Below are 107,173 nucleotides of genomic sequence, written 5' to 3'. Positions count from 1 at the left end.
CCAGTGAATTGCAGTCTCTGTCAGTGTGACCCAGGGCAGCTGTGGCTACTATCCAGTAGCTTGTCACCATCAGTGTGTGGATGGGTAAATGTATTGTGAAGTGCTTTGGGATCCTCTGGACCTGTTAAAAGTTTTGCAGAGGCCACATATACTTAAATTTTTGTCAGAAAATTAATTGATCATTCCTAGCAAAGCTAAATTAGAAACCAAGGTAGCTTCTGATAAACCCCACACCATAATCCCACCTCCACCAAACTCTGGTCCCCCTTTTGAATAGGGGCACCACCACCCCAATCTGCCAATCCAGGGGAACTGCCCCCGATTTCCATGCAATATTGAAGAGTCGCGTCAGCCAACACAACCCTACAACATCCAGAGCCTTAAGGAACTCCGGGTGAATCTCATCCACCCCCGGGGTCCTGCCACCAAGGATCTTTTTGACCACCTCAGTGACCTCGACCCCAGAGATTGGAGAGCCCAACCTGGAGTCCCCAGGCTCAGCTTCCTGAATGGAAGGCATGTTGGTGGGATTGAGGAGGTCTTCAGTATTCTGCCCACCGGGCAGTCCCGAGTTCAGGTCTGCAGCACACCATCCTCACTATAAACAGTGTTGGTGCTGTACTGCTTCCCCTTCATGAGACAACGGATGGTGGACCAGAATCGCCTCAAAGCCGTGCAGAAGTCTTTCACCTTGACCTCTTCAAACTCATCCCACGCCTTAGTTTTTGCCTCAGTAACCACTTTAGCCACATGCCGCTTCGTCCATCAGTACCCATCAGCTGCTTCCAGAGTCTCACAGACCAAAAAGGACTGACAGGACTTCTTCTTCAGCCTGACAGCATCCCCCCACCAACGGGTTCGAGGGTTGCCACCATGACAGGCACCAACAACCTTGCGGCCACAGTTCAGATAAGACGCCTCGACAATAAAGCTCTATTCACACTGTTTTTGAGCTAATCTGAAGCCCACATGAAGCTTGGAGGTCTATAGTGATTGACTGCAGAAAGTTGCCTACCTCTTCGCCCTTTACACTTATATATGTATATATATATATATATATATATATATATATATATATATATATCATTTTTTATTATTACCGTTGGTTAAAAAATTGTTTTGTCTTTTTGTTCAAGACTGAATCATTTAGGGGTGACAAAACAAGTAAAAACAGAACTAAAGAGTGCAAAGACTATTTAAAGACTCCTTTACCTTTACATATAAGATTAAAAGCTGAAATAAAACACACTTAAACTCATTTTGCTTGAAGAAAATAATCTAACAATTGTGTTTATTTGTTTTCAATGGATGAATGATTGTTTGCTATTTTCAGTGACATTTACATCACAGCTTCGTACTACATGACGAAGGTAACAGTAATGAGACACAAGGGGTGTGTCTGCACTGATCAGATAAATAGTGTAGGATGGAAGATTCAACTATCACATCTGGCACTATGTGCATGTAAAGGAGGCATATTGACGGAAAGAAATCTAGGACATCTTTGTAGCCATCTTTGTTCTAACATGAAGTGTATTCATGAGTATCTCACTGTGTTATTTGTGTGTTGGACAGTCCCATATTTTTAGTGTTTGCTTGCCATGTTTTTTACTAATCAAACTCAGTTAAACACCACTGTAAGTCTGCAGCGTGAGGGGCTTGTGGGGATACTGACAACTTCCATCATGACAACACTGCAGTGCGCCGTGTTTCTCTTCATCAACATGACCATGTTGTACACTTTGAGAAGCAAACAGGTGTTTCGGGAGACGTCTCGATTTATTCTGCTGTTTAACCTTCTCTTTGCAGACACTGTCCAGCTGGCACAAAGTCAGTCCATGTTTCTGCTGTCTTCTTTTAGATTGACGCTGTTGTATCCTGTCTGTGCTGCTCTAACAGCTTTCAGCAGTTTAACGCTCTCTGCCTCTATTGTTACACTGGTGATTATGTGTTTAGAAAGGTACGTCGCTGTATGCTATCCTTTGAGACACGGTGCCATCATCACTATCAGAAACACAGGAGTGGTTATCTGTGTTATTTGGTGTGTCAGCTCATTACACGTCATTGCACAATTAAGTTTAATGTTAAAGTTTTCTTTCCAAGACCTGCAGCACGAAGAGATGATGGATTTTTGTGGGAAAGAGAGTGTGTTTCTCGATCCGGTGTCTGCCCTTTATGACAGAGCTTTCACTTATTTTCTGTTTGTGCTCGGAGGTGTAACTGTCACTTTCTCCTACACTGGGATCATTGTAGCAGCTCACTCTGCCTCCACTGACAAAGCATCAGCCAGCAAGGCTCGACGGACCCTGCTGCTGCATCTGCTGCAAATGGGCCTGACAATGTCCTCAACAATATACAACTCGTTGATTATAGCCATCTCAAAGAATCTGGGGAGAGTTGAAGCTGTGCGTGTCCAGGTCTTTCTTTATATTTGTATAATTGTTCTTCCCAAATGTCTGAGTTCCCTCATCTACGGCCTCAGAGACCAGACTATCAGACCCGTCCTCATGTTGAATCTTAGCTGTCAGTGGAGAGGCTCAGGTTTAAAACCTGCTGTGCAAACCGAGAGAAAAATCAAAGTTCTGGTTAATTAATGTCTGTGAATGTTGTTTAATCAATCAATCAAATTTTATTTGTAGTGCACATTTCAGCAGCAAGACACTTCGAAGTGCTTTACATCGTATCAGACACAGAAACACAAAGCAACATTTAGTGTGTTCAGCATCAATTTTCAAAGAAAAAATTGAAAAAATTGATTCAAATATTACACAAACATGTTTTTGTAATATTTGAATTATATTCTAATAGTTAAATGTATTATTCACTGCTTTACATGTTTCTCTGTAATTTTGTACTGTAGTTATACCACATGTAACACTGGAAGGAGTGAAATTTTGCTGTCATTAATATGTGCATTTTTAGCATTGTCAGACTGTTTAAGGCTTAAAAAAACTAATTTATAAAGTAATTTTATTCTATACATTACGGTGTGACATCTGTTATAAATCTATAGTTCAATTAACTCATCACTGCATTGAAAGCTTACATACAGTCTTAAAAATGTTTTTGATTTAATTTAGAAAACACTTTCTTAAACAAAACATTTTTTGACATTAGGTGTGTCGTATGATTGTGAAAGGAAGTGAGATTTCAGTTCAGTTCAATAACACTTCAGGTCCAATGTTGGGAATGTTGTTAAATGTTGTAACTCGTATCATCCAAGTTTCATGGAGTTGTACAGGAACACATGAACGTCCGTATTAAAGCACTTATGAAGAAGCTCTGACTGAAGATACTGTTTTATAACCGTCTCCTGAGGAGAATACTCAGGATGGTCCATGTTCTTCATTTATACGTGACACAGGATCCAGGCAACATGTTCTAGTATATTATCAGTGAGAGAACCAATTCAGAGTGAAAATGAAACCATCCCCTGAGGAGCTCATATGCTGCTGACCACCTGCTTAGACAGGTGAATATTGTGAGCAGCTCATACATAAGAGTGATTGACACTGGTGAAACATACATCCTGGCTGTGATTGGTTGTTTCTTACTGGGAGTGGTGCATTTCTGCAGTTGGACCACCAGGAGGAGCCAGAGGAGTTCAGGGTAGAAAATGAGAGATTATCTCTCATTTTCTACTGTCAAGCCAAAATTAACAGTTTTAAAAACTATATACAAAATATTTTCATAAAGGTTACCTACAGTAACTTCACGTTTTCAGACGATGCCGTTATTCAGAGTCTCTTAACAGAGAATCCCGACAGTCATAAAGCTGCTGTAGATAAGTTTGTTCTATGGTGTGCAGATAAACACCTCCAAAACTGTTGAATTATTTCTGGATCCTAAATCAATAAGTGACCAGAGTCCCACAGCGATACATGTTGCATCTTTTAAATATTTCGGTTTGTACGTAGACGGCGATCTGAGCTGGCAGACACATGTGACAAATATATGTGCAAAGGTTCACCAGCGTCTCTATTTTCTTAGTCGACTTCGATTCTGTGGCGTTTCTAAAACGATGATGTTGATCTTTTATAGGGCAACCGTCGAGTCCATCCTTAGATATGGTGTTACTGGGTGGTTTGGAAATCTTACTGTTGAATTAAAAACTCAAATTCAAAGTCTGGTGAAGATGGCCAGTAAGATTATCAACACTCTGGATCTGTCTTCCCCACAGCACCTGTTTGAGCAGGCCGCCATCAGGCCGCCGTCAGGCCGCCATCAGGCCGCCGTCAGGCCGCCATCAGGCCGCCGTCAGGCCGCCATCAGGCCGCCGTCAGGCCGCCATCAGGCCGCCATCAGGCCGCCATCAGGCCGCCATCAGGCCGCCATCAAGCCGCCATCAGGCCGCCATCAGGCCGCCATCAAGCCGCCGACAGGCCGCCATCAGGCCGCCATCAAGCCGCCATCAAGCCGCCATCAGGCCGCCGTCAGGCCGCCATCAGGCCGCCATCAAGCCGCCATCAGGCCGCCATCAAGCCGCCATCAGGCCGCCATCAAGCCGCCATCAGGCCGCCATCAAGCCGCCATCAAGCCGCCATCAAGCCGCCATCAAGCCGCCATCAAGCCGCCATCAGGCCGCCATCAGGCCGCCATCAAGCCGCCATCAGGCCGCCATCAGGCCGCCATCAAGCCGCCATCAGGCCGCCATCAGGCCGCCATCAGACAAGCTCAGAGCATTTTGTCTGATGGGTCACATGTGTTTGCATCAGTATATGTTCTTATGAACTCTGGAAGAAGGTTCTGGGTTCCCCTGTGCAAATATAACCGTCTGAAACATTCATTCGAACTGCTCTCCATTAACCTGATAAATGGCTGATTAGTGGGGCCTGGACAGAGTAACAGGAGGTCCAGACGATGACCACCAGTAGCATGTAGAGGATGTATTGTATGTGAGTGGAAATGGTGCTGCCGATCTGATATTTGTGCTCTTATGTAATTCTTGTTTTAATGTTTTTATTTATTTTGTTGTTTTGTTGCAGTTTTGCCCCTGCTTCCAAGATAATTGTGTCCTATGGGAGACTAATAAAATTACCTTATCTTATCTAAGTACTAACCATATAAAGTAAAACAATGGTTTGCGCAACACAGAAGGTCAGAGTAATCAACAGTATCAAAAGCTGAGGTCCAACAACACCAAGACTACAGGGCCCGACCCATCAGCTGTCAGAAATGTCACCGAGTATTTTTAGTAAGGCATACACAGTGCTACGTTGTTGTCACTGGCATTTATCAAAAATAGAGTTATTTTCTACATGTGGTTGTTGCTGGGCAAAATTAAGTTTCTGTAGAACTTTGGATATGAAAGTATAAAACCAAGACTAGGACCAATCATATTAAAAAGTTTTTCCAATAACTTACTGAGAAGTGTCAAAGTTATTTTATTTAACTACAACAGGCATAGCCCTTTACAAAACCCTACAGTTTACAAATATTTATGCTGGACATGGAGACATAAGGGGCAGACGTTCTAACATCATTAGTCAATTACGTTTCACGCAGCAGTCTCAGGTGTTTCACATCTAATCAGATAAATACAGAGTGAAGAACAGGGACGTCATGCAGACCATCTCCACGTAAACGAGGGTGAACAGCAGGTATATCAGATGGCTTAACTATGTGAACTCTGCAACAATATGGATTATAACCATTATATATGTATTTTGGTACAATAATTAATTTCTCAAAGTTTTTATTCTGTTTAAGATCTATGTGGGTTTAATCTGCTTGAAATGTCCTCCACTAATCAAACTCAGTTGAACACAACTTTTAATCTGCAGCGTCAGGGAATCCTAGGAGTGGCGTTTTTTTCCACGGTGACAACGCTGCCATGCTGTGTGTTTCTTTTCATCAATGTGACAATGTTGTACACCTTGAGGAGTAAAGAGGCGTTTCGAGAGACGTCTCGTTTTATTCTACTGTTTAACCTTCTGTTTTCAGACACCGTCCAGCTGGCACACAGTCAGTCCATGTTTTTATTGTCTACCTTTAGAGTAACCCTGCTGTATTCTGTATGTGTGGTTTTACTTTCATTCAACAGCCTCACACTCAGCGTTTCTGTCATCACACTGGTGGTTATGTGTCTAGAGAGATACGTAGCTGTGTGCTTTCCATTCAGACACAGTGTGTTGATCACTACAAAAAACACAGGAGTGGTTATTTTGTTCATTTGGTGTTTTAGTTCACTTAGGGTCATTGTTGCACTGAGCCTAATTTTTAAATTTTCTTTTTACAATGTAAAGGAAATGCAAATGGTAGACTTCTGTGGTAAAGACAGTGTGTTTTCTGATCCAGCTTCTGACATTTTTAACAGAGCTGTCACCTATTTTCTGTGTGTACTAGGTGGTATAACCGTTATTTTCTCCTATACTGGGATCATTGTAGCAGCTCGCTCGGCCTCCACAGACAAAGCTTCAGCCAACAAGGCGCGAAGGACTCTGCTGCTGCATCTGCTGCAGCTGGGCCTCACACTGTCCTCAACAATACACAACTCATTGCTCATAGTTATCTCGAGTAATCTAGACAGGATTCAAGCTGTGAACATGCAGATTGTCCTTTATGTTTGTGTTATTTTCCTGCCTAAATGCCTGAGCTCCCTTATCTACGGCCTCAGAGACCAAACAATTAGACCTGTTCTTATGTTGAACCTCACCTGTCAGTGGAGAGGCTCAGCTTTCATTTCCAACGTCCAAGCTAAAAATAAAATCAGAGTACATGTAAACTGATGGATGTGATTTCATTATAAAGGTTTATTTTTTTACTTGTACATTTTAATCACCACAATTATAAAGAGAAACCCTTGGTTAAATTATTTATTTTATGACTGCTACTGCAATGTAATTGCTACAAAATAAATACAATTTGTTATGTCCAGACAGGAATTTGAATGGTGGTGTTTTGTACAGAGCTAAAACTGGCATAAGAATCATTTTCTATCAGGTTGATTCATCTCAATCTGAGAGTAGAATAAATTCATACAATAACCAAGTCAAAATGCTAAAAAGAATGTCAGGGAAAACTGCAATGTGGTCGTGGAACACTGGACCAGCTCTACACCCTCAGCAGGTCCTGGAGGGTTCTGGGAGTTCGCCCAACCAGTCTACGTGTGTTTTGTGGACTTGGAGATGGCGTTCGACCGTGTCCCTCGGGGAGCCCTGTGGGGGTTCTCCGGGAGTATGGGGTACCGGGCTCTTTGATACGGGCTGTCAGGTCCCTGTACGACCGGTGTCAGAGTCAGGTCCACATTGCCGGCAGTAAGTCGGGCTCGTTTCCGGTGAGAGTTGGACTCCGCCAGGGCTGCGCTTTGTCACCGATTCTGTTCATTAATTTTATGGACAGAATTTCTAGGCGCAGCCAGGGTGTTGAGGGGATCAGTTTTGGTGGCCTTAGGATTGCATCTCTGCTTTTTGCGGATGATGTGGTCCTTTTGGCTTCATCGGGACGTGATCTGCAGCTCTCGCTGGAGCGGTTCGAGGCCGAGTGTGAAGCGGCTGGGATGGCGATCAGTGCCTCCAAATCCGAGGCCATGGTCTTGAGCCGGAAAAGGGTAGAGTGCCTTCTCCGGGTCGGGGGGGTGTCCTGCCCCAAGTGGAGGAGTTCAAGTATCTCGGGATCTTGTTCACGAATGGGGGAAGAAGGGAGCGGGAGATCGACAGGCGGATTGGTGCAGCGTCTGCCGTCAAGCGGGCGCTGTACCGGTCCGTCGTGGTGAAGAGAGAGCTGAGCCAAAAAGCGAAGCTCTCGATTTACCGGTCGATCTACGTTCCCACCCTCATCTATGGTCATGAGCTTTGGGTCATGACCAAAAGAACGAGATCGCGGATACAAGCAGCTGAAATGGGTTTTCTCCGTAGGGTGGCTGGGCTCTCCCTTAGAGATAGGGTGAGAAGCTCAGTCATCCGGGAGGGACTCAGAGTAGAGCCGCTGTTCCTTCAAGTCGAGAGGGGCCAGTTGAGGTGGCTCGGGCATCTGGTCAGGATGCCTCCTGGACGCCTCCCTGGTGAGGTGTTCTGGGCACGTCCCACCGGGAGGAGGAAGACCCAGGACACGCCGGAGGGACTATGTCTCTCGGCTGGCCTGGGAACAACTTGGGATTCCTCCAGAGGAGCTGGTGGAAGTGGCTGGGGAGAGGGAAGTCTGGGCCTCCCTTCTGAAGCTGCTACCCACATGACCCGACCCCGGATAAGCGGAAGAAGATGGATGGAAAACTGTAATGTATTAAAAACATTAATATGAGGTGAAAGCCTGTTTGAGGAGAAAACAATGAAATAAAGAAAAACACTATAAAAAATTGTATAAGTGAGTCTATTGATTTGATTTACCTTTCATAAATGGCATACTCATTGTACCAAACTATAACTCTTTAAATGTATAAATAAAACCTCCTTTTAATTGTTTTAGTTATTTTTATATTTACCAGGATTCTAGTGGAAGTCAGAACTTGACTAAACTAAGGGACACTAGTGAAGACATTTATAATCAAGTAAACGGTTTGATTTCGTCAGTTATCACAGTATTAGTCTCCCGTACCAACGCAGAATATTGTACCTGAAATACACTAAAGCCCCTTTTTAACTGGAAAGTCGCACACTAATCAGTTGATGTGCGGTCCAGTTTTACCTTAGCTAGTGAGCTTTGTCATTATTTGCTCTGTTCCTTTTTATTGTGGGCAATATGTGATGCAGCAACACTCAGCAATGAAGAACTTTGAGGTTCTGGTTCCTATGGACTCAAATAAACACTGATACTTAATTTTGTCTTTTAAATTCATTGTTGACCCAAAGATAATAAGGACTCAGATCAGCTGATTATTTTGTTTTACATAAAAACTTTACATTCTGGCATTTTATTATTTTAAATATTCAACCCTTTGTACACAGAAACCTAAACCCTTACAGTTCATTGTCTTAGAATATCCGACAGAAACTCTTCTAAGGATGTCACTAGAGGTAGTGAAGGACTAACAGAGTTTAGTTGTATATATTCCAATCAATCTCTTCAATAAGTCTGGCCTGTTGAAGGTTAGCCTTGAATATATGTTCCTCTAAAACCACATAGGACAAAGCGTACTAATCCAACAGTAGTATGTTTTACAGTATTTATATCAACTTGATCAATTTTTAAATCATTTAATCTAACAACAGGCCAAGCATGGGCGTATGGGTATGGACGGTCGTCACAACTAATATTCAAGGGATATAAAATAGTCCCGACCAACTTTTGCCATATTAATTAAAAAAAAATTATATATATATATATATATATATATATACACAAACATATATATATATATATATATATATATATATATATATATATATATATATATATATACATATATATATGTATATATATATATGTATATATATGTATATGTATATATATGTATATATATATATATATATATATATATATATATATATATGTATATATATGTATATGTATATATATATATATATATGTATATATATGTATATGTATATATATATATATATATATGTATATATATGTATATGTATATATATATATGTATTTTTTTAACAAAACAAAATAAATAAACGAAAATCTACATTGATTAGTTTAATATTTCAATATACTACGCAGTGGTAGCATTCATTTTAAAATTCGCTGTTATGAACTATGACGACCCATGCCGCTATTGGCTCAAGGAACGTGGATCTTTGATTGGCTGCAACAGGCGGCGGCCAGCTGGACACACGAAGCTTGGTCCATGGTGCTGAAAGTGAACGCGTCTCCTTCTGAGTTTGACATTTATTATGAGTCTCCGAGACCATGTCGCCACCAAAAGAGAAAAGGACGACAGACATTAGAAGTTATTTCGCTACCTCGGCTGTAAGTACAGTGAGTGGAGCCATAAGTTAGATATCTATCACGCAACGCATTTGTTGTAAAGTCCGGTGTTTAGTAAGGTCAGCACGGAATGTGAGGTAGAATAGGTCTGTTAATTAGTGATGGGCAAATGAAGCCTCATGAAACAATGAAGCTTCCGGCCCATTGCTTTGCCCAAAAGTTAATTACTCGATGCTTCATTCATTTCTCACTAGTGACATCTGCTGGTGAAGCTGTGACAGCCTTGGTACTCAGACAGACATATTTAAAAACAATTAGTAAGTGCGATATTGTCCCAAAGTTTTTGTCAAACTCACGTTTAGTAACAGGAGAGTCAATTAAATCCTATTTAACTAATCTGTTTTAGTTATTAAAATTATTTGTTGCCAATCCTAATGGCTGTTTTCTTCTGTCATTGACTGATTTAACAGTAGACATTTGTTTTGGTGTACTCGGAGTGCAGTGCTTGTTGGGGCAGACAGTTTTCTTTGAGTTTTGATTTGCCTCCTGAAAAACTTTCTATTGGCTTTCTGATCTGATCCCTTATATTTTTACTCATAAGCCAGAATTTTACTCGTCCAACAGCTTTCAGTCTGTTTCTGCTGTGCAAGACTGATATATTTTTGCAGAACAAAGAAATAGTGGAAATTTCAAGAAGGTGAGAATTTTGGATGTGAAGGGTTTAATTATTGTTATTTAAGAATCTTGTGAGTGAATCATCTCAAAGTTGTCACTGATGTCAGATTTTTTCTTCTTGCTGGCTCCATTTAAATCAAGTTTATTTGTGTAGCACATTTCAGCAACAGTGCACTGTCAAAATGTTTTACTTAATAAAAACATAAATATAAAGTCATAAAATATGCCACAATCAACCATTGAGAAAACTGGTAACAAACATTACACTTTGATGAGTGTCATCATCAAAATCATTAATACACATGAACTATAAAAGGTTTCTTTTATTTCGGCCACTTATGAAGACAAATACTCCACTCATGCGATCAAACAGTGGCTCATCACGCTTTTATTTTGAAAACCGACACGCAAAATGAAGCAGTCACGTGACCCATGCAATGCGAGGCCTCGTTTGTTGCCAGTTACGTGGTTTTCAGCAAGACGACACAAGTCTCGAAGCGGGGCTTCATTGACACGCCCCCTTATTACTCGGTACAAGCCTCGAAGCCTGGCTTCAGATAGACCATCACTACTGTTAATTATGTAATATTTTTCACATAGTATGCTCAGACAGCTTATTAAGCCAATGTGGTGCCCCCCTCTCCCCCCACTGGTCAAAAATGGCGGCGGCGGCGGCAGCACCAAACCTACGCCCTTGGGCCAAGACCATTACAAAACTCTATAGTTTACAAATTGGTATGCAGGACAGAAAGATAAAAGGGGCAGGTGTTCCAACACCATCAGCCAATTAGACATCACACCGGTCTAAGATAATTTGTCTCTGATTAGATAAATATAAGCTACAGAAAGACAAATTAGGCAAACTCTCCCAGGTAAGAGTTTGCAAAGGAGGGCTGCTGTTTGTTTTAAAGACATGAACTTCATTACAATCTAGACTATTACTATGAAATACTTTTTTGTGTACAGCACATGTTTTCATTTATGTTTTTGTTCTGATTGAAATTAATGTGTTTGATTTGGTAAACATGTCCTCCTCTAATCAAACTCAGTTGAACACAACTTTTAATCTGCAGCGTCAGGGACTCCTAGGAGTGGTGTTTTTTTCCACGGTGACAACGCTGCCATGCTGTGTGTTTCTTTTCATCAATGTGACAATGTTGTACACCTTGAGGAGTAAAGAGGCGTTTCGAGAGACGTCTCGTTTTATTCTACTGTTTAACCTTCTGTTTTCAGACACCGTCCAGCTGGCACACAGTCAGTCCATGTTTTTACTGTCTACCTTTAGAGTAACCCTGCTGTATTCTGTATGTGTGGTTTTAGTTTCATTCAACAGCCTCACACTCAGCGTTTCTGTCATCACACTGGTGGTTATGTGTCTAGAGAGATACGTAGCTGTGTGCTTTCCATTCAGACACAGTGTGTTGATCACCACCAAAAACACAGGAGTGGTTATTTGTGTCATCTGGTGTTTCAGTTCACTAAAAGACTTTATGCAGTTGAGTCTAGCTTTAAAAATGTTTTTACACGATGTGAGCCCAGTCCAGATGCAAGACTTCTGTGGTAAAGAGAATGTGTTTGTTGATCCAGCTTCTATTATTTTTAACAGAGCTGTCACCTATTTTCTGTGTGTACTAGGTGGTATAACCGTTATTTTCTCCTATACTGGGATCATTGTAGCAGCTCGCTCGGCCTCCACAGACAAAGCTTCAGCCAACAAGGCGCGAAGAACTCTGCTGCTGCATCTGCTGCAGCTGGGCCTCACACTGTCCTCAACAATGCACAACTCATTGCTCATAGTTATCTCAAATAATCTAGACAGGGTTCAAGCTGTGAACATGCAGATTGTCCTTTATGTTTGTGGCATTGTCCTGCCTAAATGCCTGAGCTCCCTTATCTACGGCCTCAGAGACCAAACAATTAGACCTGTTCTTATGTTGAACCTCACCTGTCAGTGGAGAGGCTCAGCTTTCATTTCCAACGTCCAAGCTAAAAATAAAGTCAGAGGACCTGTAAAGCAACGGATTTAATTTTATTTGAACAACAAAAAAAGTAAAAATAATAATCAGAATTGATGTATTTAACTTTCACAGACGAATGAGTGAAACTTTTAATGGGAATCTCTGAGTATTCTGTCATTGATTTCGACTGAGATAATTAGGAAGGTAAAATAAATCTGTTGTGCACAGTGCTGCTGTTGGTTTCTCCATAATGTTTCACAATGCAAGTCAATATAAAGTTACTGTGACATATTAGATTTGTATTTTTTCTTTGTGTGTGGTTTTGGGAACTGACGGTCTGATGGGAAACCTCCCCACTTCCTCGCTGTCCAACTGTGACATCTGCTGCGCTCCTCTTGAGTCGCTCTAAGACCACAGGAGAATTAAAGGGGAGTTTATTTTATTAATTAGTTTTGTTTATTTTAAAATGTAATTATCTTTATGTATTTTTTATTGTTTGTTTAATAATTGTGTTTCATCTTATAACATTTTTATTTCGGGCTCTATTTTCTATTGCTGTATTAAATGAGTGGGTGGCTCTTCTCTGTGGTCAGAGTCTGGTCAGTGCAGCAAGCTGAGAGACGCCGAACTTCAGCGCATCTTACAATCGTAGCTTAACAACTTAACTGACAAACCACAACAAAAAAGAATAAAAAATATCTTTACATTTACAGTACATTTCATCTCTGTTTCACCAAACGCTACTCACAAGCGATTCAAATCAACACAACAGTTAATTAATGATATGGAATCAATGACCGGCCATTAAGGCTGGAGGACTGATTTGAGCGAAACAGACCTGCTTCAAAGAAAACTCTGCACCTTATTTGAATATAAAAACATGAAATACAAAAGAGCCTGAAATAAAAATGTAGCAAAGGACAGAGTTAAAATATAAGGCTTTGAAAAACGTAAAGTAGCTTTACAAAATATCAAAAATTAATTAAGGATATTAATTCATTAAAAAATAATGACTGGGAAAATACGCTCTCTATATTTACTTTGCTTATTTATCATGAGGAGTTGTTTGTAATCAATAACAGTATTTATGTAGATTTGAATGAACCAGTTCTCTAGTGTTGTCTGGACAAGCAGCACAAAATAAAGCCTACACTGGATAAACTGGATATTTTACACCTGCTAACAACTGACTACATTGTTCTAGCCTGCAGTAAAGTCTATCAAAGAGCGGAGCAGCTTTAAAAAACCTGTGCTTTAATATGTGGACATCAGGACAACCTATATGGAGTCCTATAGTGGGCCGATATGAGATGATTTTATTTTAAATTATTCTCCTGGATGGACCTCAGTTTAATAAGTTTTCCTTTCACTTCTGCATATTTAATTAATTAGTATTAGTTTGTAAAAGAAATTATGTTTTTCCTTTGAGAATCTGACGTAGAGTAGTTCTTTGTCACCATATTTAAAAGATGGTTTTGAATTCCTAAAAGCTACAAGAAGAAGGCAAACTTTACTCCTTCAGCTTGGTTTCTGAAAATATTTTTTGTCGCATCCAAAGCGGCCAATCAAAGGTTCTGCCTTTCGCGTCCACGTTTTCGTCGCAACCACTTCCCAACAAATCTCTGGAAGGCAGGTCTCTGCAGATGGCATAAATAGTGCAGCTCTGGAGTTGATGGGTTGCAAAGACGGCATGATGGTGGATTTTTGAATCACAATCCAAAACCTATGAGTTGAAGTGGTTGTTAGAGCAATAGTTTTATTTTTGTAGTGTTTGGGGAATTTGACTTTATGTGTTTTTAAATACTGATGAAGATGCTCACCAATCAAACTGAGAGGAACAACACTGCTGAGCTGCAGCGTGAGGGTCTCCTATTGGTGGTGTTGTCTTCTGTTGTGACAACTCTGCCCTGCTCTGTGTTTCTCTTCATTAATCTAACCGCTTTATACACCCTGAGAAGTAAAGAGGTGTTTCGAGAGACAGCTCGCTACATTCTTCTGTTTAACCTGCTGCTTGCAGACACACTGCAGATGGTAACGAGTCAGTGGCTGTTTCTCCTGTCTCTCGGTAGAGTAACTCTGTTGTATCCCATCTGTGCCTCTGCGTTAGCATTTTATTCTCTTCTTCATAGAATTTCTTCAATAATTCTGGTGATTATGTGTTTAGAGAGATACATAGCAGTTTGCTATCCTCTCAGACACAATGCCATCGTCACCACCAGAAACACCACCATGGTCATTTGGGTCGTTTGGACTTTCATTTTGCTAAATGTTGCAATTCAAATAATTCTAATGTTCGTGTTTTTATCAGAAGAACAGCAAGTAATGCAGATGGCAGACTATTGTGGAAAAGGGGATACGTTTACTGCTCCAGCATCTGACATTTACGACAAAGTCTCGACCTACTCCCTGTTTGTGCTCGGAGGTGTAACGGTCATTTTCTGCTACACTGGTATCATTGTAGCAGCTCGTTCTGCTGCCACAGATAAAGAATTAGCCAGCAAAGCCCAGAGGACTCTGCTGCTGCACCTGCTGCAAATGGGCCTCACGGTGTTGTCAACAGTACACAATGCATTGATAACACCCATCTCCAAAAATCTAGACAGAGTTATTACTATGCGCCTTCAGATTTTTCTTTATGTTTCTGTGTCTATTCTTCCTAAATGTCTAAACTCCCTCATTTATGGTCTGAGAGACCAAACAATCAGGCCGGTCCTCATACTCAATCTCAGCTGTCAGTGGAGAGGCTCAGTTTCAATCCCTGTGGTTAGGAATAAGAAAAACCCCAGAGTGCATGTCACTTGACGGCTATTATTTCTAGTTTTATTCTGAAATTCATCTAACTTGGGTAAAACAAGTTTTGTAAATGTGGCACAGAATTGTTTTCCACCTGTGATGTGTTTGTGCCTTACTGTATATTGAACATAATAATGACTGACAGCTGATGGACTAAAAGGTTTTATTTCTATAGCAAGATCCTGCTATAGAAATAAAACTAATTTATTAAACGTATGTTTAATGATTAAACATATCCTGAATTAAAGGATACGTTGCTGATTATGTGCTGCTGGGTAACACAGTCGGCCTACAGATGTGGATGTGAGATATCCATTAAATATTATGTAATTGGACTCCATGTTATGGCTGATCATCTAAATCAGTGGAGCCAAACTCATTTTCGTTTTGGACCACATCAAGATCAGGAATGTCTTTAAAGGTCGGGTTGTGGCAGAATATAGTCGTACAACTACTTATTAACACACTGATAAACTACAGCTTTCTCTACATTCATCAGGTACTTCTAAAGTTAAATATAACTGAACATCTTTCCACATCGATGTAATTTGGCACTACAAAAAACAATGGATTTGATTTGATGCAACTCTTATGTTCAAGTTTGATTGGCTGGATTTCGCCCACATGATATCTGTCTGCTGATGTTTATTTTTAGTTACTTAGAAAACTATTTTCAAACCCAGTCATTTTTGTTGTTGTTGTTGTTTTACAAACAGCTTTCAATAATTACAACATTAAAGTAAATAAATTCAAATAAAGTAAAACATGATATTTTAACGTCTTTTCATCAAGATTCGTGTTTTGTATTTGCCTTCATCTAAAGATCTGAGTGGGGAGTGGTTGCTCATTCCCAACAGCAGGTGAATCTGGACACTAGATCTACGGCCTTTACTTTTTTGTTATTAACATTTGTTTCACCAGGAAAATCCCATTAATATTAATAATTTCATTTAGAAGACAATTCAGGACTCACAGAAGCACAGAATTTGCATAACATCCACAACAATAACCTGAAAAAAGTTTTTTCTTATATGAAATGTTGAAATTTGTGGAAAATAATTTTAAAAAAACAGCAACACGGATTCCAACCTAATAATAAGAAAAATATATCTAAACTAGTATTTCTGGTATCTTGGCTTCATTCTGTTGTGAAAATCCAATTCACACAAAAACAATTTTTATGTTATACTTTACATTTTGTTAAAATTTTGTTATGCTTGTTATATCCAGAGCTAGAAATCAGAAAACGTAAAAATTTATAATGGAGTAAAAACTTTTTCTCCTCTAATAGAGTCCATTACTTTTAGCAGTGAAAACAGACAGGCAGTTGTAATTCGTTGAAATCGCCACTGTGGGGTGCAGTTGAGTTTTCCATCCGCTTACTGAGCTCTTGTTTTGAAAGAACCAGGAAGTCGTCGTGTTTGATTGTTCTGGTCGGGGTCCGTTGACTCCTGGTCCTGGTCCTGGTCCGCTCAGCCTCCTCCGGTCGTCGCCATGGTGCAGATGATGGAGTCGCAGTGCGAGTACTTCATGTATTTCCCGGCGGTGCCCATCACGGACCTGTCGGACCCGGCCCGGTACCGCAGTCTGCCCCGCCGGAGCCACCTCTACCTGGGCGAGACGGTCCGCTTCCTGCTGGTGCTACGCTGCCGGGACGCCGCGGCGACACCGAGCGAGGCCCCCGGTAAGGCGGGCGGCAGGGGGGAATTGGCGGGGGGCGGAGAGCCGCAGGACCCGGTCCGGATCTGACCCGGTTCTCCTGGTTTCACCGGGCCCCTGCGTCGTTCGGACGCCTCGGTGTTCCTGGTTTTGGGGTTAATATTCAGCGCTGGACCTGTTCTGTCCCCGGACCGAACCTCCCTGGGGCTGTTGCTGCAGAACCAGGCAGAACAACATGGAGGAAGCATCATTTCCGTGTTCGTCTGGTCATTGAAACACAAACACACCGCCGTCATCAGAGCGCAGTCATTCATCAGAACCGGAACCGAACTGGGTCTGAGCTGAGCGGAGCCTGCAGCAGAAACCACAGTCTCACTAAAAATAACCAATTAATTTCAGAAACTCAGAATCAGAAAGTGAAACTAATTCATTTCAGCGGTCTGAAATGAATTAGTTCTGGTGATTCTGACCCAGAATCCAGTGTCGGGAAACAAAAGTATGACATCAGAGCCATAAACATTAGTTTTTAATTCAGTAAAGCTCATTTCTCTCCGGGTTCTGGTTCTGGACTTCCTGAGACATTGCTGGACGTCTCAGCGCTGGACAGACGTGGACTGTTTGTACTGAACGCTTTCCTAACTCTACTGCTGACCAAGCTCTGCCACGGTGGTACCACAGCTGCTGGACCGTTTTGGACCTGCTCGGCTGCAGCTGAAGCTCTCAGCCGAAGGTTCTGGGTGCTCCAGCTGCAGTTTGCGACGATCTTTCAGGATCTGCTCCTGTTTTGGTGCATTGAGGGCCACCATTATAGAGCTCACCTGTCTGCTGGTTTTCTTTCATTATTATTTTAAAGGAGCAGTGTCATGTTTTCCAGCCACATAGGGTCCGGGTCCCATTTTCTCACAGCGGTCCAAACGGCTCAGTAAAATCCGATCTGTGGAACTAAGCCGATAAATGAATTAACCAGTAAATTAATTTATAAATTAAAACAAATTCAATCATTTCTATTCGTATGATCTGTTGTATTCCTCTTCCTACCAAAAACTAAACTCTTCAGTCTGACGCTTTGGTCTCAACTATATCCTTTTTTTAAATTTTGTTTCTTCATAGTTAATATTTTGTTGTTTCTTGTGTTTTTATTTATTTTGAATATTTAAAATGTCTTCCAGTTCCAGTGTTAAATGTTCCTTAGAAATGAAACTTTATTGATATTTGAGAATGAGTTCTTATTGTCCTTACTTGAAAATTGTCTCAAAACAACCATATTATCATATGGCAATAACTTCTGGGACAATTTATAGACCAGTAAAATGTGTCACTGTGACACCCTCTCAAAGATCAATAGTTTCGTGTCTAATAACACTTAAAATAGATGTAATTAATTAATGTAACGTGTTAAAATCCTGGTTCTAGCTTAAACTCTCCGAGCCAATTAAAAGTCTGGACGGTCTGATGAAGCTCATGGCGTTCCTCTCCCTGCAGGGGGCGCTGACGTCACAGCGGCCGGCTTCGGCACAGAGTCTCCCAGCAGCCAAGCGTGGCGGGAGCTGGCCGGCTCTCTGTGCGCCGTGGCCAGCGTGAGTCCGGGTGAGAACAGCCGTCACCGTGGCAACCACCACCAGGACTACCAGAGCAGCGGCGACGAGGACGGCGAGGACGACTACATGGCGGCGGCGGAGGCGGCCATCGCAGCGCTGGGCAGCAGGGTGGACTCCCGCTGCCGGAGCTTCAGGGACTGCAAGCCGCTCCTCATCCACAACTCCTCCGGGACGGCTGCCAGGGAGTTCCGCAGGGCTCCGGTTCAGGTAGAGGAACGTTCACAACACATGTGGAAAAGTCCTGAACCATCATGCGCTTCTCTATTGTTTCCTTTCACACAGAGAAACCCAGTGCAGGGCATTCTGGGTAAATAAAACCAAAGCAAATTCTTTAGCCTAGCGCAGGCAGGAGAAATGTCTTGTGGTTTTTAGCCAAAGGCTAAAGAGAAATCCTCCAATCGCTAAAATGTGACGCCTCCGTTTTAGTTTAAATTTGGGGAAGAAGGAAGTTGCGCTCAGTGTCTTCAGAGGGTTTTGTGATGTTTCCTTCAGTGGTTCTTGGTGCAGCGCCCCCACAGGCAAGGAGGGGGACAGGTTGCTCAAGGGTTCAGGTTTTAATGCACCGTCTTCATCGGCTCTGAACTTCTTCTCTTCAGTCTCCTCTGGATGAGCCGGTTGTTTTGACGGACGAAGTCATCTTCCCTCTCACCGTCTCTCTGGACAAACTCCCAGTCAGCGCCCTGAAGGTCAAGGTGAGCAGGTGGAGCTTTCTGTTCCAGCCTTTGTCTGGTTTGTTCTGTGTCTGGTGAGAAGCAGCTTTGACTCAGCAGCTGCTGGGCCTCAGTTTGTTGAACTGACGTAGACGTTCTGGGAGCTTCACGCTGCCTTCTGCTGCAGGTCATGGTGACGGTGTGGAAGAAGGAAGCAGAGAAGGTTGAGGTGCAGGAGCTGGGATACCTGAGCGTCCTGCAGCAGCGAGAACCCACACACACCTTCAGACACGACCTGAACACCTTCAAGGCTCAGGGTACGACACACACCTGTGCTCTGCTGCACCTGTCTGGACTTGTAAACCCCCTCAGCTCCACCCGCCGTGATAAAAACCCGTCTGTCCTGCCTGGTGAGGAGTTCTGGGATAAAGTCTGGATCCGCTCCAGTTTCGGTTCTGATGAAAGTGTCAGCAGTTTGAAGGTTTCATGTGAACCACCGAGAACTAGAGCCAAAAAGGATCACTTCTCCTGTTCTGGTTCAGACTCTCTAATCGGTCCAAACAGTCTGAAGGTTCCAGCTTCACTTTAAAGTTTCATCAGAACCGTTCCGATGACCCAGAACCACCTGCAGCCATGTAGAGACAGGAAGCTGGCTGAGCTAACCCTAAAGGACCAATCATAAACATTAGTTGAGGTAATAATATAGGCTGTAGTAGAGGCTAACGTTGAAGCGCTATACCAACATGGTCTTTAGTGGAAGCTAATGCTAAAGCTGCATGATGTCGGGCTTAATGCTCAACATTTAGTCCATGAGGTATTTCCTGTCTTTGTGTTGCGTAAAAATTTTCTACTGTCCTTTTTGCGTACGATAATATTTCTTGGTGCAGTACCAGCTTCAGACACAAGTGGCAGTGTTTCTAATCCAGATGAGGTGAAAGAGCCTGCAGAATAATGATGTGATGATGGTTCTGTTTGGTTCTGTCCACAGTGAGCACCACGCTGACCGTCCTGCCGCCGCCCACCGTCCGCTGCAAGCAGATGACCGTTTCTGGGAAACATCTCGCCGTCCTGAAAGGTTCGACTGAATCCAGAGTATTCACACCCTCAGCTGTTTCCTGTTCCGTAAGGCTCCATGCCAAACATCAGGCGCTTCATTGTGACACTCGAAACTGAATTGCCAAGTCCAAACCTGAATGCATCTCAAAATCTGTTTTCCATCCATCCTGACTGGTTTCTAACTGGTTTCCAACTGGTTTCCTCTCAGTCCTGAATGAATCTTCCCAGGAGGAGCTGAGCATCCGGGACGTCCGGATTCTGCCCAACCTGAACGCCTCGTACCTTCCCATGATGCCGGACGGCTCCGTACTGCTGGTGGACAACGTCTGGTACGTAATGGGGTCAAGGGTCAGCAGCAGGGTCAAGGGTCAGCAGCAGCTCTGACTCCTGTCCCCTCCTGCAGCCATCAGTCCGGTGAGGTCGGCATGGCGTCTTTCTGCCGCGTGGACAGCAGGGCCTGCCGCCTTCCCAGCATGCTCGGCGCCCTGGAGGAGCACGACTTCCTGTTCCAGCTGCACCTGAACGACGTCCCGCAGGACGACTCCAACGAGGTCGGTCAATCAGCCGCGACGTTACTGACGATCAGCGTCTGAGAAACGTTGAGATGTTTCCTCTCATCCTGACGAAGAGTCGCACCAGAGCAAACTCAGCTGCTGATGCGGAGGCCCGTCTCCATGGCGACAGATTCTGGCCCTCCATCTTCAGGATGAGCCATTCAGTCCGGGTTCCTCTGTGTTTTCAGGGTTTCGAGGTTCCTTTGGTGGCGGTCCTGCAGTGGTCCACTCCCAAGATGCCGTTCACCAACTGCATCTACACCCACTACAGGTAAACCCGGAGAGGCTGTAATAATTCAGTTCATACGGTTAATGGGAACGATAGGCCTGATGAGGGATGTTTGATGTTATGACGATCTCTGGATCTCTGCTGATGAAAACGCATCATTATATTAGAGTTGGTCTGGGCTCCTCTGGCATCAATCACCGCATCAACGCGGCGCAGCATGGAGACCAGTCAGAGGTTCTGCCGAGGTTCTGGTCCGGGTTGCTGTGATTTCTGTCATCATCTCCCTCCTGAACTGAGTCACACAGTTCCAAATCAGATCATTTGTAACCTGACAGCAGGACTCGGTCCAGATCGTTTTCTCCCTGGTCCAAACCCAATTCTGTCGACTAAATCAGATATTTAAAATCCTTTTCACTGATCTGATCTAATATTTGATTTTTTTTTCCTTCCTCTCAGCCAGAATTATGTTTTTTATCTTTTTTATTCCGATTTACTGAGGCCACCTGTAGTTCTGCAAGTGGCCACCAGGTGACGCTCTGACCCAATCCGCTGTTCAAACAGCAGAACTGAAACCTCCGAAACTCAGAAAACGATTTAATTTTCTTGTTTACACTTTTTACCTCTTCCTACATTCTCCTTCCTGTTTTTGTCTTTCTGAGTGTTTCTGGTTCTGCCGGGTTGGGTTTTGGGTCAGAACTAGGCCTGGTACCGGACCTGTAACCACCTTTTCCCCGCCTCTCCTTCAGGCTGCCCAGCATCCGTCTGGACCGGCCGCAGTTCGTCATGACCGCCAGCTGCCCCAGCTCTGTCAAGGTCAAAGAGCACTTCAAGGTCAAATACGTTCTGATCAACAACCTGCAGGACTTCCTGGCCGTCCGGCTCGTCTGGACCCCTGAAGGTCGGTTGGGATCGACACCGGTCCTCTAACTTCCTGTAGACGTCGCTCTCTTCTTCTTCTGTGACAGAGGAACATTTTCCTTCCTGATCCAAACAGGAAGCTGTTTCTGCTGCTCATCAGATCAGAAACAACAAAAGTCATAAAATATTTTTATCCAGAGAAAACATCTGGAAAACCCAGAGACGATTAATCAGGTTAATTGATTATTGAAATAATCAGCTAATTCAGTAATCGATTAATCGTTAACTGGAGTTTAAAGACTCTAAAAAGCCGTTAGCTGAAAGAACACGGACAGAGAAATTGATCCCAAACTGAACAGAGATTTAAATATTAAGATGAAAAATCTCCTGTATCTTTAAATCTGCTGGAGGTGGTTCTGTTCTGACCCGGTTCTGGATATGTCCAGGTCGCGGTCGGGGCGAGGACACGGCGCTGGCCGCCGTGGTGTGTCACACGCCGCTCAGCAACCTGGGCCACTGCCGCAGAGGAAGCACTCTGTCCTTCAGCGTGTCCTTCCAGATCCTGAAACCAGGACTCTACGAGGTGGGTGGACCAACGCCGCCGCCGCTGGTGCTACCACCGCTAGTGCTGCCGCCGCTAGTGCTACCACCGCTAGTGCTACCACCGCAGATGCAATCAGTTCAATAATATCACCACTGATGTCATCCAGAGGCGCTTTGCAAAACAAAAACTCTCTTCAATTCAGTCAGACATTCACTCCAGTTGATCCTCGTTATCATTCAGTTCTTTAAACTTTATTATTCAGATGGGTTTAAAAAACGTTTCCATCTAAGGCAGGGATCTCAAACTCCAGTCCTCGAGGGCCGCAGTCCTGCAGTTTTTAGATGTGCCACAGGTACAAAACACTGGGATGAAATGGCTTAATTACCTCCACCTTGTGTAGATCAGTTCTCCAGAGCCTTAATGACCTAATTATTCTATTCAGGTGTGGAGCAGCAGAGGCTCATCTAAAAGTTGCAGGACTGCGGCCCTCGAGGCCTGGAGTTTGAGACTCCTGATCTAAGGAAACCCAACAGAGAATCCAGTAGTTGACCTGCAGCGTCACTCCTCCTGACCAGCAGAGGGCGACAGTGGAATCAGCCAAGCTGAAGGCCTGACCAGATGTATCTTCTATAGAGAAAAATAACTGAACATAAAGCAGAAATAACAGCCAAATAATCCAAACTGGAGAGTAGTAGGAGAAGAAAGTGAGACATTATGTCCAAAACATGTGAAATTTTATCTTTGTAGTTTATAAAATCTATATTTCTTGACCCAGAATGTCGGCACGTTGTTTTATTTTAGCTCTTCAATAAAATGAAACGTTCTCTATGCATTAATTTGACTTGTGTTCAGGTTTTCTGTCATTAAACCAAATCAACTTTTTGTCTGTTAATTAAATGTTTTGAGCTCTTCTTCTATCAGCTTTGTGTCGTCTGAGTTCTCTGACGTTTCCTTCTCTTCCAGCTGAGTCAGCACATGAAGCTCAAGCTTCAGTTCACTGCTTCTGTCTCCAACCCGCCGCCCGACGCCCGGCCGCTCTCACGTAAGAGCCACTTCCTCCGTCCAGCTATAGGTTCTGGTTCTGGTTCTGACATAGCAGCAGGCAAATGTGACCCAAATCCGATCTGTTCCGCTTCCATATGCGGAAGTTGGTTAAACAACAACCAGGAAAAACAGAGAAACCCAAAAGTTAACACTTGAAATAACAGCAAATTGGAGAGCAGTAGGAGAAAGAAGGGAGAAACGGTCAGTTTGTAGCAGCAGCTACGATAACGCAGAAAGAAATCGGATTTATGCAAAACGATCAGAACTGAGAATGAAAACCTGGTGTGGGATCGAAACGTTGGATCCCATCAGCTGCGTTTCTGTTGACCATAAAGTTGTGCTATTTGACTTTTTCAAAATGGCGCCACCCACAAAGAAGAAGACAGGAAGTATTTGGAGGATCATAAGGCAGCATGTTTTTAAATCACGTAGCACATGAACAAACTAACATGTGATTTTAATTTAATTTCTCATTAAATGGAAACACCACCATTATGAAGTTGTGTTTTCTCAACGTTAGCAGAATATCAGCAAAGCTTTGCCTACACTGTAATGGAAACGCGGCTACAGTTAGCGCCCTGGTTCCAGGCTGCGGCTCTGAATCCACAAATTAACCAGCAACAACAGGAACGCAGCCGAAGCCCAAAAACACTTTCAAAGATTAAAGACAGAGGAAGTTCTGCTGATCCCACAGAAGGAACTTAAATGTTTCTATAAATGGTGACGCATCCAGAGAAGCTCTGAAACTGTCTCCTTCGTCTCCATGGCAGCCGACAGTCATTAGGGGCAGCTGTGGCTCAGTGGGTAGAGTACTCATCCTGTAATTGGAAGTTTACAAGATGAAGAGTCGTCATATGTTGATGTGCCTCTGGGCAAGGCACTCGACCCAGGTTGATCTGTGAAGGTGGATCTAGTGTCAAATGCTTTGAGTGTATTATTGTTTACTAAAACCGTTTACCATTCTCTGGTCCACCAGGTAAAAACAGCCCGTCCAGCCCCGCTGTGCGGGACCTTCTGGACCGGCACCAGGCCAGTCTGGGCCGATCGCAGTCCTTCTCCCACCAGCAGCCGTCCCGATCGCACATCATGAGGTAAAACATGTCCAGGTGGATGGCCTGTCTCCATGGTAATTCCTCTAACCCTGTGTGTGTGTGTGTGTATGGGTGTGTGTGCAGGACGGGCAGCGCCATGGAGCGGCGGGCCATCACGCCGCCGGTCGGCTCCCCAGTCGGCCGGCCGCTCTACCTGCCGCCGCAGGACAAGACGCTGCTGTCTGTGGATAAGATCGCCAAGCGGGAGTGCAAGGTTCTGGTGGTAGACCCGGTCAGCTAGGCCGCTCAGCTGGACCAGAACCACCAGATGTGAAGCTACTGAGGAGTGGAAACGTTCACCTCCACTCAGAGACTGATGGATATTTATTGTTTTAAAGTGTTTGCAGCATTACAGGTCCAGAACATTTCCTGAACGTTACAGAGTATTATGGAGGTTCTGCTCAGTTTGCTGCTGATTTGGAGGGAAACCAGACAGGCAGGTGGGTTCTGGAAACCGGAACCGGGCCCGTTTCCCTCGGATCAGCACCAAGCTGCAGACGTCTTCCTGCTGTTTTGTTTTATTTCCCGCTCTGAACCGGAGTCGCTTCTTAAAGTGTTACCTCATTGTTTCTGGAGTATTTAACGGTTCGGGCGGCTTCATCTGTTTACAATCAACACCGTCGTCCTTCCTCTCCAGGTTACTGAATGTAAAGACCCGGTCCGGGTTGGGCCGGTCCGGGTCGGTCCAGTCCAGACACTGATGAGTTCCTGCTGTGATTCCACAATACAGGCTGATGTTTAAAACTCTGCAGATTCTGTCTCATCTTTACCTGATGACCACCACCCGACCAATCAGAGCATCAGCTCAGGCAGCTGCTCTTACGCCACCTGGTGGTCGGTGCAGGTACTGCAGCTTGACTCAACGGGTTGGTGCAACTGAAACAAACATGGTGGCTTCATCCTGATATGATGCTAAACGGAGAAAAGTGCGTAACCAGAGACAGCTAGCATGCTAACTGTTAGCACGACGAGGCAATAACATTGGAAATACTGGTCAGACACATTGGCCACACAACGGAGCATTAAAGAGAGCCATGTTGTTTTTTGAATTACGAGAATTAAGACAAAATATGAGAATAAAGTTGCAAAGATAATAGAACAAAAATCAAAGTATAACAATTTTTTCTCCTAATTTTACGACTTTTTCTGGTAATATTCTGTCTTTATTCTTATAGGAACAAGTTTTGTGATAAGAAAAGAGTTCATGTGTTGGTATAATAAACAAACGATCATCACAGTCTAACTGCAGAGACGCAATTGTTCTGCCCCCTACCGTTTAACATAAGAACTGCAACACTACGGCTGAGCCTGAAGGGATGAAGGTGATTGTATAACCAGCTTTTCTCTCGCTGCTCGTCCGGTAGCAACAGCCGCCATGTTGGATTCTGAGGAACCATTGATGACTAAAAGTCCCAGATGTTTGCCACACGTTTACGTCAAAAACCAATAAGATCAAGTCAAGGAGAAACTTTCCTGGTTCAGAGAAGAAGATAACAGAGGCTGATTCTGATTGGTTGAACACCCGACGACATCTGCAGGCTGGACAGGTGAGTAACTGCAGAGAGCAGTTACTCACCTGTGTGATTCTCTGGTAAGTTGTCTTACTGCAGACAGCAGCTGCAAATATTCTGGTTCCGGTTTGTATCAGCAGAACCAGATTAGATCTTCGCTGATTCCTGTTGCTGAAGGACGGAAATGTGTCAACGCGCAACAGGAAGTCCCCCTCTGGACTGCGGGAGTTTCCACACATTTGCATATTTGTCTTCAATTTTAGCACCGCGTGTTTTTATCGTTTCTGTTTATTCATCTATAAATCTGGCGGCGCTGACCGACCAGCAGAAAAAAATAACAATAGAAACTGTTAGAGTCCAAAGAGCTGAGAGAAAGTTTTCAACAATTGATTAGTTGATTTTTCTTCTTTTTAGTCATATTTAAATGTTTAATCAGAAAACTTGAAAAATTATTATTGACAATTGAAATACACTAATTAAAGGGCAGAATCACCATTTTTTTTATCACTATTTTAAATGAAATCAGTCTACATTTCTCTTTTTTTTCCTCAGGTCAGAATCACCAAAATCATTTCCATTTGCTAAAAGACATAGCAAGAATATATTTTTTTAGAGATTTTATTGTAAATTTGTTGTAATTTCCCCTGGATGCGGATTAAAGTTCTTTGACTTGATAAAGTTGGAGACAATTATCTAAAGCCAAAGACAAAAAGTACAAAGAGGGTTTTTACTATTTAAACATTTTATTCAGATTGACGTCAGAAATTAAATCTCATTTAATTTCTGAAGTCGGGGAAAGTCGGCGTTTGGACTTTACACTAAATATATTTACAGTTTTTCTGGACTAACTTTGAATCTGCAGCGTCTGTTCAGGCAGCAGAGCGCCATCTTGTGGGAACGACCGTCCTCCATGGAGATAATTTATTATTCACTGTAAAAACATTGGTTGAGAGCAAGCAGCTCGTGAAAACCGAACCTGGTTAGCATGAAAATGATAGTAGTGAGCTTATAGCACAGAACCAAACGAGATTAGCAGTAAAACCTTTCTCAGTCCATCGTTTTGTTAAAGTCCTGAGTCCTCCATAGTTTGCTAGCATGGCACAGTTTTCCTGTAACAGCAATTTGCTTCTCCTCCATCAGCACAGTTAGCAGTGCTTACATGCAAATGATTGACAGCACTAAGCTCCGCCCTTTAGCTCTAATTGGTTGTTTTTTAGTGAATTTCTTCAAACGGCAGTAGCATCTCAGAGAGAAAGTGAAAAAGCTCGATCAGAGTTAATAAAAATGAAACAACATATTCTCTATAAAAGTTACTTACTGGCGGTTTAAAGGACAGTGAGTTATAGAAATGTGAAACTGCAGTAAAGACGGTTAATATCTGAAGACCAAGAGACGGTTGTGGAGTTTAAATGGCGACGCTGTTCTCGATGCCGGACGGACACAGGTACGCATACGGCAGCTCCAGGTGCCTGTTGCGCTCTGTGATGTCATCAGTAATGACCTGGAGCTCCGCCTGCACTTCCTCCAGCAGCCTGCGGTGGGCGTCGACTCTGAAGACGGCCTCCCTGTAGTGACACAGAGGAACCTGTAGAGGGAGACACAGAAGCTTTACAGGAAGAAGGAGAAACGACGCAGACGTCTTGATGGTTGTTTTCTGTTATTAACATAGAAACTGGTCGGAAAATGATCCGATGTTCTGATGTAAAAAATAAAAAATGTTTGAGGTGCGTTTGATTCGTTTGTTCCAACAGAACGAGCCGGGTGGAGCCTTACAAAGTCAACGCCAGGCTGCGACAGCATGGCCAGCGTCATCAGGACGCGGTTGGCGGAGTTGATGTCCGGCAGGAAGGACAGGATGTCCTGCTCTGTGACGGCGCCTTTAGCCTGCGGAGGAGGACGCATCATAGCAGCCGGGCAGTTAGGCAACCAGAGAGCAAAGTCCAGCTGCAGAGAGACAAACCGCAGGACGCTCTGTTCACAGAGAAATACTGGAAAACTAAGTTTTCACTTTGTTTTAGCACGGTGGAGCAGCTGGTAGCAAAACGTTTCTGGGTTCAGATCTGTTGTAGTACTGACACATGGCAGGATCAACATGGTTGGATTTAGCACATTAGCTTCATTGGATGCTGTGTTGGGATAGCTGGTTAGCATTAGCATTACCGTGCTCCACAACAGGAACTGCTTTGGAAGCTACAGAACAAGAGCTTGACTTGCCTTTTTTATATCGCTACAAATCCCAACTTTTAACAGAAATGAGTTTGTATTTTTCATATTTTATTTGCTGCTTTGTGTTTGTGTTAAAACCCGTCCTGAAAGTTTCTGTCTCGTGTCCACTGACCTGGGAGAAGTTGACGGCAGCGTGCAGAGCGGAGCAGGAGAAGATGACCATGGTCACAAACTTGGAAACTTCTGCTTCGGTTTGGAAACACGGAGGAAACCCTGGAGGTGACAGGAAGTAGAATCAGAAAGGAGTTCATGGTGGAGGAACTGCAGCCAGGCGTGGGAAAATGGTTCTGCTTCTCCATGAGACCCAACCATTGCTGCACCTTCTGGGAAACATTAAGCTTTAGATTCAGCATGGTCGCTCTGCTCTGTCTAGATGTTCTCCAACCATAACCGGAGCTCTACAGTGAGAGGATGCTGGGAACCAACCTGCGTTCTGTGAGAATCCGTGTGTGTTGATGTCGGCGATCCAGTTCTGGAGCTCGGAGTCGTTCTGGACGTCTTTGTCTCCTCCGTAGTACAGCTGGACCCAGCCGAGGACAAACCTGCAGGACACACAGACCTGAGCCGTCTTGCAGGCGCTCACCGCCGTAGCACCGGGCCGGGGTGCGCTCGTTTACCTGTACAGCACGTCCCAGATCCTCTGGGCGTCCTGAGCGTAGAAGCTGTGAGGCAGTTTGTCCACGCCGCGGTCCAGCAGGTCGTCGGGAACACATAAGGACCGATAGTGGATGGTGGCCGACGCTCTGCGGAGGATGTCTGGGATGGTCTTCAAACCAGATCCCACTGCCTGCAGAACCAGAACCAGGCCATTACAGTCCTGAAGGAACAGATCATTCTGCCCCAATTCCTACGCTTTGTCTCAAATCAAGGAGGTTCTAATTAAAAAAGGAACATTTTCATTAAATGTTCATTTCATTAAGGAACATTTTTATTAAGAATTAGAATATGAAAAATATTGTAAATCTTACATTTAAGACAGCGTGGATTTCAGTAAAGCTTCAGAGTCAAAAATTAACAGCAATAATTTGGGTTGTTTATTCATAAGAGAACAAAAGATTTTCAGTCAGCATGTTATCCATTTATAAATGCCAGTTTCAAAGTAAATATTTAATTAAAAAGATAAATGCCTAGACCAACTAAATATTTAGATCCACTTTAAACAATTGGCTCCAATTTAAATCTTTAGCTCATTCTCTAACTAAATGTTTAGTTTTAAATTGGGACATTTGTGAATGAATAACATGGTGAAAATATGACCCCGCATTTTCTCAAATTATTGACTGTCTAACTTTACAAACGACATCCCATAATAACAGTTATTCAGGACATTTAACCATATGGTGCTGTGGCTGCCCTCAGACAGAGTAGCGCCCTGGGCAGTGAGCCGTGCAGGTGAGATTTTACCTGATCAAAGGGGCCGTTGGCGGCCAGCAGCGACGCTCGCGCCTGCATATTGATCTGCAGAGACGTCCTGATGTGAGGCATCAGCAGCTGGAGAAACAATCAGAATAAACACAAGAAGATGAGATTAAAAAACTAAATAATTTGATTTTATTGTTTCCACAGTTTGGCTAATCTGGATATGAACCCTGAAGGAGAACATGAAGATGGAGCCTCTGAAGTTCAGACAGGATTAATTAGTTCAGCTCTTCTGGGGCCACATGATGCTGCACCATGTTCTGAAAACGTTTACATGAAACCGACAAATCAGGTCTTCCATCCATTTAACACAGAGTAAATGTTTCATCAGGTTGGATTTTTATCATGGATTCATTCACAGATTATTGACCAAATTTCACCGATTTGACTGTCATATTTCATAAACTGACCCTTTTCTGGTTTTCACTAACCATCAAGAAATGAACGTAGTTCTCGTGTGATGTCGCACTTACTGGGATTTTGTAGCTGACCGCCATCTTGGTGGGTAACTGTCATAACAGTTGCTATGGAGTTGCTATGACAACAATAAAAAAGACACATTCTTTGTCTCATACTGGTCGGTCCTGACAGCAGCATTTTATTGATACGATTCTCTTGCACATTGATCAGTAGAGTCAATATTATTTCTCTTTGTTGGTCTGGAAACCATAATTCATCTATGCTTTGTGCCAAGTTTGCCTACCAAGATGGCGGTCCAGTGGCACGGATCACCTCAGGTTCAGACTTGTGGGAACTTTGTACAGTTAAACGTTGCTCTGAACTGGTAGAGCTGCTCCTCAAGTCACTGATCATCTGTGACTAGATCATAAACACTTTGGACACTTCTGATAATTAGCACAGCTAATTTTTGGTTTTAACGCTTTATTGGTTTTGCTAATTTTGAAAACATTTAGCGCATTTTGTTTCCATAAATGTTAAAGGGCTAATTTACTTGGCTGTTTTGTAAACTTTAAGGTGGATAAAGTTCTGTTGGGACATTTTGGTTAACTGCTAAGACGTTTATGTTCATGCTCTTATTTTGAAGTCTGTTTATACACAGTAGGTATCAACATAGTTGAAATTAGCGCTCTACCCTTAGCTTCTGCTAAACACCATGTTGGTATCGCGCTTTAGTGTTAGCACAGCTAATGTTTATGATTAGTGCATTAGCATTAGCGCTACTAGCTTTTCAGTTAGCGGTGCCCACTACGGCTGGTCTTCACCTGGTGCAGGGGGTGGTGCTCCGGAAGCTGCCGCAGCGTGGCAATGCAGCACAGCTCCGCCATCATATGGGTCCGCATGTAATGGGAGACCAGCTGGTGACCCTGGAAGTCGGCGCTGTGGACCCAGATCTTAGCCAGCAGCCAGTCACAGCTGGGGTCAGAGGGCAGAAAGACCGGGTTCTGCGGACCGGGCGTCTGCTGGAGCTGAAGGGTTACAGGCAGGGTCAGTCTGGGTCAGCAGCAGCGTTTTCCACCTGGGTGTGAGCTCACCTGGATGGCGATGGGGACCACCTGTCCCAGCTCGTTCAGGTGCAGGAGGCACAGCGGGGCGGACAGGTACGTCTGCTTTCCATTGATCCGGTTGCCTTCAAGCCCGTCCAGGAGCTTGTAGTCCAGCAGGTAAATGTTTCCTCTCTAAACAGGAAGCATCAGGTTTCTGACATAGAATCCAACAGGAGCCACAAATCACAGAACCACAAAGGTACCTGGAGCTCTTCTTCAAGGGAGGAGTCTGCAGGTAGGAAGGGGCGGAGCATGTCAGAGGTGACGGCCAGATTCGGAGGGATGAGGTGTGTCTGACGCAGGAGCAGGGGGTTGCAGCCATTCAGGGACTGATAGCCAAAATACCACTCCTCCATCCAGTGAGCCTTCACAAACTCTGGACAGACAAAAGACAGCTGGACAGCTGAGTTGGAGGACACAACAAATGGAGCAGATAAACACCAAGCACCTCAAATGGAGCAGATAAACACCAAGCACCTCAAATGGAGCAGATAAACACCAAGCACCTCGATTAGCTGTACAGCTAACAAGTTCACCATCTACACTGACTCACATGAACCTGATGAACATCCTGATCTTAACCCACAGTTTGCTATAATGTCGGTCCACTGTTAGCGGCTAAAGCTTCAGTTTGTCTAGAACGGGTCTTCCACAAGGAGTCTGTTTCATTCTTCAGGATCGTCAGGGAGGACAATTAATCCTGGCTCACAGTCATAAGTTTGAGGTCAGGCCAGTCAAGTTCTTCTACTCCAAACATCCATGTCTTTATCAACCATGCTTTGTTGACTGGAGTTCAGCCATGATGGAACAGAAAGCATCCGTCCCGGAACCATGACAGCATAAGATTCTCCCAGATATCTTTGTCCTTTCTTTGGATCCTTCAGGGCAGAGCATCTGATGCTTTGAACATCAGGTCAGGTTTGGATCCAGATGTTTGGTCACGGACTCTATCCATAAAGTTTTCTACACAGTGTGGTAGAGCGAACCAGAAGGTTACCTGGCATTTGGAGGTCTGTGTGTGAGTTTTAACCAATCCGGTCACTGACCTGCGTAAATCTTTAGTATTGCTCCACACCGGACTGTCAATTGAACTTTTAAGTTCAATTGACAGTCCGGTGTGGAGCAAGCTGAGGTGGTACCAAGCTGGTACCAAGCTGAGGTTCATTGACCTGAGAGTGACTCATTCCTTCAGATATTTGTAGCAGCAATCTGGAGCACAAGCTGCTGGGTTTTATACACCTGTGTGTGACTGGAATACCTGAATTAGATGATTATGATGCAAAACATTTCAGAGATTAGAATTTCACCTTCAGAGAGAAACCAAGAAGAACTACAAGAACCCAAACAATTAATCAGACTTACAAAACAAATACAAACATATTAGTTTCATCAGCATTGTGTGACAGGTTGGAGACTAAGAGAGCCAGGCGGTTCTGGTTCTTACTGGCGATGTTGTTCTGATGTCCACTGAGGGCAAAGGCGGTCTCCAGCTCAGAGAAGCTGGTCCAGGGTTCGGCCCGGCCAGCGAAGCCTTTCAAGTAGTGTAAGTCGATGGACGGACTGCAGAGCAGGAACAGGAAGCAGATCAGAGACGGCCATTGCTGACTCAGTCAGACCATTTCTGGGTCTTACCTGATGTGTGTGTAGCTCAGGTTCGGCCCGAGATCGGACAGACTCTTGAGATCGAGGCACTGAGGAGTGCCTTCGATGAACACACCCCACCTGTTAACAGGGGAGAGTTCAGGTCAGATACGGCTCAGATCAGACCCAGTTCTAGAGCAGACCCTGGTCTAAGGATGGAGGTCATCATCAGAGTTTGATGCCTTCAGGTCTTCTCAGGAACATTAATTCACGTCTTCTTTTTCCATGTTCAGTTACATTTACTTTGGTTTCTTGTACTTTAAGGTACATGTTCTGATCCAGTTACCTGATTTTTGTTCTGTTCTCTGAAGTCAGTTGTTTTTTACACAAATTTTCCTGTCGCCTGTTAAAAACCAGACCCTTGTTTTATGTGTTGCTTCATGAAAGAGTCAGGAGAAATGAGGTGAAATGATGTTTGAAACTATTGACTCTGGTCTCAACCCATCGCTAAAGTTTGGCTATGCCATATGTAATGAACCATCTTGATTGATGAAGGCTACTAGAGATTTCCTGCACTGTAAACAATTATTCTCAACTGCAAAAAGCCGAGCCAAACCACATCTTTTCCAACAATTACATTTCTTAAATATTCTTCCTGTTCTAATTTCGGAAGCGTGAGCAACACAGACTGAACTGATTTGTTCACTTCCATTGGCATTGGCAGACTACAATTTGGTCAGATACAACGTCGTCATTCACGTATCTGAATGTTCACCGATTGGCCTGGTTGAAATTCATCTTTAAAGAAATCAAAGTGAATGGGACAAATCCCAGGCGGCACACTGAAGGTAGATGAGAATCAAGCTGCATAGAAAGGCAACGGCCAGGACAGTTTTCCAGGAGCCTGATGTGTTGCACCTGATGAGCTGCCGCTGCCGCTGCAGCTGGCTGAGTCGGTGTTGCTTCACTCGCTCTTCAGTTTCCTCCGCCAGCAAACACACTGGAGCAACATGACAGGAAACACAGGGACAGAGTCAGATGGATCTGAAGTGATTGGAAGAAGCTGAAGCTTCTCAGAGACCAAAAATAATCTCACGCTTCCCGCTGCGCAGCTCCACGTCACCATCTGCTGTCCGCAGCCACTTGTCGCACAAGAACACCTGCGTTTCTGAACCGTCGGGCCTTGGTTCCTGACCTTTAGCCCGTTGGCGGAGCTCTACTCTGTTACAGTGCCAGTCCAAATTTGGGAATCCAGTCTGCACCTCCAGCTGGAGCCGGACCAGAACCACCCGACCCAGTGGGCCACTGGGCCGGACCAGGACCAGGCACGTCTAGGAAGATGGACACCATTTGGAGAGACCTTACCAGCTTTGCAAAAACTCAGCAGCAAAGAGGAGAGACGTTAGCGGAGCGTCATTTCACCCCATCAGAACGATTACTGATGAAACTCACAGATCCAGGCAGCAGGTGATGGTCGTCGTTCACTGTGATGGGCGGAGTCTCGCCTTGTGATCCAATCAGGCTGAGACGCAGACGGTTGTAGGTCCCGCAGGTGGGACCAGGTGAGGTGTGAACCGTCACTTCAAACTCCTGACAGAAACCCATCCTGCAGGACAAAGTGGTGGCAGATTTACTAACGTTTAAAAAACCTCCGGAAGGTTTGCTGGCGGTTTAAGGATCAGCGGCAGTAAATCTCAGCTGACTGTCAGAAACTGAAAGACTTCAATGAGATAAACGTGAATGTCATCGGCATAGAAACTGATGTGCCAAAACTACAGTACAGACCAAAAGTTTGGACACGCCTTCTAACTGAATTCAATTAGAAGGTGTGTCCAAACTTTTGGTCTGTACTGTATTTTAAAAAGTCAACGCTGAGAAGGATCTTTATTTAAGTAGACAGGACAGAAGGTAGAAACATTGACACATTTTCTCTATTTTAACCATATTTTCTATTAAATATTAACCACTAATATTTACTGGCTGCTGTCAATGGAAACAGTTATGAGTTTCACAACTGAGGCGGTTCATCAGCCTTGTGTTTAAGTTCTGACATAATATCAAAAACTTTATTAAGGGAATGTGCATACCGGTACGTTTTTTTTTGTTTTTTTTACTTTGAAACTGGCAAATACTTCACAATATTAAGTTTTTGTTAACAATTCATTTATAAATTAGATTTAGTCAAAGGTTTTATATCTTGTGTAATATTCAGAGGGAACTGTTTTACATTTTAGATATCATTTTTGATACATTTTTAATTCATGAAATGTATTTTTTATGTATTTTTAACTTTTTATCTTTTGAAGGTACAAACTGTTCTGCCTCCTGTTCCGTCCCATTTGAACCAGGACGTTTCGTACCGTTGCTTTCAGGACAGATTGAATCCTGCTGGTTGGGAGCTGGAGGTGAAACCTTGGCATCTTTTAAAGATCATCTCTGGCACTTAATTTCTCTGCTTAGTGACTGAAGATTAAAATGTTCATAATGTAAAGCACTGTTTGAAGTTGGTGGTGGAAAACGAAAATTGTTTAAAGACCTATTTTATGCTTCCTTTCACACAAGTTATGATACATTATTTGTGCAAAATCACTCTCAGATAATGAGATTTTACTTTCTCAGCTCCTTTCAGGTTGAGCTGTTTTAAGATGCTGTTACTTTTATGCAAATAAGCTGCTGCTGCTGGCCACGCCCCCAACTCAACATTTACACTTTATGCAGGTGAAAATGGCTGCAAACAGATGTTCAATGGTACAACGGTTCATATTTGATCCTGAATCAGAAGAATTGGAGAATCTTGAACAACCATGTGAAAAGCAGCGAGTGGTTTCTGAAGACTAACTCAACAACTAAACCAACCAACTAAACTTGGTAACAGCGCAAAGCCCGCCAATAGTGACGTCATAATCAGGAGGTTTTTGAAACGTCTTGTTTTCCAGACACCAAAAAACACCAACTCATTGCCAGAAAACAATAATAAGTACATCCCAAAGTTGTTTTATTCGGTCGAGTTCTTCACTCAACCAAGTCATCAGGGGCCTTATTTTGTGTATCGGTGCAGTTGTGTTGAAACAGGAAGTGGCCCTTCATCCACAAAGTGTTCCACAAAGTTGGGCAATGAAATTGTCCAAATATCTTGGTCTGCTGCAACAGTAGGAGCTTCTTTCACTGGAACCACTCTTCCAAATCCTGAGTAACAGCACAATAATAAAGTATTTCTATCCATCCATTTGTCCATCTATCTATCCATCTATGGGATCTGATCCCTATCTCCAGCATTCAATGGTTGAGAGACGAGGGGACACCCTGGACAGGCTGCCAGTCCATCACAGAACATTCCTTCTGACCCACATGTTTGGATTTGTGATGCTTACCTTCTGATTTTAATTGATGGCAGATTAAAAAGCCTTATCTGAACTGCAGTCACATGAATCAAGTTTGATTAAAGCAGAGAAACATCTGACCCATGCAGGGTTTCCAGTCCCTAAGGCACAGGTTTCCCATCCCTGTGCCTTAGGGACCAGGGTTGGAAACACTACTGCATCTGCTGCTTTGCATCACTCTTGAAGACTGAGCTCCCCCCAACTCCAGTCCTCCAGAGCTAACGTCCTGCAGCCTCTAGAAGCATTCCTGCTCCAAAAACACACCAGAGTTCCCTTATCAGCATCATCCAGCTCTCCAGAGGCCAGGGGTTGCATCCTGTCGTGACACCATGGAGGAGTTCTCAGACCTTCTGAGAGGATCCATTCCTCTAGACCAGAGGTCATTCCTTCTCCAACCCACCTGGACCAAATGAATGGTTCATTAGCAGGCCTCTACCGAATGGAGTTCCTGTCAGCCTTTTGACTCAGGCGTGTTGGAGCAGGTTGCATGTTAAAGTTGCAGGGTGGTAGCTCTCCTGCCTGAGACGATTCCGTCTGCAGGTTTGGACTTTAGTCCCTCCAACATCTTACTTCCTGTCCTTTGATGCCCTGAAACAGACCCTTGTTATTTTTCTGCCTCTAGATCTCACAGAGCTTTTGCTGCCTCTCATAAGCCTTCTTTTGTTTACTTTGCTGATATTTGAATTGGAAATGAGGAGCAGTTAATGCAGGTGTTCAACAGATGCTTTCTGAGAACACTGAAGTCTTTGATGCTTAAGGTCACTTCCTTCTTTACCTCTTACCTGGGATAGCTTTTGTACTCCTTATGTACCTGTGGACTCACACACCTTGTTAACCTGAATTGTAACATCTTCTTTTCAATCAGTTCCAGCCTACAGTTGTTCAGGTCAGAGGAAATCTATTGAACTCCTCCTGATGAACCACATTAACCATAGGAGCTCCATCAATGTTTTGTATTAGAATGAGGTAAGACTGACATTCGGCTCAGATTATGGAGAAGGGGCTTTATGCATGCAGATGATTCAGTGAATGTATAAACAAAATAACAATATTTTAAATAAAAATGACTAAATATCTCATACAAAGAACCTCAACCTAGAAAGTTCTGGGTATGCACGATTTGCAAGCTATGCATGGAGATAGAAAACCCAACTAATGGAAAATGTTCTGGAATGTGACATTGAGGTAGTTATAAAGAGAACTTGATGACCAGGTGGACTTACCTGCAGTTCAGCAGCTCCTCTCCTCTCTTCTGGGTTTGCTGAAGAGGTGTTTGGCACCTGCAGCTACAGGTGCGTTCTGCTGTTTTCAGGCTCCGCCCACACTGACGCCTACACATGACTTTCAGGGTCATGTAAGGCTGTTTGGAGGAGTTGCTGGGGGAACCAATATTCATACCGCTTTGTTTAATTCACTACAGAATGAATTTACTGAAAGGTTGGATTATAAAATTTCAATAATGGAATTTGAGTCCGGAACAAAACATAATTTAAACACCAACATATATCACAGATCCGGTGGTTCCCTTCAATACCACATCTATCATGTCTAATAGACGTCGTGGTTCCATAGTGTAGCGGTTATCACGTCTGCTTTACACGCAGAAGGTCCTGGGTTCGAGCCCCAGTGGAACCATTACTGTTTTGTTTCTTTTTTTGTTCCGGCAGTATTTGTGTTTTTTATTCTGTCAGAATGTGATGGAAGATCTGAAGTAGTGCTCCACCTGATTCACCGCTGTTTTAAAGAGCGAAAGGAATGACGAAAACATGATATCCGGCTGGGATCCATAAGCTTCAAAATAAAAGCAACATGTTTACTTGACAATGCGACTGGTATAACTGGATCCTCACGCCAGAATCCCTCCTCCTGCTTTCATGTCAGTTTTTCTATTGTTACATTGCATAAATATTCAAGCTTATGCAATCTTCATTAACTTCAAAGAATCTCTGATTAGTGTGGGTAAATCAAGGTATTAGTGAAGTGGTGGATGTCCACTTTGTGTCAACATGAACAGCAAAAAGAGCTGGAGATGCCGGGGATTGAACCCGGGACCTCATACATGCGAAGCATGCGCTCTACCACTGAGCTACATCCCCACATCAGGAGTCCAGGTCTGCTATTAGTGAATTTAGACAGTTTCATCGAATCAGAATGATCGACGGTGTAAGGGTTTCATAAGGTATTCTGTCTTTATTCATTTGAGACATATACTTTCACACCGTCTGACTTTTTAATCGAAATAAACAATTTTTTAAGTGACATGAGTGCGAATAAATGGATGTCCACCAGGTGGCACTGGTAGATTGAAAATGTTATTATGGTCTGAAGACTCAGCGGAACTTACCGGTGATGACCCGGGAGACTGGGAGGGAAATGGCAACCTGTAAAGGTTTTAAGGGATCCAACAAGCCGCTGAATTCTGTTTATTGTATCTTTCAATCCAACACAACCAAGCTTACAACATGGCGGCGTCTTTAACACACAATGGAACCAGTTACGCCAGTATCGAGGTTGGTACAGTCTGTAAGCACATGCAGGCCTTCCTGAACCTGATTACATTTAATCCCTGCACTTCAACAGATGTAGGGAGACCAACAGTCTTCGGCGCTAACATGTTTCTGGGTTTCTTAAAACAACAACGAAAGCGACATCACAGAATCAAGACTGTGGAATAAGATCACGGGTAGATAGACTGTCTGCTACAAGCTGCGATGGCCGAGTGGTTAAGGCGTTGGACTTGAAATCCAATGGGGTCTCCCCGCGCAGGTTCGAACCCTGCTCGCAGCGAAATGGCTTCACTTTTTCTTCCCGTAATTTGTAAGCATTATTTTTTTGGCTAAGTGTTTAGCGCACTGGATATCCACTTTACCGCGTTAAGACTAGGTGCGCTGTCTTTTGCTAACTTAATTGCTGGTAACTCCCAAAGCACAGCATTTTACTGTGGTAGAGGAAATACAGATGATGAATCTACGACATCTACAAGCCTCTTCATATTAAAGATTAGGAGGAACTCCTATAGAAATTAATTGATAACGTAAACCAGCATATTTACCCACTTGACCAACTTAACAAATAAAACATCTGATTTAATTAAAATATGATTTTAAATTACGGACAGCTAGCTGGTGGTTAGAAATTGTTTGAAAGTGTTAGGAATTATTAAAAAGTGTAGACTGTTAGGAATTGTCATGTCACATGACAATTATCATGTGACATGACAATGTCAGATCCAATCCTGTTAGGATTTGTTAAGACTGTTAGGATTTGTTGGGACTGTTAGGAATTGTTTGATAGTTAAGAATTGTTAAGACTGTTAGGATTTGTTGGGACTGTTAGGAATTGTTTGATAGTTAGAAATTGTTAAGACTGTTAGGATTTGTTTGATAGTGAGAAATTGTTAAGACTGTTAGGAATTGTTTGATAGTTAGAAATTGTTTGGACAGTTAGGATCCTTGTAGTTTAGTTAGAAATTGTTTTAACGCCCCTTCCCACCTTTTACCTGCAGACTTTAGGAATGAACTATGATCCTCTGATCCAAAGTGAAGAAGAAATGAATAAATGCTTGAGTTTATTCTCTCCCAGGTTCTCCTTCCATCTGAACTTAGAGCTAAACTTGTGATCGGATGTTTATCCTCTGAAGCAGCAGCAAGTAAAGGGCTGAACTGTAGGTATTTTATCGTTCAGGTGTCTCCTTTCAGGTTGTTGACCTGAAGCTGATGAATGTCTGCAGCGTCACACGGAGCGCAATGTGTGGCCACCTGCTCAGGCTGGCCTCCCTCCTCCGGACAAAATGTTCTGGTTCTTACAGAACCGCGCCCTTGCACAGGCCCCAACTGGCACAGGTTCACCAGACATATGTTCTGACCCGGGACTCAGCTGCCATCATTCCCTCCTGGAGCAGGAATTGTTCTCATAATTTTCCCTGGAATAATGCTGGGATCTTCAGGCAGGAGGCGTGAACGTGTCCGTCCAGAGCTTCAGGCAGTCAGGAGCTGGATTTCATCTGGTGACGAACATTTGGGGCTAAAATGGGCCGTCCGGTATCTTTGGAGATGGCACGTTGTGTAAAACATAAATGAAAGCAGAATACAATGATCTACAAATCTTTTCAGCCTATGTTAAATTGAAATGACTACAAGGACAAGATATTTAATTCACCACTGTTACATCACATTTCCTTTTAACAACACTCAGTAAGCGTTTGGGAACTGACAACGCCAACTGTAGAAGCTTTGTGGGCGAAGATCTTTCCATTCTTGCTTGATTTACAAGTTGAGTCTGGGGTTTCTGCTGTCGTATGTTGCGCTTCATAATGAGTTTCATCTTCAATGGGAGACGGGTCTGGACTGCAGGCAGACTAGTCTACTACCTGCACTCTTTCACCATGCTGTGCCGCATGCAGAACGTGGTTTGGTATCATCTTGCTGGAATCGGGAGGAACGTCCCTAAGAAATACGTGGCTGGATGGCAGCATGTTGCTACAAAACCTTGATATACCTTTCAGCATTAATGGTGACCCAACAGATCTCTAGGTTACCCATCATGCCATGGGTGCAGCTGCTGATTAAAGTTTAAATTAGTTTTCATCTTAATCTGAAACTTCACATTCAGCCTTCTGGGGGCGCTAGCAGCTGTTTCCTTTACGTTCTTAGCAGGACGGAGGCCACTGAAGGCGGGAAGTGACTACAGCTCACACTAGACTTTCTAAACCCTGTTCAGAGGTAATTAGATGTAAATGTATTCAGCTGCTGGAGGATTAAACCCGGAGCTCCACTTCAGAGGAACGCTGCTTCATCTCGCTCTCCGGCAGTCATCTGTTGGGTTTCCATTCACGTCGTCTTCAGTGGAAACTGATTTTCTTGGACTGGCTCAGAAATGTTCCTGCCCAGGTCGCCTCAGTGACACATTAACCCTCTCCAGACTGAAACCTCTGACTGATTTATTTGAGCACAGCTTACATTTTACCAGAACATTTAGAAATCCTCAGGTCAGAAGTCCAAACCTGAGAGGAATATCAAGACGGGAACATAAGTTACTATGAGATGTTACAGGTGTAACATCCAGTGGTCTGGAGAACTCCAGGAGCCGAGGTTGACCTTCCACCCTGGTCTTCCTTCACCAAGATTTCTGAATCTCTGAGGCCAGGAGAGACCCAGTTAAAGCCTGGGCCAACATCTCCCTCTTGGATCACTGGAGGAAAACTTCTTTAAAACCATCATTTTGCTTTGACTTCACAATTAAACTCTTATTTCTTTCATATAAAATCCTAATAAACTTCCCATGAAGTTTCTGGTTGGAACTTCACTAATACCGTTGAAGGTCCATTGTCCCTCCTGGGAATTCTGGGTCTCCTCTCCATGGAACGACCCTGAAAAATCTCCTGAACCACCTCAAAGGAAACAACCTGCCTCGAAAGCCATTTCTCCATGCTCAAGTCTCCCTCTGGCCAGTTACTGTCTGGTTTGGTTGGATGTGTCTCCACTGGCAGTGTGTTCCTCATTATGTGTGTGTGAATATGGGTGGGATTGTGGGAAGGTGTGGGGTTTGAGAGGAGCTGCGGCCGATGTTCTGATTATGTCGTTTAAGGTTCCCACATGCTGGAGTATACCGATAGGCTGTATTTTCATAACAGATTCCTTAATTTCCCACAATCCAAATGGATGCTAGCCAGTTTGAGGAGCTAGTTGGGCGCCTCGCCTGTTTTTTCTCCAGGGTAGAGTTCTGAACAGAGAATGGCAGTCATGCTTCACATCCTTATTGTAACTTGCTGTGGACTCAGCATCATCAGGTCAGTGTCACACAGGGTGACCAGACGTCCTCTTTTTCCCGGACATGTCCTACTTTTCAGACCTAAAAAAAAATGTCCGGGGGGAATTTCAAAATCGTCCGGGATTTTGGTCAACTGCCTCAAAACACATTACATAGCTTACAGTGCATTGTGATTACATTGCCACTCCTTTCCACTACTCCATTCCAGGTTTCTTTGTATGGCAAATTAGTACATCTAAATCTGGTCACCCTAGTGTCACATATGAAACAGTTTGAGCAGTTTGCTGTCCGACACCAAGTAGGCGATCGTAGAACTTTACATTTGCACGGACCTCCGGCAGACTTCTGAGGATTGAAGCTGGCCTGAGCATGTCAGCATGTATTCCCTCGGGTGACCACTGTTAATTAAAAAGCTAGCTGCGCTAACGCTAAAGCACTAATCTTAAACATTAGTTCCATTAAGCCTTAAGTGCTCAACCAATAAAGCAGAAGTTAATGTTAAAGCACTAAATTCAACCACAACGTGTTATATCTTCCTCCACAGGGCTGAAAAATTAATTCAGGGTAAGCTAAGGGCGCTAAACCTATCCAATGTTAGTAAAAATTAGCCGATTAGCTGAATGCCACCTGTACTCGGTATATTTGTTGTTGATGCTGTTTGCTCTTCCATCATAATTGGTAAAAAGGTTTGAATCATCAATTTGTGAACCAACAAATGGACTCCACCCGGCCTGGTCCGGGCTTGTGCCACCGCTGAGTGGGTATGAAAAACAGCGAGGAACCGGGCAGGATCCGCTAACGGAGACGGATCTGGCCGGGACGGACCGGGTCAGAACCGGTTAAAGACACGGAGAAGAGCTCAAGCTAGCCGAACTCTGTAAACAAGAAGAAATGTCTGCTTTTCATCGGCCGCAGCAGAGACATTTACCTCACAGATGAGTGTGTGAATGTTTATTTAGGTTACAATAAAATGTTTTTTCCTGGGAGCTAACTCCGTGATTAAATGTGTAAATCTGTGAGCTTTAGGCTGCAGTCTGAGTTATGTAAGCTGAAATGTTTCTTTCCTTTTATCTCCATCCATTATGGATAAGTTTTCAGGCTTCCTCTCCATCAGGGCTGATGCCCCCCGCCCTGCCGCCCCCCAGGCTCTCAGTGTGCTGCCAACCGATGAGAGGAAGAGGAGGAGGAAGAGGGAAACATTAACGGGAGGAGGAAGACGCAGAGGGAGGAGGCGGAGGAGCGTGTGGCCGGGATGAGAGTATTTATAGGAGGAGAGATGAGGCGGCGGCGAGGAGAGCCGGAGGACCCGACACAATAAGAGGAGACAAAGGAGGAGGAGGAGGAGGAACCATGCTGCGGAGGAAGAGGAGCGTGTCCTTCGGCGGCTTTGGATGGTGAGCCTCAGCTTGTTTCATTGTTCCAGACGGAGCAAAAATTATCTAAAATGTTCACACTTTCAATGCTTTCCAGGCTGATTGCCTCATCTGCATGGCAGTGACATCACTATGACATCACAGTTTCAGCAAGATCCGTAAATGAAGGAGCTTAAATCCGTTTTCCTAACTACTTCTTCTCTGGTTGGACGCGGTTCTGCTGGGCTGCAGTTAATCAGCAACTTTCTGCTGTCAGGAGCCTAAACGGGTTTGTTCCGACACAAAGAGCCCAGCAGAACCGGACCACAGGCGAGCAGAACCAGGACCTGCTAGAAAACATTAAAGATAGAATTTCAGATAAAAATTATTTCATATAAATATTAACTCAGATGCTAATGTTTTACAGAGAGATTTAAATATTGATTTAAAGAACCAACGCAGTTAAAGATAAACAGCCTCAGTCAGGAATGTCTCAATGGAAAACCTCTAAACTAAACTCACTGGTTCTATTTATGTCACATAATTCACAAAATGTCATACTTTAAAAAGAATCCTGTTGCCATCTTGTTTCTTTTTCCACTGGTTTAATTAACAACGAACCACCTGGGATGGAATCTACAGTGAACCTCAGGAATACTTCAGACCTCCTCTAAAAACACTTTGAACTGTTTATTTTAACATTTTAAACACTAAATATACCTTCATGTTAATACTCTCTGTGGAAATCATCTTTCAGAACAAGCTAATGTCATGTTAGGGCTTCAGCCAATAAGCAACAAGGAAAATAAATGGTGTTCCTGGATTGGCTAATTTGCAAAAGTCAACCAATAATTTGTCTCTCAGCTTTGTATTGAAGTATAACAGCTTCCCAAGCTGCTTTTCCTTTTGAATATTTAAGAAAAGCTAAAAAAAAAAAAATCCACGAATTTTCCACAAATTCTTCAAACAAGTTAAAAAATATATAAACATGTTTTTCCCAGGTTACAAGTGAAAATATAAAAGTGTAAATATTTATTTTTAATCAGTACTCAATTATTATTGATGTAAGTTTCTACGTCGTGCGGAAAAATTATTTCTAAGTTACTGTGTTTTATTTAAAGTATTTAAAAAAATTTTGCACTGGATCATTTGTACAATGCTCTGCCCCTAGTGGACAGATAATAATCAGCCAAATCAGGCAGTAGGGAAAGCCTTTAGTTTCAGTTTCATGCATCCAGCATGCCGATGTGAGTGAATCCTCATCAGTGCGGCGTAGTCTGAGATTGTTGCGTCATTTCAGTTCGAATCCTGCAGTGACGGGTTAAATCCATGTATGTCATGTGTTGGCAGATTTTTTATCCACATGTCAATAAGATATTAGCCTAGCATAGGTGTTGATCAAACCATGCAGACATTTGTGTTGTTTAAGTGACATCCATGGAGCAAACAGTACATTATAATGTATAAAAATACAACAATTCAGCTCTGGAAGAAACTGAATCTGAACATTTAAACTCACGCTGCAGTACAACCAGCTGCTGCAAGAAGTTAGAAAAGTAGGAGTTTATAGATTTTGTTGTTACAGTTTATTCAGACATTTATTAGTGAGCTTATAGTTGACCAGTTAGCACCCCGAAAGGTTCCTTCAGTAACGACTCAGATCCTATTAGAGCTGGATTATAAAGACGGTAAAAAGGCAAATCAGAGCCAGAGGATTCCCTGGATAAACATCAGCACACTTTTCCCCAGAGCTGATGAGGAGTCCTGATAATAACCTGAGAGGTTAAATCCATCCTAAAAGCCGGCCAGGGAAGCTAAGCAGAGAAATTTAATTTAATGTTCACTTCCTGAGGGACAGCAGCTGTTCAAACCAACCTGGAACTGTGTGGAAAAGTTTTCACCCCCTTTAGAGAGACCATTAAGCCCATTAGTGTCCAAAGTGAGTTCATTTGAGCAAATCTTTAAAAAAAAAAAGAAAAAAAAAGAAACTGTGAATTTGTGTTTCCATTTTGGAGCGAATCAACAGGCCGTACGCAAAGCATGGCTGTGATAAACAGGAAGTAGATGTTGCTAACAAGCGTGGAGCACATGGAGTTCACTCCGCCATGTTGGAAGTTCCTCTGAATCTGGGGCCTCTGGTAAGGCACAGACCCACCAGTAGAAGGCGGCATTTACTAAATACTTTCCATCTCCTCTTTAATTCTTTTTCAGGATTGAGGCAATAATTTCAAATTCCATCAACCATTTCTAATACGATGCATGAAAATGCACATAAAAAATGTTGATAGAAACCGGTTTAGCGTTCTGCTGAGTCCTGCTAACGATCCACTTGTTGAAGCAGAGACTCTGGACCTTCCAGATTAAATCGTGGTGATGGAGTGAGGAGGGAAGCCGGAACACCCAGAGAGAAAAGACACATGTTCAGGGAAAACATGTTAACTAAACGCCAGATCTTCTAGGTCCAAATCGGACCAAATGTATTGAACTATCAGGTGTTTAGATGAATAATCTCAGTGTGGTTTATTGTCTGACTGATGACAGAACCAGGGTTCTGTCTCTAGAACCTCCTGGTTCTCCATCTTTAAATGGGGAACCTTCCCTCTGTCTACCTGAACCTCAGCATATCTACTCTGTCAGCCTGCAGCGTCTGTCGATGCTGCAGCTGCTTCCTCCTCTGTTCGCCGTCACTCTTTGGGTTTCCTGTGAGCCGTCAGCAGAGCGACGCATGTCTGGATGAGAGGAGAGCAGCAGCAGCCAGGAATGTAAATCCTGTTGGTTCAGTCGATCTGTCAGGACTGGGATCAGGACACACGTCGCTGAATCCTGCAGCATCATCCACGCTCCCCCACCTTCCTCCTTCCACAAAACTTCCTCTCTCATTTTCACCTGATTTCAGCTTGTTTGAGGAATCAGATGTTAATTTCTCTCCATATTTCCATCCATCCATCCATCCAGCGTTTAGACGGAGCCGGCTGATAGTTTCTGTCTTTAATAATGCAGGAGGAGCCTGAGGCGGAGGAGGGAGCAGTTTACAGCCGCCAGCGGCCGCTCGCTTCTTTAAGTTCAGCCACAAAGTGTCGACTCAGCGAAGGTTCTTCATCCTCTGGTTCCTGTTTTGTTCTAAGAAAGACAGTGAGGAACCAAAACATCACGACGACATGTGAAGCCTTTAGAAACTGAAGCCTCCAACTATCAATGCAGGAAGAGACGATGGCAGAAAACTGACATTATTTTCCCAGAAGCCTCAGTTTGGGTTCTGGTTTGGTTTTCATATTCCCCAGATTAGAAATGATCCCCTGCCGTAAACATTGAGAACTTCTTTCATGTAACATTAAAGGTTGATATATCATGCTGTTAGATTCCTGTTCCTATTGGAACAGAGGTCTATACAAAGCTGAACTGTGTTTTGGTCCGAGTTCCTAGTTAGGCTCCTTGTTTTTGTGCCGTCACTTTGGTGCGCCCCCTAGAGGTCACAGAGCGTCCCACTGTGACCGGTCGTTCGGCCATTTTGGTAGTTTGATAGCCGAGGTGCGATTATCTCACATTGCAGAAATATTTTATTCCCAAACTGATTAAAAGTCATGAACAACGTTGGACTTGTCCATCCAGGCCTCAGGATAGTTAGCGAGCTAGCTAATGCTAGCGCCAAGAACGTCACTGAGAGTGTTTGGATCAGAACAGAAAAAAACAATGTCAAACTGTTAATGTAGTAACAATATTCAAAACACTCAGTACAGGTCTGTCTTAAGGAAGCTAACAGCTAGCACACAGAGCTAACATTAGCACGATGCTACAGCTAGCAAAGCAACATCCAGGACGTCACATGAACATCCAATGAATTTATGTATCACATAAAGTTTTATTTTAAACTTAGCGCTTTGCTGTGTCGTCGTTTCTGTAGAGAAGAGAAACTTACAAAGTCTTTCTGCAAATTCTTCTTGATGCTAGCGGAGGATGAAAAGCCTCAGCAGACAAAACTTTCCCACTAATACGGAAACATTTCCAGCAAAAATAAACTTTAAAAAGGTTTTGATGCATCATGTCGTTAATCCACCGTCACAGTCGAATGTTTTGCAGTTTCTGCATCCTTGACAAATAAAGATTGATTTGGGGTTTAGTGGGTTTGAACTTAAATATGTGTGGATGATCAAACAGAAAAAACATTTAAAGACGCTTGTTGTTTTTTTAACATTTCGTGGCCAGAAACCAACAACCGTCCCACATTGTTCGTTTCCTTGACTCGTGTGTTTTATGGCACCTTTCTCCTTCAGTCCAGAAGCTGATGTGTGATGCATCGCCGTGGCGGCGCTTTAATAAACGGGTGTTTTATTGCTGTGAAGCTCTGGGCTCACACCTCCCTCTCAGGTTACCAGGGTTAATGGAGAACGCAGCAGTAAATCTCCTCCTCCTCCTCGGAGATGCTGTTCTGTATTGTTCTGAGCTGATAACGGTTCTGATCGTTATCAGGACCGGACGAGAGCGGCGTCCATTAACGGCTGCTCCTCTCTGTGTCTCTGCAGGATTGATAAGTCGACGGTCAGCGCACTGAGAGCCCGGTGAGTACCAGCACACTCCTCTGATCCGGTCCAGATTCAGCACCGTCCACATGCTAACAGGAAGTGACAGTAACTGGACTCCATCAGATCCAGGACTGCTCTGGTCGGTCCAGTCATCTACTCCTTTCTGTGCTGGTGTTCCCCAAGGCTCTATGGCGGACGCTCCGTGTCCTCGGTTCTGCTCAGTTTGGAATAAATCCTCAACTGTAAAGAACCGAAACACTCAGGGACCCGACCAACACCAGAACCGTCTATCCTCAGGAAGGATACGCAGACAGAAATCCTCCTTTAACATGTCCGACTCAGTTCAGGACGGTCCGGTCCTTTAAGGATGATCCAGACCAAACCTGGAGCTGAGTGTTCATGGGGTCTGGGGTCACTACAGGTCAGGGGTCAGTCCATCTATCCTCCCTCAGTACAGGAAGCAGTGTCCTTATTGGACCTTCCTACTTCCTGCCTTCTGCTTCAAGGCTTCATGTTTTCTTCCTGGTTTGAAGTCAACAGTTTTCCTTCAGGATCTTATCTTCAGGGTTTGGTGTTCACGTTGCCATGGTGACCTTGTTACCCGCGCTGCCCGGCTCGTCATGATCCGTATTTTAAGCTTTTTCTTCCCAGAAGGGGGAAGCAGGCGGAGGAAGTTCTGGTGTGAGAGCAGAGCGACGTGTCTGAGGGGAAGGTCAGCGACCTCCTGCAGCGCTCTCTCCTTTCTGTCCACCAGAACCTGCTGGGAGCCGCTCTGGGTCAGACGCCACTGATGAAGATCCTCGTCCTCTTCATCGCTGGACCCAGGCAGCCGGATGAAGACGTTCTGCTCAGATTTAGCGTGCCGTTATTATTAATATTTAAATACTGACGGGGACAAATAAATTATGATATTGTTTTTACGCCGTCTGTCAAAACGACTGGCAACCAAAAGTCTAGCGCCACCTCTGGTCTGCAGAGACACAGCACTGCTGGAGAGTTGCTAGCATGCTAGCATGAGAGCTAAAAATAATCACCACAAATTAGATAAATATGGAGCAGATCAATCAATAAACCACAGGGTCAGTAAATGTTTGCATGATGTTTGTAGAAATGTTAAAAATAATCAGCTAATGTAGTCGAACTGCAATATCTCACTTATTTAAATTTATCGTAGTGAAAAAAAATGTCAAGTTGAATTTTTATTACATATCACAGCAGTTTGCTCAGACAATAGTTGTGTTTTTTCTGACAATGCAGAATAAATAAATACTCAGTTGGTATAAATAAATACCAACCGAAAGAAAATGAAGTGAATAAATGAAAAAAGCAGTAGTGAGCTTAACTTAAATAATTAATACATTATTTCCTAAAATGAAATTAATACAAATCCAGTGTTTTTGGTAAACACTGACCAAAAATAAATAAAAATAAAGGAATATTAATCAAAATTAATAAATCAGTTAAATCACACTTTGGTTGATATCAGAATGACAATCGTTAATAAGTTTGAGAAAAAATTACAAACACATTTAAGGTGATAAAAGGGAACATAAATAAATATAAATGTTAAATATTGAAGCAAACAGAAAATTATTTCAGTCCCTTCCTGTTTTTTTAACAGACTACCACTAGCTTTCAGTCGGAGCCGTAACAGAAATTATTGACAGCTTCATCCTCCTCTTCCTCCTCCTCTCCCGTCAGTTTTCCATTTTTCCTCCATCTGCCTTCCTCTGACTGATTACGGCTCCGTAATCCTGTTGGTCCCTGACATTACGGCAGCGAGGAGGAGGAGGAGGAGGAGGAAGAGCGGTGCTGCTCTGTTAGATCTCAGTGAGATGCTCAGTAACCGACGGCAACTCTGCGATGCCACACGGCCAGGGGTGAGTCTCACATTTACTCCATCTACTCACGTTTGTTTACGTTGTTTCTGCAGAGGATCGGCAGGCTGCAGATCCATTAGTGTGAAGCGTCTGCATGTGTGCGTGTGTCCTCTGAGTGGACGGACAGTTGTGTCCCCTGAAGGTAAACAGAGACAGCAACGTGTTGACAGCTTCACAGGAGCCAGAATTTGAAACGTTTCACTGAATCAGATAAAAGCTCATTTCCACCTTAAAGAGCAGGAATCTGTTTGTGCTGCTGCTCACTAGTCGGGTCACGTCTCCTTAAATCAGACGGAGCCTGCTGATTGGCTCAGAGTTGGTCTTTATGTCAAGTTTTGGGACAGAGGACATCATGCAGAGAGAAAGGACGTTAGTGGACGGATTGAGACCTGGACCAGACTGTGTGTGTGTGTGTGTGTGTGTGTACTGTTAGTGTGTGTGTGGGTGTATGTTGGGATGTGTGTGTGTTTGTTATGTTAGTGTGTGTTTGTCATGTTTGTGTGTGTGTGTGTGTGTGTGTGTGTTTGTTATGTTTGAAAGCAGCAGCGTTCTTTCTCTCCTGAAAATTAGTGACTTTTACTAATAATGAGAGTGGCTCATTTGAATCATTTAGATCATTTGAATCATTTGGATCATTTGAATCATTTGGATCATTTGGATCATTTGAATCATTTGGATCATTTGAATCATTTGGATCATTTGAATCATTTGGATCATTTGAATCATTTGGATCTTTCTGCTCTCAGGGAATCCAGTGACAAACTCCAAAAACTAAAATAAATACATTAAAGTTTGTTGGGTTAAGATGCTCTCAGGTGTTTATTTCTTGTTGGAACATAAAATTTCTTCCACAATACTTAGAAAGTTACAATCCAGATTCCAGTTTGAGTGGCGCCCCCTGTGGTCGCTGTGTGTCCTACACTTGCCTTGTTAGGAGCTGTTCTATAAAAAACACCAGAGTGGTGGCAGCAAGCGGCTGCGCTGCCATCTGTCTGGTCCGCTCCACGCGGTCGCTGCTGAGTCGTGTTTCTGTGCCGACGACACGTCTTCTGCAGCGAGGGCGGCTTCTGCTTCAGATGCTCTCGTTGTTTTCATCAGTGCCGTTCTGTTAGTGACAGCAGCAACAATCTACATATGTTTATATTTTCTGGAGCTGTCAGCAGTCAAAATGACCTCAATCTGCAGAGCCAGGGGAAAGACTCATGTTGCTCTCGTTCTTCAACTGGTTTCTTCACATGTTGGTGTTTTGCTGAGAGTCAACACCAGTTTCCACCAGTTTGGGGAACCCAGCATGCGTCGTGAGTGCAGAGTGGAAGATGGCAGAGTGTTGTCTGTTGCTGCTTTGTTTATATCTTATGTCTCATTCACTCTTACTGCCCACAGCAGAGAGACTGCAGTCTCAAAGCAACATGAAACCTCACTCTGACCAGTGATAATGGAGACGGAGCGTCTCTGGTTTCCAGTCAGACCAGGATAAAATCATCTGCTGGGCTTAAGACCATTCTGCTGCCATGCTGGGTTCTTGTTCCTTTGTTCAGTTGAACCGCGTAACAATTCCAGCTGCAGCCCGAAGTTTGATCTGCTCCTGCAGACTAGTGGCAGCAGCAGTTGACACACAGGTGGAACTTCTTGGTGCAATGTAATGAAGAACTGTTCTGCTCCATCTTGTCTGCCATGCATCTGGTGTGAACAACGTTGTGGAGGATCGTTGTGTTCTGATGACCTCCTGAGGGCTGAGTGTCAGAAAGAGAAGACGGTTTTTGAAATGAAACAAACCACCAACTTTACTTTTTTGCTGACAAAGTGTCCAAATTGAATGTTTTATCTTAAATTCAGCCCTGGATAGACTAGCATTAGTATTTGAGAGTAAAAATTTTTGCCTTAAACCGTCTCAGTTCTTCCTCCAGCTACAGAACTAAATATAGCAACAAAGTGGATGATTTGGCCACAGGTCTTCTCTCGTCCTGACCACGCCCCTCTGGGTCTCTTGGCTCCGCCCACTTTGCTGAAACTTTTCCTCAGGGAGTTTAGTTATATTTTAAAGAGACAGAGGCCAATTTCAAGACATCAGATATGATGTGAGGTCAAATTTGTTTTAAGTCATGTTTGGTATATACAGCATTTTCATAGCGTCTGAAGCTAACAGTCACTGGATTGGGCTATAAAATGGCCCTATACATAAAAAATAATTAAGAGTACTTTCCTTCTAAAGCTGCTGGCTCTGCTGCTCTGTTGTTGGACGATGAGTCCAGTTGGAGGTGCTGTGGTTCTGGTGAAGGTGGATTCGTATCAGTCTCCAGGCAGATCAGAGGGGTGTGTTACAGTCCAGCAGGAATCCTGTTATTTACGGGAGGTTCTGTCTGTCAGAAGGTCGTTTGGGCTGAAATGTTTCCACTCAGATGGTTTTTCTCCTCTAGGCGGCTGCAGGTTTTCTGATCTGCTGTCAGCGTGTTGCTGCAGTCATGAAGCAGCGCTGCAGGTTCCTCACAGGCGCCGTCGCTTCTCATCCGTCACATTTCACCACTTTGGTTTGAAACTGAACAGATTCTGCTTTTAAAACCTTCCTGAAAGATCTGAGTCCATGTTCTGCTCCGTCCTGTCTGCCAATTAATCAGAATGTTTCCAATATTTTATTTTTGGTTTTCAGGCTTGATGGGTTTTACTTGAACCAACCTCCAGATTGATAATTAATTCCCTGCTTTAGTTTGATCCAAATTAGCTCGTTAAGAAAAGTCAAGCCCCCAATTATCTCAGAGTAGAGCACCATCAGTAGGTATTAACCCACTTCATTTCTCCAGCTGACCTTTGACCTGCTAACTGGAGTGAGAGGAACCAGGAGGAGCTCCAGGGTCAAACGTTAATGAGCATCTTTGCTGGAAACATTCACCAACGGAAACTAACTCATTCACCTTCAGCCGTTCAGCAACAGGATCAGGTTTCCTCTCATCGTGGAGGATAAACGTTCGCTAACGGCGCTGCCAAGAGAATCACATCACATCACTAGCTACTGTTAGCTTTGGAGGATAGAGGCTAGCATGCCTAGTCTGGTCAACCACTGGACTGCCTTCTTCCACTGCTGCCCATTAGCACAGATAGGCTAGCTTTAACATTTGACAGGCTAGCATTAGCCTTGGCTAGCCTAGCATTAGCCTGTCAAAAGCTATCTTAAGTTATTCCAGCTATTGGTCTCAGTGTTGTTCTCCAGCTGAGATCAGGTCCAAATGCCACGGCGCCTCACTTGGTGACCTTTTCTCTCCCAGCAGGGTCCGTCTGTCCCTTCCCGCCTCCTGGTGACCTTTGTGTTTGCTGTGCAGAGCTGGAGCCGGTCGAACCTTCAGCCCTCACTCAGACAGCAGGAACAACACAAACACAAACTGTTCAGCCTTAAGAGGCAGAGAGAAGGAAGTGAAGCAGCAGAGGTTTCTGGAAAAAGTCAACAGGAAGGAGGTTCTTTCTGGTTCTGAATGGGTCTAAAGTATCATAGCGGCAGCAGTGATCAGATCAGGGGCAGATATTTGAGGATGAATCCACGGTTTTGATCTGAACAGGCGCAGTTATGCTAATCCACTAGTAGCTAAATTTGAAAGTGTTTAGCGTACTTAGCTTCACCTAAATGTTTCCAGATGAATTCTAAAGCGTGAATTTACTTTGTTGTTTTCTAAACTGTTTTGAGGTTTGGGTCAAGTGGTATAGTAGACGTTTATGTTCATGCTCTTATTTTGATGTTGGTGAAGTTCTGTTTCCTCTCCTCATGTCCTCTTTATTGAGCAAATGACAATACAACACATGAAGGAATGAGGTAAAATAATTCAATCCTACCTTTGTTCTGTGTTTTTTCTGACCAAAGCATTACTGTGGCCAATTATGCTAAGCGTTAGCAAAACTCAACAACTATAAAACTGAAATGAATAATGAAAACTGAAAGGTCCAAAGAATCACTTCCTGTGGCCCAAACAGTACAGAAGGAGTGCAATGACATGTTTAATCATGTAGGGGGCGATATGCTATGTTGTAGCACATGTGTTATTGACAGGTGGTTGAAATTACCACTTTTTCTGCTGAGCTCCATGGTGGTATAGCATGTTAGCGTTAGCAGGGCTAATGTATATGATCAGTTCTTTAGGGTTAGCGTAGCTAGCTTTTTAGTTAGCGGTCTCCACGCCTCCATCTGCATTTGGTTGATTTTTAAACCATAATGCTCCCTGTTGGTTTGTCTGGGTTCTTCAAGGTTCTGTTAGGCCAGGATGAGACGGGTCAGAAAGTCTGACTTTAGCCCCTCCCCAACTCCGCCCTGTAACAGAGGCTGACCTCTGACCCCGAGAGGTCAGTCCATGTGTTTCACACTGAGAGGAAATGATTCTGCATGGACATTATGACCTGGAGTCAGAACCAGAACCAGAACCAGCTGGGTCTGGTCTGTCGCCATGAGTCAGAACTGTGGTAAAATCGAGTTCATGACTCATCAGAATCCAGCCTGATCAGAGTCTGAATCATGACTCATCGTTACCAAGGTCAAGCGGTGATTCTCTGACGAGTCTGACGAGTGGCACCTGAGACGTGATCAGGTGGCTCCTCAGAGGTCAGGCTGACCTTCATCTCTAGCCAGCTCGTCATCATCCTCATTCTCTGCTGATGAAGACGCGGCGTCTCTGATGATGGTTTCCTGTGTTGCAGTAAACAGGACCAGCTGACCCTCCCTAATGTCCCGGTGGAGGATCGCCCCCCGTCGCCCCCCCGCACGGCGCCGCCCACCATGAAGGTAACACCTGCTGCTCCCTCCAGACCCGCTCAGGCTCAGTTAGCCTGTCTGCCTGTTTCTCTGTTAGATCTGTTATTCCAGATGAAACCTACAGGTTTGGTGACTTCACAGCTCTGATGACATCACAGGAAGCAGCTGATCAGACTCCACATCCGTCAGTGTTTTCCTCTTTATTTGGATGTTTGGTTCATATTCCTCCATTAGAGGAATAAATCCAACTTTAGAAACACTGGAGACGTTTCTATGAACAATTTTATTTACAGCCACATGTTTATATAAACCAAATCAACTCGTTTTGCTGACAAACTGTATAAATTGGTTAATAAGGGAACTATCTTTATGTTTCTGGGGAAACTGTGACATTTTAGTGTAAATTTATTTATTTCTGCAACATTAGCCTAAAAATGCCTCGGTGCTGCCCTCTTTGGGTTGAACGGTGGCTACTGCAGTTGAACTTTCCTATTGGTTACAGCAGTTCAGCTGGGCTGACGCCTGATAAAACAAATTAAACTCACTAGATTTGTCACTAGTCACATCTTGACTAAAAGTCACTAACTTGAATTTGCTGCCAATTTGCTAGCATTTCTCTAATGGTTTGCGACCAGTTTGCTCCATCCGGTGTCCGTCTTGGGTCAGAGGTCAAACCTAACATCGACCCTGTTGTATCACCAAAGCTTCACAGTCCCTGTTCAGGTCTGTGGACGGTGACATGTCCGCCATGTTGCTCACCTGGTCAGCCCATTCTTGTGCCTCTTGTGATGTCATCAGTCCAGGTCCGGTAGAATCAGCAGCTTTATTCTCATCCTGAAATCCTAACGGATAAAAATCCGTCCTTCGTTCCCCAGTTTGTTCTTGTTGACGAGCAACAGAAACACGGGGCTGTAAACCCGGTCCAGTTCTGATTCGGTTCTGATGTTACATCCTCCAGTTTCATTCTCAGTGATTCCTAAATACGTTTGCAGTTTAAACAAATTGAAGCGTTTGTCCTGACAGTGAACTGGTTCACCTGTTTCTGTCTGCAGTCGGCTCATTTCTTCGACATGATGGACAAGATGGAGGTAAGACTTTAATTCGCATGGATCCCTCCAATGGTTCTGTTAAATGTTTAGAGACGCAGGCAGGCTGAGGAGACTTTATAAAACATCACAAATCATCTGCAGAAGAAGAAATGAGAAAGAAAAACAGAAGAACTGAAGAAGTTAGGAGGAAGTGGAGCCTTTAAGTTTGGTTTGTTGATCACAAATCAATATCTCAATGTAGCATTTTTCATCAAAACAATAAAATAAATTAAAGGGCAGGTGAGGAAGAGGAGGGCAGAGATGCTGCACAGCAGAGAGACTGAGGAGCAAAGAGCGACTTCTGGACAAACAACAGATGTCTCACTCGGACTGAAATACAGAGTTCTGCTGGGTTTTGGTTCCGACTCTGAATAAAATGCTTTTATTGGCCCATCAGAATAATTTCGTCCTGTTTTCTCTCCCGACTGCGGACCAGCAAGTACCAGAAGCTGCTGAGATGAAGACAGTCCCTCTGAGACAGAAGGCACGTCCGTCCACCTGTCTGTCCCCACGTCCGTCCTGATTCCTGTCCTTATGTCCGTCCACCTGTCTGTCCCCACATCTGTCCTGATTCCTGTCCTTATGTCCGTCCACCTGTCTGTCCCCACGTCTGTCCTGATTCCTGTCCTCATGTCCGTCCACCCGTCTGTCCCCACGTCCGTCCAGCTCAGGTCCCATGTTTCTTTCCATGTTGATGTAAAACCAGATGAGCGTCTGATCAGCAGGACGTTTCTGTTCCTGACAGGAAGTCGCTCCAATCTTCACCTTCATCATCATCATCATCATCCTCGGCAACCCAAGTTGCATGTCCGCACTGTTGCTGTTCACGTGGATTTGTTGCTTCCCTCAGTTTAACATCTAATTGTCTTTGGTTTAATAAAAGTGAACCTGTGGATTCAGTCAGACGTTTACAGGAAGTGAAACTGAAGCTGTTATATTCCACATGCGATGTCGGCCATGTTTGAAACGCCTCTGTCTCTGTTTCAGGACGATTACATTCCTTATCCCAGGATCGAAGAGGTGAGACTCAGACATCTCTGTCCTCCAGTCCAAAGGTTGTGGGTTTGATTCCTGCCAGGAGTTTGAGGCTGTTGGGACGGCTTCACTCTGTCTGCAGTTTTATTAATATTCTGATGGTTTCCAAAAAACATCTGGGCAGAATTTTTTTCTATCAAAGTTCAAATTACAGTTTGGACGTATTTTGTTATTATGGCTGTAAAATCTAAGATTTAGTTAATTTTTCCAGGACAAGTTAAACTTGACTTTCCAACATTTCAGCTGTTTAAATGAAAATACTTACATAAATTGACTTTATTTTAAGGTTTCATGAAAAAAAATCATGAAGTTGTGATTTAATATTTCAAATGTTCACAATATAACAAACACATAGATAATCACAGATTGATATTGCACATGAACTATTGCTTTGAATTGTGAATATTTCACATGTGAAAAAAAAACTATGCAAAAGATAACTACATTAAAAAAATATACCACATAGCAACACAAAGGTGAGAAAACAAACATTCTCAAATCACATATTAATACTAATTTATCATATTATACTTCTGTAGGCCATTGTACATAAGAAAAAAGGAGGAAATTTCCACAAAAAACAGAAATTTTCTAGAAAAAAACCCTACAATTTTTGAGCTTCAAAAGTTGAGAATTTACTAGAAAAAACTACTTTTGATATTTTTCTGGGTTTCTCAGTATTTTCTCTTTTGGAAATTTTCAACTTCTCAAATTAGAAATGTCCTATTTTTTTCTACAAAGTTTCTGATAATAATCTCAAGATTTCTGAGATTTTTGTTGAAAATGAACTCCAGTTTTTTGGGTCCACTCTGACTCCAATACTAATAATATTTCATCTGAACTTTTGACCTGACGCTTAAAACACGATGGAAACAGTTGAAAAGTAAAGAAGTTTATTCTGAACATTCAAAATATGAAACCGTAACATGACAACCATGCTGTAGTAATAACAGTAGAGCCGTTACCATGACAATGCAGCAGCAGGTAGCTCGGCGTTTCCTCCAGGTGTGACAGAAACATGTGGACTGCAGGTGTTGGAGAGGGGCGCCCCGTACCCGCAGGTCATCTTGCCGCAGTTTGGAGGTTATTGGATAGAGGATCCAGAGGCTCCGCCCCCTTCAGAGGACCCGCTTCCTAAGGCCACGCCTCCTGATGCTCCACCCATTCAGGATCCGCCCCCTTCCTCCTTGCAGTGCAGCGGTGCGGAGGTAGAGGATGGAGGAACAAAGGAGGCAGGAGGTTCTGCCCCAGGGGATTATGGGTATCACCTGGAGGAGACCAACGAGGCAGCACGCGCGTACAGGAACCACTTCCTGGGCAGGGTGAGCTGTGATGTCTTATGAAATAAATCCGTGTTAAAACATTTGGTGGTTTGCAGCAGTTTCAGTTTTCGGTCTCCAACTTCTTCCTGCCTTTCAGGAACATCTGAACTTCTTCTGCCCAGTCAGCAGTTTGGGAAACCTGCTGCTGTCTGTGAGACACGAGGAGGAGAAGGAACACAAACAACTGCACGTCATCATCAGGTAAACACAGGAACCGGATTGCTGCAGTGTTATAGTCACCTCAAAAGATGCAGTAAGTAGTTATTATCGTCACGTTTATCAAGATCACAATTGTACCACAAATTATTCTGATAAAACTTTCGGCCCACATCGACTTACTGATGACTGTAGTTAAAGTTTGTAGCGTTTTTGGACCCTCTCATTACTGCTTTGGGTCTAGTTAAAGTTTCAAAAGCAGTGTTGTTCCACTGGATCCAGGTTTGTTTCTTGTGTTTGCTTCAGGTCTCGTCTGAAAAGCGTGTACCACAGATTATCTCTGGCGGAGCTGCCGGACATCCCCAGCGTTCCGGAGCTGGCCAAGGTGTCCACACACCTCACTTCCTGTTCTCCTCTAAAGTACTTCCTGATCCTGTAGTTAAAAAGACAACCGTTCAAATCAATCAGTCAAACTTTATTTGTATAGTACATTTTAGCAATAAAGCATTTCTAAGTGCTTTTACATTATAAAACATCTCTCAAACTCTCAAATATTAAGAGCTGCTCTAGAAATTACAGCTCTGCATTGAAGTCTAACTAAAGACAAATAATTCAGTTAAAGGGCCGGTAGCATGTAAAATTCACGTTTTAATGTTTTTCCCTCATTAAATCAAACCTGCGCTGTTGCTTTGATTCTTTTATGTTTAAGAAATCCTTTAATCTCCATGGCAACAATTCAGCTGTTAATACGTCTGGGTGGACCTAGCCCCGCCTTCAAGATGCAGCTCCGCCCCACTCAGCTCCTTCAAACTAGCCAGCAGCAATTAGCAAACATCTGCTGAGATTATAAGAGGAGCTGCTGCTCAGAGTAACGCTGGTAAAAAGGTTAAAGGATTAATAGGAGCCATGTTAGGATGACTTCCTGGAGGCGGAGCTTGAGAGAAAGCAGGAGCTTCTTAAAGAGACAGAGGCCCAATTTCAAGCTGTCATATTAGGAAGCTGTTTCTTGAAATCATATTTGATATATAGCATTTTTATAACAACTGAAGTTAACATATTTAGTTGATTTTGCTATAAAATGGCAGTAAAACACATAAAACTGCCTCATTTTGTTTTCTTTGACAGAAATGTAGAAGGTGAATATCTCGTTACAATGCAGGTTAATATGATTTGAAACATTTCTGAGGCTAACAGACGTTCTGCATGAAGCATTTCACACTGACCTGTGGGAGTTTAATGCTGATGAAAGTTAACGGTGGGACCTGTTTGTCCTGAAGCTTGTGTGCGACGAAGCGGCCTCCCTGCGGTTCAGTCCGGTCCTCTACCCCAAGGTGAGCTCGTTTTCCTCGTTCTCCTCTCGGTTGCTCCTGCTGAGACTTGTCCACCTGACGCTGTCCTCTCCGCCCGCAGGCGTCTCAGCTCATCGTCAACTACGACGAACACGAAGTCAACAACACCTTCAAGTTCGGCGTCGTCTACCAGCGCTTTGGTCAGGTCAGGCTGCTGCTTTCATTGACGCCCAAAATAACTGGAAAAAAAAAAATCAGAAAAAAAATATATTAACCAAACTCTAGATTCAATGTTTATTCAGCTGGGAAAAAATAAATTAGATCAGAACATTCATAGGATTAACTTTATCTATGAATCTCCATGCAGAAATATTTTCATCCCACAGTTTGTGTGTTTATCCACCCAGACACCAGGAGGCGCTGCAGCTATAGAGACTCTAATGAATTCTGGTTGAACAAAATTACTTTGTTTTTTGTTCTGTGTTCAGGTTTATCGCTTACATTAGTCTTGTTTTAATTTCCAAAATGAAAGGTGTAAGTCAATGGGACATAATAAAAGCATCAGGGAGTGAAAATGTCCAAATCAAAAATTATGATTCTACATTTAATGCCAAATTGTAGCAACATATCAAAAGGTCACACAGTTAGACAAAGGGATCAACAAAGTATTTTATTAGAATTTTATCTGTATTCTATTTTACTTTCATTTTATGTATTTTATTTATTTTCAATATATCTTTATTTGTGTTTTGTTTGCTTGAAATACAGTATTTTTATTTGTTTTTCATATTATTTAATTATTTGAATTTTATTTTGTACATTACGTTTTTATATTACTATTTTATTTGTGATTTATTTTTATAAATCATAGAAGTTCTGTAGAATTAACCTCTACATAATTCCTATAGTAATGTAGAAGTTACTATGTGAAAATTGAAGAATAAAATCATGTTTTAGGTTTTTCTGCCTCCTGAGGAAACATTTGACTCGTAACCTCTAGCTGTGCCTGAGGTGATCTGTGATTGGTTGTGACGGCTGTTACCTGTGCAGGTGTCAGAGGAGGAACTGTTCACCAACAACCAGGAGTCTCCGGCTTTCTCCGAGTTCCTGCAGCTGCTGGGAGAAACGGTGGAGCTGCAGGACTTTAAGGGGTGAGCAGCGCCACAAACTGAACAATGGACGACAAAACTGTGGAGTTTCTGTTCAGAGCAGCAAAATCTGATCTCAGGTCAGCACAGAGTAATAATGACAAAGTTAGTCGAGTAAAAATAAAGAGAAACCGTCCAGGAAATGAGTCAGGTGAGAGGAAAAGCACAGATTGACACATCATTTAATGCTTAGAAATGACATCATCAGGCAGATAAAATATACCGTTGTGTGGAAATGTTGATATTTTAAGGACCAAAATAAAAATAATTCACATAAATAATGTAATTACAAAAAAATTACTTTCAACGTAAAGATTATATCATAAACTGCAGGTGCATTTGTGTGTCTGGTGATTTTTGGGTTAAAACAAGTTTGTTCTTCAACCAGCACATGGAAATTTGACTCAAGTCAGAGTAGAAATCCATCCATCCATCCATTTTCTATTCACCCTTTGTCCCTAATGAGGTCGGGAGGGTTGCTGGTCCCAATCCCTGGCTTAAGTTCCAGGCGAGAGGCGGGGTTCACATTGGACAGGTCGCCAGTCTGTCGCAGCAGAGTAGAAATACTTTTTGTTTAAGTTACTCGGGTAAAACTAGTTACTGGCCAACTACTGCTTCTTAAAACTGACTCGACATTAAACATTTATTAGAAATAATTTTGTCATTTGGGATTTAAATGGATTCATTGGAACCTAAACTTTCATATTTGTTGTAATTTTCATCCAAATTAAACTTTTTCATCTTTACCAGAAATTGAAAACCGTCCGTATTTGGATTCTCTAGAGCTTCAGGAATAGATACTGAAACCATGTCATGTTCTGTTCACCGGCTAGTTCTTTTGGGCTTGGTGGAACCGGGCCGGTCCAGTCAGCTCTCACCCTCCTGTCCGCAGGTTCCGGGGCGGTCTGGACGTCTCCCACGGCCAGACGGGGTCCCACTCCGTCTACACCATCTACAGAGGTCAAGAGGTCATGTTCCACGTCTCCACCAAGCTGCCGTTCACCGAGGGAGACGCACAGCAGGTAGAAGGGAAAACTGCCAGGAGTCCAGGAAAACTCAGGAAATAAAAACAGGACAGGAGTATGGATCTCTGTGGTTCTGGTTGGTTTTAGTTTGTTCTGATTGGTTTTGTTTATTCAGGAAAGGTTATCAGAGCTGTAGTTATTGCCTGAATGCTTTTGATACAGGCAGTTGCCCAGGGTAGCACGAGAAGAGGGGAGGCTGAGTGTTTCAATCATAAAACTGAACTTTTAATGTTTATTTTTATGGCACATAAAAACACATAAAAATGGACCCAGATTGCTCAGTTTGACTCAGTGTTTTCAAGACTGCAATGCCCCCTGCTGGTCGCTAAACTTTCAGCACTAACGCTTCGCACATGTCACTACCTGTCGCTCAGCTGCAGAGGAAACGCCACATAGGAAATGACATCGTGGCGGTGGTGTTCCAGGAAGAAGCCACGCCCTTTGTCCCCGACATGATCGCCTCCAACTTCCTGCACGCCTTCATCCTGGTGCAGGCGGAGAAGACGCACTCGGACAGCGCCACCTACAGGGTAGGAGGTCTCACCGAACCAGACTACCGACCCAACCAAAGTCCATCTGGATCGTGGAGAACCGAACCAGAACTGAACCTGCTTCTCCAACCTCTGGTAGGTTTCTGTCACGGCGCGAGAAGACGTCCCGCCGTTTGGACCACCGCTACCAAACCCGGCCATCTTCAGGAAGGTGAGCTAGGAATCTGGTCCGAACCAGGTTGAGTTCTTACATCGTACCGGGTCACGTTCTAACACCTGAACCGAACCGGTCTCATCTGTGTTTTTCTTTTCCAGGGTCCAGAGTTCAGACAGTTCCTTCTCACCAAGCTCATCAATGCGGAGCTGGCCTCCTACAAGAGCGAACGCTTCGCCCGACTGGAGGTAACCAGCAGGGGGAGCCGTCTCGCTCGGCCTGCTGGAAAACACTGACAGGGTTCAGTCTCTTAGCGGGGTCTTATGGAGTTAAAATAGGGCCATAAAGTTTGTTCAGAATTTTTTTCAGCCAAATATTTTTTTGATTTAGGGTCAAATGTTTATTCAGTTTAAAAATTAGTTTTGTTTAAAATTTATTTTCACTGTGAAATAGTTTTTTTGTTGTGTCAAAATATTTTTTTATTTCAGTTTTAACCATTTTTGTTTCAAAAATGTTTTTCAGATGAAATACTTTTTTAACTCCAAATCTTTTCCCATGGCATCCGCCAGCAGTCGGGTTTATCTGGAGTGAATCGGTTCGTTTTATTTCCCTCCCTCTCAGGAGCGGACCCGCTCCGCCCTACTGGACGGCCTGCTGGACGAGCTGCACAGACGCTCCCAGTGCATGCTGGGATTGGGCTCGGGCATGGAGGAAGAGGGCCGGGGTGAGAATGGCCACGCCCACGGAGGGCTGCTGGAGTCTATCAAGGTCAGTCTGAAGGTCACTTCAGCTTTACTCTCACATCCCAGTTTGATCGTCTGACTTTTTGTTGGAGACCAGTACAGGAGTTTAGCTGGTTAAAATCTTAATTAAATATTTCTGCTGTTTCATTTCAGAGAGCGATGAAGGGGCGGAGCATATCCATGGAAACCATGTCGCGCGGTGGGGCGGGGCTGCCCACCAGTCTAAGTGGGGGCGGTCTGGCCCACCTGAGCATTGAGGTGAGCAGAACCGGTCCAACACTCCGGTCGGGGCTTGGCAGCTGTTAGCAGCTGGATTGTTTTTGTGTTTCTGTTGCCAGGGCAACATGAAGTCTCCGGTGAAGCGGCGCTCAGGCCTGTTCCCCCGCCTGCTGAGCATCGACAGCCAGACAGACAAACACAGCCACAGGAGGTAACCACGGCAACGACCTTTCTGATGACCCGAAGGAAGTTGAATAAATACTGTGAAAAACTCAGAGGCAATTTAACGCAGTTTGCTCAGAAAATTGTCACGTCATCTGCAAAGCGAGTGATTTTATAGAACCTGACATCTGAGAATAAATAAAAACAGGGCCTAGAACAGAACCCTGAGCTGCTAATACGCTAATGCACTAAGAGCAGAACTAGCTTTCTGTTTAGTGGTTTAAAAAAAAAAAATATTTAGCACATTTAGCTTCCCCTAAATAATTTTTCCAGGTAAATTCTAAACAGCTAATTGACTTGGCTGCTGATACTTTCAAATTTATGCTCTTATTTTGAAATCATTGCAGAATGTTCACACTGCAGTTCCATTTCCTCTCCTCACATTCTCTTTTTTTATCCATTTAATTAAAACATTAACTTCAACAAAATACTGTGTTGACATAGCACCTTAGCATTTTCTTCAGCTAAATAATGTTTTGGTGTAGTGCTTTAACATTAGCTTCCGCTGAATACCGTGTTGATTTAGCACCTTAGTGTTAGCTTCAATGAAGCACCTTAGCATTAGACAATATTTATGATTAGTGCTTTAGGATTAGAGCAACTGTTTTAGCTAGGAATGCTCACTTGTGGCCCTGAGGAACTCCATGTTTATCTTTGAGGCTAAATCCAGTTTATGTCATTTCTCATCTCAGCTGTTAGCAGATATCCTTAGCATGAAGCTACCGGGCTCAGTTGTTCTTCTGGTTAAACTCTCTTTGCTGTGTCAGCCTCTTCAGTGAGCAGCGCAGCTTCGACTGTTCCCACCCCATGCTGGAGGTGAGGTCTGAGCTGCCGTCCAATCCCAGCTCTCCAGAGGCGGGACAACGGGACAGGTGAGCTTTAATCTGTCTTTTTTTTTTTTTGTTTGAGCAAAGCAGCAACAACAAAGTTTCTGTGTTTTCAGGATTCATCCGAAGAAGGAGAGCAGTAAGATTTCCAGATCAACATCCAGTACCTGCAGCTTCAGCATTCCCTCTGACGATGCTCACCTGGTGAGACTAATCAGTAACCTTCAGCTGATTGGTTGTAGCTGTAGTACAGCCTGGGCTGGTTGGAGTGGAGAACAGAAGCTGTTCTCCCAGGAAAACCTGGCAGAGGTTATGAATCAGTTTTTATGACTAAACTGGATGGGTTCTGACTCACCTTATGGTCGTATTTGGGTCCAACCGGATTAGCCTCCATGGCTGGTCCTCAGGTTGGTGTGAAAAGAAAGTTCAGAGGTCATTTGTGTTCTGACGAGGATTCAGAATCAGGAATAGTCTTGAATTTTTCTGCTGTGGATTTGATCTCATTCGGAAACTTCCTGATCTTCTCCGTCTGTCTCAGACTGCGCCGTCGGAAGTTTCCTGTCCGCTGATCGTCTGCCGCAGCCCCACAGGTTCAGTGCATCGACCTTCATCATGTCCAGATTCCTGCGCTTCTCCTCACTGACCCATTCATTTTCCTCTTTCAGAACTGAAAAACAAGAACTCTCCCAGATCCAACCTGAAGTTTCGCTTCGATAAGCTGACTCACTCTGCTGCTGTACGTCGGTTTGTCTGAGCCGACCCTTCCTGTGGTCCAGACTCGTAATCCTCTGGTGGTCCTGATTGCGCTCCATGCTTTCTGAAGGTTTTTCTGAGTTTCATCTTTAGACTTTGGCCGATTTTCCACCCAGCTTCAGATCTGCTGCTGATCCATCTACACCCAACCCAACGATGCTCCTGAGCAGTAAACTGTGTCGGATCAAGATCCCGGATAGAAGCAGTCAAAATGACAGCTGGGATGTCCATCTGGTTTGTTGGGAGGAATTGCCAAGTCTGACTCTAGCTGGTTAAAGTCTGGTTTGGTTCTTCTAGCTAAGTTGGATCGCTCTCCATTGGCTGTGGGTTCTTCACTATGTGGGTGTGGATGTTGGAATGTGGGCAGGCGGTCAACGCTCCATTGATGTCATTTAGCTGATGTAACTTAGGGTGGACAGTGTCGCTGAAATCTCTCCCTATATTTGTTCATTACGGTTTGCCCCGTCCAGTTGATGTTGTCTTCTCTCTGCCACTAATGAGAAATGTTTTGGACCTTAAGGCTGGACCATGGAGTTACCGTCTCACCAACCACTACGGACTCAGCACTGATTAAAAATTGAGTTGAGATATTGTTGGGCCAATCAGTGAATCCGTCTGCTGCCAATCAGTGCAGCGCCTTGTACCTTCCTGAGGTCATTACTAAAATCAGGGAGGAACCGTACAGGATCTGCACATGGAGATGAAGAACCGGTTAGATCTGTTTGAGAAGAGGCTTAAAAAACTCCTGAACTCAACTTGACATAATAAAGTCAGACAGAAAATATGATTATTATCTCCAGCAAGGAGATCCCTACAGAGTTGTCATCTTCAGACCTGTTGTAGAGTGGATGATATACTGAGGAATGATGGACCTTTCCGGTCCTGAACCAGGTCTTGGATTGGGTAGATGATGACTCTTATTCTCCTGTCCTGAAACTTTCCCAGCCTTTCTAGTTGAAGCTGATTGAACTGGACTGGTGAGGAACGTCTACAGAAAGCCTGGAGACATTCAGATCCAGACCAGCTAAACATGAAAACTGGATCACAGGAAGGAAAACAGGAAGAGAACACTGAACAATCTGAAACTCTTCTGATTTTTCTCTCTTCTCTATCAGCAGGGAAACTGAACTCAGGAGGTTCTGGGAGGTACGTACGCTTCTCAGAGCTGTTTCAGGCTAGATGTTTAACTTTCCACCATAGAAATCCTGAGTCTGGACTCGGGAAACTGCAGGTTAGCTGCAGGCTAGTGCAAGCTACCTCCAGGGTAGCTGCAGGCTACATGTAGGCTAGCTCTGGTTTAGCTCCAGATTAGCTTCAGAATAGATGCAGGCTGACTCCAAGTTAGCTGCAGGTTAGCTCCAAGTTTGCTGCAGGCTAGTGCAAGCTAGCTCCAGGGTAACTGCAGGCTAATTGCATGTTAGCTCTAGGTTAGCTCAAGTTTGCTGCAGGCTAGCTACTGGTTAGCTCCAGGTTAGCTATAAGTTAGCTGCAGGTTAGCTGCAGGTCTTCAGGTGTTTTATGAGAACTTCATCTGGACCTCCTGTCTGTTCTCCAGAGAAACCACATGGAGGTACTGCCTTCACACCACCAGGACCAGGAGGACAGACTGAACTGGACCGAACCGCATCATTCCCAACGCCTTCCTGGTTCCTGATGCGCCGCTGGTACTGCCTGATGTCACTAAAACCCGTGGATCCACCATGGAGACCCAGTTCTAACTACAGACAACTTCTGTTATTTTAACCAATGAACGCTTCGTCGTTTTTTTTGTTTTCCTTGTTTCCTTCTGGATGAAGAAGGGAGTCATGGACAGATTTCCTTTTCAGGGAATGTTACAGGAGATTTCCTCACAGATCAGTGAAATGGTACCGAGTAGGTCGGAGATCGGATCCAGCTCTGTCCTTCCAGGTGGTTGACCTTCTCCACCCTCCTCTTCCTCAGGGTAGCTACGCCCTGCAGCAGGTTCTGATTGAGTCCAGTGGACCGGGTGAGACCAGTGAGGCTCACTGAGGACCTCTGGAGGCCAGAATCAGGAACATTCCAAACCAAACCCAATTGTAGAGACGGTCCAATTAAATAGAAACTGGAATTATGTCTGAAATCTGTTTTTAATTCAGTTCAGTTTCTTTATTCAGCACCAGAGTACTGGTTCTGTCACACGAAAAAACAGTTGTTCAGATTCCAGGTAAGTCCAGATCCAGTTCGGATCAATTCGGTTCAGGTCCACACACAGTCAGAACCAAGACTCATCATAACAGATCAATCAAAGCCAACTGGTAAGAAGGCATCGGCTGATTGGACCAAATTGTTGCAGCGATCCCGCCTCCTCGGTGACCCAGTTAGACCAAGTGGCGACAGTGGAGAGGAACAGGAAGGAATCCTCCAGCTGGTATGACAGGACAGAGCCTCCGCAGGGCCCGGTGTACTTTCTATGCTCATCAAATATAGTCAACGGCAGCGTTCAGAGGCTGACATGTAGTCAGCAAGCTAACCTACAGTTGTTAGCTAATTATTTACCTTCGAGCTATTTATTTAGCTTGCTAATGTGATATTTAGTTTGGAGCTAAATGTTAGCAAGCTAAATTTTTAGATTGCTGATTCACTACTAGAAAACTAAGCTACAGTTGCTAACTAAGTTTACCTTGGATCTATTTATTTGGCTTGCTACAGTGGGGCAAAAAAGTATTTAGTCAGCCACCAATTGTGCAAGTTCTCCCACTTAAAAAGATGAGAGAGGCCTGTAATTTTCATCATAGATATACCTCAACTATGAGAGACAAAATGAGAAAAAAAATCCAGAAAATCACATTGTCTGATTTTTAAATAATTTATTTGCAAAATATGGTGAAAAATAAGCATTTGGTCAATAACAAATGTTCATCTCAATACTTTGTTATATACCCTTTTTCAGCAATGACAGAGAACAAACATTTTCTGTAAGTCTTCACAAGGTTTTCATACACTGTTGCTGGTATTTTGGCCCATTCCTCCATGCAGATCTCCTCTATAGCAGTGATGTTCTGGGGCTGTCGCTGGTCAACACAGACTTTCAACTCCCTCCAAAGATTTTCTATGGGGTTGAGATCTGAGACTGCCAGGACCTTGAAATGCTTCTGACGGTGTGTTTGGGATCATTGTCAGGCTGAAAGATCCAGCCACGTTTCATCTTCAATGCCCTTGCTGATGGATGATAACGGAGGTTTTCACCTACAATTTGACGATACATGGCCCCATTCATTCTTTCCTTCACACGGATCAGTCGTCCTGGTCCTTAGCAGAAAAAATCAAGCATGATGTTTCCAGCTTCACTGTAGGTATGGTGTTCTTTGGATGTTTTGTTTCATTTGACCATATGATATTCTCCCAGTCATCTTCTGGATCATCCAATGTATGCTCTCTAACAAACTTGAGAGGAAAACTGTGACATGAGAACCTGAAGCTATAAGAGTTTCTGAATCTGCACTTTGAGTCCGTAGCCTTTGTTACTTTGGTCCCAGCTCTCTGCAGGTCATTCACCAGGTTCCCCCGTGTGGTTCTGGGGTTTTTGCTCACCGTTCTTGTGATCATTTTGACCCCACGGGGTGAGATCTTGCATGGAGTCCCAGATCGAGGGAGATTATCAGTGGTCTTTTATGTGTTCCATTTTCTAATAATTGATCCACTTCACACCAATCTGTTTACCTATTGCAGATTCAGACTTCCCAGCCTGGTGCAGGTCTATAATTTTGTTTCGGGTGTCGTTTGACAGCTCTCTAGTTTTGGCCATGGTGGAGTTTAGAGTGTGACTGTTTGAGGTTGTGGACAGGTGTCTTTTATACTGTTACGGGTTCAAACAGGTGCCATTAATACAGGTAACGAGTGGAGGACAGAGGAGCCTCTTACAGAAGAAGTTACAGGTCTATGAGAGCCAGAAATCTTGCTTGTTTGTTATTGACCAAATACTTATTTTCCACCATATTTTGCAAATAAATTCTTTAAAAATCAGACAATGTGATTTTCTGGATTCTTTTTTCTCTTTTTGTCTCTCATAGTTGAGGTATATCTATGATGAAAATTACAGGCCTCTCTCATCTTTTTAAGTGGGAGAACTTGCACAATTGGTGGCTGACTAAATACTTTTTTGCCCCACTGTAACTCAGTATGGAGCTAAATATTTCATTTGGAGCTAAACATTTAGTTTTTTCTGTAAGATTTTTTTCTGAAACGCCTGCCGCTGTGTGATTGGTGCATCGTGGAGATGTTCTGATCCAGAGGGTCGGGGAAGAGGTCAGAAACCAGCCCTGCAGTGAGACTTTCGGGCTGTTTTCTTTGTTCCTTCAACCAGAACCGGACTGAACGTTTGCTGTGACGTCACTGTGAGTCTTTGTTCTCTAACTGGAAACCTGAAGATAAAAACCACAGATTGTCTCTGTTCATCAACGTGTCGTTTTCTGTCTGATCACCATCAAGAAATGAAAAATCCGTGACAGCAGGTTTTCCTTCAGACATTCCAGTTCTCTTGACCCTGAATGCACCGTGTTGAGTTTAAGATCCTAGCAGAAATCAGTGGCTTCTCTTCATGTCTGTCAGTGGATGTCTACTTCTGAATCTGATGATAACTTCACTGCCGTTTGAGTCAACATCCCTGACGTCCCTCAGCTCTCTGGTTGTTGTTCTCTGTATGAAGAAATCAGTATTTGCACTAAAGCTGTTTCCTCGTTGTTTCAAGTCTTGTTCCAAGTTTTTAAATAAAAGTCAAAGTTTTATTTTGTCAGGGACCAACTGATGCTGCAGAAACACAACGATGTCAGTCAGCTGTATGTTTTGTCTCGAAGGAAAACTGTGACATGAGAACCTGAAGCTATAAAGTTTCTGAATCGTTTGCACTTTGATTCCAGCGTGTTTGACTTGTTTTGTGTGACTTTTTTCCCCTCCAACAGCTCTCTGGTTTTTAAAGTTTGACTCTGCTCCCAGTGTTTGGGGTCAGACACTGGGACCCCAAACACTGTGTGATGAAGTCTAAAGACTTCATCACCCCAAAGATGGGACAGAGAACACAACCCTGTGGGACGCCACAGGATGTCACCCTAACAGACAGGAAACACCTGCCAGGCAGTTAACCTTCCTGGATTTCTCAACATCTTTTGTCAGATTTATTTATTTTATTTTATTTTATTTTTGCTTTTTGTGTGTTTTGGTATAATGTTCTATTTTCAGTAGTTTTTGCTTTCAAATTTCCATAAAGCCTTGAAGCTAACAAGATGCTTTCTGCATTTTTTATGTAATTAACTCCCATTTCCAAAAGCGTTTTTAAATTATACTCCTACACCACTTTGATATTTTTCTTCACTGATGTTGAGAAATCTTCCTGATGGATTAAAAAATAAACTAAAATGAACTCAGAATCTGTTACAGTGATTACAGTTTTCTGTTTTAAAGAGAGATTTGTTTTTTTCCTAAAACTGGGATTAAAGATGTTAAAATGTAGAAAACATTATGAGGATTTACTAATTCTCATAAATGAATGATGAGGACTGAAGTTGACAATTCATTGAAATAAATTGTAAAATTAAGTTGTTTTTGTAGCAATTTTTAAATAAGCATTGTTTTGTGTGCATGAACTACAGAAAGTTACAGAACAAATCACACAATAAATCAAATACTTATCTCCATTGTTGATAAAATGATAAATAATTTTACTGAAAATTTCTCTTCAGTTATTTTTTCTTCTTTTTTTAAAAAAAAAATTGAATTTGTGTTTCAGCTTCTAAAATCTTTACAGGTATTTTCACAGAAAAGAAAACTGCAGTAAAATCGAATTTCTGACTTGATACAATACAATTTCAGAAATGTCTGGAAAAAAACAACAGTGATACACAATCAGTTTAGCCTTTACTGTACATGTAACTTTAAACTTATGTTCAGTAGGAAAAAAAGGGTGGAGAAAAAAATATGCAACGTGGCTGACTGCATGCTTGAGAAGAGTAGTTTGAAGAAGTTTGAAGAACTGTTAGAATCCAGAATCACCAAAATTACAAGAAATAAACTCTTGAAATTTTTTAAATATATAAATCTGTGTGCAGATTTACTCTATATGACCGAAGTATCACTGATTGAATTGCTAAAATACAGTATATTTTTGATTAATTCAAATTTGAGATTAGTCTCTATATGAGAAGAATTAAGTCCATTAAATTTATAAAAATAAATAAACACTCGGGGGCGACATTCCCTGATTCCACCAGCATAATCCGCAGAAGAAGAGCAAGGAAAGCATTACCGGGTTACGGAACCCAGCGCAGCTCGCTCTGCTTGTTGTCTGCAGCAGTTAGCTTCATGGCGGCGGTGCGCAGCTTGCGGGTCTCGGTGAAATCCGACAGCGGCTCGGAGCGTTCGGAGTCGGACTCTGATTCCGAGTCGGACAGAGATGGTCGGGAGGCCGAACCGATGGAGGTGGAGGAGGGAGAGCTGGAGGCGGAGGATGTGACGGTTAGCCGCTCCCTGAAGGAGCTATTGCCGGTGAGTGTCTGAGGGCCGCAGGCAGACCCGGGGCTGGAGTTAGCTGCGGCCGGCGGAGCTGTGAGGGGAGGCGGCATGAGGCGCCACGGAGTCCCGCCTCGGTCCGGGAGTCAGTGAGACATTGCCCTGGCAGTTAATTGAGTTTAACAGCAATAGAGGCGTTTATCTTTCAGCTTCTTTCTGTTCAGTAAATAATCTAACAGATTTTAATGAAGACAGGAGCCGTTTGTTTTGGGAAACATGTTCCCCTTTCCTCAGCTGCTGCCCCTGCACAGTTTCTCCATCAGTTCGCTGTTGGTTTGTTTTAAAGCTGTTTTTATCCACGTGTGAAGCAGATGTTCTCCTGCAGGCAGAGCCCAAACCTGAGGCCTTCAGCTGAACCACCTGACCCTCCGTGTTAACCCTCTGCTGTGTCTTCTCTCTGCTCCAGGACACCAGCCGCAGGTACGAGAACAAGGCCGGAGCTTTTATCACAGGGATCGACGTCAACTCCAAGGTAAGAACTCACCTGGATCCAAGATAAACACACAAGAAGATCCAGGTAAAAACAACCTGGATCCAGGTGTGCATGTGAGCCAGTATCTTCTTATGTCAACATGTTAAATATGATATTTGTCTGTTTTTGTTTGTTTTTTTTCTGCTGTGGGATAAATGAAACCCGGCCGCTCTCAGGTTGATGGGATCCACTTGAAGCGGCTCTGATCTGACTCTGTTTGCTCTCCAGGAAGCCATCGAGAGGAAGGAGAAGCGGGCAAGACGTTTTCATTTCCGCTGCGAGGAAAATGTCGGTCAGAGGAACGTCTTCCTGGATAAAGACGCCATGAAGAAAGGTGAGGCGGTGTTCTCTTTGCTGCTGTTCACCAGGAATTCTTTAATCCGCCTCTTTCTTTTCATGTGATGCCAGCCATCCCCAGGCTGCGGATGGAGGCCATCCATGTGACCGGCGTGGACGACATGAGCACCCAGGACGTCTTCGGCTACTTTAAGGAGTATCCGCCAGCGCACATCGAGTGGATCAACGACACAGCCTGTGAGTCCAGTCTGGAAGAATTTTTTTCTGGATTTTCTTTTTCTGGGGTGCAATAATAGGAGTCTCTCTGCATAATAATCTAAAAAAATAATCTAATATTTATCTAAATAGTGAGTACTCTATAGTTTCAAAAAAAAATAAGCTAAAGAGTGACTAATAAACTAGAGTCTCTGAATTTCCAAGTTTGTTCTAATTCCTTTTCTGGGTTAAATAGGGAGTACTTCACAGTTTCTAACAAAATAAAATAAAAAAGAGGAAAGGACACATTAGGGAAAATGGCAACATTCAGACAAAACAAAGACATGAGTGAAGGCGGTGACATCACAGCGCCATGAAACCACGTTGCTCAGCCTCCCTGCAGAAGTCCGATAAGATGTTGTTATCGAGGCCTGATGTCCTTGGAAACGCTCAGCTCCATGGGTAACAGGAGGGGGTGAGGTGGGAAGGAGCGTTATGTTTACATGTCTTCTAGGAAATTGGAAATATGCAGCCCTTCCAAGGCAACACGAGGAAAACCAATTCAGATACAGAATGTCTTAGGTGGGGTAGATTATAAATTTCAGTCTTCCCTGAAGTCTCTCCTATACATCTCAGTTTGGTCGTTCCACTGAGCCGAAACTTGCAACTTCTCCAAGATTGATTCCATGCCGTTAGTGAATTTTAGAGTCCTCAGCTGGGCTGCGAGTCTCAGCAAGATGTGAGTCTTGCCTCTCTGTCCACATCAACAGTCTGAGTGTTCACTAGTTTGACCAAGGCTGTCATAAATTTGTCGATAAGCCAGCTGTCCTCAAGCTCCAAACAGCAGAAATCCTGTTATCATGAATAAATCCAGGGTGAATCCTGCCGGGTGTTTCCCCGCAGGACAAGAGGGCTCTCCTGTGTCCAGTCGTCTCGTCGAAAACATTTGATCAATTGCGTTGAGAGACCGGTTGACCAGATCCATAATTTGTAGATTTGGAGGATGTGCAAAGAAAGGCTTCAAAAATATAGAAAAAGACAAAAAAAAACAGAGCAAGTAGGGCAGGCATGAGCAGGGAGGGATCAGAGGAAAGAAGCGTTCTCCTTCACCGAGAGCAAGAGAAAATGTGCACATTTGCCTTTAGCTCCCACTAATGTTTGTTGTGATTGGTGCTTTATGGCTAGCGCCGCTAGCTTTGTAGCTAGCAGTTCCCTCCACTGGTTCTACTCTGATTGGTGGAACCTCCTGACTGGTTCTGATGGTTGCCGGCCGATTACCTGTGCCTTCCCGTTTCCTAGGTAACGTGGTTTGGCTGGACGACGACACCTGCATCAGAGCTCTGATCAACAGCAGCCGGATGCCTGGACCAGAGGCTGTTACCACGGAGACGGAGTCCGGATCCCAGCCCGACGACCCGAGCAAAGGTCAGTGCAGATCAGAACCTGAGTCGGTGCTTCCTGACGCTGCAGTGCATATTGGGTAAATTTGTCTGTCTGAACGGCGCAGCTCATCAAGATCAGGGATCTGAGGACGAGGATGATGAAGAGGAGGAAGGTGAGGTGGATGAAGAGGAGAAAGAGATGAAGAACAGAGGAGACGATGAGAGCAAGACGGCTGGACAGGTAAAGCTTCACCTGGGAGGACAGGATGTGGTCATCTGACTGATGAGTGACTCAGCTGTGTGTGTGTGTGTGTGTGTGTGTGTCAGGTGAGCGACCTGTCGCAAGCAGAGAGAGAGTCTCTGCTGAGGAATGAACTGAGACCTGCCATCAAACCATTCAAAGGAAACAAACTGCTGCTGCGCTTTGCCACGCACGGTAACACACACACACACACACACACACACACACACACCAGCTGGTATTTACACCCTTCTGAGGAATTTCATTGACTGAATATGAGTTGATGTTCTGCATAAACATATTTTTCAAATTCAGTGTTTTATCTGTAAACACACATTAACATGAGTCCAACATGTTCTGACCCGTCTCATCCCGGTTCCGGTCCAGATGACAGGAAGGAGCTGGGAGCGGCGCGCCGCAGCAGATACTACATGAAGTACGGAAATCCAAACTATGGAGGCATGAAGGGAATCCTTAGCAACTCCTGGTGAGTCTCCGCCCTCTGGTCGCCATGGCACCTGCGACACCCGACAGGTACTGACCAGGCCTCGTCCTGCAGGAAGCGGCGGTACCACAACCGGCGCATCCAGAGAGACGTGATCAAGAGCAAGAAGCCTCTGATCGGAGACAGCATGGGACACACTCCGCCATACACACACCGACACTCTGGTAACAGCTCCGCCCACACCCTGCCGTCACCACCCACGCTGTCACCCACAATCCTCTGCTTCCACCCTCAGCTGACCTGGTCAACCTCCCCGAGGAGCCCATAAAGGAGGAGGAAGAAGAGGAGGACGAAGAGCAGCAGGACGAGGCCGACGAGGACATGGACTCTGACGACAGGGTGGTGGAGTACAAGGAGAGGGGCGGAGCCCCGCGGCCGCTGGGGGCGGGGCTTCGCACCCGGGCGGAGCGCTCTCCCTCGCCGTGGTCCGAGTCGGACGAGATGGACTACGACCTGGAGCTGAAGATGATCTCGACGCCGTCGCCCAAAAAGAGCAAGAAGATGACGATGTACGCCGATGAGCTGGAGGGCCACCTGAAGAACATCAGGTGAGAACCACTTCCTGCTTCCACCTCCTGTCGCCAGGCCTGGTGACAGGAAGCTGAGCAGAACCGGGTCGGAGGTTTTGTTGATCCTGAATTTGTTCCATGCGAAACAGGAACCGGATCGGGTCGTCAGGCTCTCAGAACCGGGCCAAGGCCTCGTCGCCCCCCAAGGTGACGGACGTCCGGCAGCTGCTGGAGGAGAAGCGTCATGGCGGCTCTGGCAGCAGGCAGCGCTCCCCGGTGGCCAGCGGCAGGAAGACAGGTGAGGCGTAGAACCAGGTGTTCCAGATGTTGTGGCTGCTAGGTGGGACTGACCTTTGCTGACCTTTACTGACCCCACAGACGTGAGGCAGCGGCTCGGGAAGAGGCGCTACTCCCCCGACAGGCGGCGCTCTGCCTCGCCCCCGTCCCCCAGGAACACGCCCCCGCCCCGGGAACCAATCAGCAACGTGCACCGCAGACTGGGTGTGGCCAGCCAGGACGGCAGAGGACCAAACGCTTCCATAGACAGGAAGACGAGTACGAGTACGACCCGCCACTTCCTGTTTTTATTCCACCTTGTGTTTAGAGCTTCTTGTAGAAATGTGCTGTGACTTTTGCTACCTATATTAAAACTCAGTCAGAATGGTTCTGAGCAGATTATAATCCACCTTTATGTCTGAGCGTCCTGATCTGTTTGTTAAAGTCCACTTCCTGTCTGATCCTCCGACTTCCTGTCTGTCTGTAGGCGCTCTGTGGAGCAGGCTGGGTTCAGCGGCTGGCGACAACAGCAGCAGCAGCACCGGGCGTCACGAGCGCAAGAAGGGCAGCCGCCCAGAGCGGCAGGACGGCAGCCGGAGGAGCCGGGGTGACAGGAAGGAGGAAGAAGAAGAGGAGGGAGAGGAGGAAGACGACTCTACGCTGCAGAGGGTCTGGGGCGCCATAATCAAACAGAAACAGGAACGGCGCAGCCACAAGATGAAGAAGAGCCGGCTAGACAATCTGCCGTCGCTGCAGATCGAGATCAGCCGCGACAGCAGCGACGATTCGGACGCTTGAACCCAGGGGGCGGAGCCTAACACCTCCGCCTGCTGGGGACAGAGCCTAACGCCCCTTCACCTGCTGGGGGCAGGGCAGAGCGCCGTCATTAACCATTCCTGTTACTGAGGAGGAGCTGAACTTCCTGTTTGCCGGGAACACGATGAGACTTGGAGCAGAACCGAGAACGGAGGACCCTGATGGGACTGCGCCCCTCTGCCTGAACCCTTCCTGCTTCTGTTTGTAGATTTTTATTTTCTTCCTGTGTGACGCCATCAGCTTCCTCTTCCACTGTGGGACGGGAACCAGGATCCGGGTCGGGTTGCTGGATTACCGGGTTGCCAGGTCCACAGCAGCTGTTCCCAACGTTAAATGAACCCATGGAGCCGCTCTTCCTCTCATGATTATGATGATGATGATGATCCAGGTCAGAGTTAAAACAGTCAGACAGCAAAGCAGCCAATCAGCTTTTAGCCTGATGCTGATTGGCTGCTCAATAAACTCTGTTTTGCCTGACCTTTGACCTCTACATTTTGTCCACTCTAACCACGGAGCAGAGCAGAACTGTGAAGTGGGAGGAATATGATTCATTGTTCGATTTTTATTAATAAAAATCTGGAAAGTAAGTTGTGTCTTTGTCTTCAGATAATTTGCTTCAATATTTAAAAATGTCATCAGACAAATATATGAAGTTATTTCCAAATTCTGGTATTTTAAAAACTAAAATAACTTGTGAAACTGATATTTACAGCACGTTATTTGTCTACAGATATTTATGTCACAAAATATTTTCACTTTGTGTACTTGAGGAACTCCATCCTCAAATTATTGAAAATAATTTATTTTCTTTTGCCTATTTTCCTATTTTAAACATTTTATTTGACTTCATTTATTGTTATACAAAGATATACACAGTTTTCAGTTATTTTCTGTCTTGCTTTTTATTTAGTCATTTATTTTAGGATTATTTTTTATTTAAGATATTTATCTTTCAATATATTTTTAGAGAAAGTAGCATTATGTAATTTATTGATGTTATGTTCCGGTTTTAGTTATTTGTGTCATCTTTTAAAATTCATTAGAGTTTTTTTTTTTGTAATTTTAATGACTGTATTACTATGCTTACTGTTATGCTCATATTGAACATGTTTAATGAGGCCTCTACCCGTCAGGCTCTACACGCTGGTCGCATGCTCTTACGTCGGCCAATCATTTCAGGCAGCCGTTTCTTACACAACTGTCAAGCTCCTTCACTCCGATTGGCTCCTTTGTCTGTTTGTTATTCTTTTGGACCAATCGAAATCCCAAAACCGGGAAGCACTGCGTGTTCCCAGCCAATGAGGCACCCTGACGTCACTGTAACTACTAGTGAATTTCATGTGACGTATGAGGCCTGTAGCTCAAGTCGCCATTTTCTTGCCATCGAAAACGAACCGAGGAGACCAACTGACGGCGGCGGAAAAATACCGTCGAATTGGGCCGTAGTTCTTCGTGGTTGTCGGCTCAACCGTTATCTCGATGAATTAATGGACTGTCTGCTCCTACGTGGTAATGCTATTGGTCCGGCTACTGTAGCTTGGTTCGGGTGTCGGAGCTGGAAGATGGAGGACCAGGCGGCCCGGGAAGACGCCTGCAGGGAGTACCAGTCCTCGCTGGAGGACCTGACGTTCAACAGCAAGCCGCACATCAACATGCTCACCATCCTGGCCGAAGAGAACATCCAGTTCGCCAAGGATATCGTGGCTATTATTGAAGCTCAAATCAGCAAGGTTTTTATGATCATAGCATACTTTATTATCAGTTTGTGTATGTGGGTCAAACATGGCGGTGTTGTGGTTAGCGGCGCTCTGTGGAGGCCCAGCAGAACCTCCGGCTTCTTTGTACGGAAGCAGCTCAGTCAGGCTGTCTGAATAAACCTCTGGTCGTCCGGCTAGCTGGATGTGGTCCTGGCTTCAACAGAAAGCCGCTGATTTTTTTTTCTTTTTTTTAAACATTTTACGGTTACAGAAACTTCTTAAACAAAAACAGACGTTAGTAGGAAGTGGTTCTAACCGGTTCCAGATCCATTCTGACCTCAAAGTTCGGTTTCAACTATCTACTTTCTAAGTTGTTTGAAACGGGAAGTGATTAATTTCCATGTGGCAACACCAAGAAACTAAAAGAGGTCAGAGGTCACAGGAAGTGGTCATTAAGGCCTTCATCATCGGCTGACTGTTTCCTGTCAGAGCTCTGAGTGTTAACCAGAGAGCCTAGAGACATGAGAGAAAAAGTTCAAATAAACTTTATTATTATTATCATTATACACTAAGGTTATTTGTGAATACAGCTGGGTAACAATATGTCAACTTATTTTTATTAAAGTAAACAGTATTATTATTAAGACATTACTAAAGCATAAAAATTTTTTGGTAAACAAATGATTTTATTCCTGAGTAACAGATAAAAAACCTCTGCTTTAATATTTAAAATGATGTAATTAGACAGACAAATATATAAACATATGTACAAATAAAGACTTAATAAAAGTTTCTAAATTACATTTTTCAATATTAAAATAATACAATAGCTAATGTTTATATATTACAGCAGGGTACAGTAGTTGTATATAAATATAATATACTGTATGTTTAAATGGTTTCCATCAGAATGAGCAAATAGAAAATAACAAAGCTGGTTTAGAAACGAGGTCTCACTCTGAGTCTGTCTGATGGATTCTGGGTAAAACATGTTTGTTTTGCTATACTTTAATATTAATATTCAAGTAAAAGTGTAACTGAAGTAAATATTAGTAGTTGCTGCAGCGAGCAGCTGCTCTCTGGTGTCGCTAAGCTGCTAACAAGACTCAGATAGAAACCTGACTGACAAGGCAGATTATTGACCTTAATTATTAATAAACCAACAATGACCTTAATTATTAGTAAACCAACAATGAACAAAGCTGGCATCCTGTTGCATTCTAAAATATGAAACCAATCTAAAGTAATCGGGTCAGACTCAGATGAGGTTCTAGTTCAGATCGGTTTAACGGATCAGAAGCTGATGATCTGCTTTAACCAGGCTCAAGTTGGATGTCTTCAGTGTCTGGTTGCCTAGCAACGAGCTCTGCCTCTCAGTCTTCAGGTCCAACATGGCGGTTTTGTTCTGGATTAAAGTAACATTACAAAATAGATCGGTCCAGATCTGAGTAAAAACTGAAATTAATGTGTTTGTTGATTGGCCCCAGGGCCTCACTGGTTTGAACCCCTCTACTGGGATCAGTTTGGTTCTGAGGTTCTTTACTGGTTTTCTGTTTGCTGTATATTTTTATAAATATTGTAAAATGTGCTCCAGAATGTGGATGATGTAAATATTTCCGAGCAGGCCTTGGTTCTGAGTGTCAGTGATAGTGACAGGTTAGAACCCTGGCGGTGGTTCTGATTGAGCCGGACCACATCCTGCCCCCCCCTGCCTCCCCTTCCCCTCAGTGTTTGATTCGTCTGCATGAATGAATGAATTCACTCGTTCATCTGGATTTTCTCTATTTTCCTGGAATGTGACTGCTGGTTAAACATGATGATAATAAAATCTGTGAAATGTGCTTTTTGTCATTTTTTCTTTGTGGGTTTGACTCTGGTCTGTGTGGCTCTGAGCGCTGCAGAGCTTAAATCTGGGTTCATAACTGAAAGTTGAAGGTTCAAAACCCGAAAGGGTAAAAACAAACCGAGTAGAGCGCACCATCGCCTGGGTAACGTACAAAGAGGGCCGGTGCCAGCAGGGGCCCTCTTTGGAGGTAAACGCTGTCCCCTGACCGACGCCCCGGATCGCCATGACGACGGATTACCACCTCAACATTTGCAATCAGAACCGACTGAAGATCCTGGTCTTGAACCTTTTTGGACTTTTTGTTCCTGAAAGAAGAACCAAACCATGGACGCTGTATATTTTTTTTCTTCTTTTTTTTTTTTTTTTTTTTTTTTTAATCCAGATTTTTTAAAGTGGATTTTATTTGGGAACTTTGTGTTGTGTTTTTTTTTTTGTTTGTTTTTGTTTTCTTTTGATTTTTTTATTATTTTTATTTTTTATTAATTTGTTCTGAAGTGTTGTGTAACCCCTGCTGTTGTCTAAACTTGTTGAGTTCTCTTATCGCTCCAGGCGCCGACCGCTGAGAAGCTCCCAGTTTTGTACTTAGTGGACTCCATTGTGAAGAACGTTGGAGGAGAGTACCTTGCAGTGTTTGCTAAAAACCTAATCGCTTCATTTATTTGTGTCTTTGAAAAGGTAAAGTCCCGTTAGCTGCCGTGTCTTTAAGCTCCGCCCACATGGTGTCCTGCTTTTGTTTGTTGGTTGTGGGCTGAGGTGGGCTGAGGCCAAAGCACCCAGCACTCTGTGCTCTGTGTGTAGGTGGATGAGAACACCAGGAAGAGCCTGTTCAAGCTGCGCTCCACCTGGGACGACGTCTTCCCGCTCAAGAAGCTCTATGCCCTGGACGTCCGGGTCAACTCCCTGGACCCGGCCTGGCCCATCAAGCCACTGCCGCACAACTTCAACTCCACCTCCAGCATCCATGTCAATCCCAGGTTCCTCAAGCAGGTGGGTATGATGGTGGGGCGATGCAGGCTTCCACTGTAGGAACCAGCAGACCTCTGCTCTGATCTCTACTGGTTCTGGACCGAGAACATAAAATAAATCCTGACTGTCTTCAAATACACAATCTGACCCAGGGTTTCTGTCCAGCTCCTACTGTAAATATGTCAGAGTCAGACAAAACTACCATAATGTAACTTTACAACAAGCTATAGGAGCTTGTTTTGAGTCAATAACTACTGGCAGATTTTTTCACGTTTCCCATGTTATAAGTAAAGATATCTGCCAGAATTTTATAAGACTAAAAAGTATCCAACAATATCTTGTTGAATAGGTACTTTTATATTAGAGATATTTGCAGTAGATATGGGCATTTATTATGGCATTCATTGTGAAAATAATTCTGATTTCACTGGATCAGAACTAATCTGACCAGTTTCTCAGTGGGAAACAAAGCAGTTTGGATCAAGAAATGTTTTGTCTTCCTCCCCTGATGATGGAGATTAGATCTGATGATTCTTCTGGGCCTGAAATGTTTTATTCCAGCTTCACTTTGATCCGTTAGCCTCCTGGTTTAATAACATCTGATCTTCCTTTTCCTGCTTGCAGCCCGAGGAGAAGCCCCAAACGCAGCCGGTCCCGGCTAAGCCGGCGCCGGTGACCCCAGCACCCCCGCCCCTTCCCCTGGCGGTCCCCCAGACAGCCCCGGCCGGGCTGACCCAGGAGCAGCTGATACGGCAGCAGCTGCTGGCCAAACAAAAGCAGCTGCTGGAGTTGCAGCAGAAGAAGATCGAGCTGGAGCTGGAGCAGACGAAGGCCCAGCTGGCAGGACAGGTTCGCTTATGGTTCTGAACCTCATTCTGGTCCAACCTGAAGCGCAGGCTGGACCAGTTCTGGTTCTGATGTCTGTAAGCCAAGTTTGGCGTGTCAAAGCTAACTGAGTGTTTGTGTGTCTGCAGGGTGGCCTGGTGCTGCCACCACCTATCGGGTCGGTTCCGGCTGAGACAAGCCCGTCTCAGAGACCGGGTCAGCAAGTTCCTCCCCCCATCCGGCCCTGGATCCCCCTACAGCCTCCTGCCGACCCCAAGCTGTCCACCAGAGACCCCCGTCTGAACCGCAGTGGACCTCCTGCCGCACCCCAGCCTGCTGCCAAGCGGCAGAGCCCCCACCCACCTGGGGGGTCGCCGGCATCCGCAGAGAAGAGGGCACCAGAGAAACCCCCCCGGCAGGACAAAGGCCGGCCCCCCAGGAAGGACCCGCCAGAGGAGAAGCTGAAGTCCAAGTCTCCATCTCCGCTGGCCAGAGGCCCGCAGAGCAGGAGCAAAGAGGCAGAGGCCGAGACGCCCAAACCCACCGAGGCCCCTAGGAAGGACCCCCGTCTGAAGAAGCGTCTGCCGGAGAAGCCGGCCGAGGCCAAGGATAATGAGCTGAAGGAGAAGAAGCGCTGCGTGGACAAGAAGGAACGGGATGATGCGCAACGGAGAGCCGAGCCACCCAGGTCCAACAAGACCAAACCTCTGAATGGCCTGGCGCCTAAACACGAGCACCTGGAGCCTGCTGACAAGCCTGACCCAAAGGCTGGCGCAGCCACCCCCCGCAGGAAGCGCACACACTCCCGGTCCCGCTCACGGTCCCCCACCACCTCCCCCAAGAGGAAGGACCGCCGCTCGCCCAAGAGCCATGCCCGCAGCAGCTCCCTGTCGCCGTCCCACAAGGCCGGGAAACCTCGGAGGGTCCGTGGTGACGACACCACCCATGGCAAGCCGGGCCGAGATGACCGGCCTGGCGCCAAGAAGGTCCAGTCGGACGGCAGGAGGCCCAAAAGGCTGCAGGAGGAGCGCCGCTCCGAATCCAGGGACTCCCACTCCCCACGAGGTCATGACGGGGTCAAGGAGGCCAAGGAGTCACTCCATCGCTGGAGGAGTGGCTGGGAGGAGAATAAACAGTGAGTCCAGCTCAGAAAGCTGACACGTTTACTTCCTCTGGTTTTATTTCCTGGGTTCTTCTGGTATCAGTTGTTAGTTCTGAAACATGCACCCTTGACTGGGAAGGAGAAGCCGTGAGTAAATGTGTAAACTGTCTGGTTTCACAGCACGAAGCAGCCTGAGGACTCCCACACCAAGTCTGGACCCCCCCGACACAAACCCCATGGCACCCCGACCCGGCCTGGCACCCCCAGGAACCAGAAGATCCGCCTCAGCGTGGACGCCAACCTGCAGATTCCCGAAGTCCTCAACTCTGCCTCCAAGAAGGACCTGCTGAGGAGGGTGCGTTCAGGAACACGTGGGCCTCCCAGCTTCCTGCCTCTGTCTGATGTTGTTATAGTAACGGTGGTGTTTGTGTCTGCAGGCCAGCAAGCGTCTGGAGAGTGGAGAGATATCCCAGGAGGACTTTCTGAACATGGCACATCAGATCAAACACTTCTTCCAGTACCAGGAGGAGAAGCAGCAGCAGCGCTCAGAGAGCTGGGACGACTCTGCAGACTTCTCCATGAAGAAGCCGTCCATTCCCCGCTCCCATGACACAATGGACGCAGCTGAGCTGTCCTACTACGAGCACAAGTCCAAGTTGAGGAAGACTCAGGTGAACCACAGAGTCACAGGCGACGAAGGCCACGAGACTCCAGATGACGTTGGGGAGCCGAGACCGGGAGAGAAACTGGGAGGACGGAGCAGTGGACACCCGTACGGACGGCCAGGTGAGCTGGGAAAACCATGACATGCTCCTCTCCTATTGGACAGTAGCTGATGCTTCTGCTAACTTACAGGTGAACGGAGGAGCAAGGAGCGAGAGGAGGTGCGGACCCCACTGGCCCCCATGGTAGAGGAGTACAACCACGGGAAGGAGTTCCCTAAGCTGAAGGGGCTCCGCTTCCGCAGGAGAGACCGCCCTGGAGATTCCAGTAAGTCCAGGCCAGAGGTCAAGGTTAGGGACCAGATCAGTGTGAGTTTCAGGGGTTTGTGTGTTGAGCAGCATCTCTGGGTGAGGTGGTGGTGTGGGGCATGTTGTGTTCAGGGTGTGCAGAAATCCTCAGCATCCTGTTCTGTCCTGCAGGTGAGCGGGAGTGGACGTCGCCACTGACGGAGCGCCAGCTCTATGATGACGAGCATAAGAGCGGCTACGACGCACCGCGGAGATACGGCCCCGCCGATACCCGCCGACAAGACGGACCCTCGCCCGTCACTGGGGGCCGCAGGAACTCCCCAGCACCGGCTGTTCTGGAGGCTCCGCTCCCTCGATTTGAGCGGGAGCGCCTGTCGCCTTTGCATCAGAAAGACTCAGCGGAGATGAGTCCAGTTCCTCGCTTTGAAAGTCCCAACAGCGAGCACTCTGACGAGGGGCCCCTGGATGCTCCCATTCCTCACCTCCCCAGCCTGAAGGGTCCACACCGCGGAGGGCCTTCATCTGATGTCCGACACAGCGACTCCCCAAAACACACGCCGCCCCATGAAGGAGGACATGCCTCCTCCTCGCGCTACAGTGGCCCCGGGCACATGGGCCCATCCAGACCACACCGGCCCGGCTGGTATGAAGGCAGTGGCCCCGGTCGCTTCGAGGAGCCTCAGTTTGAGGGCCCCCACCACCCGGGCCCTGGCAGATTCGAGGGCCCGGCACACCATAACATGGCAGAGAGGACTGAGGGCTCCGGGCCCTGTGAGGGGTCCCGGATGGCCATGAGAGGAGGAGGAGATGGGCCGTTTGATGGGGCCCCCCAAGGCCCCAACAGGTTTGGAGGCCCCGTAGGCCAGCAGCAGCCGGTCAGGTTTGAGGGACAGATGGTGGGGGCCGGTCACTTGGAGGGCCCCATGCAGCGTTTTGATGGGCCGGGGCCCTTCAACAACATGGGTCCTGGCCCAATGGGCTTCCAGCAGCAGCGGCCGCTCCACTTTGAGGGCCCCACTAACCAAATGGGTCCAATGAGATTTGATGGCCCGAGTCGCTTCGAGGGCCCCGGACCAGGCCCCAGATTTGATCTGCCTGGGGGACCGCACCAAACAGGACCTCATCAACCTGGGCCCCCACGCTTTGACTATGCTCCTGGCCAGCAGGGTCCGCCCAGGTTCCCCCCTCAGCACAACATCCAGCTGCCCATGCAGCCTATGGCCCCACCCCTCTACGACGGCCCCTTGGGCCCCCAGCAGAGCTTCGGCATGGCCCCTCAGAGGTTTCCAGAACCCATGAACCCTCAGTTCACCCCCGGCCCCAACATGCTGCCGGCAGCAAACTTCAACATGCAGCCTGTCCCGTTCAGCCAACCAGGCCCCGGGCCCTTCTACAATCCTGCGGCTCCTGCCATCAGCATGCAGCAGCCGGTGAGTCTGCTTCCTGTTCCTGTCTGCTTCCTGTTCCCGTCTGCTTCCTCTTCCCCTCTGCTTCCTGGTCGTGTCAGTATTCTTTACTCTCTGTCTGCTGGGCTTATCTTGCTGGTTCTGACCCGGTTCTCCTCCCTCCAGGTCTCCATGATGGGGAACCTCAACCAACCCTTCCTGCCTCAGAACCCAGTGCCTTTCGGACAGCAGGGTACGTATTTAAAGCTCGGAGCTTTGTGAGAACAGGAAGTGATGTCAGGTCTAACAGATGTTGTGTCTGCAGCTGCGCAGGTGGCTCCTGCAGAGAACCACTTCGGTCAGCTGGACGTCAACGACCTTCTGTCCAAACTCATCTTCAACGGCATCATTAAGCCGCCGTCGCAGGCAGAGTCCTCGCAGACCGCCAGTGGTCAGTAACCCAATCACACGTTGCAACCGCCGCTGCCCCACTCCAACCCTTCACACCCTCTATGGTTTATGTTTCCTTTCAGAGGCGTCGTCCACGGCAACTGCCCCGACGACTGCCGGGGCAGTGGAGGAGGAGGAAGAGGAGGAGCCAGAGGTGGAGGAGGACGAAGACTTGCCGGACCTTACTGCCTTCAGCATCGACAGCATGAAGCAGTGAGTCACAGATGTTACACTAACCCATCCTTGGGGTTCCTACAGTTCCTGAACGCAGCACAAATGAACCAGGATCTGGTTCATTTTGCTCCTATATTCTGACCTCTGACCCCATCCTGCAGGCGCTATGAGAGCGTGGTGACCAAGCTGTACTCAGGGAACCAGTGCTGCCTCTGCAGCATGCGCTTCACGGCGGCGCAGACCGACCTGTATGCCGACCACCTGGACTGGCACTTCAGGCAGAACCATGCCGGCAAGGTCGCTAGCAAGAAGGTCACACACCGCCGCTGGTACTACAGCCTGACGGTAAGCATGCGCGCACACACACACACACACACACAAAGCCAACAGCACAGTTCTGACCCGCCTGTCCCCCTTCTCCAGGACTGGATCGAGTTTGAGGAGATCGCCGACCTGGAGGAGCGAGCAAAGAGCCAGTTCTTTGAGAAAGAGAACGAGGAGGAGGTCCAGAAGAACCAGGCGGCTGCCAAGGAGAAGGAGTTCCAGAGCGTCCGCGCCACCAAGGACCAAGTGGGAGAGGTGAGCCTCTCAGGGCTGGGCACGCCGAGACACCATCCTTCTCCTTCTGCTGGGTTTGGGTCAGGGCTGCGGCTGGGTTCTGGTCCAGAACCAGAAGGTCTGTGGTGTAGAACTGGTTCTGATGATCCGTTCTTCTCTGCAGTCGTGTGAAATCTGCCAGGAGCCATTTGAGACGTACTGGGTGGAGGAAGAGGAGGACTGGTTCCTGAAGAACGCTGTCAGAGTGGACGACAAGGTCAGGCCCCGCCCACTTTATAAGGCCCCTTTAACATGCTCCGCCCACTTTTCAACTGAACCGGCCCCTCAGTTGGAAGTCAGAAACTTTCAGGGTTTCATTCTAATATTTGGGTGTTGATATTAAAATCTTATTTTATTATTATTTTAATATATAGAATCTTGATAATTTAATATTTGAATTTTAATATTAAACTTCTATCAAAATGGGTTTCCATCCTGAACTCCTGGTTCTGTAGCCCGGTTCTGTTCAGATATCAGATGAAGCTGGTGGTTCGGTCCAGTCCAGGTTTTACTGTACTGGTCCGGTTCAGTTATCTCCCTGGTCTGAGTTTAGCCCGTTTCTCTTGATCCGGTTGATTTCTCTTGATTTCATATCTAATCTGGGGAAAAGAATCAGAACCAGTCTGGTTCTGGTTTTCTGACCCAGAATGTCTCCATCTTTAATAAATAACATCAGTTTTAATTGATGGTTTTGTTCTAGTTTTACTGCCGGTTCTGCTCTGGTAAATGTTGTGTGAATTGGGTCAGAACCGCGTCAACTGTGGGTTTTGTCTCAACAGAACTTCCACCCGGCCTGCTTCGAGGACTATAAGAACGTGAGTCCAGTCCGTCTGAGTCTAGCCCTTGCTCTTCCTCATCCTCTTCATCATGCTCTCTCCCTCTCTCTCGCCCTTCAGACGTCGTCCTACCTGGACGCGACGCCGTCCCCCAGTCGGCTGCTGGCCGAACACCCGCTGGGCGCCTTCGTCAAGACCGAGGAAGAGGAGGGCGAGACTTCCTGTCAGGTCACTTCCTGTCAGGTCAAGCAGGAAGTAGAGGCTGACGTCACCGTTTCTGGTCAGGAGGAACCGGGCTCTGAGGCGCCGGCGGACTCGGCCCAGTCTGAGGACACGGCTTGACGCGGCGCCGTTCCTCTTCGTCCCACCGGGCCGAAGATTTTTACCTCTTGAATACATTTTGGTATTTGGATAGTCGCGGCCGTTTCTGGGCCGCAGTTCTGTTTGCCGCGGTTCTGTTTGCCGCGGTTCTGATCGGTTCTGTTCGCCACGGCTGTAAATGATTTAATTTATACATTAAAGTATTTTTTGGTAACTCTGGTCTGCAGCTGCTGTCTGTTGCCTAGTTACATCGTTTCTGATTGTTGATTGGTTGCTCTGTTGATGAATCATCACAGGTGTTGAAGGTAAGCATCATCTGATTGGACGACGTCTCACTTGAGGATCTTTTAATTTTGGTTTGTCTTCAATAAACGAGTCTGAAACGTTTTTCTGTGTGAATTCTGGTTCTGATCCAACTTGGTTCTGCTGTCATTTAGGTTCAGTCATTAAAATAAAGCTTCAGTGGACTCAAACCTCCTGATTTCTTGTTTTCATTCCCATCCATCATGTAACCCAGCCACCCATGTCAAAGAACCTGGTACCCCAAGAAGGCTGGGGGATTTGAGCTGTTTGGTGCGTAACCCCAAACAGAACCCGTCCCCTCAGTCAGAGGCGGAGGGAGGCTACCTCTCACCGTACAGGCACCAAGATTGAGGAGAGGGAATCCCATTCCTACCTAGGTCTCTCACCATGGGCAACTCCAAAGTGGAAGAGTATCCAACCTCCCTCAAGGAGACTGGTTCTAGAACCAGAGCCATACGTTGAGGTGAGGCCGACTATTTCTAGATGGATCCTCTCAACTTCACGCCAGCTCAGGCTCCTCCCCCCAAAAGCCAGCTTTTGCAACTGAGGATTGGATCTTCAATGCCCCTACCCTCAGGTACCACCCATCTCACGCTGCACCTGATCCCTTTGCCCCCTCCCACCGCTGGTGGGGGCAAAGGGGAATGGGGACCCACATATCCTCTTTGGGCTCCATGGGTTAAAGTCCAACCACCAGACTTGGCTCCACAGCCCTGGTGTTTCTGTTGGTCTTACCCGTCATAAGGGGACTTTGGACTGCACTTTGTCTGGTTCCTCACCCAGAACCCGTCTGCCTTGGGTGACCCTACCAGGAAGCCCTGGCAGAAGAGCTCCTGTCACTGGGATCAGTTGGCAGAGCGAGTCCAAATCATGGAAGCCCATTTCCACCATGAAATAAAACATCAAGGTCCAACAGAAAGTCATAACTGTGAACTTTAAGTAATAATTATGAGATTCTGGACAAATTCTCCTCAGAGAAACAGATTGACCTTAATCTCATAATTACAACTTCTTGACCTTCCAAACCAGACAAACTTAATTACCAAAGAAAAACTGATGCTGGTTTATGTGCAAGTTTTCCTTTAACATTAAACATTAAATACGACTAAAATAGAACAACTGATTTTATATCAAATTAGGGGAAAAGAATCAGAACCAGAACCAATTTGATTCTGGTGTTCTGACCCAGAATGTCTCCATCTAGACAATAACCTAAATTTTAATTGATGGTTTGGTTCCAGTTTTACTGCATTTAACCTCATGCAGTAAAACCTCTAACTCTATACTCCTATAGAACATCTGACCGGGTCCAGTTCGAGGAGAACTGAGTGGTTCTGACCCATTTTCACATTCCGTCTTAAAATCTTTCTTTTGGTTTTTAGATTTTTATAACTATCAAAATGATTAAAACAGTGAAATTCCTGCTTTAACTCCAAACTTCCCTTGGTTCTGGTCCGGTCTGTCCAAAAACGGTGCCATTGTCATGACAACCGGCAGAACTTCCTGTGGTCAACTAAAACTCGTGAGATTTAGCTAGGTAAAAATGTATTTATTAATGAAGTTAACCCATTAAAGTCTGATTCATAGAAATCTTTAAATGCGTTCCTGGCGATGTGTCAAGTTGACCCGCCTGTTGCTGGAGACGGATGGGCACCAGCACCCCTCCCTAACCCAGTAGGGACCAGAGTGGAAGAAAATGAATGGATGGCTTCCATCTAACTTCGTCTGGACGGTTCTGGTTCTGGTTCAAAGCAGAACCGGGTCTTTGTGGATGGGTCAGCACCAAAAAACAAGCAAGCAGCACAGAGAATAAGTGAAATCAGCTTTTTATTCCAGAGAAATGCAGCGTGTCGCCGCCAGGCTGCAGGAACAACGTAAACAGGCTGAAGACCTGGGTCAGAACCAGCCTGGAGGCTGCTGCGTCCTCAGTTACAGAACACTGAGGACGCACCAGCTGGTTCTCTGAAACCAGACCTGGTTCTGATCCGTCACCTCCAGAACCGGTAGACTCCCAGAGCGATGGCGAGGCAGGCAAAGATGGTCGCTGTGAAGGAAACGCAGAACGTAAATGTAAAGCAGCACCATCTCCTGAGCCAGAACCGGAACCGGACCCACCTGCCATGTACCGGATCGTCTCCAGCTTCAGAGACTCCAGCACCATCTTCAGCGACGCCACCTGCAGGTCCATCTTCTTGTTGATCTCCATGTTGTCGTTTTCCAGGTCGGCTTTCTGGAGACACAATGTGATGTCATCAGGAGACAGCCAATCAGGAGCCGGTCGGGTGGACCGGTGGACTCTCAGGAGGAACCAATCAGACCCGCAGGTGAGTTACCTTGTGGTAGAAATCTGAGGTCGCCTCCATCAGCTTCTTCTCCTGGTCGGTGAACTGAGACAGAGAGCAACGAGTCCGAGTATCAAAACAAGTCTCGGACTGACCTTCAGACCGTGTCCGAGTGCGTGACCTCAGACTGTGACCTCTGACCAAGTGTGTGTAACATTAACCCGAGTATGAGTGTGACGTGAGTCAAGTATTTCCTGAGACCGGAGGAATGGCTCGGGTCTCCTGCCGATTTCTGGATTCAACGCCGGACTTGTAGACCTGCTGACTCCAGAATCTCTCCTGACCCACCATGTCAGAGGTCCTGCTCCTCTCCAGATTGATGTCCAGTTTGGTTTCTGCTCGGACTTTTTCGCTCTCCTCCTGAAACCGGATGACCTGTTAGCATCTCCACACAGTCGAGTCAGCGTTGAACTCCTTCAAGCCCTCCTCACCTTCAGTCTGTTCTGCAGCTGCTCCAACTCTCGCTTCATTTTCTGCAGGAACAAAACTGGGAGTTTATGAACCGCTAACTACTGATTAGCAAATTCCGCTTTTTTATGACACCATTCCAGGACCAGAACCATGTTGCCACTAGGTCGGCGACATCCCATCATGACAAACACCAGAGCAGTGTTACCGTGTTCTCAGACCGCAGGTTGGCGAACTCGCTCTTCTCCAGGATCACCATGTCCTTCCTGATGGAGTCCAGGTGAGCCATGATCTGCTGCACTGCAATCTCCTGCAGAACCCCGATGTTACTAAACAATATTAATTAATATTTGTCCTGTTCATCTGTAAGCTAATATGACAACAATATGAGGTTCTAACTGTGTGACAATCAAGAAAGAGAATGGAAAAACTTTCTCTTTACACAAACACTTTAAAGTAGTTAAAATGATTTTATTTTTAACTTAGCAACAAAAATATCTCCTCCTACTGCAGCTAAAATAATGTTACAAAATGTATTTTAGCCATTTTGATGCATAGACTCAAACAATATTGTCAAAGAAAAGTCTTGCATTTAATTTAATTATAAATTTTAGTTTACAGTTTGCTTTTCTAACAGAAATATAACAACATGGCTCCAGCTAGGCAGTCCGCTGAGTGCAGCTGTAGTTTTATTTGTAAGTTAGAGAAGAATGTAGTTTCCGTCTTTCAGTTTGGTGACCAGCAGTGTGCAGCAACAAATGTGAAAGGAGCCCAGCTTCTTTTCCGGAAAGAACGCTATGAAGGAAACTTTCCTCAATTTTGAAAGAGCAACTTTTTAAACTTTGCTAACCGTAGCAGCTCTGCGTTCCTGCAGCTAGAGACTCACTATAAAAACTCTGAGGTTTACCTGGTGGGATTTGGTCACCATGTCCTTGTAGACGATGTCCATGTTGGCTGTGGTCAGCGTGACCAGAGCTGAGACGATCAGCTCAGCCTGCCGCTTCTCAAAACCTACAAAAATATTTTTTGAAATAAAAAAAAAAAGAAGCTAAAACTGAAAAACAGATTAAAACTAAACCCACAACCAGACTAAAAAAACCATAATAAAAACAAGAGAAAATAAGGATTCCGTACATCCTCATACACAGAGCCAATAAAAACATGATTTTGCTTTCTGCAAAACCAAAAATCCCCACAAAGTTCTGCTTCAGACACATTGACATTTTTTTATTCAATAATAAATTAATTATACTATGCTAAAACATCCTAAAAATCTTGTTAGTATGTCAGATAACAGCAGTATTGTGTAAATATAAAGTCAAGCTGGTGTTTCTAGTTTAAGCTAGCTTTACCACTGGCTAACTGATTGCTAACACTAACAGATAACTTAAATTGTTTTTGAAACAATATTAATTTACTCCAAGTTAAGATACAGTTTAATTCACCATTACATCAGTAATAAAAAAACAAAATCTGGTTTCAAACGAGGAAGACTGAGATAAGAGGAAAATTTAGGTACAAGCTAACTAGCTTAGCACAGCAAAGTAGGAAGAATACAAAGTTGAAGCCATTTATATTATTACAGTTGGCAATTTATTTACATTATGAATAAACTGATAATAAAATCATCTTTGTGTTAGCGCTACCGCAGAAGCTAACAGCTACAGCCGTTTTTGAGCTTCAGCCAATCAGCACCAAGGAAAATTAATATGGTTAGAATGTGGAATTTGGTAAAAACTGGAACGGATTTCACGGGACCGGCTGCTCACCGCTCTTCTCCAGCTCTGTCACCATGGCGTGGGAATCAAAGGTCAGCTTCCTCTGCTCCAGGGGCATCAGCTCAACCTTCCTCAGGTCAAAGGTCGCAAACGGAGTTCCCACATGGAAACCTACAACACACACAGCAAACCTGAAGTCCTGACACAGAACAGAAACTGGATGGACGTGGCCATGTTCTAGTTCTTGGCCTGGACCTGTGCCGTGTTCTGGTTCTTGGACAAGAACCGGGCCAGGTTCTGGTTCCTGGACCGGACCTGGGCCATTTTCTGGTTCAGGCTTTGTTCTAGTTCCAACCAAAACCATTAAAACAATCAGATTTCTGAGCATTTTACTGGAAATGTTGTTGGTTCTGCTCCCAGATCAGAAGATGTTCTGGTGTCGTCAACATCAACATCCAAGCTCCACGATTGTAAAGTTCTTATCCTTTGATTTTTGGATGTAACATTGTCAGCATTAATTACTTTATTGAGGTTTTTTTTATTTCTGATTTTACTGACACTTTTGGCAGGATCAGTCCTCCGCAGAACAAAGGCACTTCTACAAACTGGCCAATGAACGATTCCTGGCGGCGATTGGTTAATTATTTCAGTTCAGTAGTTTAACTTCATTGTTTATGGTGTTGCCGGGGCAACAGTCGATGCTTTATGAAATCATTAAATCAGAGCTGCATGACCCGACGTCAAACTCATCTTTTAGGAACAAAACTCTCACTTTCCCGACCTTTTCACTCCTGGAAAAACCATGAGGAAAAAGTCAGAAAGTGAAAACTGGACATGTTGGACAGAGGATGAGGAAGAGAACCTCCAGGTACACCTGGCTGCACCAAACTCCCTCCGACCAATCAGAGGTCGAAGAGCATCATCCAGAAGGAGCAGAACTATCGTAAACTCTGCACTGCGCACTTTGACCCCATGACTTTTATCACAGATTGCCCCCCACGCTCCTGTACCACACCCTACGCCATGGCGCTCACCTCTCCACGCGCCCAGCCGCCGCGCGACGAGACGCCGCAGCAGGGGGTTCATCCCGTAAGTGGCCTCGTTCACCTGAACCGGTACCAGCCGAACTTCAGGCGAACTTTACCAAAACAGCACGCGCTCAGCGGAAAGACTACTGCCCGGACAGGCTTGACGGTGGTGCTTTCACGGACCGTCGGATCTACAACAGTCATGTTGCCATCATGGACATGGAGCCCTCTAGTGGTGAAAGCCAGTGCAGATAAACTACGTTTATTGTTCCAGACTTATACAAGTGAAAAATAGGTAAAATAAAACAATAAAAGATAAGTAAAATCCAGAACTTCAGCTTTCACCTCAGATCCTTCTCCAACAACCTCATTCTGCTCAAGAGTTTTAATATTTCCTGTTTTATAACATGTTTTAATAAGCTATAGATATTTTTTCCCGTTATTATCAGCTAAAATTATTTTCCTGAAGTTATTTTATGGAGAACTTTTAATATTAAAAGTTTACATTTAGTTGTAATATGGCAACAAAAATAAACATTGTAAATATCTTACATATTAATGCACAATAATCCACTTCTTCAAGGCTCTATAAATTAAATTTATTGTAAAGCTTTCGAACAATGTTCATTGTGACTCTAAATGGCAAATAAGTCAGACAGGAATATGAAAAAAATAAAAATAAAACCGAGTTGATTAAATAGAAAACATTGGACAAAATAAGAAACTTAAACTTTCAGAATAAATAATTTATATTCTAAAGTTCATATAACCCGTCGAACCTGAAGAAATTAATTACAATCCGTCAACATGATGGTTTTATTTCACTATAAAAAGTTATTGGTAACATTGAACGCGTTTGATGACGTACCACAAAGCTTGCTTTAGTGAGAAACATCTAAAGTGGAGAAAACAAATGAAGAGAGCTGTGTTACAAAGTGTTAAAGTGACAATAAGACAGCCGATGTATTTATCAGACCGGAAGCATCCCGAACCTCAGTGCTGTTATGTCCGATTGTTTGGTGTCAATAAAGTTTCAGTCTTCAACCCGTCCCGCCCCCTGACTGGCTGTCATGGCGGCGCTAGTGGAGAGCTGGAGCTGGTTTACGGCTTTAGCTGTGGGAGTTTCTCTATTCAAATGTCTCTTCATCAACGCTTAGTGAGTGGAAACAATCCTACGTGGGCTGCTGCCTTCCCGCGGTTCTAATCCACACATAAGGGTTTGATTTTAGCATCAGGCTAACCGGCTGCTAGCAGCGAGCAACCTGCTTCTAAATGTTTAAAATTAAATATTAATGTTTAAAATTATAAATGTGAAGTTTTTTAGAGTTGGTCTGAAGGGATAAAATATTATTTAATAAATTGTTGATTAAAAACGATAAAAGTTTATTCTGAGTTTAAGTTGACGTGTTTTTACCTGAAGCAACAGTAGCCGATCAACCGGAAGATGGCGCTGTTTGACCGAAAGAGTCTGAAACCAATTTAATTTTCGAGAAAAGTTAATTTATTGTTTTAATTCGGTTCAGAAAATTTCGAACTGACTTAAATGTTATTATCAATAATTTGTGTTGATAACTGGGTTGGACTGAGCCAGAACTATTCTGGACTGACGTTAGTATTGGAAAAGAAAAACACTGAAAACGTAATAAGCAGCGTTTTAAAGTTGATTAAAATAACCCAGTTCCAGTTTGATGGTTCTGTTGTGTCCAGTCACTCCACAGACTTTGAGGTCCATAGGAACTGGCTGGCCATCACCCACAGTCTGCCGCTGTCCCGGTGGTACCATGAGGTCAGTCCGTGTTCAGGACCCGGACCGGGCAGATCCCGGACTCCGCCGCTGTCTAACTGCCGCTGCTCTGCCTCCAGAACTCGTCGGAGTGGACGCTGGACTACCCGCCGCTGTTCGCCTGGCTGGAGCGGGGCCTGGCGCAGGCGGCGCGCCGCTGGGACGGCGACATGCTGCGGCTGGACAACCTGAACTACGCCAGCCCGGCCACGGTTCTGTTCCAGAGGCTGTCGGTGGTCTGCACCGACCTGCTGTTCATCTACGCGGCCAGAGAGTGAGTCCAGAAGTCACGCTCAGTAACCATGGTGTTAGGTTTAAACACCTATTAAAGACAAATTAAACAAACACAAAAAAGACAAGAGAGTTAGATTCTTTGTACTCGCGAGGAGAACAGACAGAGATGTGTTTTCAGTTACAATCTCCTACCGTTCTGAAAACACATTTTCCGCTCCTCTCTTTTTATTGCATTCAGGATCCCTATCACATTGGACACTGCAACCCCCAAAGGGGGAAAACAAATCATTTGCATGGAAGGTGTGGCAAACAGAAATCACAGCTGTCAACAGTCAGTCACAAGTATCTTCTTAAACAATGGTGTCGTCCTTTACTTCCAGTTCCTGAGATTCTCTGGATCATCTCCCGACCCCCTGTGGTTCGCAAACTTCAGTTCTCGTGTCCCTCTAGGTCATAAAACCTTGACCCTTAGTCTTTGATGTACTTTCCTGGTAGGTGTCAATTCTTATCCCCAAGCCATCTGCTCCCCAAATTGGCACGCTCTCTGCTGCTAACATCACTTAAAAGCACACACAATAGTCCTAAGTATTTATATTTGTAATTAACATAAAACCTATCACATGGCGATTGAAGGTTTGAGTGCAGGATGAAGCTCTGGAAATGACGGAGGATCTAAGACATGAACAGGCGTCACTACAGGACAGGATTAGAGTTTATTCGTTTCTTGGTTTGGTTGTTTTTACATATTTACAGTCTAAACTCAGGAACAGGACAGAGGCTCGGTGTGATTTAAACTGCTTTCCGTATTAATCAGCTCAGAAACTGAGGAAAGGTTTCTCCATCTTTATAATTTTAATTATTACAGAAACCTTTTTCATAAATGAGAAATATTTAATTTTATTTAAAATTTCAAAGTAATTTTCAGATTTTGTCGCCTTGTAGATGAAAATAGTTTGTCTGCAGGCTGGTTCTGATCCAGTTTAGAAGCAGAATCTTAAATCAACTAGAGGGCCACATCTGGCCCAAAGACCCCACTTTAAACACCCTTCACACAAATCCTTCCCTCTGAGCACGCATTTGGCGACAGTGGAGAGAAAAAACTCCCCTTGAACAAGAAAAAACAGCAGTCTGCACTTCCTGCTCTCTCTCTCTCTGCTCTCATTGGTCGGTTTCTGACTTGTCCCGCCTTTCCCAGAATTTTCTGGAGTTCTCGTTGATGTCAGATCTAAAAGTTCTGGCTCAGGTTCTGCTCCTGAATCGGGTTGGATCTGTCCTCCAGGTGCTGTCGGTGCATTCAGGTGCAGAAGGCTCCGCAGGACGTTCTGAGCCGGCCATCCTTCGTCCTCGCTGTACTGCTGCTCTGGAACTTCGGCCTCCTCATCGTCGACCGTATCCTTCCTCTGCTGGGGGTCCGGAAGGTTCTGCTCACTAGAACCCAGGGAGCCAGAACCTGGCGTCCAGGTGATGACATCATCAGAAGTGTTTTCTTTCATGCTTCCTGTCAGACATCCACTTCCAGTACAACGGCTTCCTGTTCGGCTTCCTGCTGCTGTCTGTGGCCAGACACCTGCAGGTAGGCTCTTATTTTGAAGGTTCCGGCCATCAGGAGGAAGTGACTAATGGATGTTGTATGCTCAGTCTCGCCACCTGCAGGGGGCGCTGCTGTTCGCCATGCTGCTCAACCTAAAGCACATCTTCCTGTACGTAGCTCCGGCTTATGGAATCTTCCTGCTGAGGAGCTACTGCTTCACCCTGGACCAGCCAGGTCTGGTTCTGGTTCTGGTTCTGGTTCTGGTTCTGGTTCTGATTCTGATTCTGGTTCTGGTCCTGGTTTCTTTCGGTCTCCTCATGCTCCCTGTTCTCCTGCAGATGGCTCCATCAAGTGGAGCAGCTTCTCTCCGTTGCGGCTGCTGGCGCTGGGCGGCATCGTCGTCTCTGTCTTTGCTCTCTCCTTCGGCCCCTTCGTTGCCATGGTGAGTCCCAGCTTTACGTTGGCAATGAGTTCAGAGAGGATCAAACTGCAGAATGAACTGCGGACACACGACTGCAACCTGAGGAATAACAAAACTGAAAGTGCTGCAGACTCCTCCAGGCCACCAGGGGGAGCCGGCACAGTGTTGACCCTCTGTTAAAACGGACGTCCAGATGAAAGTTGCATGTATTTTTCAGACATTCTGTACAGCATTATGGTGTTACTGTCTACAGTATTATGGAACAGCAGTATGTTTATGTAGGTAATTTAACCAACTCCCCCTTGTGGTTTGGAGAATTTCTCCTCCGTGGAGAATTACTTGTTTAGTTGTTTCCTGATTGTTTTGCATCATTTATGTTTATTGTGATCAGAATTTTGATTATTACAATAAATGTCAATTAAAGATGTTTATTGTCAGGATTATTTTTAGGGTTTTCTTTCTGTTCAGTAAGGTTATCAATAAATAATTAGTCATGCAGATCAAAATGTTTTAGAAAGGATTATTTTTGTTTGGAAAAACGGCTCATAAATAGTCTTATTGTTGTCACAACATCACCATCAGATGATAAACTTTATTTATCGCTCCGACTGTTTGATGCATATTTGCACCCATCAGTTTCTGTAGACCTGAAGTTTGCTCTGTTCACACCTGATGATGATGATGATGATGCTGGTGGTGCGTTCAGGGCCAGCTGTCCCAGGTGGTGTCGCGGCTCTTCCCCTTCAGGCGGGGCCTCTGCCACGCCTACTGGGCCCCCAATGCCTGGGCGCTCTACAGCGGCGCTGACAAGGCGCTGGCGGTGCTTGGTGAGGAATCCACTCCATATCCGGTTATGTGATCAGTCCGACCCGGTTAGAACCGCTCTCTGTTCTCTTCCAGGCGTCCGTCTAAAGCTGCTGCAGGGGGCGGAGCTTCCTCAGGCTGCCATGACAGGGGGGCTGGTCCAGGAAGTCCAGCATGCCGTCCTGCCGTCCGTCCCTCCGGCCGCCACGCTGCTCTGCACGCTGCTAGCCGTCTTGGTGAGTCGGAATCGACCCGGCCCGCCTGCAGCCACCAGAACCGTCCGCTGAAACCTTCTTCCTCTCTGCAGCCGGCGCTGTTCTCCATCTGGCGCCGTCGCCGTGGCAACCGGGCCTTCCTGCGCTGCCTGCTGCTTTGCGCTCTGGCCTCCTTCCTGTTCGGCTGGCACGTTCACGAGAAAGCCATCCTGCTGGCCGTGCTGCCGCTCAGGTCAGACGTCACCGCAGGGGGCGGAGTCAGCTGGTGGAATGGACCTTACCACACGGGCCGCTTTCCATTGGCTGATGCTCATTCTACGTAGTAGCACGGCTACAACGTCTGTGGCCGTCTCACAAACACGCGCTTCTCGTTAGCTAAGTACAGCATAATGGCAGCACTGATACAACTTCTACACCTTGAAGCCTGTCTGCTACACAGTCTTATGTTAGCTAAACAGATCAATATGCAATGTGTACTGTATCTAACATACACTAAAGATTTTATTTAAGCAGAAAAGGCTTTGGACTAAACTGTTACTCATGTCAGCCACTCTAGCACAAAGTATCGTGTATCAGGCCTAGGCACACTCCAACATTTGCCAACAAACCACAGGAATCACCCACCGATTTCAAAAGTAACGTACAAAACGATGAATGCTCAACTTACCCATCCTTTCAAGAACAATATAGGCATCAGTGATCTTGTCCACAGCTATATTGATGTAGAGGGTGTGTGGATCTGCCGTTTTCCTCATGGAGCGAAAGCATTTTGCTGTGATGTGCACAATGTTGGAGGCATCGCGTGGCTCAAACACCTTGATCTCATCCAAAAAAGATGACATGAACTTCTTAGTTCCTCTGTCCGTTGTAGTAGCTGATGTATTGTGAAAATCCGGTAGAAATGATGCACTAATGGAGTCAGAAATACACTGCAGAGAATCAGTCGAAGTGTAAGACCCCATATTTACATAGAAACAACTCTTTGTTTGTGAGACTTGCGGTCACTGGGTCGGTTGTGGGCGGAGCTTGGTAAGGTCCATGACACTAATCTAGTTAATTTATTTTGAAAAGTCATGAATCTATTATGTAATGAGATTTGGGTTTGTGGAATTCTGTTTTTGTGCTGGATTCTGCCTGCCTAACCTGGCTACCCCAGTGGGGGGCGCTGTTGCCCTGTATTAACCCTCCTGTGTGTGTCTCCCTGCAGCATCCTTGCGGTGGAGAACAGAGAGGATGCTGGGATTTTCCTGGTCCTATCCACCACCGGACATTACTCCCTGTTCCCGCTGCTCTTCACCCCCGCAGGTAAACAGGGAGCTCTTATCACAAAACTTTATTTTGAAAGGTTTTGAACAGTTTTTCAATTATGAAAACCCAGAAATATGAAGAAAACAACTCAGCAGCCAGATGTTCTCAGAGCATGATGACATCACTTCCTGTGGGCCAGCTCGTGTTTCCTAGACATTTGAATGTTTTGGTGCAGCAGCTGGAGACCTTTCAGACCGGAGCCCTAGAGAGAGTTAAAAGCTCACTGACCTGTCAATACTTCCTGTATGAAACCATTAATCAGATCTATAAATGAAATAATCATCAGCTAATTTACTGATTGATAAACAGGGGTGCCTTATTTAGGTGCATTTTATCTGACTTTTCCATCATTAACCTGAGACATGAGTCATAATTCAGCAGGATTATTATTATTTACATCTGAGTTTTAATAATAATAATAATTAATAAGAAGAAGAATGGAGGCCATTTGAGTTTCTCCTGCATGTTTTCCAGAGATGATCATCAAGGTGTGTCTGATGTTGATGTTCACCATCTACTCCTTCACTGCCCTGGGAAACCTGCACAGGTAAACACACACCTGGTCTCTCCAGGTGAACACACACACCTGGCTGACATCAGAATGTAATCAGATTACTCTCTTCTCAGGTCTCAGGGTTCTCTGCTCCGTCCCATGGAGGTTGCCTACCTGCTGGGGCTGGTTGCTGTGGCGATCTCCTGCGAGTTCGTCTTTCCGTTGTCGCCGTGGCGACAGAAGCTTCCGTTCCTCCCCCTGCTGGCGACCTCTGTGTACTGCGCCGTGGGGGTCAGTTACTCCTTCCTGCGGCTCTACGCTACTCTGCTGCGCAGCAACGACAAACACAAACAGCTCTGAGGTCAAAAGGTCAACAGGGGGTGGGGCAACCTCACACACACACTTACAGAGAGAACTACTGGGGACCAGGAGAGAACGGACTTGCGTTGAGCTCGGACATTAATAATCACCATGACAACAGCCTGAATGGAAGAAGAGGAGGATGAAGACCTGGCAGCAGAACAGAGGACTTGTTAAAGACTTGGACCAAACAGCTGCTGGAAAAATGATTTGAATAAACGATTTGTCTCCCTTCAGTGTGTGTTTGACTTCAGTCTAAAGATTAGAGTCGACTCGGACTTGAAGCTCGACTCGGATTCATGGTCTGAGACTCAAGTCTTACTGCCAGTTTTTAATGCTTTATGTAATGACTTGGATCATCTTAGAACCAAATAAACGTCTCTGACCTCCGACCTCTTACTGCTAAGCTAGTTTTCTACATTACAAGAGACCTTTCTGCTCAGAGTATCAAAATAAAAGCACTTCCTGTTCTGCTCATCGAGAAGTTTAACACGGTTGTTCTCTTCAGTGTGGAAATCAGACCGTCGTCTGCATAAAGTTTCCCAGTCAGTTTCACTGATCTGTTTCCTTTACAGTTTAATTAATCAGAGTTTCAGTGAAACTGAACAGAAATGTAATAAGACATAAGCAACTGATGTTTGTTTAAAAACTTTATTAATAAGGCAACAAAAACACAAAACAGTCACAACTTTCATTCAGAATAAAAATGAGTTTTGTTATATTGAGACTGAATGAAGATCAGTTAACAGCTGTAACCTTCCTCACCTCATCATCATCATCATCATCAGCTCTCCAGGCTGAGGAATAAAATCAGGTGTTTTTATCAGAGTTCCTCCTGCTGCTGCACTTCAACTATAAATATACTGCAGGGCTAAATGTGGAAAAAATGACAGAATGAACACTTCAAACTAAAGGCCACAGTTTGGGTTCTTTAAACTTGAATTCACAGCCAAAGGAAAAAAACAAATTGTTGTAATTTCCGTGTTAACCACTAGATGTCAGGAGCTGTTACGTTCGTGTGTTTGAAGACTTCCGGGTTTTCCTCCAATGCAGCAGCGTATTATGGCCAATAAAGATAAAAAAAAAAAAACGAATAAGAGGAAATTTCAGAATTTGTAAAAGTCAAAATAAAAAAAATTAAAAAATCCAGCAAAACAAGGAAATTACTGAGTTTTAAAAAAATATTTCTGCCAAAATCTCAGAAATTTTGAGATTAACCTAAAATTTTCAGAAAGAAAACCTAGACAAATCTTTAAAAGTTACAAATTTTTGAATTTTTTTTTTCATTTCTGAAAATTTTTTGGTGCAAATGTACTTTTTTTCTGTCTACAACAACCCAATATGCTGTTTTAGTGCAATGGCCCGGTTCTGTCTGGACTCCATGGGCAGCTGCAACTTCAGGGCAGCAGGTATCAGGATATCCTGTGTCTTTACATGTTTCAATTAGACTCTGGGTGTTTTTTGGTGACCTGTTTAATATTTAGAGCTTTAAGGAGGAGCAGCAGAAGCAAAGGAGGTGGATTATCTGACCCGGACAGACGTGTTGCTCTGCGTCAGGGAGTCGGACTCAGTTTCACTCTGAGTCGCATAAAGATCATGAAAACAATAAATAACGGCCCACAACCCATAAGTTCTGAAAGTGAAACATTGTCCCCTGTTTTGACATTGATCAATTCCACCAGGATTTCACAATTATTTGTGATTTTTTTTCGCAATCAAAATTAATTTATAAATAATAACTTAGAAATTAAGCCATATTTGTGCTCATGTTTGACAGTAAATGGGACTCTTTGCTTCTCACTGTATCGACCATGAATTGTAGCATCAAGTCAGGCTGAGGCAGCAGAGTAGAAGTATGAAACACTGCCACCTAAAGGTGGGAGTTATCATCACTTAAATACAGTGTTTTTAACCATTCTTGTGGAAAATTTGCAGTAAACTCTTAACTCTGCATTAGCAAGAAAACATTTGGGAATCTTTGGGAACATTTGGGAAGACAGGAGTTTCCATGACAGCGGATAAAGAAACTAGAGTACCTGGCAGTAAACTGATAAAACTGCTTTGATTAAATGAGACTATTTAAGCTAACAACTGTTATCCTGAATACCCTGAAGGTTCTGTTCACGTGTCTCTCAGAAAAAGCTACGGTGAGCCAGATGTGGTCCCCGGGCCTTGACTTTGACACCTGCTTGATGCACCTTTCACTAGTGACTCTGCTGATGCTCCAGTTTTAGTTTGAACTTCCTTGTGCTCTCCTTCCAGTCGCCAACATTCACATACCAAATCTGAAACAGTCAGATGATGCAGTATGCTAATAACTCGTCAGCCTTTAGAAAGAGCCGTCATAATTTGTGATTATCCATGAGTTAAAGTGAACTCGACAGTTTGTTCAGAAACATCACTTCATGTTTGTGACCTTGAATGGGAAACGTTAATCAGGTGTGCGACAGCAGCAGCAGTTAGCTTCTGTTGGTGAGCTGAAACTGATTCCAGACCAGCCGATAAACTTCTGACGCTACGCAAGATAAATCGGACTCTGAGAAGAATTTATCCTCTGATCAGTTTCTAAACATAGAAATTGTATGACTTAATATTTATGATTGTAGAATTAATGTTTTTTTTTTTCTTTAAAGCAAATTTGGATATTTGATTTGTGGTTGTTGATAAATGTTTTTGTTATTTAAGAAATATTGTAAAAGCATCTTTCATTTTTAACATTCAGATATCGAACATCTGGAATCTGAAAATATTTTATGATAATTAGTTTCTTTACTAGGGGCTGCACAGTGGCGCAGTTGGTAGAACTGTTGTCTGGCAGCAAGAAGGTCCTGGGTTCGATTCCCGGCCCGGGGTCTTTCTGCATGGAGTTTGCATGTTCTCCCTGTGCATGGTGGGTTCTCTCCGGGTTCTCCAGTTTCTTCTGTGTTGCCCTGCGACAGACTGGCGACCTGTCCAGGGTGAACCCGCCTCTCACCCGGAACGTATCTGGAGATAGAAACTAGCAACACTCTTGACCCCATTAGGGACAAGGGTGAACAGAAAATGGATGGATGGATAGTTTTTTACTAAATATCAAACTGGTCAGAAACAAGTGTAGAAATGTTTTTGTGAAGGGTAAAAACATCCGGCCGTATGAAATCCATCATGGCGGAAAGTCCGATCTGCAGCAGCAGCTTCTGAAAACCCTGACATATTCCTGAGTCGGGTCAGAACTGGACGGCTGCTGGGCTGCTGGGTTTAAAGTTCTGTGGGTTTGATTGGTGTGGATGGGTTGATTTTAGGCGTCCTCCCAGAGTCTGGTGTGTGATTGGTCGATTTGGAGCGGCTGCAGCGATTGGTCAGTTCTCAACAGCAGGCTGGCGGCCTTTGACGATGATCTCTAGAACCGGCGTCAGGTCCATCAGGTTCCGCAGCATGTCCATGATGTCCGGATGCTCCTTGGCTCCGTCGATGAACTCCTCCAGCGTCAGCTCACCTGGGAGGGGTCAGAAGTCAGAGGTCAAGCACCATACGGTCCGGTTCTGGATGGGAAGCGGAACGCCGTTCTTACCTTCACCCTTCACGTCAATCTTCTCATAAATGAGTGTCACAATCTCCTCTGGGTCGATGTCCCTGTTCCGGGTGATGTCCTGGATGGCCTGCAGGGGGAGACAAACACAATGTTCAAACAAAGACTGGTTCTGGTTCTGATTCTGACCCGTCATCAAACCAATCAGAATGAAGGAACCACCTGATGGCACCAAACATCCGCTGGTGTCCTAGGCTAACCCGTTAATAGTAGAGCTAATTGTTTGTTTAGCTTAGCCAAATAAAGTAACCGGACTTTGTGGAGAGAGATATAATCTCTGATGTGTCATCGACACATTGCTTGTTTCAACATGGTTGAATTAGCGCTTCAGCATTAGCTTTCTGGTGAAGCACTTTAGCGTTACCAGAACTAATGTTCATGAGTTGTGATGTAGGGTTAGCGCAGCTAACATTTTAGCTAGCATAGCCCACCGCTGGAATCTGTGACTAAATCAGATAATAAAAGATTAAAACTGATGATAAATAACAGGAAGGCCTTCCAGGTGGTTCTGTTGGACCCAATAATGTTCTGGTGAACCAGACGTCTCTCTGAATACAGGGAATTCATTCAGCAGATTAGCACCAGGCTATTTTCAGAGTTAATCTCTTTTGGCTGCTGACTTGGATTTCCTTAAATCTTCAGGAACTTTCACTCCTTTCTCTTTGGACTCGATTCGTATTTTTAGCCTTCAGCAGTGAGGAAGATGAGGAGCAGACAGATGTTCGCTCCACTCATCAGAACCAGACCAGAAAAGTCTCCTAAACTGAAGCGGTTAGTTCCTGCGTGTTTGAAGCGTCCTCATGTATGACTGATCAGAATTGTCCAGAACCGCTGGACTCTGGACTATATTTAGCTTCACAGTAAATATTAAGTTATCAAGCTAATTAATTAGTTAGCGAGCTAAATATTTACATTCAAACTAGTTAGCGAGAAAATGTCTTCAAAATAAATATTTTGCCTGCTAAGTATTTAGCTTCAAATTAAGTACTTATCAAGTTAAATTTAGCTTCATACTCATTAGCACAGTAACCATTTCTCTTCAAAACAAATTGTTTTCTTGGTAGCTATTACGTTTCATATTAAATACAAATAGAAATATTTACCTACAAACTAAATATTTAGTTACTGAGTTAAATAGTTAGCTTCTAACTAAATAGTTAAGCTGATATTTAGCTCCAAACAAAGTCTTTATTTAACAAGCTAAATATTTGAAACTGTCATTTACAGATTAGTGAATAACATGGTTAAAATGTGACTTAATGAAGCCACATTTGCTTCTTTCATAACATAATTCAAATTATTGCTGTTATCGTTAACTTTACAATCAGCAGCCGATAGAGGGAAACCCAGAGTGGAGCTTCTGAAGCTGAACCGACCAGCAGAAGCTGAACTCCAGAGTTAATCTGAATAAATTCTGTGTACCATTTCTACCTGATAGATTAGGATTAATCTGCTATTCAGGTCTTTAAGGTGGTTTTAAAGAGCTCAGACGGTTTTACTTTTCTACTTTTTTCAGCTTCTGAACAAAGAACAAGCAGCTTAGAGAACAGAGCGGCCAGTAGTGAATGTTTCAGGATGACCTCTGACCTCCCGAGTTATCAGAAGGTTCAGGACGGTTTCCTCTTAATGCTGTAATGTCCCTGGATTTCAGGTTCCTGCTGGCTGCAGGTGGGTCCCGTTTTCTGCCAGTAGGTGGCAGAGTTTTACGGTTTAGGTGGATTTAATCTGACGGTTTGACACATAAATTAGCTGAGTAAAGGAGCTGCTACGGAAGCCTAGAGGTTCCAACATCCTTTGGGTTTTTAAATGCAGAAGAAGAGAGCATCACCGTGAAGATGGTCTCCAGCTCGTCCTTATCGATCTTCCCGTTCCCGTCCTGATCGAACAGCTTGAAGTACCACTTCAGCTTCTGGTTGATCTCTCCCTTCAGCAGCAGGCTGATGGCCGCGATGTACTCCACAAAGTCAATGTAGCCGTCCTGCAGACACAACCCAGGGCGTTAGTACCCATAAAACCCAAACCCGGTTCCTGCAGGCAGAACCATAACCCTGGAGGAACCTTACTGAGCAGCTTTCGGTGGACAGCAGAACCGGGTTTGGACCTAAACATTCTCTGGTTTCACTCAGCGATGCTGTTTGGGTCTAAATCAGTACAGCTCTAAGCTGGAGGTCAGAGGTCATTTGGTTCTGTTGGACCGTAGTGATTAATCAGTGTTAGTGACCTGGTTCTGTTCAGGTCTGTAACTCTGTTTGGTTCTGGAATCAGGAACCCAGTCAGAAATCTGTAATATGAAGAACCGGTCCAGTCCGGTCCACCTCTGATGAAAGAGTCCAGTACCAGAGCCGATCCGGTTACTACAGTTACCAAACCCAGACCCAGCACAGTAGTGGTTCTGGTTGATGGTTCTGATTATATGACAGAGAATCTGAGGAATTTTATGTTAATATGATCAAAGAAAATAAAATAAAAATCCATCCATCCATATCAGTATCCAATCACCTTCTGGTTGACCCGGTTCTGATCTCTAACACCTCCATCATTATGAAACATTCTGGACAGTTCTACGTTTGTCCTGTTTTCATGTATGAAGCGTCCCATCACAGTTCCATGAGCCTCAGATTTAAAACCGCTGTAGTTTTCAGAGCTGCTCTGCTGGAACCAGGCATGGTTCTGCTTCACTGAGTGGGATCTGATCAGAACCAGCTCTGATCAGCTGGCTCTGCAGCTCTGACTGCAGAACCAGGTTCTGGACAGATGGTTGAGGAACCCCAACCATCAGCCCAGAGGAACCCTATCAGTCAGCCCCAAGAAACCCACCCATTAACCCAGAGGAATCCCAACCATCAGCCCTGAGGAACCCAACCATCAGCCCAGAGGAACCCGTCTCTCCCCCAGCCTGCGCACGCACCCCGTCCATGTCGAAGGTGAAGAAGACCTGCTCCACGTAGCTGTTGGCGTACTCCGTGATGCCCTTCAGGTTGAGGATGGCTTTGAGCTCAAACAGCGTGATGAGTCCGGACGGAGACTCCTTCATGAACTTGTTGTACCAGTGGTGCATGTCCTCGGCCAGGATGTCGTCCAGGTTGGAGCCATGGTTCCCCATAGCTGCAGCTCCGGTACCGCGGACCCAGAGAGCGGCAGAACCGGGCTGCCGTGACGGCAGAGCAGAAGTCACAGCTCTGTGTGTAACCCGCTTAGGTTCTGGAGAATCAGCAACGCTCCGAAAATAACCCGCTAATGGGATGAGCCGCAGCGCTGCCAGCGGTTCTGGACACCGAGATCTGGGTCTAGAACCACGGGGCTTACGTAACTGTCTGGCCCGGTTCGAACCGCAAGGATGAAATTAACTGGCAGCGGCACCGTTCTGGAACAGGTTCGGAAAAGTTTCATCCCAAGTTCTGGTCGGTTCTGTTCCATAATAAACTACTGATCCTCCGGTTCTGTCAGCTGGTCCGGTTCCGTTGTA

At 44.7% G+C, this 107,173-nt stretch overlaps 12 protein-coding genes and 3 non-coding genes across 19 annotated transcripts; 11 read left to right on the top strand and 4 right to left on the bottom strand.

The window, feature by feature from the left end:
• The first annotated feature begins 1,601 nt into the window (after positions 1–1,601).
• Positions 1,602–2,594, top strand: LOC122845286 (odorant receptor 131-2-like). Its single transcript, XM_044141494.1, has one exon. The coding sequence runs from the start codon at positions 1,602–1,604 to the stop codon at positions 2,592–2,594; it is 993 nt and encodes a 330-aa protein (XP_043997429.1).
• Positions 2,595–5,735: 3,141 nt separating this feature from the next.
• Positions 5,736–6,728, top strand: LOC122845285 (odorant receptor 131-2-like). Its single transcript, XM_044141493.1, has one exon. The coding sequence runs from the start codon at positions 5,736–5,738 to the stop codon at positions 6,726–6,728; it is 993 nt and encodes a 330-aa protein (XP_043997428.1).
• A 4,785-nt stretch (positions 6,729–11,513) lies between these two features.
• Positions 11,514–12,515, top strand: LOC122845284 (odorant receptor 131-2-like). Its single transcript, XM_044141492.1, has one exon. It carries the CDS (start codon positions 11,514–11,516, stop codon positions 12,513–12,515), a length of 1,002 nt encoding a protein of 333 aa, XP_043997427.1.
• Positions 12,516–14,205: 1,690 nt separating this feature from the next.
• On the top strand, positions 14,206–15,648 carry LOC122845457 (odorant receptor 131-2-like). The gene has a single exon (XM_044141760.1). The coding sequence runs from the start codon at positions 14,253–14,255 to the stop codon at positions 15,246–15,248; it is 996 nt and encodes a 331-aa protein (XP_043997695.1). The 5' UTR covers positions 14,206–14,252; the 3' UTR covers positions 15,249–15,648.
• A 983-nt stretch (positions 15,649–16,631) lies between these two features.
• On the top strand, positions 16,632–25,271 carry trappc14 (trafficking protein particle complex subunit 14). The gene is made up of 13 exons (XM_044141758.1): positions 16,632–16,923; positions 18,381–18,703; positions 19,093–19,188; positions 19,334–19,463; positions 20,135–20,221; positions 20,411–20,531; positions 20,606–20,753; positions 20,945–21,027; positions 21,732–21,883; positions 22,290–22,426; positions 23,351–23,429; positions 24,408–24,522; positions 24,607–25,271. The coding sequence occupies exons 1-13, from the start codon at positions 16,734–16,736 to the stop codon at positions 24,761–24,763; spliced, it is 1,818 nt and encodes a 605-aa protein (XP_043997693.1). The 5' UTR covers positions 16,632–16,733; the 3' UTR covers positions 24,764–25,271.
• Positions 25,272–26,757: 1,486 nt separating this feature from the next.
• On the bottom strand, positions 26,758–37,498 carry zgc:152891 (uncharacterized protein LOC767741 homolog). The gene is made up of 15 exons (XM_044141757.1): positions 37,368–37,498; positions 34,217–34,370; positions 33,861–34,095; positions 33,683–33,764; positions 32,816–32,905; positions 32,628–32,743; positions 31,387–31,559; positions 31,172–31,315; positions 30,902–31,105; positions 29,664–29,750; positions 28,877–29,046; positions 28,686–28,801; positions 28,372–28,472; positions 27,807–27,977; positions 26,758–27,618 (listed from the first exon to the last, which is right to left on the bottom strand). Exons 1-15 carry the CDS (start codon positions 37,496–37,498, stop codon positions 27,439–27,441), a joined length of 2,154 nt encoding a protein of 717 aa, XP_043997692.1. The 3' UTR covers positions 26,758–27,438.
• Positions 37,499–37,706: 208 nt separating this feature from the next.
• On the top strand, positions 37,707–37,779 carry trnav-uac. The gene has a single exon. It is a non-coding gene; the product is annotated as a tRNA-Val (tRNA).
• Positions 37,780–38,168: 389 nt separating this feature from the next.
• On the bottom strand, positions 38,169–38,240 carry trnaa-cgc. Its single transcript has one exon. It is a non-coding gene; the product is annotated as a tRNA-Ala (tRNA).
• Positions 38,241–38,849: 609 nt separating this feature from the next.
• On the top strand, positions 38,850–38,931 carry trnas-uga. Its single transcript has one exon. It is a non-coding gene; the product is annotated as a tRNA-Ser (tRNA).
• A 3,789-nt stretch (positions 38,932–42,720) lies between these two features.
• On the top strand, positions 42,721–67,535 carry LOC122845453 (rap1 GTPase-activating protein 2-like). 3 transcript variants are annotated; one of them, XM_044141754.1, is made up of 26 exons: positions 42,721–42,852; positions 43,005–43,307; positions 47,786–47,821; positions 54,340–54,424; positions 55,447–55,482; positions 55,919–55,966; positions 56,470–56,502; positions 57,549–57,839; positions 57,937–58,040; positions 58,302–58,380; positions 59,273–59,326; positions 59,406–59,489; positions 60,335–60,435; positions 61,325–61,454; positions 61,832–61,987; positions 62,088–62,159; positions 62,264–62,350; positions 62,724–62,870; positions 62,999–63,103; positions 63,184–63,275; positions 64,054–64,158; positions 64,230–64,317; positions 64,652–64,703; positions 64,779–64,849; positions 65,985–66,012; positions 66,422–67,535. In XM_044141754.1, exons 2-25 carry the CDS (start codon positions 43,264–43,266, stop codon positions 65,991–65,993), a joined length of 2,109 nt encoding a protein of 702 aa, XP_043997689.1. In that variant the 5' UTR covers positions 42,721–42,852; positions 43,005–43,263; the 3' UTR covers positions 65,994–66,012; positions 66,422–67,535. The 3 variants fall into 3 exon arrangements, with proteins under 3 accessions (XP_043997689.1, XP_043997691.1, XP_043997690.1); XM_044141756.1 differs by lacking the exon at positions 42,721–42,852 and adding an exon at positions 49,487–49,665 and having other exon boundaries at positions 43,279–43,307; positions 65,982–66,012; positions 66,422–67,527; XM_044141755.1 differs by lacking the exons at positions 42,721–42,852; positions 43,005–43,307; positions 47,786–47,821 and adding an exon at positions 49,363–49,665 and having other exon boundaries at positions 65,982–66,012; positions 66,422–67,527.
• A 3,549-nt stretch (positions 67,536–71,084) lies between these two features.
• ncbp3 (nuclear cap binding subunit 3) lies at positions 71,085–76,668 on the top strand. 2 transcript variants are annotated; one of them, XM_044141753.1, is made up of 13 exons: positions 71,085–71,364; positions 71,795–71,860; positions 72,089–72,194; positions 72,269–72,394; positions 73,652–73,777; positions 73,860–73,975; positions 74,062–74,170; positions 74,363–74,462; positions 74,535–74,644; positions 74,716–75,028; positions 75,139–75,287; positions 75,368–75,544; positions 75,753–76,668. In XM_044141753.1, exons 1-13 carry the CDS (start codon positions 71,182–71,184, stop codon positions 76,061–76,063), a joined length of 1,992 nt encoding a protein of 663 aa, XP_043997688.1. In that variant the 5' UTR covers positions 71,085–71,181; the 3' UTR covers positions 76,064–76,668. The 2 variants fall into 2 exon arrangements, with proteins under 2 accessions (XP_043997688.1, XP_043997687.1); XM_044141752.1 differs by having other exon boundaries at positions 75,368–75,550.
• A 771-nt stretch (positions 76,669–77,439) lies between these two features.
• Positions 77,440–87,433, top strand: pcf11 (PCF11 cleavage and polyadenylation factor subunit). The gene is made up of 17 exons (XM_044141751.1): positions 77,440–77,811; positions 80,174–80,299; positions 80,423–80,611; positions 81,215–81,439; positions 81,565–82,550; positions 82,698–82,872; positions 82,955–83,303; positions 83,373–83,507; positions 83,660–84,918; positions 85,060–85,126; positions 85,199–85,324; positions 85,407–85,536; positions 85,659–85,842; positions 85,921–86,076; positions 86,219–86,311; positions 86,874–86,909; positions 86,991–87,433. The coding sequence occupies exons 1-17, from the start codon at positions 77,569–77,571 to the stop codon at positions 87,210–87,212; spliced, it is 4,701 nt and encodes a 1,566-aa protein (XP_043997686.1). The 5' UTR covers positions 77,440–77,568; the 3' UTR covers positions 87,213–87,433.
• A 1,871-nt stretch (positions 87,434–89,304) lies between these two features.
• ccdc90b (coiled-coil domain containing 90B) lies at positions 89,305–93,276 on the bottom strand. 2 transcript variants are annotated; one of them, XM_044141750.1, is made up of 9 exons: positions 92,997–93,268; positions 92,014–92,133; positions 91,152–91,255; positions 90,453–90,554; positions 90,268–90,309; positions 90,125–90,196; positions 89,828–89,881; positions 89,610–89,724; positions 89,305–89,538 (listed from the first exon to the last, which is right to left on the bottom strand). In XM_044141750.1, exons 1-9 carry the CDS (start codon positions 93,046–93,048, stop codon positions 89,483–89,485), a joined length of 717 nt encoding a protein of 238 aa, XP_043997685.1. In that variant the 5' UTR covers positions 93,049–93,268; the 3' UTR covers positions 89,305–89,482. The 2 variants fall into 2 exon arrangements, 1 of the variants encoding a protein (XP_043997685.1); XR_006373049.1 differs by lacking the exon at positions 89,305–89,538 and having other exon boundaries at positions 89,662–89,724; positions 89,998–90,196; positions 92,997–93,276.
• Positions 93,277–93,985: 709 nt separating this feature from the next.
• On the top strand, positions 93,986–100,538 carry alg8 (ALG8 alpha-1,3-glucosyltransferase). The gene is made up of 13 exons (XM_044141749.1): positions 93,986–94,146; positions 94,698–94,776; positions 94,854–95,047; positions 96,287–96,396; positions 96,513–96,580; positions 96,646–96,772; positions 96,877–96,980; positions 97,666–97,786; positions 97,860–97,999; positions 98,071–98,210; positions 99,186–99,283; positions 99,761–99,833; positions 99,914–100,538. The coding sequence occupies exons 1-13, from the start codon at positions 94,061–94,063 to the stop codon at positions 100,137–100,139; spliced, it is 1,566 nt and encodes a 521-aa protein (XP_043997684.1). The 5' UTR covers positions 93,986–94,060; the 3' UTR covers positions 100,140–100,538.
• Positions 100,539–103,029: 2,491 nt separating this feature from the next.
• On the bottom strand, positions 103,030–106,927 carry guca1d (guanylate cyclase activator 1d). Its single transcript, XM_044141748.1, has 4 exons — positions 106,616–106,927; positions 105,536–105,685; positions 103,690–103,777; positions 103,030–103,614 (listed from the first exon to the last, which is right to left on the bottom strand). The coding sequence occupies exons 1-4, from the start codon at positions 106,808–106,810 to the stop codon at positions 103,478–103,480; spliced, it is 570 nt and encodes a 189-aa protein (XP_043997683.1). The 5' UTR covers positions 106,811–106,927; the 3' UTR covers positions 103,030–103,477.
• Between the last annotated feature and the right edge of the window lie 246 nt (positions 106,928–107,173).

The sequence above is a fragment of the Gambusia affinis genome, linkage group LG15 (genome assembly GCF_019740435.1).
Source record: "Gambusia affinis linkage group LG15, SWU_Gaff_1.0, whole genome shotgun sequence".
Lineage (NCBI taxonomy): Eukaryota > Metazoa > Chordata > Actinopteri > Cyprinodontiformes > Poeciliidae > Gambusia > Gambusia affinis.
This window is presented reverse-complemented; position numbering and strand designations above follow the sequence as displayed.

Excerpts from the sequence above, each read along its gene's own strand:
- ncbp3 (XM_044141752.1), top strand. The coding sequence starts at position 71,182 with ATGGCGGCGGTGCGCAGCTTGCGGGTCTCGGTGAAATCCGACAGCGGC. Across the intron at positions 72,195-72,268 it reads TAAAGACGCCATGAAGAAAG|CCATCCCCAGGCTGCGGATG; the intron begins GTGAGGCGGTGT and ends ATGTGATGCCAG. Across the intron at positions 73,778-73,859 it reads GCCCGACGACCCGAGCAAAG|CTCATCAAGATCAGGGATCT; the intron begins GTCAGTGCAGAT and ends TGAACGGCGCAG.
- ccdc90b (XM_044141750.1), bottom strand. The coding sequence starts at position 93,048 with ATGAACCCCCTGCTGCGGCGTCTCGTCGCGCGGCGGCTGGGCGCGTGG. Across the intron at positions 90,555-91,151 it reads TGGTGACCAAATCCCACCAG|GAGATTGCAGTGCAGCAGAT; the intron begins GTAAACCTCAGA and ends GGGGTTCTGCAG. Across the intron at positions 89,882-90,124 it reads GGAGCAGGACCTCTGACATG|TTCACCGACCAGGAGAAGAA; the intron begins GTGGGTCAGGAG and ends TCTCTGTCTCAG.
- LOC122845286 (XM_044141494.1), top strand. The coding sequence starts at position 1,602 with ATGTTTTTTACTAATCAAACTCAGTTAAACACCACTGTAAGTCTGCAG.
- LOC122845453 (XM_044141754.1), top strand. The coding sequence starts at position 43,264 with ATGCTGCGGAGGAAGAGGAGCGTGTCCTTCGGCGGCTTTGGATG. Across the intron at positions 59,327-59,405 it reads GTCCGGTCCTCTACCCCAAG|GCGTCTCAGCTCATCGTCAA; the intron begins GTGAGCTCGTTT and ends CTCCGCCCGCAG. Across the intron at positions 61,988-62,087 it reads CGGACAGCGCCACCTACAGG|GTTTCTGTCACGGCGCGAGA; the intron begins GTAGGAGGTCTC and ends AACCTCTGGTAG.
- pcf11 (XM_044141751.1), top strand. The coding sequence starts at position 77,569 with ATGGACTGTCTGCTCCTACGTGGTAATGCTATTGGTCCGGCTACTGTA. Across the intron at positions 85,127-85,198 it reads AGTGCCTTTCGGACAGCAGG|CTGCGCAGGTGGCTCCTGCA; the intron begins GTACGTATTTAA and ends TTGTGTCTGCAG. Across the intron at positions 86,312-86,873 it reads CTGTCAGAGTGGACGACAAG|AACTTCCACCCGGCCTGCTT; the intron begins GTCAGGCCCCGC and ends TTGTCTCAACAG.
- LOC122845457 (XM_044141760.1), top strand. The coding sequence starts at position 14,253 with ATGAAGATGCTCACCAATCAAACTGAGAGGAACAACACTGCTGAGCTG.
- alg8 (XM_044141749.1), top strand. The coding sequence starts at position 94,061 with ATGGCGGCGCTAGTGGAGAGCTGGAGCTGGTTTACGGCTTTAGCTGTG. Across the intron at positions 96,981-97,665 it reads TCGGCCCCTTCGTTGCCATG|GGCCAGCTGTCCCAGGTGGT; the intron begins GTGAGTCCCAGC and ends TGGTGCGTTCAG. Across the intron at positions 99,284-99,760 it reads GCTGCTCTTCACCCCCGCAG|AGATGATCATCAAGGTGTGT; the intron begins GTAAACAGGGAG and ends CATGTTTTCCAG.
- LOC122845284 (XM_044141492.1), top strand. The coding sequence starts at position 11,514 with ATGTCCTCCTCTAATCAAACTCAGTTGAACACAACTTTTAATCTGCAG.
- zgc:152891 (XM_044141757.1), bottom strand. The coding sequence starts at position 37,498 with ATGACCCTGAAAGTCATGTGTAGGCGTCAGTGTGGGCGGAGCCTGAAA. Across the intron at positions 32,744-32,815 it reads CTGAGCTACACACACATCAG|TCCGTCCATCGACTTACACT; the intron begins GTAAGACCCAGA and ends CCTGCTCTGCAG. Across the intron at positions 28,802-28,876 it reads ATCTGGGACGTGCTGTACAG|GTTTGTCCTCGGCTGGGTCC; the intron begins GTAAACGAGCGC and ends TGTGTCCTGCAG.
- trappc14 (XM_044141758.1), top strand. The coding sequence starts at position 16,734 with ATGGTGCAGATGATGGAGTCGCAGTGCGAGTACTTCATGTATTTCCCG. Across the intron at positions 18,704-19,092 it reads TCCGCAGGGCTCCGGTTCAG|TCTCCTCTGGATGAGCCGGT; the intron begins GTAGAGGAACGT and ends TCTTCTCTTCAG. Across the intron at positions 24,523-24,606 it reads TCCCGATCGCACATCATGAG|GACGGGCAGCGCCATGGAGC; the intron begins GTAAAACATGTC and ends GTGTGTGTGCAG.
- LOC122845285 (XM_044141493.1), top strand. The coding sequence starts at position 5,736 with ATGTCCTCCACTAATCAAACTCAGTTGAACACAACTTTTAATCTGCAG.
- guca1d (XM_044141748.1), bottom strand. The coding sequence starts at position 106,810 with ATGGGGAACCATGGCTCCAACCTGGACGACATCCTGGCCGAGGACATG. Across the intron at positions 105,686-106,615 it reads TCACCTTCGACATGGACGGG|GACGGCTACATTGACTTTGT; the intron begins GTGCGTGCGCAG and ends TTGTGTCTGCAG. Across the intron at positions 103,778-105,535 it reads AGCTGGAGACCATCTTCACG|GCCATCCAGGACATCACCCG; the intron begins GTGATGCTCTCT and ends CTCCCCCTGCAG.